The 126,762-nt window shown below is 41.8% G+C and overlaps 3 protein-coding genes and 1 non-coding gene across 11 annotated transcripts; all 4 read left to right on the top strand.

Moving 5' to 3' along the window:
* The first annotated feature begins 10,416 nt into the window (after positions 1-10,416).
* lpar5 (lysophosphatidic acid receptor 5) lies at positions 10,417-31,812 on the top strand. Of its 4 annotated transcripts, none has more exons than XR_010003330.1 (2): positions 10,417-10,910; positions 15,543-18,418. XR_010003330.1 is itself a non-coding variant. In XM_008119287.3 (2 exons), exon 2 carries the CDS (start codon positions 28,931-28,933, stop codon positions 30,044-30,046), a length of 1,116 nt encoding a protein of 371 aa, XP_008117494.2. In that variant the 5' UTR covers positions 10,417-10,910; positions 28,720-28,930; the 3' UTR covers positions 30,047-31,812. The 4 variants fall into 4 exon arrangements, 2 of the variants coding, with proteins under 2 accessions (XP_008117494.2, XP_062827838.1); XM_008119287.3 differs by lacking the exon at positions 15,543-18,418 and adding an exon at positions 28,720-31,812; XR_010003329.1 differs by lacking the exon at positions 10,417-10,910 and adding an exon at positions 12,607-12,736.
* Positions 31,813-45,073: 13,261 nt separating this feature from the next.
* chd4 (chromodomain helicase DNA binding protein 4) lies at positions 45,074-92,836 on the top strand. 5 transcript variants are annotated; one of them, XM_008119286.3, is made up of 40 exons: positions 60,877-61,011; positions 63,607-63,789; positions 66,716-66,843; positions 67,004-67,198; positions 67,514-67,632; positions 68,161-68,402; positions 68,963-69,090; positions 69,213-69,348; positions 69,736-69,917; positions 70,026-70,265; positions 71,095-71,298; positions 71,393-71,598; positions 72,343-72,474; positions 72,691-72,787; positions 73,370-73,561; positions 73,658-73,858; positions 74,024-74,161; positions 74,811-74,932; positions 75,038-75,211; positions 75,527-75,668; positions 76,747-76,878; positions 77,335-77,452; positions 77,638-77,762; positions 78,451-78,715; positions 78,805-78,977; positions 80,436-80,616; positions 80,701-80,787; positions 81,588-81,676; positions 82,645-82,778; positions 84,070-84,214; positions 85,268-85,433; positions 85,721-85,836; positions 86,710-86,836; positions 86,983-87,060; positions 87,154-87,291; positions 87,384-87,492; positions 88,122-88,254; positions 90,250-90,445; positions 91,993-92,171; positions 92,332-92,836. In XM_008119286.3, exons 2-40 carry the CDS (start codon positions 63,693-63,695, stop codon positions 92,347-92,349), a joined length of 5,784 nt encoding a protein of 1,927 aa, XP_008117493.1. In that variant the 5' UTR covers positions 60,877-61,011; positions 63,607-63,692; the 3' UTR covers positions 92,350-92,836. The 5 variants fall into 5 exon arrangements, with proteins under 5 accessions (XP_016852392.1, XP_008117493.1, XP_016852393.1 ...); XM_016996903.2 differs by lacking the exon at positions 60,877-61,011 and adding an exon at positions 45,074-45,196 and having other exon boundaries at positions 80,436-80,787; XM_016996904.2 differs by having other exon boundaries at positions 80,436-80,787; positions 86,713-86,836.
* Positions 85,470-85,607, top strand: LOC134297270 (small Cajal body-specific RNA 11). The gene has a single exon (XR_010003998.1). It is a non-coding gene; the product is annotated as a small Cajal body-specific RNA 11 (non-coding RNA).
* Positions 92,837-95,753: 2,917 nt separating the features above from the next.
* Positions 95,754-116,324, top strand: nop2 (NOP2 nucleolar protein). The gene is made up of 16 exons (XM_008119284.3): positions 95,754-95,930; positions 98,707-98,752; positions 99,264-99,337; positions 101,765-102,018; positions 103,407-103,450; positions 104,196-104,347; positions 105,525-105,724; positions 105,963-106,052; positions 106,148-106,235; positions 108,967-109,107; positions 111,456-111,595; positions 112,144-112,233; positions 113,431-113,553; positions 113,656-113,753; positions 113,853-113,983; positions 115,749-116,324. Exons 1-16 carry the CDS (start codon positions 95,825-95,827, stop codon positions 116,075-116,077), a joined length of 2,106 nt encoding a protein of 701 aa, XP_008117491.2. The 5' UTR covers positions 95,754-95,824; the 3' UTR covers positions 116,078-116,324.
* Positions 116,325-126,762: the final 10,438 nt, after the last annotated feature.

Genomic DNA, 126,762 nt, shown 5'->3' with positions numbered 1-126,762 from the left:
TTCTCAAGCCTGTCTAGCCTCAGCAGCAGCAGCAGCTCCTTTAGGTTTACTTTCACATTCACAATTCCTGTCACTCTTTCCATCTGCCAGCCTGATAAAGTACTGCTTCTTTCAGGGCTGGTTCTGGGAAGGAAAGGGAGAGTAGCCTGAAGCTTGGGCTGGCTGCCTTGCTTCTCTCTCGCCCAGCCAATCTCTATTCTGAGATGGCTCCTTTCTTCCCTACTATCCTTGGAGCGACAGCAAACATCTACAGCCTCACCTCCTGGACTTTCCCTATGGAAGCCTTAGCTCTTTCCCTGAATGCTCTCTGTAGACACATGAGGTGGCTGCTCTAGGAAACGAAGGGCGACACTTAGGCAAAATATACTCCTTGACCCTCCTTGTACAAAATCACAATCTTTTCTTCCTCATCAAAGACTGGGATAAGACAAATAGTCCTCTTTCACTGGATTCCGGACTTTTGAGGGATTTTTTTTCCCCCTGGAGTTAAGATTTTGTCAGAAATTATTATCCTTGGAGGATGACCTCCCTTAGCCCTTGCAAGTCTGCAAGAAAGCTGCAAGGAGATTCTTTCATGGTATTGACAAATATGACCTATCTTTTTTTCTAACCGAGGTTGCTGTCCACCCCTAAGCACATTTCACGACCTCGTCACATGCAAACATTTTCTCCTGCAGTTTTATTACTCAGGGCCAGTCTATTCCACTGTCTAATTTGAAAGGCAAGAAAACACCTTTCTACTTCTCTGTGTCAAAGTCACCTGCTAGACTGCTAGCATATTCAAAGCAAAGCTTGAGGCACAGCTTATGTTATAGACAATCCATTTCACACACAGCAACCAGTGGGACAGACAACTGGATCCTGCTCCAACAATAATGAAAGGATAAGTATCTCCACCACACCTAAGGCACTGAGTTAGCTTGGATGGTTGCATAGATGGATGATGTAATGAAGGCTGGGAGGCCTAGGGATGAAAACTAAAAACCATTCTTTTGCTGTTGCCCCAGGTTCATCACTTTAAGAATGATATTTTAGAAGATGTGGAAGATGTCTATTTGTCCTAGCACATGATTTTTCTCACTTATATATCTTATAAGGAGCCCCTGGTGGTGCAGCGGATTAAACCACTGAGCTGTTGAACTTGCTGACTGAAAGATCGGTGGTTTGAATCCAGGGAGCGGGATGAGCTCCCACTATTAGCCCCAGCTCCTTCCAACCTAGCAGTTCAAAAACATGCAAAATGGGAGCTGATCAATAGGTACCGCTCTGGCAGGATGGTAACCAGAGCCGGCCCTAGGTATTTTTCGAGTGTAGGCGAACAGAATTTTGGCACCCCTCCCCCCCCCAAACCAATCACTAAAGAATAAAAGCGTTGGATAAGCGAAAATGTTGGATAATAAGGAGGGATTAAGGTAAAGCCTATTAAACATCAAATTACATTATGATTTTACAAATTAAGCACCAAAACATCATGTTTTACAACAAATCAATAGAAAAAGCAGTTCAATACATGGTAATGTTATGTAGGAATGACTATATTTGCGAATTTAGCACTAAACATTGAACAGGGATATAGAGCAGTGTGGACTTAGATAACCCAGATAGCCCTCAGTATTTAAAAAAATCTCTAAAATCAGGACAATAAATAAACAACAACACTCTGAAAACAGAAGAAATCCAGACAGTAAACAATCAGGGACAGCTAACACCTCCCAAAAAAAGATTCTTCCAGGCAAGAAGAAGCCAGGCCTTGAAGCCACAGGGCCATTAAATGCTAATCAAGGTGATTAATTACAACATTCACACCAGGAGACCTGAAGGAGAAGGAGGCGGAGAGTGCCGCCCTCCTCCCAGGACGATGGTGCCCCCGGGTCGATGGCGCCACAGGCAAATGCCTAGTTCGCCTTATGGTTGGACCGCCTCTGATGGTAACAGCACTCCATGCAGTCATGCCAGCAACATGACCTTGGAGGCATCTATGGACAATGCCGGCTCTTCGGCTTAGAAATGAAGATGAGCACCAACCCCCAGAGTCAGAGGAAAACCTAACATTATATTTAGCAATTGTATATGTATATGTATATTTTATGAATGTTTATTGTATTTAATTTTAATTGATTGAATGTTCTGTATTATTTTTATATATGTTTTTATTGTAAGCCACCCTGAGTGTCCTATTGGGTGAGAAAGGCGGGATACAAGTAGTGTAATAAATAAATGAATGAATGAATGAATGAATGTTTTGTATTTCAAATGGTCTTTGAAAAATAAAGAGATGTTTCCTTTGCAATTATGCTTCTGAGATTAGCACCTCTGAAGAAATCCATTCCCCTTCATATTTAGTTTTGCTCTCACTGGTGACTGAATTTTCTTACAGCAGCCGGTGTTAGGCAAAGCCTTCCACAAGTTCCACTGCATCTGAGAGCAGCAGACTGCCTTAAAGAAGCATGGCACAGCCCATGTTGCTCATACTGCTCTGACCTCCTACCTTTATGGGTTGCTTACTCCTTGCTCAGCCTGTTAAATGATGCAATATATGGCATTATCAGCAACTGCAGTAGTCGTAGCAGCAGCAGCAACATGCATCACATAAACCTTTGGAAAGGCATGACTTTGTAAAGATCATAACCTTTTGGGAAAAACCAGCATCTCCATAACTTTTTTGCACTCGGTTCCACCTCCTTTGCAGGCTCAGCTGGTGGGGATGAGAGACGGGGCCTTCTAAGTGGTGACCCCTCAACTGTGGAACTCCCTTCCTAGTGATGTGAGATCAGCCTCCTCCCTCCTGGCATTCAGAAAACAAGTAAAATCTTGGCTTTGGAACCAGGCGTTTGGTGACGAGTTGCAATGAAATGGAGAGCTGAAAATTAATGTGACTGTAACTGGAATCGCTCATGGACTCTGACTAGGGACTATGCGATTGTTTTAATTGTTCTTTAAAATCCTGTTTTAATTGTGTTTTGTACAATATTGTTTTATGTTTAATGACTGAATGTTTAATGCATTTATAATTTATATGTTTATGTTTTGATGTGGCATCAAATTATGCCAAGCTGCAAGCTTGGCATAATTTGGGATGAGAAGGATGGGATAGAATTATAGTAAATAAACAAATAAGTAAATAAACTTTCAGGCACAGATTGAAGGGAGATTTATTCATTATCAATTTTGTACATTTTAAACTATGTATCAGCACTCCAGCAAATATTCACGAAATTGATCATGTTAAACAAAACAATATATTAAATGACAATGAAACACTTGCCACCATTCTTCTGATTCCGACCTCTTCTTCCCAAGGTAACAATGCATCTCTTTTATTTTCAGTATCCATTTACAGAACGAGATATGGATGAATAAGGCACCATAGAGCAAAAAACATGCTGCTCCATATACTAAAGTTTCTTTAAGTATTTCTTATTACAAGCAAATAAAGTCTACAAACAGGATATAAAACTGTCACAGAGACAAGTAATGTAATCATTTATCATTGTTAGTCAAAGTAGTATATTTTGTAACAGTTTATTAGGATGTGTAGTACAGAAATGTTGGACAATCCGGCTGCAGCAATATCACAATATTTGAAACTAATTGCAAGTCAGGAGAGCTCATTTCGGAACTTTGAGCAATTCTTTTACAAAGCATTTGATTTCTGAGTGTGTAAATGTAGCATTTTAAAAGAATATAGGAGCCTTTACTGAAGGATAGTGTATGTATGTATGTACTGTATATAGTCGAGTATAAGCCAACCCTAATATAAGCCGAGGCACCTAATTTTACCACAAAAAACTGGGGAAACTTATAACTCAAGTATAAGCTGAGGGTGGAAAAAGCTACTGGTAAATTTCAAAATGAAAATAGATCCTAATGAAATTATATTGAGGCACCAGTAGGTTAAAGGATTTTGAATATTTACCGTATTTCAAAGAAAAACAGTAAACTTGCTCTGTAAGTGAAAAAGTAGGGTCAACAAAAACAATATGGTATTAACAATAACATAATAATAATAATAATAATAATAATAATAATAATAATAATAATAATAACAACAACAACAACAACAACTTCATTTGTACCCTACCCTATCTCCCATGGGGACTCAGGCTGGCTTCTAACATAGTAACAGACAAACATTCAATGCCTACATAAACAATGCAGAGCTAGATATAGATCTATAATTATATATACTAATTTCACATATGCATTTCGCCCTGAAACGTTTGCAAATCCTCTCTCTATATATGTGCATTTTCCTCCTGCAATATTTGCAAGCTTTATATATTTATGTTTATAACTTTCTAGAAATCTGTATGTGTGTGCATTTCCCCTGCAATATTTGCAAGCCCTATATTCATAGCCCTATATTCATACCTATCTATCTAGACATCTCTCTCTATATAGATAATAATATCTATATAGGATTTTGAAAGACTTGCAAACATACAAGGTGAAAATTCAAATATAAAATAATATATACACATAGATACAGATATACAGGTACATGGAAATCTCTAGCTATCTATATGTATATAGGATTTGCAAAGACTTGCAAACATATGAGGGGGAATTCGTATATAAAATTAATGTATATAGATAGATAGATACAAATATAAAGGTACATAGGGATTGCAAAGGCTTGCAGGGGGAAATGCCTATATATCTGTAGCAGAGATTAACAAATATTTCAGGGGAAAATGCTTTTATAAGATTAATGGGTATATATATATATTCTTCTTCCTGACTTGCAAGGACTTCTTTCCCTTTTCAAAACATTCCCTTGGTTAAGAGCAAGGGAGGCTTTGGAAAAGTAAATGCTGATAAAGGAGGGTAAGATGAGAGATAAATATATCATATATTGCAAGCAACACTGGCTTCACTGGCTTGATCTTGACCCGATTATAAGCCAGGAGAGGCTTTTTCAGCTCATAAAATGGGTTGAAAAACTCAGCTTATCTTCAAGTATATAATAATAATTCTTCGTATTATTATTATTACTATTATGATGGGGAAAGTGGCCCATGTACAACAGTTCGTCTGTGAGATAGGGAAAATTATCTCCTCCGATGTTGATTGTTATTTTCCAATTTCAGAAAACACCTTTCTCAAAGACATGTTGGGATCTGCAACTCCCGACACACCTCCATAGTCTGGTTCTACCAGCTACCAGCTCAGACAAGAACGTGGAGGAAACAGAGGCACTCCTGCTGTTTTCGCCAAGGAGTTAAGACCAAGCAACAAGGCTTCCTCGACATGGTGTGGTGGGCTTTGTAATGGCACAGCTCAGAGCCTGTTAGAGCATAAGAGAGGTACGTAGATCAAAATTTTGAATTAATAGCACAACTAGGCTGAGTTTTAAAAGTTTATTAACATTGGCTACTAGCATGGGACTTACGTAAGGGTTGGTGTCAAGGTGTTGGAATTGTTGCGCTCTCTTTCACAAGAGCTATAATTTAGTGGCTATGAGTAGGAGCTAAGAACTGAAGGGGCCATCCTGGGTTACACACTCAATGCTCACGGGGTGACCTTATCCCGGGTTATAAACCCAAAGCCCTTACACCAGCATCAGTGCCAGTCTAAGTTCTCTCTGCTATGCTCCCTTCCTCAGTAATAAGACTGACTACTCTTGCAGAGATATTGTAAGGGGTCATGATAAACTCAACATACAGAGTTAAATTTGGAGACATTTCTTTTCCATCCTCTCCTATAATAATAGAACAGGCTCATTGACTGGAATGTACAAGAAGCCAGAAAAGAATGTGTCTTCAGAAAGATTGAATTCAATTTATGGAATTTATTAGTACAAAGTGTGGTGCTTGTTGCTACTTTAGATGGATTTTTAATGAGTTAAACTTATAGACGTGGGACGAGCCCAACAGGGACTAGAAGTCGCAATAAAGAGAAACTTCTAAGATTGGTTGCAGCATACTTAGTCTGAGCATCCTAAGTCAGTGAAGAGCAAAGGGAGGGGGCACCCATCCATTGTAAAAACTTCCATCCCGTAGAAGCAGCATGCTGCGACCTTACCTCGTGAAGTCTGATCTGGCCACGGTGGTCCATGCCTTAGTTACCTCTAGACTGGACTATTGCAATGCACTCTACGTGGGGCTGCCCTTGAAGACGGCCCGGAAACTCCAACTAGTTCAACGTTCGGCAGCCTTGCTTCTAACTGGAGCAAATTATAGGGAGCGGTCAACCCTCCTGCTTAAGGAGCTCCACTGGCTGCCGTTCACCTTCCGGACCCAATTCAAGGTGCACGTGATCACCTACAAAGCCCTGAACGGTTTGGGACCCTCCTACCTTAGGGATCGCCTCTCCCCCTACGAACCTGCACGATCTCTTCGTTCGTCAGGGGAGGCCCTCCTCTCGCTCCCACCTCCGTCACAAGCACGGTTGGTGGGGACGAGAGAGAGGGCCTTCTCCGTGGTGGCCCCCCGGCTCTGGAACTCGCTCCCCAGGGAAATCAGGCAAGCCCCCACCCTGGTAGCATTCAGAAAGAGCTTGAAAACCTGGCTCTTTACTCAAGCCTTTAGATAAAGATTGCTCATCCAGAAGCAATCTGAATCTGTGACCATTCTTGTACCGGTTTGCACCTTTTACCTTTGTCAACTCGATATAGACACAGGGTCTATTCCCATCCCAATTTGCACTTCCAGAATTTGCAGCACTTTATCAGTCACCTTGTGTTTACAATATTTATATGGTGCACTTTACCCAGTCTACTTTTACAATCTCTCAGTTTTAATCCATGTTTTTATTAGTTCTTGTTTTTTATTGGCTAATGTTTTATTTTTATTTTTTTATTTTTTTTATTGTGCAAGTTGTTGTCTATTGCTGTGTTTTATACTGCTACTGTTTTTATTCGGGCTTGGCCCCATGTAAGCCGCCCTGTGTCCCCTTCGGGGAGATAGAGGCGGGGTATAAAAATAAAGTTATTATTATTATTATTATTATTATTATTTATCTCCAACAGAGGTATTTGTATCTTCTTAAGCAGTGGTTCTCAAACCTTCCTAATGCTACGAACCTTTAATACGGTACCTCAAAAATAAAATTATTTTGATTGCTACTGTTATGAATCGTAATGTAAATATCTGCGGGATGTATTTTCATTCACTGGACCAAATTTGGCACAAATACCCAATACACCCAAATTTGAATTCTGGTGGGGTTGGGAGGGAGGGGATGATTTTGTCATTTGGGAGCTGTAGTTGCTGGGATTTATAGTTCACGACAATCAAAGAGCATTCGGAACTCCATCAATGATGGAATTGAACCAAAGTTAGCAAACAGAACGCTCATGACCAGCAGGAAATACTGGAAGGGTTTGGTGAGCGTTGGGCTTGAGTTTGGGAGTTGTAGTTCACCTACATCCAGACAGAACTGTGGACTCAAACAATGATGGATCTGGACCAAACTTGGCACACATACTCAATATGCCCAAATTTGAACACTGGTGGAGTTTGGGGAAAATAGACCTTGACATTTGGGAGATGTAGTTGCTGGTATTTATAGTTCACCTACAATCAAAGATATCCTTGAATCCCACCAAAGATCGAATTGGGCGAACTTCCCACACAGAACCCCCATGAACAACAGAAAATACTGACCTTTGGTGACCCCTCTGAACCTCCCCACCCCCGCGTGATCCCCCAGGTTGAGAAATGCTGCTCTTAAGGATCATTAAGCTAATGCAGACACTTGGGATACCCAAAATATACTACACACATATTTGAGAAACTTTATGTAGCTAGTGGGAGCTATGCCCATAATTTTGGCTATAAGTGTTTTCTCATTAACTTCCTTGGAAAGGTCTTTGGTTGATTTTCTACCCCTGCCCTGATATCTTTCTTCTTCAAGGAGTGAGAAAGACAAAGAACAACAGGCAGATGTCAGCTGGGAGGATGGGTAGGGAATCGGTCCCCATCACCAGCTTTTAGAGGTTCTTATACTGGGAAGAGTGATGCTTCTTCTGATTGGAAAGTTCAGATTGTGGGGGACAGCTTTTGAAATGAACTGAACCACTTCAAGTAGATTTTTGAGAGCTCCCATATAATTAAACAAACAAACAAAAGAATGACACATTGTAAACCAACTTAGATCTCATACTCAGAGAAAGGCAGGAGTAATAAAAATACAGCCTGGGTATGTTTGTGCACGCAGAGCACACATTGCTTCTCCCAACCTCAATCTTTTCTAACATTTATAGTCCCACTGGCCATTTCCCGCTTCTGTCTATTATTTATTTATTTATTTCTGATATTTCTACCCCGCCCTTCTTCCCGAGGGAACTCAGGGCGGCTTACACAACTGGCAGGATCATTACCAGTACATCATAATACAATAAAATAAGAATAAAACAGTTAAATAACATAGTAAAATACAATATATAAAAGATTTAAACACAGTAAGACAGCTTACCCGAACAGAGTAAGCTGTCTTACCCTGTTCGGAAATAATATAGTCCCACTGGCCATTTCCCGCTTCTCTCTATCTTCCAAGCCTCTTAAAACAAATTCACATCTTCTAGTTTTCTGTTTTCTCCATGGCTCTGACCTTCTCTCCACCTGCACCTAGAAATGCAAATAGGGCTATGCTCCTGAACGAGAAGACAGGTGCACACATCTCCCATTCTGGTAAGGCAGGAATAGTTGCAGAGAGACACCCGTCAGGTTTTGTTTTTTCAGAAACAGAACCACAACCATGACCAACAACACTTCCTCCTAGAACACCACCTGGGTTTAAGCAAGGAGGAAACACGAGTTTGTAATGTTTAGTTATCTCAGAGGAATATCAGTACTATTAGCAACCTCCCTGTAGTTAATTACAGGTACTCAGAGTGCAGTCTGTAAGTCCAATTGCCTCTTGTTATGGCACAAACAAGGACTAAAATGTTTGCATTTTCACACATTCAAATCTGCAGGACTATAAAACAGAGTGTCTGCTTGAAGAGACAACCCTTTTATCAGCATCAGGTTTTTGTAGTACTGAAACCACAAAGACACCATATCCCTTAAGCTAACCTTAAGAAATGCGGCTACAAAGTGACATGCGAGTGTGGAGAAGAGCAAACCACAGGCCACTTACTACAATGCAGTCTGAGTCCTGCCACATGCACAATAGAGGACCTTCTTACAGCGACACCAGAGGCACCCCAAGTGGCCAGCTACTGGTCAAAGGATATTTAGTATAATGCCAAATTTTAAACTTTGTTTGTGGTTTTTTATACATTGTAACTGTATTCTCAATCTGCTTCTGACAGGATAAATAAGTACCATATCCCTGCTGATCTTGAAAGCTAAGCCGGACAGCTCTGGTTAGTACTTGGATGGTAGACCACCAACAAATGCTAAATGCTGTAGACTATATTTCAGAGGCAGGAACTGGCAAAACCAACTCTGAGTATTCTTTGCCTTAAAAAACCATGTGAAATCCATGGGATTACCATAAGGCAACTTGATGGTACAAAAATATATACCATGTTTCCCTGAAAATAAGACAGTGTTTTATATTAATTTTTGCTCCCAAAGATGCGCTAGGTCTTATTTTCAGGGGATGTCTTATTTTTCCACAAAGAAGAATTCACATTTATGGTTGAATTTTTAAAAAAATGAAAATTTATTATCTACTGTACAGTAGTTGTCATCACACACCAGCATAACCAAACTGTGAATCCTTTCAAGAATTTCTTTATTATATTTTATTGCTATACTGTTTTTAAATTACTGTTTTAAATTTCTGTTTGTATGTTAATTTATGTTGTTGTTGGGCTTGTCCCTGTGTAAGCTGCCCTGAGTCCCTTCTGGGAGATGGAGGTGGGATACAAGAATAAAGTGATTATTACATCATTATTATTATTTCTTGCTACTACCTTTATTTCCATGTACAACCATCTATGATGTGTACATTTACCGATCCTGCATGCTTCCAAACAAAAACTTTACTAGGTCTTACTTTCGGGGGAGGCCTTATATTTAGCAATTCAGCAAAACCTCTACTAGGTCTTATTTTCTGGGGATGTCTTATTTTCAGGGAAACAGGGTAAACACTCACCAAAAAGAAAAGATAACTAATATAAACCAACTTTTTAGTTACGTCTCATGTAGGGCAGGGTGGGACTCATGTTATGCTCCAGATGTCATTGCACTGGAAGTCCCATCATCCCTTGCCAGTACAACCCTTAATGAGGAATCCTGGGAATTGCAACAAAATCTAAAGGGCCAAATGTGTAAGGCCATAGTTTGGGGACCCCTGGGTTAAACCCTTGTGCTGGCAGGACTGATGACTTGAAGGTTGATGTGTTGTCGAAGGCTTTCATGGCCGGGATCACAGGGTTGTTGTATGTGGCAACTTCTGGCTAATGATTAAGCTTTGGTGCTTTGCTCTGTGCTCTTTTCTCTGAGTCAGGCAGGGCGAGTGATTCAGAAGAGGGGGAAGGGGAAAAGAGAGAGAGAAAACGTGCCACTCGTTCACTTCCTTGTTTGTCATATTACTCTCAGCATGACAATTGCACAGGCAGCCAAGGATGCTGTTGGGACTCCACTCTTATTTTTGCTTTTATGCAGACTCTTGCATGGCTTATCGACTTACGGAGTCAAAGTTCATTTTCCGTTGTCAAATGCCAGGTTGTTATCACAGAAAGAGGATAAACAAAATGGGATGGAAGGAAGTGCCAGTGACTTATCCCTGAAGGAAGAAATGTTTCAATGGCATGAGAGAAATTGGTAGTCGGGAATCCTTGGGTGATCCAGGAAAAGTCTATGCAATGGGAGGCTTCTACCTAACATGAGCTACTCCGCGGAGTTTGGTCTGCTTCAAGTTTTCTGGAGAGCCAAAATTCTTACAGTTGCTGTGAATGTTAAGCAGAGGACTTTGGGAACTTGCCATTCCTTTGAAGCTAGACAATCGGAGAGGTAAATTTTGTGTGTGTGTGTGTGTGAAACAGAAAGATGGGATTAGATGCTAGGACGGAGTCTCTGCATGGGTGAATGTATGCAATAATGTCATTGTGTGTTGAAATGTTGGCACATGAGCAATGTGAATCATTGGAATGAACTGAAAGGGAATTTCTGGCCTTCAGGTGTCTCTTAAAGGAACAATCTGTTTTCTAACCTTCGATGTAGAAGGTATGTAATTTATGTAGGAATTAATTTGTGAGATGGGATGTCTCAATGCTTCTGCCTGCCTCTAAGGTAAAAGGTAAAGGTTTCCCCCTGACATTAAGTCCAGTCATGTACGACTCTGGGGGTTGGTGCTCATCTCCATTCTAAGCCGAAGAGCCCGCTTTGTCCGTAGACACTTCCAAGGTCATGTGGCCGGCATGACTGCATGGAGCACAGTTACCTTCCTGCAGATGTGGTACCTATTGATCTACTCACATTTGCATGTTTTCGAACTGCTAAGTTGGCAGAAGCTGGGGCTAATACTGGGAGCTCACCAGATTCGAACATGCAACCTTTTATTTGAACGGGAGCCCCTTCCATACAGCTTAATAAAATCCCACACTATCTGCTTTGAACTGGAATATATGGCAGTGTAGACTCTGATATTACTATCAATAATAATAATAATAATAATAATAATAATAATAATAATAATAATAATAACAACTTTATTTTTGTGTCCCGCCTCCATCTCCCTGAAGGGACTCTGGGCCGTTCACATGGGGACAAGCCCGATCAACATGGGTTAAAAAATACAATCAGCAATTTAAAAACATTATATGCATATAAAACCACATAAAACAACATCTGCAGCAGCTCAAAAGCAGGTGTTGTGGGTTATTCAGCCTTGATATTTTGGGTTATATGGCTGTGTGGAAGGGCCCTGGGTTATCTGAGTCCACACTGCCATATATTCCAGTTCAAAGCATAAAATGTGGGATATTATTCAGCTGTGTGGCAGGGGCCAGTCACCTGAATTCTGCCTATTGTGTAGTGATTAAAGGCATACAAGATCGAACCAAAAAAAAAGGACAATTCTGTAGTGATTAATGGAATGCAGGACAAAACACAACTTTATTTATTTCTCGAGTCAGAATTGAACCAAGAGTACAAGTTGTAATGGATTTGCAAACACAGAGATTTTTTAAAGAAAAAAACTTGGCATTGTACTAAATGTCTTTTGCCCAGTAGCTGGCCACTTGGAGTGCCTTTGGTGTTGCTTTTAGAAGGTCCTCCATTGTGCATGTAGCCAGGCTCAGAATGCATTGCAGTAGGTGGTTTGTGGTTTGCTCTTCTCCATAGTCGCATGTTGCGGACTCTACTTTGTAGTCCCATTTTTTAAGGTTGGCTCTGCATCTCATGGTGTCAGAGCGCAGTCTGTTCAGTGCCTTCCAAGTCACCCAGTCTTCTGTGTGCCCAGGGGTAAGTCTCTCATCCGGCATCAGCCACTGATTAAGGTTCTGAGTTTTAGCCTGCCACTTTTGGACTCTCGCTTGCTGAGATGTTCCTGAGAGTATCTCTGTAGATCTTAGAAAGCTATTTCTTGATTTAAGGTGTTGGGGTGCTGGCTGATATCCGAACAGAGGATTAGTCCTTTCATTGGCTGCTACTTCCCAGCGGATGTCAGGTGGTGCAATACCGGCTAAGAGGTATAATTTCTCCAGTGGTGTAGGCCGTAGACATCCTGTGATAATGTGGCATGTCTCATTAAGAGCCACATCCACTGTTTTAACATGGTGAGATGTATTCCACACTGGGCATGCGTATTCAGCAGCAGAGTTCCCATTGAAATACTGGTGAGTTTATGTTAGCTAAAAGTGTTCTTCATTTGAAATATTATATTGTTCTTTTGGGGGGGTTTTTGCACTAAAAAAATAAGATATATGCAGCATGCATAGGAATTCGTTCATTGTTTTTCAAACTATAATCCGGGCCCCCTAACTGTCTGGGGGATTGTGAACTGGCCCTCTGCTTTAAACGTTTGAGAACCCTTGTTTTAAATCATAATGTATACTGTTTTTAATGTTGAGAGCCATTTTGAGTCTCATTTAAGATGAGAAAGCAGGACATAAATAAATATAACAACAACAACAACAACAACAACAAATCTTCCCTCTTTGTGGAGAGCTAGGATCCTTGGCTGTATGATGAATACCCATAATTTATCAATTTATTGTCATATTTAATTTATACCACTTTTTAGGACTTGGCTTTCACAAAGTGACTTTAGAACAAGAATCAGGATTAATAAAATGACACTACTGAAACTACAATTAAAAATAATATTCAAATTAAAATTAAATTAAAACATAGTGAAGCAGCAGTGAAAACCACAGAAAGGTTTGGCAGCAGAAACAGGCGCTCATGCCCTAAATTAAATATCACATGCCCACCTAAGTGAATTAAGTAAATGCGTTTGTCAGCATTTCATTGTGGAGTATAAAGAGAAAGAGTGGGCAAATATGTTTAGGCAAACTTTATATTCAAACTAAGAATATGCACATGTGAAAGACAACAACCTAAGCCTTGCAAAGGTAAACAAAAAATTTGGAACCTTCTGCAGACAAAGTAAAAGCTTCTTTCAGAATGCATCTCAGGATAAAGTATTCTTTCACTAGTCTTTACTTATCTAATAATTTCAATTTTGTTAGCCAAGCATACACAGCTATGGTTTTTATCATGTGGGTAGAACCCTTTTTTGCTGTTTCCTTTTCCCTCTCTTACCTGTAGTTGGGAGGTGCACATGACTGCAACAAGATCGGCTAGAGCAGAATCCCATTCTTGCCCATATTGAACTTCCTTCATTGTGCTCTACATATTGTTGCAACACAAGGGGGAAGATCTGTGCTTCTGTGTTTCCACTGTCGTTCACTATCCTCCCAATGACAACGTTGCTAAACTCCATGAGCTGAGTGGGAAAACAGAAACAGCACACACAAAAAGTCCTTAATTTAACAAGTTCCAATCATTCCACTATATTTCATATTCACAGCTGAATTTAAGCCACTTTTGTCAGTATCAACTTTACTTAATTTTTTTAAGTCTCTGTAAAGCCACACCATTAAGCTTATCAATATACCGATTGATCTTACAGAATACTGAGGGAAATTGAATGAGTAAACATGGTAGAAAGCAAATCAGGATGTTTATTTGTTCGCTGCAGGGTTAAATCCACATTTAGCTCCAGGCTTCTGACCTGCCAGAAGTAGAGTAGGGCCCAAATTCCCCTTCATCTGTTTCTTTCATGGTTTTGTACCGTACCATCCATTCAGATGGCACGGAATGGTAAAACCTGAGAACGAAAGAGGCAGTGAAATGAAAAAGGAAACGGTATCCGTTTGGTCGGCTGATTTTCGGCGCTCGACACTCGTAGGCCTGGCTCGCAGGGCCTACAGTAGAGCATTGAGCACTTGGCGCACAACTGTAGGCCCTGCCTGCCAGGCCTACAAGCCATTGAGTGCTCAGTGCTCATGGGCCCTGCATGCCAGGCCTACAGTCGAGTGTTCAACTGTAGGCCCTGCGAACCGGCCTACTGCCCATTGAACACTCGGTGCTCGTGGGCCCTGCCTGCCAGGCCTACAGTCAAGTGTTCAACTGTAGGCCTTAGGAACCGGCCTATGAGCCATTGAGCGCTCGGCGCTCGTGGGCCCTGTCTGCCAGGCCTACAGTTGAGTGTTCAACTGTAGGCCCTGCGAACCGGCCTACGGGCCATCAAGTGCTCTACCTTCGTAGGTCCTACCTGCCGGGCCTACTGTTGAGCGCTCAACTGTAGGCCCTGCAAGCTGGGCCTTCAAGCCATTGAGAGCTCGGCGCTCTTGGGCTCTGCCTGCCGGGCCTAAAGTCGAGTGTTCAGCTGTAGGCCCTACTAACCGGCCTATGAGCCATTGAGTGCTTGGCGCTCGTAGGCCCTGCCTGCCAGACTTACAGCCAAGCGCCGTATCCGCTCAGCTGTAAGCCCTGGCTAGCAGGTCCTGGCGCTTTGCTGCCCAAGGCCCAAAAATCTTTGGGTTTCTTGGACCTTGGATGGAAAAGCCCATTTGTATAGGCGCCCATTTCCGTAAGTGGCAGACGAAAATGGAAATGGGGTCATACGAATGGAAACGGGCAGTGATTCCATACAAATGCACAAGACAAGCCAGAAGGAAGATTCATCCACACCTCCCCTTCAGGAAAGACCCTCGGGTTGGATCTGTACTCCCCTATAATCTAGTTTCAGAATGTGGATAAACTGCATTGATCTGTATTATGGGGCAGTGTAGACTGATATAATCCAGTTCAATGCAGTTAATCCACATTCTGAAACTGGATTATAGGGCAGTGTAGATCTAGCCTCAGGCCCCATTTACACTGCCATATAATCCAGTTTCTGAATCCAAATTATCTTCTTTGAATGGATTATATGGCAGTGTAGACTCATGTAATGCAGTTTAAAGCAGATAATCTGGATTTAGAGACAGGACTATATGGCGGTATAGCTCCAGCCTCAAACCCTTGAAAGACAATGAAATACTGAGGGTATGCTGTTATTGAGACAAAATACTTGGTTTTACTCACACACTAAGTAAGGTTTTCTAGAATGTCACAGAGATTTTCTTTTTCTAGGAGGCATTCCAAGAGGGAAGCAAGAAGGAGCTCCATATGTCCCACCTCCTGAAACACTCTTTCTTCTTCTTTTTAAACTGTTGGTGGGATGTTGCAATATGTGTTTGATCTTGGAAAACAACAGGGTGGTAATACTACTTCCTTCAGTGTGGATTTCTGTTGATGCAACGTTGGATGTTTTTGTCTGCATCATACTGTTGTCGACCGCGTTTTAGGGGATCGGGCCCTTAAGGAGAGACTCGATCCGGTCCTGAGAGAACGGACCTTGGCGAAGCCAAAAGGAGAATTACGAGCCGCAATACAACCTGAAGCCGAAATGAAGAAGGTCCGCCAAAGTTGAAGGAAAATCCGCCAAGGAGTCTTTATTGAGCAATTCAGCTGAAGAGGACTCTAGTAGCGATCATTCGGTCTACTAGGGTACCATACAATCAAAATAAAGCCATACTTATACAAAATTTCAGTCTGACAACCCTTTGAATTTCCCGCCCTGCTTCCCCGCCCATCTGATCGTTGATAGGCTAGAAGGTTGAACGAGGCGGGCTTTCGTTTCCCGCCTTGCTCCGTTGGCCCAATAGGAAGCTGCCTTTTGTCTCTACTCGGGCCAATCAGGAAAGAGAAGGCGGGAGTTATCGAAACAATGAGGTGACGGGACAGGAACTAGCGGATTAAGTCCTGCTAGACCGATTTCTAAAGGGTGCTTAATTTATTAATGGCAGCAATCAAGGGTGTCCGGGTTTCTGTCACGTATACAGATATGCCTTGGGGTGTCAGAGATGGAAGCAAAGATGGGTGGTGATGAGCCATATTGACAGGCTCTGCAGGGCGCCTTCCTGAGGTGTCCTGGTTTTTCCTTTGGGTGAGATATGACAATGTTTGCCTTGGGGCGAATCACCTTTAGGTCAGCAAACTCCGAATTCGGCGACTCAAGCCCTATATTGTCCATGCAATTTGAATTTGATTGGATTTAGCGGTGGCAGATTATCCTTTTGTTTTTGGGAAAGGAAGCCTGGGTCATAGGAAATGGGATAAGTTCTGGGGTTCAGGTTGAGTTCAAAATATTTCCTATTTGATTTCATGATTTGACAATTATATGAAATAAAATGAAAAATAAAATAAAGTTGGAATATAAACCATGCTGGGAAAAATACATATTTTCCGGGGATCCCAAAGAGTACAAATACATATATGCAGATAGATAGATTTCATGGAAATAAGGGAGAATCCATAAAAGTGAGTTACATTGCATAAAGGGGAATCATGAATGATATAAACAATTGAAAATATTTGATAAGAACGAAGTTCATAACTGGAGAACCCAGCATGGAAATTCATAAAAGTGGAGTTTTAGCAGCATGATTTTACAATTCATGAAGTTGTTATCTCTTGCCTCAGGCTAAAAGGTCAAACACCTTTTGTACAGAGAGTTTTAGTAAACCACAGTAAACTCAAGTAAAAAGTCTCAATCACCTTCTACTATAAATATATGGAATATAGAACATAAAGTCTTGATTTTTGAACTATCTTTTACAAAGTCCTGGGGGGGGGGTGGTCACCTCGATCACATTTTCCCCCCTTCGGGGCTTGGAAATGGCTATGAACATTTCCCAAAGCCCCAACATTTCACTGCATGCAGGGCCTCTGCCTTGGTAGATCAGATTGTGCCTTTTTGTTGGAGGGCAGGAGCTTGAAGAGGTGAAAGCTGAGGTTCAGTCAGTGGTGGGTGATCCCATGGTGTTGAAACAGATGTCCCTTGGTCTGGAGTCATGGGAAATGGAGCATGAAGGTGGAGGTGGTGAGGGCTGGGGATGATGGAGGCTGTGATGCAGTACTCCCATTTGGCTGCCTTTTCTTGGCTGCAGCTTGGGCCCCCCTTTGTAGTTGGCAGCTGGGGGCAACTGGGCACAGCTTCTGCACCTCACAGCACGGCGCCTCCTGGTGACTGCAGTCAGGTCCAGCACTCCAACAGAGGAGACGGAAAGGAGAGAGTGCCTAGGGAAACTAAGGACAGATTATAAGCCCCCCCCCCTCCCTACCGTGGTGGGGTTAGTCAGGGAAGTCACGCATACCTTGTGAGGGCTCCAGCAGTCCTGGGGTTCTTCTTTGGCACAGCTCTGGTGAGAGTGGAACATCCTTCCCTCATGGTGGTCACTGGTAGAATCCTGTTCACTTCTTCTGGGACAACTTCTGCCATGGCGGCCAATTCTGTCCCCTGGTGATGTCATGAGGGCCTCCTTGGCAGCGTCAAAGGCAGACCTGCACTCAGTAGCCCCTTGCCAGGGCAGAATCAGGCCAGCTGGAGGGCACCATACGGTGGTCTGGCCATAAAAGCCCAGGTCTTAGAACTGTTCATGGTGGCAGGTATGGATTATGGGTCTTGCAGTCTGGTCTGATGTCCTCAGTCAGGTGGTTGGGTCCGAACCTCTGGATCTCTTCAGCTGTGCCTGGAAGGTCCCCTGGACTCTGTAGTGCCCTCCTCATATTTAAAGGCAGTTAGAGGGATTTTTAAAACATTCACAGGCATGCACTCAGGGAAAGGGAGGGAGAAGGACCCGAAAGGAAGAAAAGAGATTGTTGGGGAACTGTGGAGAGTGAAAGAGTGCCTTTACTATAAAAGTAAACCAGGATTTTGACTGTATGTTTATAAGGAGAAATGGGGATGCTGGGAGTCCCCTTCACAGGGGAAGGAAGGGGGGGAGAAAGCTTTGAAAAAGGAGAATGTTGAAGTGCATTTTGGCCTAGGAAAACATGAAGTGGAAGAGAGAGAGAGAGAAAAAACTCACATATAGGAAAATACATCCATTCTTCCACCCCCCTTTCTCCCTAAGATAAGGGAGGTTTGAGAAGCGAGAGACAAGAAAAAGTTAAAACCACAGAAGCAGCAGGATTTCTCTGGGGGGGGGGGTAAGGGGAAAGGGTCTAGAGAGGAATCTTTGGGGGGGTTGTTTTTTGGAGCCCAAATCTCTGCATGGGAAGACGTGGACCCCCTCCCCCCTCCCATTCTCTCTCTGGCTTAGGGCCATGAACATCGCGGCATAAGCAAGCTGGGACCACTTGCCCTCCCCATGGCAATGGCTCTGGAGTCTCAAGATGAGACTCTCATCCACACTGCCATGTGGGGGGGGGGGCAAGCTGTTCCCCCTTCAAGGGCCACAAGGGGCCACTTATGCACGCTGAGTTGGCCCAACCTGGCCTGCACCATGTTTTTTGATGCAAACCCACCCCAATTGGCCAGGATCTTACCCAATGGAGAATCCCTGGGGATGTCTGCTGGGGTGGGACACCCTAGCCGTGCTGAACAAACACCCATCCTTAGTTCAGCCCCTGCCTACACCGACAGTTAATGGAGTAACGACTCACCCAACCGGTAGGATGCAGCTCGTCCTTTCAATAGTCCCCTCCACTAAGGCTGGATGGCTAGCGTCCGTAGAATCCGTAGGTGACCCGGGAGCACAACCGTTCCCCTACCCTACGATCCTTGAACCTGCAATCTGCAAGCTAGACTGCTCTCACACGCTTTTAGGTGCCAGATGTTCCCGCGTTTCACCAGGATTTGTTACCGAGCTCTGATCCGAAGTGCAATACCTCCAGAGATCCTCCCACCTGGGTCTTAACAATGGAACCGGTTCCTTTTCAGGGCGTCCCCTGTTTCACGTTGGCGCCTTTCCTTCGAGGAGCTAAAAATCTGCTTCATCCTATCTGGCTCCTTTGTTCAGTACCCTGAATCAGATCTAGAGAGAGAAAGGGACTGCCAGAGAAATTTGGATGTGAAATGAGGTCAAATTGTTGGTCGGAGGGCCCTCCTTGCAGCCGTTTCTCTCCCCAACCTGTTCCAGAATATCTGGACCAAGGTCGCCGCTTGGAATTTTAGCCTAAAAATTGATTTTTTGGAACTTCCAAGCAAGTCCCTTCGTGGTAAAGCCAAATTATGTTGTCAACCGCGTTTTAGGGGATCGGGCCCTTAAGGAGAGACCCGATCCGGTCCTGAGAGAACGGACCTTGGCGAAGCCAAAAGGAGAATTACGAGCCGCAATACAACCTGAAGCTGAAATGAAGAAGGTCCGCCAAAGTTGAAGGAAAATCCGCCAAGGAGTCTTTATTGAGCAATTCAGCTGAAGAGGACTCTAGTAGCGATCATTCGGTCTACTAGGGTACCATACAATCAAAATAAAGCCATACTTATACAAAAATTCAGTCTGACAACCCTTTGAATTTCCCGCCCTGCTTCCCCGCCCATCTGATCGTTGATAGGCTAGAAGGTTGAACGAGGCGGGCTTTCGTTTCCCGCCTTGCTCCGTTGGCCCAATAGGAAGCTGCCTTTTGTCTCTACTCGGGCCAATCAGGAAAGAGAAGGCGGGAGTTATCGAAACAATGAGGTGACGGGACAGGAACTAGCGGATTAAGTCCTGCTAGACCGATTTCTAAAGGGTGCTTAATTTATTAATGGCAGCAATCAAGGGTGTCCGGGTTTCTGTCACGTATACAGATATGCCTTGGGGTGTCAGAGATGGAAGCAAAGATGGGTGGTGATGAGCCATATTGACAGGCTCTGCAGGGCGCCTTCCTGAGGTGTCCTGGTTTTTCCTTTGGGTGAGATATGACAATGTTTGCCTTGGGGCGAATCACCTTTAGGTCAGCAAACTCCGAATTCGGCGACTCAAGCCCTATATTGTCCATGCAATTTGAATTTTTTTTTTAAATGACCTTTATTGGAGTTTTACATATACATCAGTTAAAACTACAGATTGGGTATCCAGGAAAGGTAGAGGCAGGGGTATAACTAGGGTTAGGGGATAATCTAGGGGGGTACTAAAAGTTGGAAGTGGAGAAAGGGATAGGAGGAGTAGGAATAAGGGGGGCATGGGGTAAAAGGGGAAGGGGGAAGAAGGGGATGTTGGTCTTCCTTTATCTTCCGTATCGGATGTATAAGTTATCTATTTAACATCTTTCTTTCTGTCATTATTGTGCTATATAATTTCTAAGCTTTCCCCAGTTTGTTTGTTTAATACTTTTTCCTCTGGATTCTCTTAATAGAAATGTTAATTCGTCCATTTCTTGTATTTCTATCAATTTCTGAAGCCACGCTTCTTTCAGTGGAGTTTCTGCCAGTTTCCAAAATTTGGCGAAGACTATTCTTGCTGCCGTAGAGCTATACATAAATAAAATGTCATCATTTTTGTCAAACTGTGCGTCTGAGTCTGTTAATCCCAGTAGATAGTATTCTGGTTTAATTGGGAATCTTTTCTTTAAGATATTTTGTGTCTCTTCGTGGATTATCTTCCAATATTTTTTGGTCATCTCACAAGACCACCATGTGTGGTAAAACGAGCCTTCTTGAATCTTGCATTTCCAGCAGGAGTTGTTGTATGATTTGTACATCTGTCCAAGTTTTTTAGGGGTCATGTACCATCGATGGAATGTTTTAAGCCAGTTCTCTTTTATTTCTATTGCGTAAGTGTACTTTAATTTTTTGTTCCATATCCGTTCCCAGTCGGCTAGCATAATTGGATGTCCAATGTTTCTGGCCCAATTTATCATACAGTTTTTGATTGCTATCGTCTCCGTTGACCATTCTAGTAATGTGTTATAAATTGTGGAGATTACCTTCTTTTTTGATAGCATAATTCTATCCCACAAACCATTTGGGTCATTGAAACCAATTTGAGAGTCCTTAATATATTGTTCTTTGATAACGGCATATTGGAACCAGGACATGTTTTTAAAGTTTTCCTTTAGCATTTCTTGTGATTTTAATTCATAAATCCCATTTCTTTTCACCAATATTTCTTTGTAGCGTGGCCAAACTGTCCATTGTAGAATGTGACGCTGAGAGGATTCAAGAGAAGAAATCCATAGGGGGGTTTTGTTGTAAAACCTCATTTTATATTTCTCCCATACTTTTATTAGAGCCACTCTAATAAAATGGTTACCGAAGTTCTTTTCAACCTTTCTTTTATCATAGCCCACATATGCGTGCCATCCTCGCCGGAGATCAAAACCTTCTAGGGTCAATATGTTTTTGTCTTCCAAGGTTGTCCAATCCTTTACCCATTGTAGTGCACAGGCTTCATAATAAAGTTGTATGTTCGGTAGCCCAAAGCCTCCTCTTTTGGTTGCATCAGTCATGATGCTATATTTAATTCTTGGCCTTTTGCCTTTCCACACGAATTTTGCTATATCTTTATTCCATTCCTGGAATAATTTTTGAGTTCTTAAGATTGGGAGGTTTTGGAATAGGTACATTAGTTTCGGCAGCACATTCATTTTAATGGTCGCTATTCTTCCTAGTAGGGAAATATTTAGATTTTGCCAGTTCTGTAGATCGGTTTTGATTTCTTTCCATTTGTTTTGGTAGTTGTTTTTTAGTAGGTGGGCATTTTTTGCAGTAATCCAAATTCCTAGGTATTTCACTTTCGTGACTGTCTCAAATCCTGTTGATTCTTCCAATTTCCGTTGCTTTTCCCTAGTTATGTTTTTTGTCAAGATTTTTGTTTTTTCCTTGTTTATGAAGAATCCCGCTACTTTACCAAAATTTTCCATATTGTTAATCCATTTTGTTATTTGTCGGTGGGGATCTTCAATAAAACATACAATATCGTCAGCGAAAGCGCGGACTTTGTATTCTTGGTTTCTAATTTTAGTTCCTTTTAACTGATTATCTGTCCGAATGTTCTTAATCAAGATTTCTAAAGCAAATATAAAGATTAGAGGGGAGAGGGGGCAGCCCTGTCTTGTTCCTTTTTCAATTTGGATTATTTTGGAGTGTTGTCCATTAATTAACAGTTTTGCTTCTTGTTTTGTATATATCGCCTCAATTGCATTTATGAAGTGGTAGCCTATATCTAATTCTTTTAATAGAAGTTTAAAAAATTCCCAATTCAAATTGTCAAAGGCTTTTTCGGCATCAATAGTTATTAGGGCTAGTTCTTTTTGGTGGAATGTTTCATAATATTCAATAATGTCCAATACGCACCTAACATTGTCCTTCATGTATCTGTTTGGTAGGAATCCTTTTTGTTCAGTCCCTATCCAATTGTTAAGAAATTCTTTAAATCTGTTTGCAAGGATTGTAGAGAAGATTTTATAATCTGTGTTTAATAGTGATATCGGCCTAAAGTTTCTTACGTTTGTGGTATTTGTGTTACTCTTTGGAATTACTATTATGTCCGCTTGCCTCCAGGAATCCGGGATTATTTTATCTTTTAGTGCCGTATTCATTATTTGGTTTAAATAAGGCATTATCTCATCTGTTAATGTTTTGTAAAAAATTAATGTAAAGCCATCTGGACCAGGTGCTGAGCTAGGTCTCATCTGTTTTATGGCCTTTTTAATTTCTTCATTAGATATATCTTGATTTAACAGCTCCCTTTGTTTTTCTGTTATCTTTTGCAATCCTTGATTGCTCAAGTATTGTGAGATTTCATCTGGATCGGTGTGATTTTTTTGATATAATGCTTTAAAGAATTCTTGGAATTCTTGCAAAATGTCCTCGTCTGATGTTAATGTCTTTCCTTCTTTTCTAATCATTGTTATCTGTTGTTTTTGCGATTTTTGCCTAATTTTCCGTGCTAGCCAAGCACCCGGCTTGTTAGCATTTTCGAAGTGGTGTTGCTTAATGAACTTCAGTTGCTTCGCGGTTTGTTCCATTTCCAGATTCTTCTTGTTGTTTTTCAATCCCAACAACTGTTTTGTTAATGTTGTCTCTTGGGGGTTCTCTTTTAATTTTTTTTCTAATTGAGTTATTTCTGTATTTATTTCGCTTATTTTTTGATTCCTTAATTTGTTTCTTATTGCTTTTTGTTGGATGAGATGGCCCCTTAGGACTGCCTTAAATGTATCCCATACGATATGGTCTCTTGTTTCCGGGATCCAGTTAACTTTGAAGAATTCTTGTGTTAATTTTTTACACTTATCTATGTCCTCTTCTTTTTTAAGGAGATTGTCATCTAGTCTCCATTTCTTTCTTATTTTCCTTTGACTTAAATGCATTTCTAGTGGTCAGTGGTCAGATTTATCTCTGGGTAAAATTTTGATATAATCTACTTTAGAGCAAAGGGAGTTTGATAACCAAATCATGTCTAATCTTGACCACGACTTGTGTCTGTGGGAATAAAAAGTGTAGTCTTTAGTTTCCAAATTGTGTAATCTCCAAATATCCTGAAGTTGGAATTCTTCCTTTAGCTTTCTAAAGTTTTGTGGCATCAATCTTGCATTGGCATATTTCTTTTTCAGTATTTTTTTACTTGTGTCTAATTTTATGTCCATTATACTGTTAAAATCGCCTAATATGATCAAATGATCAAAGTCCGAATTACTTATTTGTTTTCTTAATTCTTTAATGAAATGACGTTGGGGGCCGTTGGGAGCGTATATATTACAAACGAGAATTTTTTGCCCATCCAGATTTATAAGAACTGCCACATATCTTCCTTCATTATCTTTAAACTGAAGTGTAGCTGATAAGTTTTCGTTAACATAGAGTACAACTCCCCTTTTTTTTTTTTTATCCGATGAGCAGAATTCCTTTCCTATTTTCCTGTTAATTAAAAGGGCCTCGTGTTTAGAAGTGATGTGTGTCTCCTGCAGGGCAACGAAATCATACCCTCCTTTGCTTAGTTGGTTAAATAGAATTCTCTTTTTATTTGGTATGTTAATTCCGTTAATATTATTAGAATAAAATTTCAATTGACGTTTCAGATTACATGCATTCTTGGACATGTTCGCCGGATGTTTCATTCTTGTTGATACCTTCTCTGTTGGTTGTATCCTCTTCTTCTGTTATTAATTCTTCTTCTGTTATGTTAACTTCGTCTTCCTCGTCCTCTCCGCCTACGTCTGACGCTTCTGAAGTCTGTGAGGGTTTGGTTATCTTAGGATCTGTCTTTTGTGGTGAGTGGTGCCTCGCTCTTTTTGGTTTTTTCCTCTTTAAAGAAGGAGGGGTTGAGTCAACGAGGTGTTTTTCTTTGTCTTGTATATATTTTCTGTAGAAGTCTTTTGCCTTGTCTTCACTCGTGAGCCAATGTCGTTCTCCATTCAGCGTGACCATAATACCTTCGTTCCTTTCCCACCTAAATCTAATCTTCTGTTTTTTCAGTTCCTCAGTTTGAATTTGATTGGATTTAGCGGTAGCAGATTATCCTTTTGTTTTTGGGAAAGGAAGCCTGGGTCATAGGAAATGGGATAAGTTCTGGGGTTCAGGTTGAGTTCAAAATATTTCCTATTTGATTTCATGATTTGACAATTATATGAAATAAAATGAAAAATAAAATAAAGTTGGAATATAAACCATGCTGGGAAAAATACATATTTTCCGGGGATCCCAAAGAGTACAAATACATATAGGCAGATAGATAGATTTCATGGAAATAAGGGAGAATCCATAAAAGTGAGTTACATTGCATAAAGGGGAATCATGAATGATATAAACAATTGAAAATATTTGATAAGAACGAAGTTCATAACATCTGGAGAACCCAGCATGGAAATTCATAAAAGTGGAGTTTTAGCAGCATGATTTTACAATTCATGAAGTTGTTATCTCTTGCCTCAGGCTAAAAGGTCAAACACCTTTTGTACAGAGAGTTTTAGTAAACCACAGTAAACTCCAGTAAAAAGTCTCAATCACCTTCTACTATAAATATATGGAATATAGAACATAAAGTCTTGATTTTTGAACTATCTTTTACAAAGTCCTGGGGGGGGGGGGTCACCTCGATCACAATACTATGGACTTTTATTTATCTTATGATCTGCTAGGATTCCTAGATCCTTTTCAAAGGTGCTGCTTTCAGGCTAAATGCCAGTCATCGCTACATTTGTGCATCTAATTTTTTAAAGAAAAATTCAATGTAATTTATTTTTAGATTGATTGCCTGGGTATCAATCTGTTGAAATTAATTTTCTTAATTTTGGCCCAGCTCTCCAAGTTGTCAAGATCATTTTGACTTCTGATTCTGTCCTCTGGGGTGTAGATTATGTCCCTCCCTATTTTGTGTCACTTGCAAATTGCATAAGCATACCTTTTGTTATATCTAAGGCTGAGTTCACACCACCAAAATAATTCAGGTCCTGTGTTGTCAAAGGCTTTCATGGCCAGAATACTGGGTTGCTGTGAGTTTTCCGGGCTGTATGGTCATGTTCCAGAAGCATTCTCTCCTGACGTTTTACTCACATCTATGGCAGGCATCCTCAGTGTGAATGTTGCAATTGGCCACCTTGATTAGCATCGAATGGCCTTGCAGCTTCAACAAAGGATTCCTCCAGGCAGGAAGTAGCCAGGCTTTGAAACTGCAAGGCCATTCAATGCTAATGCCATCTGCACCTAGGCACACCTCCTGAAGAGACTGGTGGACTTCCACTCCATACAGCTAATCTACTGCTTTAAGACAAAAGCATGAGCTTTTCCACTAGTCCACCAGACTCTTCAGGAGACAAAAGCATGAGCTTTTGTAGATATAATAAACCCATGTCTTAAGATGCAGTAAAGAGTGACAATGAAAGCTCAGGTATAACACATATTTACACTGTTGTGGGAGTAGGATGTATGGTAATCAGAAAGATGCAAATCATGACACTTGCCTGAATTTTCATTAGTTAGCATTGATGTGCAAATACAATAAATCTTATCACTCAGTGCTCTTTGTTTCAAAACTCTCTCTGAGAAGATTCCATTTGCTATATGTACAGTGGTGAATAATCTTATACTAATATATGTAGTGTGCTATGGAGCCAGTGTCTTTTTTTCATATTTCATTTCACTCTAAGGATGGCCTGCCATAGATGTGGGTGAAACGTCAGGAGAGAATGCTTCTGGAATATGGCCACACAGCCAGGAAAACACACAACAACCTTGTGATTACGGCCATGATAGCCTTCGACAACACATTAAACCTTTTGTGATCTTTAAGATTGGACTCAGCATCTTTGCCTGTGTAAGTGCTAAATTCTTCACACTTCACACTTTGCTTGCTGTGAGCTAAATGCTCGACTATAGGTATCCTGTTTTTGTATTTTTGGATACTTTGCTGTATTTTTAGTAGTTTTCCCTAACAAACAGAAAATCCATAACAAAGGGAAATTAAGTGTGATTTGGTAATTTGGGCAACATCCCAGATGTCAAATAACGTTTTCTCTTTGGCTGAAACATCTATATCAAAAAGCATAGTTTGCTGTGTTTGAGATAGCCAGTGTTGCTTCCCTGGTGTCTGAACTGAGTCAAGGCTTTGTGGAGACAGCCCTAGTGATTACTAATCTGCAGTCCACCTTCCCCAAGACTCTTTTAATGTGGTGTTTGATATTTTCTATGGTAGCAACACCCTAGAACAGGGGTCCTCAAACTTTTAAAGCAAAGGGCCGGTCCACAATCCTTCAGACTGTTGAGGGGCCGAATTATCATTTGAAAAAAAATACCAACAAATTCCTATGCACACTGCACATGTCTTATTTTTTGTAGTGCAAAACAGCAACAACAACAATGAAAGAACAATACAATATTTTAAAACGAAAACAATTTTAACCAACATAAAACTATCAGGATTTCAATTGAAAGTGTGGGCCTGCTTCTGACCAGTGAGATAGTCAAGTTAATTAGGATTGTTGTTGTGTGCCTTCAAATCATTTCAGACTTTGGCCATGCCCAAGTCTAAAATTAATTATTTACTGCATTTATTTACTACATTTATATCCCACCCTTCTCACCCCGAAGGGGACTCAGAGCAGCTGTATGTACATACAATATATTATATTATTAGCATAGCACAATATTAGCATTATATATTACTATATTGAACTATACCACTATACTGTAATATTATATGTAATATATAACATATAATTAATTAATATAATAAGGTAAAGGTTTTCCCCTGACGTTAAGTCCAGTCATGTCTGACTCTGGAGGTTGGTGCTCATCTCCATTTCTAAGCCGAAGAGCCGGCGTTGTCCGTAGACTCCTCCAAGGTCATGTGGCCACTGGCATGACTGCATGGAGTGCGGTTACCTTCCCGCCGGAGCAGTACCTATTGATCTACTCACATTTGCATGTTTTCGAACTGCTAGGTTGGCAGGAGCTGGAGCTAACAGCGGGTGCTCACTCCACTCCCGGGGTTTGAACCTGGGACCTTTTGGTCTCCAGCTCAGTGCTTTAACGCACTTTGCCACCGGGGCTGCAGAATTAATATAATAACATAATATTATTATCAATATTATATGTATATACAATATATTATATTATTAAAACTGATATAAAAATATTATATTACAAAACTGAGGGCGGGGGCCAGGTAAATGACCTTGGAGGGCCGCATCCGGCCCCCGGGCCTTAGTTTGGGGACCCCTGCCCTAGAATAATCTGGAATCTGATGATAAAAGAGATTGCCTCCTCTACTATCACGAGTTTTAAACTGCATGATTACCAGTCTGTGAGGCAAAATTTCGCAGACAATTGTTTGGATCAAGTCATTTGGTTGATGAAATCAAAGTCAAATTTACCCCCACACCACTGCTCTTTTTTATATTAAGCCAGCCCCATTTTCAGTTTTGTAAAGAGAATCTTCAAAAACATCTGCATTTTTTCTGAGCATTTTTGTAGCTTCTATATTGTACTAGGTTTAATATGGAGCCGCAGTAGTGCAGTGGGTTAAACCCTTGTGCCGGCTGGACTGATGACTTGAAGGCTGGGTTGTTGACCTTAAGGCTGCAGTTCAAATCTGTGAGACGGGATGAGCTCCCGTCTGTCAGCTCTAGCTTGCGAGGACACGAGAGAAGCCTCCCAGCAGGATGGTAACATATCCTGGTTTCCCCTGGGCAACAACTCTGTAGATGGCCAATTCTCTCACACCAGAAGTGACTTGCAGTATGTTCTCAAGTCGCTTCTGACAGGATAAAAAACTAGATTTAAAACCAGCCTCCTGTCTGTTTCTCTTGCTTTTCTTCTTTTTTGCATTTTTCTCCACGTCACCCACCTCTATGGTTTCCGGAGCGAAAACTAGATATGACTACTGTGCTTTGAATGGGTGAAATCCCCTTTCTTACACATCCATAAAAGGTGCAGAAGTCACCTCTCGTTTTCACTCTGCTGTGACTTGTTGTTGCCATGTGCCTTCGGCAGTATGACTTCATTTTTCATTTCTTCCTTGTGAATATGCTGCTGTTAAACATGGCCTGTCTAATTTCCTTCCAGACTCATCTTCCTGTAATCAAGACTGGCACTACCATTCATCCCGCTGGAGACTCAAGAAAAGAATGCTGGGAAGACATCTAACAGGGGCTGAATGAAGAAGTAAAGCAGCAAACACAGAGCTGAGTCTATGCGGTTGAAGAAGATGCTCTCTTGTTTTATTTCTCCCCACTGCCTAAATGCTAATACTGGTACTTTCAGCTGATTTGCAGGGATGTCAGCTGCCAACATAACTCTGTGCAAGGATTACAGTGCCAGTCATCAACTGCACCTGGTTGGGTACAGCCTGATCTTCATAGGTGGTTTATTTCTTAATGTTGCTGCAATCTGGATCTTCCTGTATTACCTGAAACTCAAATCAGTAGTGAGCTTCTATATGTTGAACTTGGCTGTGAGCGACCTCCTTTTCACAATATCCTTGCCCTTCCGTATTTACTACTATTACAAGGGGGAATGGCCCTTTGGAAACGTTCTTTGCCAGATCTCGGGCTCTGTCTTTCAAATAAACATGTATGGGAGCTGCCTCTTCCTCATGTGCATCAACCTGGACCGCTTTGTCGCTATTGTCTATCCGCTACGCTGGCGCCATCTCCGGCGCCCCAAAGTGGCTCGGCTGCTCTGCCTTGTGGTCTGGGTGCTTATCCTCATGGGCTCCGTGCCAGTTGCCGGCGTCCACAGGACAACCAAATGTGTGAAGCATAACAAGTCAATAACTCTGTGTTTTGAAAGCTTCAGTGATGGCCTGTGGCAGAAAGGGCTCTTCCCCTTGGTCATTCTAGCAGAGATCCTTGGCTTTCTCCTGCCTTTAACTGCTGTGATGTATTGCTCCATAAGGATTTTTCAGAAACTGTGCCAGGCCGATACCATACACAGTATGCGCCAGCAGAAGACAATCCGCATGCTTGTGGTCAACCTCATCATCTTTATTATCTGCTTTGTACCCTACAATGTCATCCTGGCAGCCTATGGAATGATAAAGGCTCGTGTGATCCAAGCTGAGCCAGCAATGCGTGATTCGGTGCGTCAAGCTCTTGTTGTCACTGTAGTATTGACCAGCATGAACTGCACTTTGGACCCTTTGATCTACTACTTCAACACAGAGGGCTTTCGGAATACATTAAAGAAACTGAGAAGAGGGCAAGCTTGGGACTCTGAAATTGGAACAGTTCAGAATCGGGTAGCAGAAGAAAGGTCCTGCAAGGCTGCAATTCGTGTCAAGCCAGGAGCCAAAAAAATTCTAGTTCAGGACTCAATCCTTCGTTCTGAGAGCTTGCCATTTGCTCCCCCTAAGTTATTTTTGAATAGTCCCATTGAAGACTCTGAAATATAAGAACAGATGGACTGTCAGACTGGTGGTGAGCTAAAGTCATTACAGATCTAGTGCGCTGAAACTATAAAAATGTGATGTTCATAATACAAAGTGCCTTAGAACAAAGACAGATGATAAGACTGTGTTGTTGAAAGCTTTCATGGCCGGAATCACTGGGTTGTTGTGCATTTTTTGGGCTGTATGGCCATGTTCCAGAAGCATTCTTTCCTGACGTTTCGCCCACATCTATGGCAGGCATCCTCAGAGGTGTGAGGTCTGTTGGAAACTAGACAAGTCGAGGAATCCTTTGTTGAAGCTGCAAGGCCAATAAATGCTAATCAAGGTGGCCAATCGCAACATTCACACTTGCCTCAAACAGACAAGAGTTCTTTCTCCCTGGACATTATTCCACAGATATATAAACCCCACTTGCCTAGCCTCCAACAGACCTCAAAACCTTTGAGAATGCCTGGCATAGATGTGAGCGAAACGTCAGGAGAGAATGCTTCTGGAACATGACCATACAGCCCGAAAAATGCACAACTCAGATGTTAAGACTTCCCCCAATTTAGGGGAATAGTTTATGATGTTATACAAATTATCATGCTAATATGTGATCCCACTGATGTAACTATGCATTTATAAGCCTGGATAAAACTCCAATTGTTTACTATATGCCAACCATAGAATTGGCTAAGACAAGCTGAGGATTTTAAGTGCACTGATGTCCCACTTAAGTTCAGACTTCTAACTGCTGAACCAGCTGCTTGTACGCCTTCTCCATAAAATTAATTTCTTGTTACTCCAGTCATAGTTGATTGAACAAAAGTCTGTTTCTATCATTGTTATAAGAGACTTCCAAGGGTGTATTTTTACCAACCAGGGAGGAGCCCCCGTTGGCACAGTGAGTTAAACCCTCCCCCAGAAAATCCCCAGAACCCTTTGGTCATCCACATCCAGTTCAAAGTTACATTGGAGGCACCAACAATCAGATCTCTCCCAGAGGCTTGCTGACAACATCACTTTTCTAGTCACATGGCTTTCACCAGAAATGTGATGTTGCTAGCAAGCCTCTGGAAGAAAGCTGCTTGCTGGCAGTGATGCATTGGTGGATCTACTGACAATGTGAACGGTAGATCAAGCTGAATCCAAACCTATTCAGCTGTCTACACCTCTGAAACTGTGGGATCACTTTGGAACTCCCAGGAAGTTCTGAAGGAAATCTCATGTTCCATTGTTGTGGAGTAACAGCTGGATGCAGAGCCAGAAATCCAGCCGTGCATTCATGTGAACTCCCTAGAGCAGTGGTTCTCTGTGGGTCCCCAGATGTTTTGGCCTACAGAAATCCCAGTCAGTTTACCAGCTGTTAGGATTTCTGGGAGTTGAAGGCCAAAACATCTAGGGACCACAGATTGAGAACCACTGCCCTAGAGCAACTAAATGGTAAGTCCACATTATTGGCTATGTAGACATGTCCCAAGTCACTCCATCATCAAGAGCCCTGCTCAAGTCTTGCAAGCTCAGGGCAGGGCTTCTTCTTTAGTCTATCTATCTGGAATGCAGTCTCCCACTGCCTTTTATCTTAGCAAAGCAGTATGGTCATTTCTAGTGAGTCATGTCTTCTGATATGGCCAAAGTATGACAGTCTCAGTTTAGTCATCTTGGCTTCTAGGGAGAGTCCAGGCCTGATTTCTTCTAGGAGACATTTATTTGTCTTTTTAACAATCCGTGGTAGTAAAACTCTTTTAATATACATAATAATAATAAAACACAAGCATTTAATAACATTTTTACCTGCTTATGTTTCAGTATTTCAAGCTCTCCTAATACTAGTAAAAGTAAAGGTAAGATAAAAGTTTTCTCCTGACATTAAGTCCACTCGTGTCTGACTCTGGGGGTTGGTGCTCATCTCCATTTCTACGCCAAAGAGCCGGCATTGTCCATAGACACCTCCAAGGTCATGTGGTCAGCATGACTACATGGAGCGCCGTTACCTTCCCGCTGGAGCAGTACCTATTGATCTACTCACATTTGCATGTTTTCGAACTGCTAGGTTGGCAGAAGCTGGGGCTAACATCAGGTACTCACTCCACTACCCGGATTCCAACCTGTGACCTTTCAGCAGCTCAGTACTTTAACATGCTGCGCCATCGGGGGCTCCTCTAATGTTAGTAGTTTAAATAAAAATCTAAATGAACGATGTTATTTTTGTCATGCCTCTGGTTAAATAATTGAGCCAGAAATCCTCACTGATCCATGACAGAGCAAGTTCTGCCAGTAGATCCAGCCTTTTAGCCATCTGTGTCCTAATATCACAGTTCTATATTTTTATCCTATATTTATGGAGCCCCCAGTAGCGAAATGACTTAAACTCTTGTGCTGGCAGGACTGCTGACCAAATGGTCAGTGGTTCGAGTCTGGGGAGTGGGATGAGTTCCCATCTGTCAGCTCCAGCTTCCCATGCGGGGACATGAGAAAAGCTTCCCATAGGATGGTAAAACATCCAGACGTACCATGGGCAACGGCCTTGCAGACAGCCAGTTCTCTCACACCAGAAGCAACTTGCAGTTTTTCAAGTTGCTCCTGACATGAAAAAATTCCTATATTTATAATGATATGTGATTTTTGCTACCTAACAAAATAATGAGCTCTCCCATCAACGCTTTTGCCTGGTTGGAATTTAGGTTGTACCTCCAACACAATGAAAATGATGTTGCAGTAGTACTCAAGTTATAGGAGAGAGGGGCTATGATGAAGAGATAGCATAACATGGAAGTCTAAGGGCTTTATCACACCAAACCGCTATTCCACTGCAGTCATGCTATCACTGATAGTAGATACGTACCAGATTGAACACCTTCAGTATTGCACTTTTCACGAAATCACACCAATTCAACAATTCATGTTCCTGAAATCATACTTCTACATATCCTTGTTACCCCGCCTTCCTGCGTTATTACTGGTCTGTATTTTTTTTAAAAAAATTAAATAAATGTCATAATCCGAGCTTTGGGGAAGGGAAAGGAAATATACGGTAACTCTAAAATACAAAATAAAAGAAAAAAAACAGAGCTTTGGAATAGATGGGGAGATGAGGAAAATTCTGATGTCACTTTGCTAGCATAAAGGCAGAAGAAAAAGCGACCCATGTCACCAAGGTAAATTATAGGACTGTTTCGGGTTTTGGAAATATTGATTGGTTTTACCCGTTAATAGGATAATCACAGGGAGGAGTCAGACCAGCAGTGAGATTTGCACATTGTTGTGTGATAGGGATCATTCATCTCAGGTGACAGTTCACCTGCAATGCTAATTTGCTTGCATCATACAATGAAACCACCATTCAAATCCCCACTTGGCCATGGAACCCCATGGAACGAACTTGGGTAAGTTGTGCTCTCTCACAATGTAAGGAGAATTTATTTATTTATTTACAGTATTTATATTCTGCCCTTCTCACCTCGAAGGGGACTCAGTGTGGATTACAATGCACATATACATGGCAAACATTCAGTGCCATTAGACATATGACATATAGACAGAAACAGAGGCAATTTAACATTTTCCAGTTTCTGGCTTCATGAGGGTATGCTCGATTCCAGCCACAGGGGGCGCTACCGCTTCATCATCCACTGACATCAAGTCCATGATGGAGTACTTCCTCATTCCTTTCTGCACACTGCTGGCAGTTTTATGGTATCGTAAATTAGTTACATTAGTTACATAAAGCAGTACCTAAAATTTTCTACTCAACAGATGCAGCTGTTTTTCGAGCTGTTTAGGTCAACAGCGAGCTAGGCTATTAACAGTCAGGAGCTCTATCCAACCCGAGCTTTGATCCCGTAACCTCTTGATCAGTAGTGACCTATTGCAACTGGCTACTAACCAGCAATGAAAACCCCCTAGAAAATACATTTTGCCAAATTAACTTTAAAATAGGGGTACCACAAATTGGAGTCAACTTGAAGGCACATTTTAAGGCTATAGAAGTGTGTGTTATTTGACTAAATCTAGGGAAACACAGAGGGTGGGACTTGTGGGTTTCATTAATGCCTTCCACCCTGCACACAGATTAACTGTCCTCTATCATTTAATCAAGAATAGTCAATCTGCTTCACATGCTGCTGGCAGTAATCTCTTGAACAAACTGAAACTGAGTTTTTCATTGAAAAAACTCACAAACCTGATCAGATATTCCATTCTGAATAGAAAAGATTACATCACATTATTGTGACAGCATTTTAGTAGTGACCTATATTTTAGAGAATCTTACAGTTTTTGACATTATCTAAATCAGAGCTTCTGAAACATTTTTAACTTGTGACCTTTTGGCTGAGAATCTTTTACGTGACCCTGGGTATATAGGCATATAAAATAGGTAAAGGTAAAGGTTTTCCCTTGACATTAAGTCTAGTTGTGTCCAACTCTGGGGATTGGTGCTCATCTCCATTTCTAAGCCAAAGAGCCGGTGTTGTCCGTAGACCCCTCCAAGGTCATATGGCCCGCATGACTGCACTGAGCACCGTTACCTTCCCGGCGGAGCAGTACCTATTGATCTCACATTTGCATGTTTTTGAACTGCTAAGTTGGGGCTAACACTGGGAGATCAATCCGCTACCCGGATTTGAACTGCTGACCTTTCGGCCAGCAAATTCAGCAGCTCAGTGGTTTAACCTGCTGAGCAATCGGGGGCTCCTATAAGTATATAAAATACAAATAAAAAATGAATTTCTTTATGATTTATTATTAGTAATTTTTTTATTTGACAGCTATATAAAATTTGATAGGTACACAAATAAAAAAATTGCTAATAATAAATCATAAAGAAATTAATTTTAATTACTTTTGTATACCGATAATTTTACCTTTTATTAAAGATTACAGCAAATTTGCATACTAATGAGATGGATGTGCTTGCTTAGTTTTACAGAGAGAATGAAATCTTGACATTTGAAACCAGAAGAGATAGAGCATCTTCCACCTTTTTCAGGCCATGCTGGCATGCTTGGCTTGCAGCCCCAAGTGTACATCCTCCATGTAGTTGCTAACAGATTCACGTAGATGTCTAAAACAGCCATTAGGTGGCAAGCTACACACATTGTTCACAAGCTCCAAATTCAGTTAGGGAATGTGACCACAGTTTAAGCTATGATCTAGATTGCTGTAGTTACAGAACTGGGAACTCTTCCATTGCAAACACAGAAACTTCCAAAATCTCAGAGGTCCATTAGCTGCTGGTTCATATATTTGTTGCATCTGGTAATGGAGCATCAGCCCCCTTCCTGGATTAAACTAAGGGCACATCTACACTAACCACTTACCATATATACTCGAGTATAAGCCGACCCTAATATAAGCCGAGGCACATAATTTTACCACAAAAAATTGGGGAAACTTGCTGACTCGAGTATAAGCCAAGGGTGGAAAATGCAGCAGCTAGTGGTAAATTTCAAAATGAAAATAGATCCCAATGAAATTATATTGAGGCATCAATAGGTAAAAGGTTTTTGAATATTTACCGTATTTCAAAGAAAAACAGTAAACGAGCTCTATAAGTGAAAAAGTAGGGTCAAAAAACAATATGGTATTAACAATAACTTAATAATAATAATAACAGCCAGCAGAGTGTCTGCTGTGGACTCATCTTGTTTTGTTTCAAATAATAATAATAAAACTTCATATGTACCTCGCCCTATCTATCTCCCCGTGGGGACTCAGGCCAACTTCCAACATAGTAACAGGCAAACATTCAATGCCTACATAAACAATGCAGAGCTAGATATAGATCTATCATTATATATACTAATTTCACATATGCATTCCCCCCCCCTGAAACATTTGCAAATCCTCTCTCTATATATGTGCATTTTCCTCCTGCAATATTTGCAAGCCCTATATATGTATATTCATATCTTTCTAGCTAGACATCTCTCTATATATAGATAATTATATCTGTATAGGATGTGCAAAGACTTGCAAACATGTGAGGTGAAACTTCATATATAAAATAATGTATACACATAGATACAGATATACAGGTACATGGAAATATCTATCTATCTATCTATCTATATAGGATTTGCAAAGACTTGCAAACATATGAGGGGAAATTCATATATAAAACTAATGCAGATAGATAGATAGAAATAAAGGTACATAGGGATTGCAAAGGCTTGCAGGGGGAAATGCTTATACAGTAGAGTATCGCTTATCCAACGTAAACGGGCCGGCAGAACATTGGATAAGTGAATATGTTGGATAATAAGGAGAGATTAAGGAAAAGCCTATTGAATATCAAATTAGGTTATTATTTTACAAATTAAGCACTAAAACATCACGTTATACAACAAATTTGACAGAAAAAGTAGTTCAATACGCAGCAATGTTATGTTGTAATTACTGTATTTACGAATTTAGCACCAAAATATCACAATATATTGAAAACATTGACTACAAAATGCGTTGGATAATCCAGAACATTGGATAAGCGAGTGTTGGATAAGTGAGACTCTACTATATATCTGTAGCAGAGATTAACCAATATTTCAGATGGAAAATGCTTTTCTGTCGGGGGTGCTTTGAATGAGATTTTCCTGCTTCTTGCAGAGGGTTGGACTGGATGGCCCGTGAGGTCTCTTCCAACTCTATGATTCTATGATTAATGGGTATATATATATATATATATATATATATATTCTTCTTCCTGACTTGCAAAGGCTTCTTTCCCTTTTCAAAACATTCCCTTGGTTAAGAGCAAGGGAGGCTTTGGAAAAGTAAACACTGATAAAGGAGGGTAAGATGAGAGGTAAATTTGTCATATATTGCAAGCAACGGCCTCCAGGCTCCACTGCTGACTTGACCTTGACCCGATTATAAGCTGGGGGAGGCTTTTTCAGCTCATAAAAAGGGCAGAAAAACTCAGCTTATCTTCGAATATATACGGTAGGTTAGTTTGAAACCAGTTTAGATTGACATGACAGGAAAAGGTTTGAGACCTCAAGATGGGCGGGGAACATTTGACGGAAGTTTACTTTAAAAAAATTATCTCTGAGATGTGCAAAACATAAAACTCAGATCTGTGATATTTGCCTGTGTATATTTCTACAAAGAGAATTTCAGTGACGATCATTAGATCCTCATGTTTCTGCCACAAAACTTAAGTTTCTTCCTACTATACCCTGGGAGCTGCAACCTGCCTTTGGAAAATAAGGTGTGTTTTTGGGCCATCCATCCTCCTGCCTCCAGTCAATGCAGCCTTCCTGGCCTGAGCCTCTGCTGCCACCTGCTGTCTCCATCTGCGGAAAATCTCAGATATGGTACTTGAGCCTTTGCATCAGGCATCTGACTATGACCCCTTTATCACAGGTATCTTGTTACAATCCAAGCTCAGCCTCACAAAAAATGGGGTCATATATTTCCTTTAGGTATTGTCCATGTGGTTTTATAAAACTGTAATTTTGTAATTATAAAATTAACAAACACCAAACATTTCATAAACATCCAGCTGAAGACAAGTCTATATAGGAACCACCAAATGCAACGCCCAAACAAGAATCAAGGAACATGAAAGGCATTGCAGAGCAATACTCTGAAAACAGGGGAATTCCAGACAGTAACAGCCAGGGCCAGCTAACACCTCCCAACAAATAATTCCTCCAGGCAAGAAGCAGCCAGGCTTTGAAGCTGCAAGGCCATTCAATACTAATCGATGTGGCTAATTGGAACATTCACTTCTGCATCAAGCAGACAAGAGTTCTTTCTCCCACCCTGGACATTCCACAGATATATAAACCCCACTGGCCTAGTTTCCAACAGACATCACAACACTCAGAAAACAGGGGAATTCTAGGCAGGAGACAATCAGGGCCAGCTAACACCTCCCAACAAATAATTGCCCCAGGCAGGAAGCAGCCAGGCTTTGAAACTGAAAGGTCATTCAATGCTAATCAAGGTGGTCAGTTGCAACATTCACACTTGCCTAAGGCAGACAAGAGTGCTTCTGGAACATGGCCATACAGTCCGGAAAACTCACAGCAACCCATTTCATAAACAGGCAGTCCCCAAATTACAAATATCTGACTTGCAAATATCTCCTAGTTAAGAATACAGTGGACAACAGGAAGTGAGTGAAATCTACCCCTTGACAGAGAAATTCACTCCTGAACAAGTTATCATTGGGAATAGGTGTCTCAACTGAAACTTTAACACCGATCATTGTTTCCACAACAAGTCAAATTTTTCAAAATCTTATCACGATGACAGAAAGTAAGGTGAAATCTTCTGAACAGGGGAACAGACAGCAAAAAAAAAACAAACAAACAAACAAAAAAAAAACTCCACAGGGGGTTAACCCTTCCCTGTGCTATCCAAAGCTTATATAAGTATATACAGTGTTCCCTCACTACTTTGCGGTTCACTTTTCGCGGATTCGCTGTTTCGTGGTTTTTCAATAAATTTTAAAAGACTTATAAACCATAAAAAATTACAATTTACAGCCTAAGGATGGGAGGAAGGAGAAGCCAAAGGGAGAGAAAAGGAGCTCAAATGGCAACGGGAGGAGAAGGAGGCGATTTATCAACACACTATTGGTTGATAAAGACTTAAAATAGTGTATAACTACTAAAATAATGTATAAATATTAAAATAAATATAGTGTTCCTACTTCGCGGATTTTCACTGGAACCTAACCTAAGTGAGGGAACACACACATATATATGGCTGGAGTTACACTTTAAAAATGTATCTGTTCAGACTTTCATACAAATTCAACTTAAGAACAAACCTACAGAACCTATCTTGTTCAAAACTTGGTGACTGCCTGTATTGCTCTCTTTGTACTATTGTCAACTTTCTGAGAGGGAGTTAATTAGTAACAGTAGTAAATAGAAGAAGACATAATGTCCTCCTTCTAATATAGAGCAAACCTTGATACATCAGATGCTTCAAGCGGGTCCTAAAAGAGCTCTTCTTTCCTCCTGTTATGTGGCTGGAAAGTCACATAGATCACCACTCTACCCTTCCCCCTTTTTAAAATTTTTGCCCCAAATAAAAAAAAATATTGAGAAGATTTGTGGTGCATTTTTCAACAAAATGTATATAGATTGAGAAGATGGAAAGCAAGCATATCCAAGAATGAGTGCACACACATCCCCTCTCAGACAGTGCTCCTCAAGACATGTGAATCCAACAACAGCCAACATCTTATCAGGGCAGGGCAGAAGTGAATGTTCCAATTAGCCACATCGAAATGTTGAACTCAATTTGTGTTCTCTTCCATTCAATCTGCAAATATTGGTTTTTCTGTGGCATTCATTCAGGCACCAGGAATAGTTAGAAGAGGACCTCGCACACTCAGGACCTGTTTGGCCACTATCAAGGACCTCAATACATTGTGGCTTAATTTGTGGGCGATAGTGGGGGAATATGCCAAGCAGCGTGGCACATCCGACAGTCAGTCTCAGAAACCGTCGCTTGCACTCCTCATCGTCCCTTTATCCATCCCACAGGGAGAAGCATCGCCACCCAGATTCCCCCCATGTTCACCCCATTCTTTCCTATGAGAACACAGGAAGCCTCTTCTGTTCTCTGGGCAGTGTCCTATGATGCTTGCAGGGAACTGGAAATATGGAGCCTTACGTTGTCCAGCAAGCTCCGTCCACCCTGTGTCCCGCAAGCATCTTAGGTAAAGTAAAGGTAAAGGTTTCCCCTGACGTTAAGTCCAGTCATGTCCGACTCTGGGGGTTGGTGCTCATCTCCATTTCTAAGCCAAAGAGCCGGAGTTGTCTGTAGACACCTCCAAGGTCATGTGGCCGGCATGACTGCATGGAGCGCCATTACCTTCCCACCGGAGCGGTACCTATTGATCTACTCACATTTTCATGTTTTCGAACTGCTAGGTTGGCAGAAACTGGAGCTAACAGCGGGCGCTCACTCCGCTCCCCGGATTTGAACCTGGGACCTTTCGGTCTGCAAGTTCAGCAGCTCAGCGCTTTAACACACTGAGCCACCAGAGGCTCCTCGCAAGCATCTTAGATCACTAAAATTTTCTAATGTAATGAGGTCCTTATACTCCAGAAAGTGCAAGAAATCATTCAGCATAACTGAAAAAGCAGGCATCAGCCATTATCTTGTTGTCAGATTTGTTTCTATGTCATTTTCAGACTTGGAAGGACTCCTAAATGGTGTCACCACTAGATGTTTTATTGCTTGTATCATAACACAAGATCGACTCGCCTCGCCCCATGTCTTGGTTGCATATACAAAGGTGACCAGGACTGTCTCCTTAATTTTTCTTCGACACTAGCAATGGGACCATGTCCTGCCCTGCCCTTGCGGGCAGCAGATGTAGGAGGGCAGCGAGAACTCCCTGCACTGTGCTAAGATCTAGGTGTGTGAGCAGAATTTGGATTTTCTGTCTCAGGGCATCCTATCTGTGGCCATTAAAGCATTTCTGGGTAATTGCTTTTATAATAATCAGCATGTTTTATGTTACTTTCTTTCCCTATTTGTAATTCAGATTGGGTTTCCTTGAGACAGGAAAACATGATTAAATGGTTAAATAGAAGCCGAAAACAAATGAAAAGACTCACATTTATAGCCTCCTGCTGTCCTGCTTTCATCATGAAATGAGTGGCCAGACAAGCAATGACACAGTCAGAATCCACAACATCAGTGTGGCGGGGCTATTTTCAGGAGATAAAATGCATGCAGACCCAACAAAGCAGCTGTGCTTCTTGGCCATGTAAACAACAGTCCCAGATTCAGCATGAACATGCTGGGTCTGGGGCTGCTCCAGGTTACATTTACACTGGGCTGAACCATTTGAACTGAATGGCAGCTACATTTGTTTTCTTTGGGACTCTGTCCCTTGCATATCTAATTATATATAATATATATTTAGTTGAGTTTCCTGTATAAAGGTCTAAAATCAGATCAGGTGAGCCCCTAAGTCCCTTCTACACTGCCCTGCATCCAGAGGCGTCTCACCAGTGAGGTGAATTAGGCGGTCGCCTGTAGCGCAAACCACCCAGGGGTGCAGTCGAGGTGCCCCCGCATGCGCACGGCAGAGAACCATCTCCCATGCTGGGCAACCCGCCGAGGATGACCCTCTTGAAAATTACCTTCAATCGTCCTCGGCGGGTTGCCCAGTATGGGAGACGGCTCTCCGCCAAGCCAGCAGCCACCCCTCTCCCACCGTGGCCCCCTCCGCAGAAGCCAAAGCTGCCAAGGTGCTGGGCGCCAAGGATGGGTGAAGCCCTGTGCGTGCACACAGGACCATCGGCCATTTTGGGCGATGGTCCTGTGCATGTGCGCAGGGCTTCGCCCATCCTCGGTGCCTAGCACCTCGGCTTCGGCTTCTGCGGAGGGCCGTGGGGCCATATGCCCCAAGCAACCACTGGGCCGGCTGCAGAGGGTGAAAATGGAAGGCAGTGAGAAAGACAAAGCAGTCAAAAGTAGAGGATAACGCACCAAGATGCACATTTATTGAAGGGTTAGGAAACAATGGCCCACCTCTCCTCGGGTGAGCTCCTGCTGTTAGCCCTAGCTTCTGCCAATCTAGCAGTTCGAAAACATGCAAATGTGATTAAATCAATAGGTACTGCTCCAACAGTAGGTAACGGCTCCATGCAGTCATGCCGACCACATGACCTTGGAGGCGTCTACGGACAACGCTGGCTCTTCAGCCTAGAAATGGAAATGAGCACCAACCCCCAGAGTTGGACACGACTAGACTTAATGTCAGGGGAAACCTTTATCTTTACTTTACCTAGGGAACAATATAACTAAAAAGGAAAGACTGTCTCAACAAAAGTATCCTGGACACTGTTAGCTGCTGCCGAGCTCTTCCAGACCTTCAAATGTTCGCAAAAGGGAAAATGGCCACATAAAAGGTGCTCGCTAGCTGCAGCCTGTCTCCAACAATACAATTTAATATATTTTGACCTGTGGGAGGGTCTGTGTTTAACATCACCAGTTACAATAATAGCTGTTGTCATTATTATTGCAACAGTAGTAATGATTTTTAAAGTCCATGTTTGTAGTACAGCATATGTATTTTGTGTTCCTTGTCATTCTGATCTGCCCTAAAAATCACTAAAAAATAGAACTCTAGATTTTTTTTCCCAGGCAAGTCTTAATACAAGGCTTCCTTTATGGAATTATGTGAGAGTTCGGAGTTGTCTTCAGAGTTGTAACCCTCAGGTTTTCTTTGTCTTCTCAGCTCCGCAGTAAAGAATAAATGCTAGAAGAGCTGCACAAAATATTTTGACTGGCAGCTTTATCTTTGGGTTGCTGTCAGTTTTCCAGGCAGTATGGCCATGTTCCAGAAGCATTCTCTCCTAACGTTTCACCCACATCTATGGCAGGCATCCTCAAAGGTTGTGAGGTCTGTTGGAAACTAGGCAAGGAAAAATTATATATCTGTGGAAGGTCCAGGGTGGGAGAAAGAACTCTTGTGTGAATGTTGCAATTCATCCCCTTGGTTAGCTCTGAAAAGCCTTGCAGCTTCAAGGCCTGACTGATTCCTGCCTGGGGGAATCCTTTGTTGGGAGGTGTTCGCTGGCCCTGATTGTTTCCTGTATGGAATTCCCTTGTTTTCAGAGTGTTGTTCTTTATTTACTGTCTTGATTTTAGAGGGTTTTTTAAATACTGGTAATCAGATTTTGTTCATTTTCATGGTTTCCTCCTTTCTGTTGAAATTGTCCACACGCTTGTGGATTTCAATGGATTCTCTGTATAGTCTGACATAAGTAGTTGTTAGAGGCCTTCTAGAACATGGCCATACAGCCCCGAAAACTCACAGCAAGCCAGTGATTCTGGCCATGAAAACCTTCAACAATGCAGCTTTATCTTCACCTGAAGGGTTTTACATTCTGTATTCTGTATTCACACTGTAACTGTGTTCATTTTAATTGAACTGTTTTACTGCTGTTTTACAATATCGTTTTTATTATGTTTGTTTGTTCGTGCCGTTGTATGTTGTTTTGACAACTGACTGTTTGCATATGCTGGAAACCACCCTAAGTCTTTCTCTCGAGAAGCAGAAGCGGTATATAAATAAAGGTATTATTATTATTATTATTATTATTATTATTATTATTATTATTATTATTATTATATGACGCAGCAAACAAGATCAACAAAATCACAAGTCAAACACTTCCCAAGTGTCTAGGACTGTGTGATGTATTTTCGGATGATGCGTGCAGATCCCAGTAGGGTGGCCTTTTGCAGTTGGCAGATTGTAATTTTGTCAATGTCTGTTGTTTCCAAATGCCGGCTGAGATCTTTTGGCACGGCACCCAATGTGCCGATCACCACCGGGACCACCTGCACTGGTTTCTTCCAGAGTTTTTGCAATTCAATCTTGAGGTCCTGATAGCGGCTGAGTTTTTCCTGTTGTTTTTCGTCAATGCGACTGTCACCTGGGATGGCGACATCAATGATCCAAACCTTTTTCTTTTCCACAACTGTGATGTCTGGTGTGTTGTGTTCCAGAACTTTGTCAGTCTGGATTCGGAAGTCCCACAGTATCTTTGCGTGCTCATTTTCCAATACTTTTGCAGGTTTGTAATCCTACCAGTTCTTTTCTGCTGGGAGGTGGTACTTGAGGCATAAGTTCCAATGAATCATTTGGGCCACATAGTTGTCTCTTTGTTTGTAGTCTGTCTGTGCGATTTTCTTACAGCAGCTGAGGATATGGTCAACAGTTTCATCGGTTTCCTTGCAGAGTCTGCATTTTGGGTCATCAGCTGATTTTTCGATCTTGGCCTTAATTGCATTTGTTCTGATGGCTTGCTCCTGGGCTGCAAGGACAGGCCTTCTGTCTCCTTCTTCAGGGTCCCATTCATGAGCCATAGCCAGGTCTTCTCATCAGCTTTTCCTTCAATTTTTATCAAGGAACTTTCCATGCAATGTTTTGTTGTGCCAGCTGTCAGCTCTAGTTTGTAGTGCGGTTTTCTTGTACTGGTTTTTTGTCTGCTGTGCTTTGAGGAGTTTCTGATTTTTGACTTCAGTCAAAAATATTATTATTATTTTTATTATTATTATTATTGAAAAATGTAGCTGCCAACAAGAGGAAAGAGAAGCAGATTTCGGATGGTAAAAAGAGGGACCATGAAAGTATTTCAAAGGAAATTGGAGGAAGAGACTTGGAAAGTCAGAAAAGTTAAAGATACCCAGCTGGCGTCCAGTTTCATGCTCAGTGGAAGCAGAAGCCTAGGCCCAGCCATAGCAAACACATTCCCTGCTAAGCTGGCTTTGCTTGCCGGGGCTTGGCCCGTAGAACCAGGCCTCTGGGAGTATTATGGGATGGCGAGGCTTGACATGTCGGATGAAAGGAAATGAATATTATGGGATGGATGGAGCAATGAGTGGTGGGCTATGCGGCCAGAGATGTGAGGAGGGGCTGAGTGGCAAGAGTGTGGAGGGATGTCGTAGCTGCTGCTGTTGCTGCTGCTGCAGCTGGTGGAAATATTATGGGATGGTGCCCCACGAGAGGCCAGAACTATTATGGGATGGCAGGGCAAGCCGAGGGGGTGGGGTGTTGTAAGCTGGAGTGTGCACTGGGGAGTAGTAGGGGATATCTCAGCAGTTCGGAGGGAGCACGTGACTTCAGAGAACATTATGGGATGTTGTGGCCAAGATGGAGGGGAGGGGATGATGAATATTATGGGATGTCAGCGCAGACAGCGTGTCTGGCTGCGTTGCTTGGGACTGTGTCCAAACGGCTGACCTTCTGGCTCCCAGTTTCTTTCTCTCTTTCTCAGCCATGACCAGGGTGCCCCCTCCCCTTGATCACCACCCGCCTGCTTTTGCCACCAGCCCAGCCCAATCCCACCCCCCCAACATACACTTAATCTCCTCTGTTTCAACTGTCAGAACCTGTAAAGCAGGCATGCTATTATGGGATGGTGGCTCTGCAGAGTGGGGGTGGGGGTGGTTGCTAGGCAATGTCTCCTGTTGGGGATATTATGGGATGTGCCCAGTTTTGCAGGGTGGGGCTGCCCAGGAGGTTTGTTCAGGGACCTTCACAGCCTGTGCCTCTTTTGCTCAAGATGCAGGGAAGGAGAAAGAGGATTGAAGGACACAGGACAAGAGGCTTCTAGACATCTCTCTCCACTTGCTCCTTTTATTGCAGGACCTTGCCCAGACTGCCCAGCTTGTAGAGTTGTATGTATGCATCTTTTGCACGTGTGCATGCCCTTGGATGAATTCATACCCCAACCTGATCCTCTTGTCATTCCACTTTTTGTACTGATTCTTAAAATACGGTACCCCAGTTGCTTTCTCCTCCTTTGTCCTTAGCTTTAGTTGCTGCAAACTGAGCGCCCTTCCAGACAGGCCCCATATCCCAGAATATTAAGGCAGAAAATCCCAAAATGTCTTATTTGAACTGAGTTATCTGAGTCTACACTGCCATATATTCCAGTTCAAAGTAGAAAATGTGAGATTTTACTCAGCTGTGTGGAAGGGGCCTAATTGCAGTTCAACATTTGGAGACTATGGCCTCTTCTAAACTGCCATAGGATCCAGATTATTAAACCACATAATCCATATTATCTGCTTTGAATTGGATTATGACACTACACTGCCATATAATCCAGTTCAAAGCTGATAACCTGGATTTTACTTGGCAGTATAGAAGGAGCCTGAGTTCTAAGTGCAGAAACAATTCATAGCATTTCTTACCTTTGGCTGTGCTGGCAAGAGTTAGTAGGACTTGCAGTTCAATATTTGGAGACTATGGCCTCTTCTACACTGCCATATGATCCAGATTATTAGAGCAGGTAATCTGCATTACCTGCTTTGAACTGGATTATATGAGTCTGTTGTTTATTTTGCTTCTGGCCAGGGCTCCCTGTCAGCCATGGCCACCCCCAGCTCCTTCAAGGTCAAGCCAGTCCCTTAAAGGATACCATCCATCCATCTTGCGCTTGGTCGGCCCCTCTTCCTTTTTCCTTCCTTTTTCCCCAGCATCATTCTCTTCTCCAACTTTCCTGTCTTCTCATTATGTGGCCAAAGTGCTTCATCTTTGCTTCTAATATCCTTCCTTCCCTCCAGTGAGCAGCCAGGCATTATTTCCTGGAGTATGGACTGGTTGGATCCTCTTGCGGTTATATGATTGTATGAGTCTACACTGCCATATAATCCAATTCAAAGCAAATAACCTGCATTTTATATGGCAATCAAGCCGGCCACATCACCTTGGAGGTGTCTGCGGACAACGCAGGCTCTTCGGCTTAGAAATGGAGATGTGCACCACCCCCAGAATCGGTCACAACTGGACTTAACGTCAGGGGAAAACCTTTACCTTTACCTTAGAAAGGGCTTATGTGATTCCTCTACTCGATCTACCTTGAAAAGTGAATATAATAGTATCCCAAAATGCACGCTAGCAGCAGTGAACTGTTGACCACATTTTCTACCAAGAAAATGCTGAAAAGGGAATACATTTTTGGCAATGTTATCCTGTAGTGTTACTTTTTCACTGGGAATTACAGAGCAACATTGACTTGTTTATTATGCTGTATCACCTAGAAAGAAATATATATTGTGTCCCCAGGAAATGCCCAGCTTCTGGCTAAATGCATAGGTATTGCTATTGTATTTGATGTAGGAGACGTAGTTATGACAAGTACAAAGGGGCCCCCAGTGGCGCAGTGGGTTAAATCCTTGTACCGGCAGGACTGCTGACTTGAAGGTTGGGTTGCTGACCTGAAGGTTGCCAGGTTGAATCCAAGGAGAACGCGGATGAGCTCCCTTTGTCAGCCCCAGCTCCATGTGGGGACATGAGAGAAGCCTCCCACAAAGATGGTAAAACATCAAACATCCAGATGTCCCCTGGGCAACATCCTTGCAGACGGCCAATTATTTCACACCAGAAGTGACATGCAGTTTCTCAAGCTGCTCTTGATATGAAAAAAAAGACAAGTAGAGGCTGGATTAGATGGACCTTGCAGTCACTTTAACATTTTGCATCGTCAGGTGGGCTCAGGGGTGTAAACTACACCAGGTGACACCACCAGACAGGGTGGCATCAAACTGAGTGTGTATATGTTTTTGTGCAGTATTTCAACAAAAATATATTATTTTAGATATAAAATATGTACAACTGCAAAAAGATTTTTCTTAAGCCTATCTTACATGTATCAATCTATCTGCAAGGCTAAAACTCAGTGTATTTTTTTTAAACTTTCTGGTGAACACACGCTCTGGCAGAGCTGTCATTATTATCCTATTATAATGGTGCTTTGAACACATGGCTTCATCTGCACACACTGTAAGCATGCTCTATTTTTCTCACTGCTGGGTTTTTTTATAGTTGCTGATTTTGTCAATTTTTCTGGTAATTTAGTTACAATATTATGGTATAATCTGGCACAGGAAGTGGTCCATCAGGGTTGGGGGAGTGGGATAACACCATGAGTTACTTGGGTGGCATCAACACTAGTGTCACCATTACTATTAGATATTGCTTGTGATTACTGTGTCCTTGAGAGTTCACACTGTACAAAAAGAAAATATATATGTTCTTTAAACTAACATAAATAATGAAGGTTTTATGTGTTGTCAAAGGTTTTTCTACAGCCATCTTCCACTTTCATGGGTTTCATACTCATGGATTTGATTTATGTTCTAGCTGCTTCTGCCTCCTGAAACCCCATCCTCAGGAGGTGACTGGAGGAGGTGTTCAGGAGTTGAATGTGCTCCATGTTTCTGTTCTGGCCAGTAACTTCCTTCGCCCATGTAAAACAGGCACTTGCGGCACAAAGCAAGAGGAGTAGCCGACCCCATGCGCCACTTCACTTTCTCCACAGATCTGGCTCCTCTTCCTGTGTTCCATGAATGTCTTTTTTTGCCCAGGCAAAGAAAGATAGAGGTCCACAGAAGACAGGAAGAAGAAGAATTAGACCCGCCAGGTAAGTTACAGATGCATGGCCTCTTCCTGTTTGCACGTGTTTATGTCCCCTAGATCTACATTTGCCTGGGCAAAACAGATGCTTGCAGCGTGTGAGAAGAGTAAAGGGATCTGATATCTGTACAGTTAGTGAAATGGTGCACAGGGTTAGCTCCTCATCTTCCCCCTGAAAACACAGCAGGTAATGCCCTGTCTTGCTACTGGAGATATTCATAGTTTTTTCCATTTTTGCGGGAAGGCTGGGCCTGTAACCCCATGAAAGTGGAAGGACGACTGTACTTCCCTGTTATTTCATCATATAAAATATCTACAGGAATATATACCCTCTAATATATAACTCAAGTACAAGAATGATTATCTAATATTTCAAGTAGAAATTGTTTTGTAGTAACAGTAAGGTAAAGGTTTTCCCTGACGTTAAGTCCAGTCGTGTTCGACTCTAGGGGTTGGTGCTTATCTCCATTTCCATGCCGAAGAGCCGGCGTTGTCCGTAGACACCTCCAAGGTCATGTGGCCGGCATGACTGCATGGAGTGCCGTTGCCTTCCCGCTGGAGCGGTACCTATTGATCTACTCACATTTGCATGTTTTCGAGCTGCTAGGTTGACAGAAGCTGGAGCTAACAGCGGGCGCTCACTCCGCTCCCTGGGTTTGAACCTGGGACCTTTTGGTCTACAAGTTCAGCAGCTCAGCACTTTAACACACTGAGACACCTGTAACAGTGCCTCACCTAAAATGGACTATTAGCTAGTCAAAGAATTTGAATATCGGCTCTTCTTGACAATCTCCAATATATCCCTCATCACCCCCATATTCTCAGAGGATATGTTCACGTGGATACATTATTGAAACGAAGTGCCTCTGGCCCAAGAATATCATAGAATCGCACTAGAACATGTCTAGAGAAGATGGATTTTGTCAGATGGGGATAACCAGGGGGCATAATGTTTTAAATTAACTATTCTGACACTGAAAATGAAAACTTACCATGTTTAATATGATGTTCAATTCCATTATTGATCAGACCAGAGTTGCAACTGTTTTATAATCAGTCAGCAAAAGCCTTTTCAGGCATTGTTTACAATTTATTAGCTCATCATTTCAGATGGGACACTTGTTTTGGGAAAGCATTTTGCTTTTCTGACAAAATACATACCATGTATTTCTGTTCCCCCTGGTACCCTTTCTTTGCCTGGGGGGAAACTAACATTCGCGGAACACAGGAAGAGGAAGAGAAGCCGGATCCGTGTGGTAAGTGAAGTGGCACATGGAAGCACACTCCTTATTCCTGCATTCCCCAAGTGTTTGTTTCACCCCAGGCAAAGGAAAGGAAGAACCAGGTGAAATATACACGCAGCATGCCCACCTCCCAAACAACTCCCCCCTGCTCACTTTCTGAGGATGGGGCTACTGTGTAAACGTTCAGATGGCAGCCCCAACTTTGAGTGGTATGGATGCATTTCAACATCATGAATAATCAAAACCATGGGTGAGAAACCCATGAAACTGAATGGGGTTACTGTAATTCCCTTAAATACTACCTTGCTTCCAGTACACTTGGTATGTGCAGTTTTAAATTTGTTGTGCATTTCTGCTATTGACCCTATTCACATAACTGGGGGTAGCAGCAGTTTCAAGCTCATATGTTCTCATTGTCCACTAGCAAAACCCTCTCTTTTTTCCATTACTTCTTCCATCTTTCTGTCTTATGGTGGATGGGGTGGATGGGTTGGGGCTATAATTTTTTAAAGGCTATCTTAGTAAACTTGTCATAATGGAGGAGGAAAATCCCCCCCTCCCCAGTCTCCTCACCTATCATTTTCTCATGCCAGGAGGATGCAAGGAGAGGCTTCATGGCTGCCAGGGACCTTTTAAAGTAAATTTAGGGGGTAAATCAGGGGCTGGAGGGAGGGGGTGGCTTCCAAGAGACTAGATATGCAGAATGGATGTGGGGACTCAACCCCGGTGTCAAAGAATGCAGCCCCAGAAGTTAGTCCCCATAGGCCCAATACCTCTTTAGACCCGGACCTTTCAGGAGGGCCTGGATCTGATAAAGTATTTATTTAATACAGGAACCCTCATTTTCCCAGAGCCGTTGTTTGGACGCCTTAGGTAAAAACTGAGACAGATCCCACATTTTGGGATTGTCTGGATAGGCTCCTTGAGGATAGGAGCCTGCCCCCTATTGTTTGTTCTTAGACTTAAGGCAAGAAAATCCCGGGGGCATCTCCATTCAGAATTATTTATTTATTTATTTATTTGCATCACTTTTACCCCACCTTTCTCTCCGAGGGGACTCAAAGCGGCTTACAATAAATAGGCAACAATTCAATGCCTAAAAACAATGTAAAAAAAACAATTCATATAAAACAGATACCATTACAAAATAAAATCACATTATATAAAATTTTAAGTATGTCCAAGATTAATGCAATTTAATCCTGTTTTAGCTGTCATTACTATGGAATCATGGGAGTTGTAGTTTTTAAGGGATTTAGCCTTCTCTGCCAAAGAGAGCTGGTGCTTCACCAAACTCCATTTCCCATGATTCCATAGCATTGAATCATGGTAGTTAAAGTGGTGTTAAGTTGTGTTAGTTCTACAGGGCCGTGGTGGCGCAACTGGTTAAACTGCTGAGCTGCAGAATTTGCTGACTGGCAGGTTGGCAGTTTGAATCCGCAGGACGGGGTGATCTCCCGCTGTTAGCCCCAGCTTCTGCCAACTTAGCAGTTCGAAAACATGTGAGTATATCAATAGGTACCACCTCAGTGGGAAGGTAACAGCGCTCCATTCAGTCATGTCGGCCACATGACCCAGGACAGTGGTTCTCAACCTGTGAGTCCCCAGATGTTTTGGCTGGTAAACTAGCTGGGATTTCTGGGAGTTGTAGGCCAAACACCTGGGGACCCATAGGTTGAGAACCACTGATCTAGGAGGTGTCTACAGACAAAGCCAGCTCTTCAGGTTAGAAATGGAGATGAGCACCACCCCTCAGAGCCAGAAGGGAAAGTCTTTACCTTTATCTGTGTTATGATTGTTTTTAGACACTGAATGTTTGCCTTCGTGTTTGTGTATGCTGTAATCAGCCCTGAGTCCCCTCGGGAAATTAGGGCAGAATACAAATAAAGTATTATAAAATATTATTATTATAGATGCACACTCTGTGTGTTAGCACTGACTTGAAACTGTGTGTTTATATGTGTGCATCTATGCATACACCCCCCACTTTCTCTTACACTGAGTCTTTCAGCTGCAGGTTGCTTTGGAACTGTTTGTGTAGACTATCCAAAGTATTCACCTGCTGGACTGCATCTTCGCTCCTTGCAAAAAGCATGGTATTGCTGTCGCTTTTTTAGCTCTCTTTAGGCAAATGTTTTAGTTCTCTTTTAATTACTGATCTCACTTCCCTTCTTTCTCCTCATGTTGTTTCTTTTTTTTTCTCTCCCCCTCCCAACAACTAATTAAAATCAACATTTTCCCACCCACTTCTCCCCTCTTCCTGCAACTCCTACCTACACTCTTGTTCCCTCTTTCTCCTGTCCCACCAGCTCCTGGCAAATGGTTTATCTTCTACAGAGCTTCTCTCCCCCCCCCCCCCCCCCCATCGTCTTTCTTTTTTCTCCCAATTTTTATGCTCTTGCCCCTTCCTGAAAGAAAACATTAAATCATGACTGGTTATGTTAGATTCCTATCATTTTAAAGTTACATTACACCCAACCAAGCTTGCTTCTGAATAGACATGTATAGATAAGATTTCCTTATTAATTTCTATTGTACTGCTTATCTATTACCATCACTGCTGTTGTCATTATTATCATAATTATCATTGTTATAATCTGCTGATTATTAATAGCATGATCGTGATGGTGATAGTAATATGATTTGGGAAAGAGAGAGCAAACCCTGTGAAACATGGCTAGTGAGGGATCCAGGTTAATGGGAGCAATCCATTAAAAAGGAATGTTTCTTTAGTGGATTACAACTATATGGTAAAAACAAGTGATTAGAAAAGTGCTCAAAACAGAGCTAAGGTAACTGATTCTTTTTTCTATTCAAAGTCAAACTGGGAAAACTTAAGTTGGAATACAACTCCCATATATCGTTCAAAACAGTACTTGCAAAGGTTCCAAAAATAGGCTCCAAAAATTTCCGTTCAATGCAATGCATTGGAAATGTAATTTCCAATGAGGGAAGTATTGTCACATGTGTTAGATTGGGCTAGATTTTACCATTGTTTATGCTGGCTTGTAAATCCAGGTCCAGGCAGATCAGAACAGAAATGCTGTGGACTAACCCCAGAGGCAGTTACATACAACCTCGCAAACCTGCTGTGGCAGTATGTTGAAATCTACACAATCGGTGTGCTATCATATCACCTTCGCTGCTCCCAGCCAATCACAGAACTCCAACCAAGCTCTTGTCCATTGTGGGCAACCCATTGTGACATCTCCAACACCCATTGTGAACCCTGACAGGCCTTTGATCCCCTACTCCCATTTGCTACCACTCTACACAGCGAGTTGTATTTGTGGTGGAGGTACACCAGTACCATCTTGACATTACACTGGTACCAAGTCTTCAGTGGTGTCATTTCACCAAGATCAACTGGTGCAGGATACTTACACAAATCCTAAAATCTCTCCATCTGACACAATTCAAGCATATAAATGCAATCTAAAATAAAATAAAAGTTAAATGGACAGCTTGAAAAATAAAATCCAAAACTGAAACAATATCAGAAGAGAAAAAATCTTTAAAAAACATTTTAAGTGCATATGTATGAATGTTAGGCTGTTATAATAATCAGTACAACCTTGTTCAGCCATGAGAGTGAATCTTTTTGTGATCTTACAAACTACTAGGAATACTATGCAAAGGGATCTTATGTCACCTTTGAAACCAACTGAGAAAAAGAAGTTGGTAGCATAAGCTTTCGTAAGCTAACATTTACTTCTTGCATCTGGTGAAGTAGAATTAATACGAGGTATGCAAGCTTCTGCTATCAACTGCACGTGCTGCAAGATCCCTTTGCATACTGATGTTCCAGTCATACTCTGGAATATCAGTATGCAGATTGTGTCTGAATTGTATTGGAATGAAATCCTAACAAATCTCAACATTGTGGCCATAACGATATAAGAGTTGTTAATCTATAGAGTTACATTTGTTACATAGGCCTGCCAAAATACATGGAAATACCGTTTCCCTTTCCCCTATACTGACATAGTGTGTGGCTATTTAAATGATAATGTGTACTTGTATTAATTCCTATGTCCTTTGAGTACTGTATATACTTGTGTATACTTTGACACACGTATAAATTGAGGGGAAGTTGGGGGCCAAAATGATAAAATTTTATACAGTCCTTTGATAAGTTGAGAACCTAAAGGAAGCAGCAACCCACTCTATACTCTCTGTCACACTACTGCCTCTGGCCTTTTGGAATATTTTTAAAGAGTTTCCCCACCATGGCACAGAAAGCAGAGGATGCTTTTCTCAGGCTTTCTCCAAATTAATTCCAGGAATGAGCACACTGGATGTATGGAGGAGGAGCAGAAATGGCAAGCCAAACACTAATGAAAGGAGACTTGTTGGCTCTGTGGCAGTTGTTCCCCCATCTTGGAAAATGATTGATCACATCATTCTGATTCATAGTCCAGTGATTCCCAACCTTTTTTTGACCAGGGACCAATTTGACCAGGGTCCTCTCTCCAACATTAGTACCAAAAGGGTTACAAATCAGTTTCTGGTCAACTTTAGATTTGGTTTGGTTATTTGGGGTGCTGATTCATAAAATTGCATTGGATAGACCACATCAGCTCTAATTTCTGATACAGAACATAAGCCATCCAGTAGTCACCATCTGCTCGCCCACAGAAAACCATATGTAATAATCTAGAGCTGATGTGGTCTATCCAATGCAATTTTCTGAATCAGCACCCCAAATAACCTCAGGAACAGACCTAAAAATTAAGACATCAAGAATTTTTTTTTGATTGGGCTGTGTTATTATCTGTAGTAGTAACAGTGAGGCCGTGGACCATATTTTAGTTGGGTTGTTGTGTGTTTTCCGGGCTGTATGGCCATGTTCATTCTGGAACATAGCCATACAGCCCAAAAACACACACAACAACCTTGTGATTCTGGCCATGAAAACCTTCAACAACATATATGGAGTGAGAAATGCTAGATGTCAGTCCTGAGTTTAGGAAAGGAGGAGGCACTAGAAATCATATTGTACATATATGCTGGGTAATGGAACGTGCTAAAGAATTTTAAATGGAAATTCGCCTGTGCTTTGGAGACTATAGCAAAGATTTGTTTGTATAAATCATGAAAAGCTATGGATTCTAGTAAAGAAATAGGTGTGCCACAATATTTTATTAATCTGATGCATAACTTGTACACAGAACAAGAGACTACTGTTGGGACAGAATACAAACATAATGATTTCCAATTAGCAAGGGTCTCAGGCAAGGCTGCATTTTATCAAACCATAAAGGTATGCTAACAGTATCATATGTAAATCAGTATTAGATTTGGAGGAAGAAGGTGTGAAGATAGGAAGAAGAAACATCAACAATCCAAGGATTTTAAAGGTCAAAACCAGCACCTTGAATCGGACCTGGAAAGGAATTGGCAGCCAGTGCAGGTGCTTTGGCAGGGGGGTAGTAGGCTTCCTGGCTGCAGATCTCTGAAGTAATTGAAGTTTCCGGACACTCTTCAAGAGCAGCCCCACGTAGAAGGGGAGTGGAATGGCAATATAAACAGTTGCTGCCATTTCCCAAATAGGAAGTGGCATAGCTGCTTACATGGCACCAAAGTCACGGCCTACTCTGGATTTTCTAGGAAAATTCAGTGCAACCCATGAGTTTTGTTACTGCAGTTCAAGGCTGCATTAACTGATTTTGGCCCTGTTAACCTGTCTCATGCAACTGCCATGGAGCTGATTTGGTTCCATGTGTCAGCGGAGATGCACCGTAAGAGATACCAACGACATAACACTAGCAGAAAAAAGACTTGGAATTATTTGATCATTGAAATAGCCCATGCTATAGTCCCACTTCTATAAATGCCTGTGAAGAAAGTTGGTAGGAAGAAAATCAACTCATTTGAAATGGGGTGCTGCAGAAGAGTTTTGAGGATACCATGGACTAAAAAGAACAAATGAATGGGTTTTAGAGCAAATCAGGCCTGAACTCTCCTAGAAGCCAAGGTGACTAAACAGAGATTCTTGTTCTTTGACCATATCATGAGAAGATGTGACTGAAAATACATTAATGCTTGGTAAGGCAGAAAGAAAAGAGGATGACTGTATTCCAGATACAGAGACACCATCAAGTGACCTGAGAAAGGTGGCAGACAATTGATAGGGTGACTTGGAAGTCTCTCATTCATGGGGTTGACATAAGGCAAATCAACCTAGAGGAAGCAAACCACAAAACGTTTGGTATTTTAATAAGAACCCATCATGGTCTGGAATGGTGTGTCTCTGTTTCAGAACATGGACTGGGAAATTTCTATGCCAGACGTAACATTTGAAATGATAGGTCATAGATATGTATCACTACGGTTTGGTAGTTTTATAACTAGTGATTTTAATAGTACAGAAGTCTGATCACAAGTGGTCCTAATACAGGATGCTTGCAAAAGGATATTAGCATCATGGGATATGCTGCATACACATATTATAACACAGTCCAATTGGGGGGGGGGGGGGGAATGCTTTTGGTGTCTCGGTTTTTAGACCTATTTCTGGGGTTATTCAGCATTTAGAAAATTGCATTGGATAGACCTCATCAGCTCTAGTTTTGTAGATATGGTTATGATTTTCTATAGACGAGCAACTGGTAGATGGCATATGTTCTGTATCTCAAAAAGTAGAACCGAGAGGGGAGCCAAATATACCCAGAAACAGGTCTAACTTGTGAGGCAAGTGATACATAGTCAGTTTTATTTTGAACAACTCAGTTTAATTTTATGATGGAAAAACTTTTGTTTTAAATCTGGACCAAATACTTAGCAAAACAAAAACAACAGACCGAATATTCATTGGATGTTTATGTGGCAGTTACCCTAGAAATCAATGCTAGTATAGTTTACTTTAATAGGATGTTGATGCCCAATTCCTCCCATTCTGTCGTTATGCCTGGAAAACATGGAGGTTCACGCTCTGCCTTTGGAGGACTTACTTATGACCTCTAAGCTCTTGTCTTGGAGATTAAGAAAGATGGTAGGATCCTGCAAAGGAAGCATAGAGAGCCCTGGCAGGCTTTGGCAAGAGAGAAGGAGAGCATTATGGGATGTGCCCTTTGGCCTGTGCCCCCGACAAGCCATTGTGCTGGGCTTGTTGGGCCGGGGGCCAATCCCTTTTGGCCACTCAGTGCTCCCTTTGAGGGCATTTGGGGAGTGGGGGACGGTGTTGTTTTCTGAAGGCCCTTCCAGACAAGTCTATATCCCAGGACCTGATCCAAGATTTTTTGTTTATCCCAGATTATCTGTCAGTGCAGACTCATATACTTAGGCGATCCCTCGTGGTCCAAGTTCTTGGAAGACATCTGTGCGTGAGTTTTTTAATGGGTGGAGGTCAGTGCACAGCCAATCACCACGACAAGGTGACAATCCATCAAAGGGGGAGGGGAAGACTCATATAATCCAATTTAAAACAGAAAGTCTGGGGGGCCCTTCCACACAGCTGAATAAAATCCCACATTATCTGCTTTGAATGGAATATAAAAAGGTAAATGTTTCCCCTGACGTTAAGTCCAGTCGTGACCGACTCTGGGGGTTGGTGCTCATCTCCATTTCTAAGCCGAAGAACCAGCTGTGTCCGTAGACACCTCCAAGGTCATGTGGCCTGCATGACTGCATGGAGCGCCTTTATTATTATGGCAGTGTGGATTCAGATCACCCAGTTCAAAGCAGATATTGTTGGATTTTCTGCTTTGATGCTCTATGTTATATGGCTGTGTGGAAAGCCCTGGGATCAAATCTTGGGAGATAGGGCCTGTCTGAAAGGGCCCTTAGGTGTTGAGAGTTATGCACTTTAGCGTATGGAAATGAGGAGGACTAGGACAATTTAAGACATTTGAGTGCTGGCTAACCCACTTGTATTTTAATGTAATTGTATCTTAATTGCTTTTAGGGTATACAGTAGAGTCTCACTTATCCAACATAAAAGGGCCGGCAGAACGTTGGATAAGCGAATAGGTTGGATAATAAGGAGAGGTTAAGGAGAACCCTATTAGGTTATGATTTTACAAATTAAGCACCAAAACATCATGTTATACAACAAATTTGACAGAAAAAGTAATTCAATATGCAGTAATGCTACATAGTAATTACTATATTTACAAATTTAGCACCCAAATATCATGATGTATTGAAAACATTGACTATAAAAATGAGTTGGATAATGCAGAATGTTGGATAAGCGAATGTTGGATAAGTGAGACTCTACTGTATATGTTGTAATGTTTTAATCATGTTTTAGTTTACTATGTCTTATTGGATTGTTTTTGAACATTTTCATCTCGATGCTTAATTTTTTTTGTTGTAAGTTTACTGTTGTTACTGTACATTACCTTGTACTGTTTTGATGTGTTTATACTCATTTGGGGCACTGCATGTTTGCCTTTTTGTTTTGTGTCTGTAAACCGCCCTGAGTCCCTTCAGGGGGACAGGGCGATCTAGAAATAAAGCAGAGTCTCGCTTATCCAACATAAACGGACCAGCAGAACATTGGATAAGAAAAAGTGTTGGATAATAAAGAGGGATAAAGGAAAAGCCTTTTGAACATCAAATTACGTTATGATATTACAAATTAAGCTCCAAAACATCATGTTTTGCAACAAATTGACAGAAAAAGCAGTTCAGTACACGGTAACTTTATGTAGTAATTACTGTATTTACAAATTTAGCACCAAAGCATTGCAATTTATTGAAAACATTGACTACAAAAACATTGACTACTAAAAAATTGACTACAAATAAAGACAGGTAAAGGTAAAGGTTTCCCCTAATGTTAAGTCCAGTCATGACCGACTCTGGGGGTTGGTGCTCATCTCCATTTTTAACCCGAAGAGCCGGTGTTGCCCATAGACATCTCCAAGGTCATGTGGCCGGCATGACTGCATGGAGCACCGTTACCTTCCCGCCCGAGCAGTACCTATAGATCTACTCACATTTGCATGTTTTTGAACTGCTAGGTTAGCAGGAGACACATAAAGATAGAATTGCATAAAACTTGCAGTAACAACATTGTCGGAAGTTAAATCCGTAAAAAAGTTCAGTCCTTTGAAGATTTTTAAAAATTTGTGATCCTTTCCTGACTAGAGAAACATCTGTGGATCTGGGTGGGAGGCAGACTGCGTTGGATAATACAGAATGTGGGATGAGCGAAGGTTGGATAAGCGAAACTCTACTGTATGATGATGATGATGATTACTATATTAGGAGCAGCTCAGCTCTGGCTGGGCTGGATTGGGCAAGGAGTGCAGTGTGTCAGGGATTATTATGGACTGGGCAGTGTGAAAAGTGTTTTGTTTATTTGTTAATGGTGGGGGGGAGGAGATAAATGCAGTCAGTGCCAGCCTTGTAGGCTGTGGCCCTGTTTCCTTGAAAATAAGACAGTGTCTTATATTAATTTTTGCTCCCAAAGATGTACTAGATCTTATTTTCAGAGGATGTCTTATTTTTCCATCAAGAAGAAATTAATATTTACTGTCGGGAAAAAATGAACATTTATTATATACTGTACAGTAGTTGTCATCACAAACCAGCATAACCAGACAAACTCTGAATTCTATCAAGAATTTCTTGTTACTACCATTATTTCCATGTAAAACAATCCTGCATGCTCTGGTGTTCTGGTACTGATCCTGTATGCTCTGGTGTTTTGGTCAGCGGGCATGCATCCAAACCAAAACTTTGCTAAATCTTACTTTCAGGGTAGGCCTTATACTTAGCAATTCAGCAAAAACTCTACTAGGTCTTATTTTCAAGGGATGTCTTATTTTTGGGGAAACAGGGTAAGAGTTGCTGGTAGCCTTATGGGATGTCTCAGTAGATGGAAGGAGACAGGGCTATTATGAGGATGCCTTATTATTATTATGGCAGTGTGGACTGACTCAGATAACCCAGTTCAAAGCAGATATTGTGCGATTTTCAGCCTTGATATTCTGGGTTAGATGGCTGTGTGGAAAGGTCCTGGGAGATAGGGCCTGCCTAGAAAAGTGCCCTTAGGTGCTCAGCCCTGGCTTGGCTGGACAGGGCAAGGAGAGCAGTGTGTCAGGGATTATTATGGGCTGGGCAGTGTGAAAAGTGTTTTGTTTATTTGTTTGGGGGGGGGGGGGAGAGGAGAGCAATGCAGTCAGTGCCAGCCTTGTAGGCTGTGGCTAAGAGTTGCTGGTAGCATTATGGGATGTCTCAGTGGACGGAGGTGGCGAGGGAGAATGGGACTATTATGGGATGCCTGTCTGGGGGGGGGGGGAGAGAGAATGAAGAGTATTATGGGATGTCAGGGGAAACTATGGTGGGGGCCTTGGCAAGGAGTGATGGCCTGCTCTGGTCTGGAAGGAGATGGGGGCTATTATGGGATGCCTGCCTGAGGAGTTGGGGGGGGGGGGGAGAGAATGAGGAGTATTATGGGATGTCAAGGGAAACTATGGTGGGAGCCTTGGCAAGGAGTGATGGCCTGCTCTGGTCTGGAAGGAGATGGGAGCTATTATGGGATGCCTGCCTGAGGAGTTGGGGGGGGGGGGAGAGAATGAGGAGTATTATGGGATGTCAAGGGAAACTATAGTGGGAGCCTTGGCAAGGAGTGATGGCCTGCTCTGGTCTGGAAGGAGATGGGGGCTATTATGGGATGCCTGCCTGAGGAGTTGGGGGGGGGGGGGAGAGAATGAGGAGTATTATGGGATGTCAAGGGAAACTATGGTGGGAGCTTTGGCAGGGCATTTTCCAGGGAGGGAGGAAGTGCTTGCTCTGGGATGCCCGGCTTGGCAACACAACCAGAGTGTGCATATTATGGGATGGATCTGTCTGCCTGCCTGCCTGCCTGTCTGTCAGTGATGGCCTTGCTCTGGGATGTCCAGCTTGCTTGGCAACACAACGGAGGGCACGCTTATTATGGGATGGATGTGCCTGTCTGTCTGTCTTATCTGTCAGTCAGTAGAAGGAAGGAAGGAGGGGAAGATTACAGAGGGGAATGGGATTCAGGGTAAGGACTAGGGAGTGACTATTATGGGATGTTGAGGGCAAGGGGGGGAGAAGAGGAGGAGGAGAGAATGGGATTCAGTGTAGGGACTAGGGGGCGACTATTATGGGATATTGAGGGCAAGGGAGGGGGGAGAGGAGGAGAGGAGAGAATGTGGTTATTATGGGATGCCTCCTGGGTGGGAGGGGGGAAGGAGGAGGGAGAGGGCGGGCAGGCGTCCACTGTGGTATGTATGTATGAGTAAGAGCGATGGAGTATTATGGGATGTTTCCGCATGGAGGAGGGGGGAGAGGGAGGAAAGGGGGGGCGGCTACCTTACTGGACGTGAGTTATTATTATGGGATGTTTTGGGGAAAGGGGAGGGGGGAAGTTGGGAATGAGGAAGGAGAGACTTATTATGGGATGTTTTGAGGAAAGGGGGGTGTTGGGAGTGGGATGTTTTTGTTAGGGGGTTTTTGTGAGTGAGGGAGGAGAGACTTATTATGGGATGCCGAGGAGTTTTGTGCAGGGTGGTGGTGGGGGGAAGTCTGTGTTTCTGTGTGGGGAGAGAGTATTATGGGATGCCAGCCCGCGGAGGGAGGGAGGGAGGGGTGGGCGCGCGCGCGTGTATGTGTGTGTGTGCGCGCGCGCGCGCTGAGGTGACGGAGGTGGGACCGGTCGCCAGGGCAGCGGGGCTTATTATGGGATGGAGGCGGGAGGGGGGCGGGGCTTGGCTGTGGCCTTTTTCTCTTCTCCTTCCCACCCCCCCACCCCTCTTCCCCTCCTTTAAGAGGCGGCGCTGGAGCCGGAGCCATTTTCCCTTCAGCGGCGGCGTCGAGAAAATCAAGAAGCCGGGGCTGCCTTAAGTCGGGTGAGGGCGGGAGGGGAAGAAAGAGAGAAAGAGGCAGAAAGAGCCGGGGTAGGCCTTTGTCTTTGGGGAGGCGGGAGGAGGGCAGGGAGAGGCCCCTTTCTTCCCGGGGCAGAATTGGAGGAGAGTGTGAGGAGAATCAGGCCTTTCTCTTGGAGGAAATAATAGGCGGGGAGGGTCGACTTTCCCCTTCCCCTCCCCCCTCAAAATGTGAGTCCCAGCGCCCTATATCCCAGAATATCAAGGCAGGAAGGAAATCCCACAATATCTGCTTTGAACTGGGATATCTGGCAGTGTGGACTCAGAGATCCCAGTTCAAAGCAGATATTGTGGGATTTTCTGCCTTGATATTCTGGGATAGGGCCCCTAAAGAAGAGAATTAGACCCGCCTCGTGCTTCTTTCCCCTTTCCCCCGCTCTTTCCTCCCTGCTTTCCCTCCCCGCCATTACAAGTTTATTCTCCTCCCCTTGATTGCCCCCCTCTTTTTGTTTGTTGTTGTTTCATTGGAACAACAACAAAAGTCTTGCTTTTGCCATCCTAACTAAGGACCCTTCCACACAGCTCTATATCCCAGAATATCAAGGCAGGAAATCCCAATATATCTGCTTTGAACTGGGGGCCCTTCCACACAGCCCTATATCCCAGAATATCAAGGTAGAAAATCCTACATTATCTGAGTGTGGACTCAGATAACCCCGTTCAAAGTTGATATTGTGGGATTTTCTGCCTTGATATTCTGGGTTATAGGACTGTGTGGAAGGGCCCTATGTCCACACTGCCATATACCCCAGTTAAAGCAAATATTGTGGGATTTCCTGCCATGATATTCTGGGTTATATGTCTGGGTGGAAGGGCCCTGAGACATGGTTTTGACATTCTGAGGGCCCTTCCACACCACCCAGAACATCATCCCACAATGTCTGATTTGAACAGGGTTATCTATGTCCACACTGACATATATCCCAGTTCAAAGCAAAAAATGTGATATTTTATTCAGCGGTGTGGAAGGTGCCTATGGGGGAAAGATGATGAGATCCTTGGCCGTTTGCCCTGGCGCGGAGGAGTGCCCCCCCCCCCTTCTTCTCTTTCTCCTCTAATATCAGTCCCTTCTCAAGAGGCTCAGTCACAGGGCCATTCCACACAGCCATATAACCCAAGATACCAAGACAGGGAATCCCACAATATCTGCTTTGAACTGGAATATATGGCAGTGTGGACTCAGATAACACAGTTCAAAGCAGATATTGTGGGATATAGGGCTGTGTGAAAGGGCCCAATGTTTCAAAGGGAGAGGGAATGTATATGGGTTCTTTTGCCTTCTGTTTTGTCTTGGTCTACAGAACTGAAGCCCCACATTCCTGCCAGAGTGGCCTCTGGGATGGAGCCAAGCTGGCACTGCCTCCTCCCCCATCTTACAAGGGCCCTCACTTGCCTCATTGCAGGCTGTTCCCAAGTTAGGAACAAGATAGGAACAATGTAGGTTCTTAGGAGAGAAAGCTTCTGGAACATACAGCCCGAAAGACTCACAGCAACCTAGGTTCTGTAGTGTTGTCAAAGGCTTTCATGATCAGAATCACTGGGTTGTTGTGATTTTTCCAGGCTGTATGGCCACGTTCCAGAAGCATTTTCTCTTGATGTTCCACCCACATCTATGGCAGGCATCCTCAGAAGTTGTGAGGTCTGTTGGAAACTGGGCAAGTAAGGTTTATATATCCAGGGTGGGAGAAAGAACGAACTGTCTGCCCGAGGCAACTGAATATTGCAATTAACATTGAAAAGCCTTGCAGCTTCAAATCCTGGCTGCTTCCTGCCTGGGGGAATCTTTGGTTGGGAAGTGTTAGCTGGCCCTAATTATTTCTTGTCTGGAATTCTCAGGCAGGCAGTTCTTTCTCCCACCCTGGACTTTCCACAGATATAGAAACCCTACATGTCTAGTTTCCAACAGACCTCCCAACCTCTGAGGATGCCTGCCATAGATGTGGGTGAAACGTCAGGAGAGAATGCTTCTGGAACATGACCATACAGCCTGGAAAACTAAGTGATTTCACTTCACTTTCTATCCATGTGAGAATTGGATTTTGAAAAAAAATGGCTTGTTGTGGAAACAAGGATTGGTGAGAAAGCTTCAGTTGAGACACCTTTCCCCCATGATAACTCTTTCCGGCCCCTTCCATACAGCTGAATAAAATCCCACATTATCTGCTTTGAACTGGGATATATGGCAGTGTGGATTCAGATATTCCAGTTCAAAGCAGATATTGTGGGTTATTCTGCCTTGATATTCTGTGTTGGCTGTGTGGAAGGGCCTTCCTTTCCAAGGCGTAGATTTCTCTCACTTGTTCTCTCACCCTTGTTCTTAACTATGAGTTGTTTCTAAGTTGGGTGTTTGTAACTCAGGGACTGCCTGTATGCCTTGCGAAGAGCCAAATCCCTTTGGTTGTTTGCAACACTATGGGCCCTTCCACACTGCCGTATAATCCAGAATATCAAGGGAGATAATCCACAATACCTGCTTTGAACTGGGACATAATGCAGTTCAATGTGGATTTTATATAGCTGTGTGGAAGAGCCCTGTGATGACTACTCTTCTCTTTGCAGAGTGCTCTCCTGGCGTTTGTCGTAAGGAGGTGCCAAGATAGCAGGGACCGCTTGAGCCTCCTGAATTGCCCCCCAAACCTGGGGGCATGGCATCAGGCATGGGGTCCCCGTCGCCCTGCTCCGCCGGCAGCGATGAGGAAGAGATGGAAATCCTGTTGAACAACAGCATCCACCAACATCAAGGTATACAGATGAATTCCCATGATATCATTGAATGCTTTGTTTTGGAGTGCCGTGGCGGCTGCTTCTTTTTTGGAACAATGAATAAAGAGTTTTTCTGTTGTCGTTTTCAATCAAGGAAGGCAACATGATCCCCTCCCCCCATTCCACCCCCTGTAACTGGGGGCTTGAGACATTGAGTTTAATCCATGCCCTCCCTTAATGGGTTTAAGTAGGAGGCAGCAAATTGTCCTCAATCGAATCTTCGGTTGCTTTCTGGTCGCTGTGCTGTGTCATTCTAGTTGCAGTGGAAGAACTTGGAAGTTAGGAGCTTGCGGTAGATGGGGAGTGAAAATTGTTCAAAACTTTCAGATAAAGAACTAACCATCCTGGCTGCTAACACACTGGATGCCTAACTTGCTTGTCTGCTTCTTCAACTTTCTGTGGATCTTTCTCACTCACTTTGACTTGTCGTTCTGGAACTATTTTTGCAAGAATATAACACAGTGGATGCAAAAGAATTTCACAAGGGAATTTTCTGCTTAGTAGGCACTGGCCTGTTTATTATAAAATGTATGTTACTACTTCCTGCGTTCCTTTTGTTGAATATGTGGTGGTGTTGATTTCTTGGGCCCGTTGTGGGAAGAGGAAGTCTTGTAAGTGGACAAACTGAGACAAGAAGGAAGAGTATGGGTGAAGGTTCCTGTTGAGAAAACAGAATTCAGGGAGTTTTGAAGGACGTATGGGATGCAAATGTCTTTTGTCCACTTGAGAGCTGAAACGTGTGTGTGACCAAAATGATAGGTGCTTTGAGCTATTACATGACCCATTTTTCTTCCCCGGCACACCCAGTGTGTAGTTCATTTCATTGCTACTCACCTCGGGATTGAGTTGGCCTGCACAGTACAGTGCGGAACAGAGCATAATTCATTTTGACATATCTTTTGATTTAGTTGCTTTGAAGTACAAATTCTCTTGGCATCGTTTGTTCCATGGAGGGGTCACCAAATGGTTTGGCAGTATGGTTGGAGAATACAGTGGGGGTCTCTCTGGTGCCTTTAGACCACTGGGAACTGCTCACCTTGTTACCTCAAGAACATCATCTGTGTTTTTCTGATGTCCATTAGGGACTTCAGACTTCCCCCCCCCCCCCATTGTTTTCTTTTTTGAGCTCTTAATCCAAAGAGAGATGTTTTCCATTGAAGTATCTTCTGTGGATGTTAGAAAGCCTAAAGAAACTGCAGAGGATCATCCTTGAGTTCAGGCTTTGTGGAGCTGTGTTTTATGTCTCCTTGAAATGTGTAAGGACTGGGGAGTGTTGGGAGAGTTGTGCAAGAGGAATTTGGGAAAGCAGGACTCCCCCGCCACAGCCACGCCATAGCAGTTTCTCCCCTGATTCTTGTCCTTCAATTGTAGCAACTGCTGTGACCTGTGGCTTCCCTCATCCTGCCCAGCGCCTGTGGTTAGGAGGCCATTTTCCCTTGGAGGGAGAGCGAGCGAGCTAGCGACTCTGGCTCTGTGTAATGGGCGGGGGTGGTGGATAGAGGGGAGGGGGGAGGGAAAATGGCTGGGTTGCTGTGGATCTTGTCACAAAGGAAGCTGCCGGCTGGCTGTGCCCCTCTGGGCTTTTAGGGGGTGGAGGATTGGAAGAACAGATGGGAATGTGGTCTGTCAGAGTGAGGAGGGATGTGTTAAGTGTGTGTGTGTGTGTGTGTGTGTACATGTGTGCGTTTGTGTGTGCGCGTGCAGGCGCGTCTGCCTCTGGAAATGAGGGGGGATGGAATGAGTTAAGGCTTGCATTTGCATAGCGAAGAGGCAGTTATGAGTTAGAAGGCGCTGGCACCTGACTAGGCACCTGGTGATTGAAATGGAGGCTCTGAGTAGTAACATCTAGGCACGAGGAAGGAGTCCATCCAAGTCGTTACCTTTAGAGTGTTACCTATAGAGTTGGTTGGAAACACTGGGATGGTTGTGAAGTGCATTGATTATTTAACGGATGGATCTTGGACAGTTTATTTCCTTACTTGTTGATGTAAATGTAGAAAAATCCCATTTCCCCTCTTCGGCTTCCTGTGTCTGTTTTTAAGGGGGGCGGGGTCTGATACCTGTCCTGCTATTTTAATCATGTAATACTGGAATATTGTGTCCAATTCTGAGCACCACAATTGAAGGGAAATGTTAACAAGCTGGAATGTGTCCAGAGAAAGGCTACTAAAAGGATCAAGGGTCTGGAGAACAAGCCCTATGAGGAGCTGGGCATGTTTAGCCTGCAGAAGAGAAGGCTGAGAGGAGACATGATGAGGGCCATGTATAAATATGTGAGAGAAAGTTATAGGGAAGAGGGAGCAGGCTTGTTTTCTGTTGCCCTGGAGACAAGGATGTGGAACAAAGGCTTCAAACTCCAGGAAAGGAGATTCCACCTGAACATTAGGAAGAATTTCCTAAATGTGAGAGCTGTTCAGCAGTGGAACTTTCTGACCCGAATTGTGGTGGAGGCTCCTTCTTTGAACGCTTTTAAAGAGTGGCTGGAAGGGCATCTATCGGGGATATTTCGAATGTAATTTTCCTGCTTCTTGGCAGGGGGTTGGTCTGGATGGCCCACAAGGTCTCTTCCAACTCTGATTCTATGATTCTGCTATTGTTAGACTAATAACCTACTCCATGATTCTTTAAATTCAGAAGGCTGTATAAATTATACAGAAGGCTGTATAAAACTATGCATGAGAATATTACTTACAGAATAAACAGTTAAATTATCATATATACATGGCGGCAGGAACACAAGTAAAAGAAATTAAGAAAGAGGTTATATATGTAAATTGAAAGATGTTGCTTATGCCATGCTTTGATAATGTGATGAAACATAAAAGTGAAAGAGTAGCAACCAGTTCCAGTCTAAAGCTTTTAAAATTGAGTTGTCTTTCTCTGTTGCCTTTCTAATTTTCTTTAGAGCCAGAAGAAGAGCCAGAGGAAGAGCTGTTATCGGAAGCAGAGATACCAAAAATCAAGAAGAAGAAGAAGCCGAAAAAAGCGAAGGAGCCTAAAGTACCCAAACTCAGTAAGCGCCAGAAAAAAGAGGTAAGGGATAGAGCAGGTCTTATAGATATTTGGGAGATAAAACTGCTGACTGTACAGGTGGATTTACATGCTGATTATATTAGAGTTTGGTATCCTTTCGGAAACAACTAGTTTGAATTCTGACTGTGTGCTTGTATTCTTCTATCTCCCACCACACCAGCTTGGAGACAGCTCTGGCGAGGGAAATGAGTTTGTGGAGGAAGAAGAGGAGGTGCTGCTGCGCTCAGACAGTGAGGGAAGTGACTATACCCCTGGCAAGAAGAAGAAGAAGAAACTTGGGCCTAAGAAGGAGAAGAAGAGCAAAGCTAAGCGCAAGGAAGAAGAAGAGGAAGAAGATGAGGATGACGATTCCAAGGTGAAAGAGGGAGATACTTGAAATGGCCCTCTAAATTACTTCCAGTGCTCCTATTTCTACACACTCCATTCCTCTTCATTTTTGATTTAGCTGTGGGTAGGGTGAGAAGGACAAAACAAGATTGGCTTTTAAACCAAAGTGATGTTTTCCTTCTCAGGGCTTAAAAAAAATGAGTAGTCCCGTTTCTTCAGAATTAGCATTTTTCTCTTCCTTTTGAAGTGTCCTCTACAAACCTTTTCTCTGAATCTAGTAGATCTCTTTGCTCCAGGAAGTCTACCAATTGTGACTGTACCTCACTAAGTGTTTTTGTCCTAGGAGCCAAAGTCTTCTGCCCAGCTTTTAGAGGACTGGGGCATGGAGGATATCGATCATATTTTCACAGAGGAGGATTATCGCACTCTTACCAATTATAAGGCTTTCAGTCAATTTGTCAGGTATGTTCAACCAGAAGATGAACAGTCAGTGAACTAATGTGATATACCATTGTAGAACATAAACTATGTGTCTCATCTGTACTTTTTAATACTTTGGATGTCACCAGAGGCTACTCCATTTCTGCTTCAGTATTTCAACTATGATAGTACCTGGGAGAAAGACATAATAGAATCTCCTTTATAGGACTCATAATCCTGAGATAAGATGTGCAAAATACAGTGAATGTTATGGAAAGATCAAGTACGATTTGGTTGGGGTTTCTATGCGTGCATGTGCATATAACTGTTGGATTTCCCTCAGAAATAGTTTAAGAGAGTAATAATCCACAAAATTGTTCTCTTTGTGACAAAGTTGGGGACTCAGAAAAATCTAAGCTTTCCTTATGGTAATGCACAGGAAGATTTTTCTCTCTCATCTGCTGCATGACTTCTGGTGGACATGTTCAAGAGAGATTGGTAATTTATATTTCCAAGACATGTAGTGTGATCAGCATGGTGTGTCCCGCCCCCCCTTCTCAATCTCCTTAGGCCACTTATTGCTGCCAAGAATCCCAAAATTGCTGTCTCCAAAATGATGATGGTTCTGGGGGCCAAGTGGAGAGAGTTCAGCACAAACAACCCCTTTAAAGGGAGCTCTGGGGCATCTGTGGCAGCTGCCGCCGCCGCTGCTGTAGCTGTAGTGGAGAGCATGGTGGCCAGTGTGGATCCAGTCCCCCCTCAGCCTCCAGTTGAAGTGCCACTTCGAAAAGCCAAGACCAAGGAGGGCAAAGGTGAAGAACTGATATGGGGTTTTCTGGGATAATAGGACAAGTTATTTTCTTCCTAAAACTATCTCTTCGTTCTAGCAACTCTGATCAATTCTACTTTGCTATGCTTCCAATATAATTCTAGTAATCTCTTACAAGCCAAAACTACCTTGTTTGTTTTCTACTCTTCCAGTGTTGAGTACAGGTGATGGTCTAGGGCAGGACTTCTTAAACTGTGAGTCCTAACCTTAGCTCCATTGTAGGGTCCTGAAAAATTTGGCAAAAGTAAAAGTTTTTTGAACATCACTTAGTGACTATTTTAGACATTTACATGAATCTGTTGTGCAGTGTTTACAGTAGACTGCAGAAGATGCTTCAGCTGTACTTCATAAAAAGGAAAATCAGCCTATTTAACAAGCCTTGCAAGTGCTGATTTGTTACCAATTTTTGATTTTTATACCTATTTTATATACCTGGGTTCATGTAAACATTCATTGAGCCAAAAGGAGTTTGAATTGAAAAGTTTAAGAAGCCCTGGTCTAGTCTGCTAGTTAATAATGGAACAATTGTGATTTGTGTTTTAGGGCCCAATGCCCGGAAGAAGCCCAAGGCCAGTCCCCGTGTTCCTGAAATCAAAAAACCCAAAACGAAAAAAGTGGCACCTTTGAAAATCAAGCTGGGGGGATTTGGTTCCAAGCGTAAAAGATCTTCGGTGAGTTTTGCCCATTAGGTAAAATGGGTGGGATTTTGCTTCTGCTGATTTGGTTATCCTTCAAGATACAGTATGACTGGTATCAGACTCTGATCCGTTTTTATCGGGTTTTGTTTCTCTAGAGTGAGGAGGATGACTTGGATGTTGAGTCAGACTTTGATGATGCAAGCATTAATAGCTACTCTGTGTCAGATGGATCTACTAGTCGTAGCAGCCGTAGCCGCAAGAAACTAAAAGCGGGGAAAAAGAAAAAGAAAGGTATTGAACTTCACTCAGATGAGAAGTGTAATATGTAAGGTATACGAATTAGATGCAGATTTCATGATTAAAAGAATGTAGTCCTGAAAGCATGTGTGTAAACAAAGCTTGCATTTGTGAACTGGGAGAAGGCTCTGTGTTTTTCTAGGGGAGAAACACTCCTATGAGATTTATGCTTTCAAGAGATCTTAAGTATCTTTTGGACCTTTTATTTTATAAAGTGGCTATTGCTGATTCAGCCTTGGGATTTGGTGATGATGCCATTCACCATGTCAGCAGCTATAGTTTTCTAAATTGTAGAACTTTGCAGTCTAGATAGTGCTTTCTTGCATGATGCTTAAAGAGCTCCCTTGAAGAACTCACTTCCCTGCTGTCTCACTCTGCTAGGAGAAGAAGATTCTGCTGCAACTGTGGATGGCTATGAAACAGACCACCAGGACTACTGTGAGGTGTGCCAACAGGGCGGAGAAATCATCCTGTGTGACACTTGCCCTCGTGCCTATCACATGGTTTGTCTGGATCCAGATATGGAGAAAGCTCCAGAGGGCAAGTGGAGCTGCCCACATTGTGTGAGTTTTGGATTATATTACATTAGTTAAAATGTTGGGAAGGTAGTATGAGATGGACTGCTTATTGAGATCTTAGCACCTCGATCTAACAGTTCCCTTCTCCTTTAGGAAAAAGAGGGCATCCAATGGGAGGCCAAAGAAGATAATTCTGAGGGCGAGGAAACAATGGAGGATGCTGTGGGGGACGCAGAAGAAGAGGATGATCACCACATGGAGTTCTGCCGTGTTTGTAAAGATGGAGGAGAGCTACTGTGCTGTGACGCGTGTCCTTCTTCCTACCACATCCACTGCTTGAATCCCCCATTGCCAGAGATTCCCAATGGAGAGTGGCTTTGCCCACGCTGTACTGTGAGTTCTTATATTTTTTTACCAGTAGGGAATTTAAGTTGAGTTAGGGGCTGTGAGAGTGTTATACTTTACATACCATTTGACCCTAGGTGCTCAAAACTGAGGCATGTCTATCTTCGGCATCCACAGAGACCTTTTCCCCCCAGAATGAATAATTAAAATATTTGGAAGTGAATGTGATCACTGGGGTTTGGTAAAAGCAACCAGATTTATATACAATTTTCATATTTAAATAAGATTCACTACTCTGATTTTAACACCAGCTTCAGTGATCTGAGGAGTGTAAGGTGGGATTGGACTAAGTATAAAATGTCTGGGACAGTTACTCATTTTGAACCATTGTTAATGAATATGTTTCATGCCATTCTGAACTTCAAAAACTTGGAAGTTTCACTTTTGGTCGTGATGGGAAGGTGAGAAAAAGATTAAAGCTAGCTACTAAACTTGTGAACTATTCTGATTTTCTGTACTCTTAGTCAGTTCCCAAGCATTCTGGTGCTCTCTGCACCCGGTAAAAAGTTTTCTATTTTCTTCCTAAAAGACAAGAAAGTGGGAGGAATTTCTCCTGCCTCCATAGTAGGCAAAAATTCCAGGCTTTGTTTTCTTCCCTTGCTGAATAATAGGATAAGTACTCATGACAGATGTTTTACTCTTATCACTGTAAATTGTTAGAATATATGAACAGATTGTGATTGAATTTGAATTCTTTGCTGTTTTAGGTGTATTGAAAATACCTGGACATTCCAGCCAGTGTTGACGGGGTGGAAGCAGAGGGGAGAAATTTCTTGTAGGGGGTGCAGTTTTTAATATCTCTGCACAATTTTCCTAGTGTCCGCCTCTGAAAGGCAAGGTGCAGAAGATCTTGACTTGGAAGTGGGGACAGCCGCCCTTACCTACGCCTGTCCCACGGCCAGCCGATGCTGACCCGAATGCACCGTCTCCAAAGCCGCTGGAAGGAAGGCCTGAGCGACAATTCTTTGTCAAGTGGCAGGGCATGTCCTACTGGCACTGTTCCTGGGTATCTGAGCTGCAGGTAATTGAAAGAGAGCTTGTTTGAGTCAGAGGAAGAAATCTAGTTAACTCCATTTTTAGATGGGTGTGTAACTCTGCATTTGTTTGTACCACAGCTGGAACTGCATTGCCAAGTGTTGTTTCGTAATTACCAACGAAAAAATGATATGGATGAGCCCCCGTCGGGAGATTTTGGAGGGGAAGAAGAAAAGCTCCGAAAGCGCAAGAACAAGGACCCTAAGTTTGCAGAGATGGAGGAGCGTTTTTACCGTTACGGGATCAAGCCAGAGTGGATGATGATCCATCGGATTCTCAACCATAGGTAAGGAAAGCAGTGGATATTGCCTGAAAACCTAAACTGGCAAAGCTGAGTAGCCTAAATTGCTTTCCCAGAATATGTCCCTTTCTGGAAAGTTGGAATGGAACAATTTGTGAATCCATGTTGCTGTTTGGGGGCAATTGCAGCTGTGGTTCTAGGTGTATGGATAGTTTTGCAATGGGTTTTAATTCTTTATTTTTAATACTGTTCATGTTTAATTCTATTTTGTTTGTATATTTTTAGGTTTTAAATTAAATTGTGTTGGTTTTATTGTAAGCCACTTTGAGTCTTTCGTTTAGGAAGAAAGTAGGATAATGATAATATACCTAATAGGAGCACTCTTTTTTTTAATTGAACGATTTTTAAAGTTATATCAAAAGTTAAAAAGATAAGTATATAATAAAAACACAAAAGTGGCAAGAAAATGAAAGAAAACAAACAGAAAGGAAAAAAGAGAATATAAAAATAAAAAATAGTTGACTTCCAATCTATCTTCACTCAGCTACGAAGAATCACCCACCAGATTTCTTAATTTTGACTTTTTTCTCGAACAGAAACACTTTCTAAATTAGTCTTCAAAACTTAAAATTGTTCAGTCCTTTTCTTCTTCATACAGGAAAGTCAATAAAAGGTTTCATATGCCCCTTTTAATAAGCAGGTTAATTTATCCATCTTTGCCAAGTGTCGGTGTTACACTAGTGTAGCATCAAGTTTTAGAAAAATCTCAATATTGTGTTTTTCTTTCAGTGTGGATAAGAAGGGGAATGTTCACTATCTTATTAAATGGAGAGATCTACCATATGACCAAGCTTCTTGGGAAAATGAGGAGGAAGACGTGCAAGATTATGACAGCTTCAAGCAGTCATATTGGAATCACAGGTGATGGCATGGATTTAAATTTTTATTGAACATCAGACAGAGAAAGCTCAGTTAGAAATATGAATGGGGTGTGGGTATCCTACTGATTTATTCCTGAATGGATTGGACTCTATATCAGGCCTGTGATTATTTCTCTGAGGGGAAAAATGTTCCCCAGCTATCTTTTGTTGTATTTCAGATTCTGTCTAACTCTTGTATTGTTGTTTTCTTGCATAGGGAGTTGATGAGGGGTGATGAAGGAAGACCTGGCAAGAAGATAAAGAAAGTGAAGTTACGGAAATTAGAGAGGCCTCCAGAAACACCAACAGTTGATGTGAGTTCATGGTCGGGGGCGGGAGTGTAAGAGACAACAAAGTACAAGTGCATTGGACTTGTATAGTCAGGATGGAAATGCTCTGATTGCTCTGTTCATTGCAGTTTCATTTTATTCTTCATAGATAGCATCATTTCCCTTGTAGTTCTGGTCTTTCTTCATCTCCCCATAGTATGTGTTTGCATTAACTCTGTCTTATCTTTTTCAAACAAATTTCACAAGCAGGAAATATAGACATAACTTAGGAAGTTGTGTGCAGTTTCATATGCTCAGGATCTAAACTGGCAAGGATGTACACATAAGACCTCTGCTTTTGAGGCCTTTAGTTATGTGCTCATTTGTTTTTAACACTAGTAATGGAGATGACACTGAACACAGAAAAGGAATACTGAAATCTATAAAGTCTGGTTCAGGATCTAAAGGTATTAACATTAGCAAGTTTCAAAAATTAGGCTTGCTATACTAAGACCTGAACCAGATTGCTCTGTGCTATCTAGTGAAGCATATATTGGTACTGGTTCTTCTCAGTACTGGCAGGCAGGAATTGAGGCAGTTCTGAATTCATTTTTTCTCTCTCTGCAGCCTACCGTGAAGTATGATAGACAACCTGATTACCTGGATGTGACTGGAGGAACATTGCATCCTTATCAACTGGAGGGCCTTAACTGGCTGCGTTTCTCTTGGGCCCAAGGCACAGACACCATCCTGGCTGATGAAATGGGCCTGGGAAAGACTGTACAGACAGCAGTGTTTTTGTATTCACTTTATAAAGAGGTGAGGTTCAGGTTGATGTCGAAGTGTGTCTGCATACATTTATATTACAGAAGCGCATTTCCTGTTCTCTTACCTTGTGGGTTTATTTCACCCCAGGGACACTCCAAAGGGCCTTTCTTGGTGGGTGCTCCATTGTCTACCATCATCAACTGGGAGAGAGAATTTGAAATGTGGGCCCCAGACATGTATGTGGTGACATACGTTGGAGACAAAGACAGTCGAGCCATTATCCGTGAGAACGAATTCTCCTTTGAAGATAATGCTATACGTGGTGGAAAGAAGGCTTCCAAGATGAAGGTATTATGGCAGACTAATTTAAGATTAGTGCTCTTGAGAATGTTCTGGGGTCCTGAATAGATTGTAGTGAAAACAGGTGGTGAAATATGGTTCTGGCCTCAGACTGCACCTTTCCTCTTTTCATTTTCTTTCAGTTTCTAATTTATTTTCCTCTGTTCCTTGCAGAAAGAGGCATCTGTGAAATTCCATGTGTTGCTCACTTCCTATGAGTTGATCACAATTGACATGGCTATTCTGGGCTCCATTGACTGGGCTTGTCTCATAGTTGATGAAGCACACAGACTGAAGAATAATCAGTCCAAGGTAGGGGCAAACTCCAGTGATTCCTTGCTCTTCATGGTTTATAACTTAAAATACAGAGGCTTTTCTAGATTTACAATCATTTTACTTGTTAAACTATTAGTGTTAACTGTCATTTGTATTCATGACGCAAATATTGAATGATTTTAAACTTGAGTCTTTACAGTAGCATGATACAGACCATGAGGAGAAAGGCAGGGTAGAAATTAAAATGATGATGATGATGAGGAGGAGGAGGAGGAGATCTTGGAATATGCCCTGCAGTTCCCATGTGTTGCACAGATGTGTTTCACAGTTGTACCTGTCTTTAGAAATAATTAAACAATATCTGCCTGAAGACCTATTTCTTCTTCAGACAAATATTGTAACTACCTTGATTGTGCTGTTGCCCCCAAATCTCTGGAATCTTCATTTTAGTCTCATGTTTATTTTCTTTTATTGTAGTTGTGGAACAGCAGGTTGGTATTATTACAGTAAATGCAGTTTTCAAAGTGTTATGAGGTTATTATAGCTTTACATAGGTAAGGAATTGATTGGTTTGTGTAAAGGTAATGACAAGATGAGTGGTTTGTCTTCATGTACAAGAGTTCTAAATATTTGAGAACATAGTAATAAACCTCTCCTTTTTTTTTCTTTCCAACACTGCCCTCAGTTTTTCCGGGTGCTGAATGGTTACTCCCTCCAGCACAAGCTCCTGCTCACAGGGACTCCCCTACAGAATAATCTGGAGGAATTGTTTCACCTCCTTAACTTCTTGACACCAGAGCGATTTCAGTAAGTCCCTCAGACCACAGTTGGGCAAAGATTAGTTCTTGACTTGCTTTTTCAGAGGTTCCTTTTTGTTTTGTTTTCTGAGTATTTGTCTGAATTCCCTTGTAGCAACCTTGAGGGCTTTCTGGAGGAGTTTGCGGACATTGCCAAGGAAGATCAGATCAAAAAGCTTCACGATATGTTGGGCCCGCACATGCTGAGGCGGTTAAAGGCAGATGTCTTCAAGAACATGCCTTCCAAGACAGAACTCATTGTCAGAGTGGAACTAAGCCCTATGCAAAAGTAAGTCTCATCTAGCTATTCGTTCCTTTATTAACAGAACATTTTGTTGAGAAGATAAGGTTGAGATTAGTGGATTCCCTCTTTCTTTTTTAGCCTTGAGGTGCTGATTTAGAATCAAGTATGCACTCAAATTTTTGTTTTTAGTCTCCCATTCTTGCTCAAGTGCATAAAATAGGTGTTTACCAATCAGGGGCCCAAATAGTTTTAGTTTGGTAAAAAGACAATCATGCTTCAGTGTGCTTGATGCTAAATTTCTGCAGCTGATCAGTATTATGTGAAAAGAGGTTAGTAAAGTGAGTGTTGATATTGTTACAGGAAATACTACAAATATATCCTGACAAGGAATTTTGAGGCCCTGAATGCCCGTGGTGGCGGCAACCAAGTTTCTCTACTCAATGTGGTTATGGATCTGAAGAAATGTTGCAACCACCCATATCTCTTTCCCGTAGCTGCTATGGTAAGTGCAATCTCCGAGTCACAGACATTGAAATTCCATGCTATTCCTAGTTAAAAATGGGGGTGAGACAACAGGAAGTGAGAGGAAATTACCTCTAGGAAGTTAAATTAACTCATGGAAGAGTTATGATGGGGAAAAGGGGTCGCTACTGAAGCTTTATAATGGATCCTTGTTTCACAACAACCCCACATTTTCAAAATTCAGTTATCACAGGGACAGAAAGTGAAGTGAACTCTTCTGAACAGGGGCACAGGCAGCAAAACAAATGGTACAAGTGTGTTAATGCTATCCTAAACTGTTAAAAAAGGTTTTGACTGGAGTTACACTTAAAAATGTACCTGTTCTGACTTCCATACAAATTGAACTTGAGCACAAATCTACAAAATTACGTTGTTTGTAACCTTGGGACTTGTCTGTATTCAATTTGTGATTTGTGCCTTAAGGAGTTAGGCAGTTTGCTTGATGCTTTTTTTAAAATCCTGGTTATTGCTTTTCAAGCTAATTTATATGGCCTCATCTGCTACAATCCCTTACTTCATCATCAGCCTTTTATTACAGTAATCTTATCATATGATGGTCATCTCAAATGTGACTGAATTTGGCAAAATTTCCTAAGTAGTGAAACATACATTTGTTGCTGTGTGCCTTCTTCCATGGTGCAAGCAGGATTTTCTTCCAAATAAAAGATACCGTAAGGCACCAGATCACATTTGATCTTGGAAGCTAAGTTAATATTTGGATGGGAGACCACCAAGGAATCCCAGGTGCTGCAGGTTACATTTCAGAGGAAGAAATGGCAAAACCACCTCTTTGCATGTGAAATTCATGAAATCACTAGAAGTTAACAAGCAACTTGAAGGTCTGCACACACAGAGACCCAAATGATAGACACACACCCAACTTTATAAACTAATGAACTACCAGAGCAGCAATGGCAAAAAAATAAATGTAAGGTTGCTGGAATGCCTTCACAATAAACTAAACTGATACTTGTGAATAGCTATCTGGCCAAAACTAGCAACTTGACAAATAACTTTGCTCCTCGTTAAATATTTTTTCCCTTTTTCTTTATATCCAGGAAGCTCCAAAGATGCCCAATGGGATGTTTGATGGCAGTGCTCTAATTCGTGCCTCTGGGAAGTTGCTTCTGCTGCAGAAGATGTTGAAGAACCTCAAGGAGGGGGGACACAGAGTACTGATTTTCTCTCAGGTAACCAAGGACAATAATTTCTTGCTTTGGCTATGGATGATAGTACAGTAGAGTCTCACTTATCCAACATAAACGGGCCGGCAGAACGTTGGATAAGCGAATATGTTGGAAAATAAGGAGAGATTAAGGAGAAGCCTATTAAACACCAAATTAGGTTATGATTTTACAAATTAAGCACCAAAACATCATGTTATACAACAAATTTGACAGAAAACATAGTTCAATATGCAGTATTGCTACGTAGTAATTACTGTATTTACGAATTTAGCACCAAAATATCAAGATGTATTGAAAACATTGACTACAAAAATGCGTTGGATAATCCAGAACGTTGGATAAGCGAGTGTTGGACAAGTGAGACTCTACTGTATATCACAGTAGCCATCGAAATGATGGCAGGTGAGCTACATGAATTTAAGTCTTCACTTCCGTTTGTTCACTTACTCTTTTTTAAAGATGACTAAGATGTTGGATCTGTTGGAAGACTTTCTGGAACATGAAGGATATAAGTATGAGAGAATCGATGGTGGAATCACAGGAAATATGCGTCAGGAAGCCATTGATCGTTTCAATGGTATGAACATGAAAGGAGGATATAGTACCTTGGGGAAGTTTGAAACCCCATTCTCCCCTGTCCAAACCTTTGTCAGTCTTGTTGATTGCCACTTTACCACCCTGGTTCATCTGAGGGAACTCTGAAAAATGAAAAGACTGGGTATTTTAAGCCTACAATATCTGACAGTGTTTTGTCTTTTCTAGCTCCTGGTGCCCCACAGTTCTGTTTCCTACTTTCTACAAGAGCTGGAGGCCTTGGCATCAACCTTGCCACTGCAGACACAGTGATAATCTATGATTCGGACTGGAATCCACATAATGACATCCAGGTGAGTTTACAACACAGGATAAGAACATCTGAGATAAGGAAAGATTTTTTAAAAAGTCCTAAAAATTCATGCTTGAAAATCGATCAGGAACAATGGATGAAAACACAATGAAAGAAAACACTAGTGTTCATAGACACAGAAAAAGTATTTGATAATTTAAATTGGGAGTCTTTGTTTGCAATCTTAGAAAAATGGAATTTTTAAACTAATATAATAATATGGATTAGAGCACAAAGCACAAACTTCCAAAAATTTAGTGAACAGAGATGTTTCTAAAGAATGTAAGATTCAAAGGGAAAAGGGTGCCTATTGTCCTCACGGTTATTCATCCTGACATTTCGAGCGTTATTAATGAAGATAAAGAGAAAAGAAAAAAATCAGAGCGCTCAAAATGAGGAATGAAATATTCAAAACAATTTAATGGTTATAATAGAAGATCCATTAGAAAATGTAGAGAATTTACTACATACATTAGAATAATTTGGACAAATAATAGATTATAAAATACACAAAAAATTCTTACCAAAAATGGAACAGAAAAAGATAAGAATAAATTTTTAAAATATCAGGACTAAAAATAGAAAAAAAATACTTATGTATAGCATTCGCAAACTAAAAGTTCCTTAGCTAGTGAGGGAAACTTAATGAGTTGTGGACTTTTTTCTCCCGTCTCTTTTGTCTGTTTCAGGCCTTCAGCCGTGCTCACCGAATTGGGCAAAATAAGAAAGTCATGATTTATCGTTTTGTCACAAGAGCCTCAGTGGAAGAGCGAATCACACAAGTGGCCAAGAAGAAAATGATGTTGACCCATTTGGTTGTGAGGCCAGGGTTGGGCTCGAAGACGGGCTCTATGTCAAAACAGGAGCTAGATGATATCCTCAAGTTTGGCACTGAGGAACTTTTCAAAGACGAAGCTACAGAAAGTGGTAAAAACCTGCGCAATGTAGCACAAAGTAAGTGAACCAATTATTAACATTTCTTTGGCTCTAGTGTGTGCTTTGGTCCTTGGAATTACAGCCAAATCTTTATTTTCCTGTCCCAGGTGATACCAAAGAAGGCGAGGATATCAGTGTCATTCATTACGATGACAAGGCAATTGAACGTCTCCTGGACCGTAACCAAGATGAAATAGAGGATGCTGAGATCCAGGGTATGAACGAGTACCTGAGTTCCTTCAAAGTGGCTCAGTATGTGGTGCGTGAAGAAGAAATGGGGGTAAGTAAGAATGTATTAACTGCCTTTTAACTTATTCCTTGGTATAAAGTACCTCTACAGCAGATGTTTCAGGCAGCAAGTGCCACAATCCCTTGCTATTGGCCATGTTGAGCATGAGAAATGGGAATTGTAAGCCAGAATATCTTAAAGGGCTAAAGGTTCTCCATCCTTGCTATAGATCAGGGGTCCCCAAACTAAGGCACGGGGGCCGGATGCGGCCCTCCAAAGTCATTTACCTGGCCCCCGTCCTCCGTTTTATAATATAATATTTTTATATCAGTTTTAATAATATAATATATTATATATACATATAATATTGATAAAATATTACAATGTTATACAATATAATACTAATAATAATACCATATGATAATATAGAGTTATATGTTATGTATTACATATAATATTACAATATAGTGGTATAGTTCAATGTATAGTAATATATAATGCTAATATTGTGCTATGCTAATAATATAATATATTGTATGTACATACAGCTGCTCTGAGTCCCCTTCGGGGTGAAGAAGGGTGGGATATAAATGTAGTAAATAAATGTAGTAAATAAATATATGAATAATTTTATACTCAGGCTCGCCCAAAGTCTGACATGACTTGAAGGCACACAACAACAACAACAATCCTAATTAACTTGACTGTCTCATTGGCCAGAAGCAGGTCCACACTTTCCATTGAAATCCTGATAGATTTATGTTGGTTAAAATTGTTTTCATTTTTAAATATTGTATTTTTCTTTCGTTGTTGTTGTTGTTTTGCACTACAAATAAGACATATGCAGTGTGCATAGGAATTTGTTCATTTTTTTTCCCAAATGATGATTCAACCCCTCAACAGTCTGAAGGATTGTGGACCGGCCCTCTGCTTTAAAAGTTTGAGGACCCCTGCTATAGATGTTCCCTGTTTGGAAGTAAACCCTACCAGGATTTGTTTCTGAATGAACCTGTATATACTGTCTTTCATCACCTAATTGTCACACTTTTTATCCCTTTTTATTTTGACCAAAGAAAGGGGATGCAACCGATAGAAAACAATCTGCCTTTGATTCTCCAGTTTCTGGGTTGTTTTTAAAACTGCCTTACCCACAAGACAGGAGGAGAAAGGGGTGATCCAGCCTCAAACAAAAAGTTCAATTTCTGTGGTTTTTTAAAAACTGCCTTTAAACTTGGAGAAAGGAGGAAAGAGGATGGAAGTTTCCCTTCTCTTCCTTCTTTCTCCGAAGTAAGACTATTTACAAAATCTGAAATGGAGCTCTTTGGGGGAAGGAGGGAAGATCTGAGTACCAGAGACCTCAACCTCGGGTTTTTTAAATTTGCCTTTGAAGAAGGAAGGAAAGAGGAACACAAAAATACCAAATTTCTCCAGCCAAAAAATGGGATGTGACTATTATGCGATGAAATGCAATGAGTGTGCTATTCTTAAGATTCGGTATTTCTATGGTAGGAGGAAGAAGAGGTTGAACGGGAGATTATCAAACAAGAAGAGTCAGTGGATCCAGATTACTGGGAAAAGTTGCTTCGTCATCATTATGAACAGCAGCAAGAAGACCTGGCCCGGAATCTGGGGAAAGGCAAGCGTATCCGCAAGCAAGTCAACTACAACGATGGTTCCCAGGAGGACAGAGGTGTGCAGAGAACAGGAGGTGAAGGGGTTTATGGTAGTATCTACCTTGCCCCAGACAACTTAGCTGTGCATTTTGTCTTTCCAGATTGGCAGGATGACCAATCAGATAATCAGTCTGATTACTCTGTTGCCTCTGAGGAAGGAGATGAAGACTTTGATGAAAGATCAGAAGGTAGCTTATTTTGTTTTGTGCCTTTCTCCTTTTTGGATATGGAATGTGGAGGATGAAATTGTTAGTCTAGGTGAAATGCTGAAGGCACCTGCGGTATCATAGTTGGAATGTCAAGGCAAGATTAGAGAGGTCCAGATTAAAATCTTCATTCAGACACAAGCCTCACTGATTTGACCTTGAGGTCATCACTGCATCTCAGCTTACTTGAGAAAAAATGGTGGAGATGAGAGAAATATATACGCTGTCTTGACCTCCTTAAAAGCACAGTATACGCTGAATCAGAGAAATAGGGTGGAGATTCTTCACATACTCCCTCTATCCATTCCCACCCCTTACGTATATGTATAACAGAGCTTTCCAAACTGTGTATCATGACGCATGGATGTGTCAGCTGCAATGTGTAGGCGTCTCATGCTAATGTAACTAGAATCCTCTTAATCTATGTGAAATAAGCAATAAATCATATATTTCAAAAATATAAATGAAAGGTTTTCATGGGATATGATGTATACCCACACATTTTGTTTTTGCATTCATTTATGACAAAAATCTTGGAAATGTTATTATTGTTACTATACAAATCATATATTTTTATATGTGTCCGTATCTCCTGTATGTATCCGTATCTCTTATAAGGCATTTGTTTGGTTGTAAAACTGAACGACTGTCACAAAATGATGCATATCTTAAAAAGTGTGTCACCAACATGAAATGTTTGGAAAACTCTGTTGCATAGGGTATTGAAGTCCATCTAACTCCATTATATTCCTCTTGATTTTTCTTCTTCTTGGACTTGCCAGCTGCTCGCCGACCGAACCGCAAAGGCTTAAGGAATGACAAAGACAAGCCACTGCCCCCTCTCCTTGCCCGTGTGGGAGGCAACATAGAGGTAATTTCTAGTGTATGGTACATTGGGAGTTATGTAGTAAAGTATGAGAAAGAAACCTTTTAGATGAATTAAATGATGAGGGACATATGTACTTGATGCTGGTGGTTTAATGTATAGCTGTGAAAGTTGGAATAGTGAAAAAAGCTGACAGGAAGAAAATCAGTGCATTTTAAATGTTTGGGAGGAAGGATTCCATGGATATCAGGATGGCTGAAAAGAAGTGAATGAATTCTAGAGCAAATCATGTCCTAACTTTTAACCAGAAGCACAGTTGACTAAACAGGTGGTCATCTTTCAGACATACTGTGTTTTTTCAATTCTAAGACACACTTTTCCCCCTACATAAATACAGTAGAGTCTCACTTATCCAACATAAATGGGCCGGCAGAAAGTTGGATAAGCAAATATGTTGGATAATGAGGGATTACGGAAAAGTGTATTAAACATCAAATTAAGTTATGATCTTACAAATTAAGCACCAAAACATCATGTTATACAACAAATTTGACAGAAAAAGTAGTTCAATACATGGTAATGCTGTGTAGTAATTACTGTATTTACGAATTTAGTACCAAAATATCATGATGTATTGAAAACATTGTCTACAAAAATGCGTTGGATAATCCAGAACGTTGGATAAGCGGGTGTTGGATAAGTGTATCTACTGTATCTACTGACTACTGTATCTCTAAAAATGGGATGTGTCTTAGAATTGCAGGTGTATCATGCATTTTTTTGTGGGTGGTTGTACTGAAATTAAGGTGTGTTTTACAATAGAAGAAGAAATATGGGTATCGTGAAATAAAGTGACTCAACTGGAGTAGGAGAGTTGATGACTGGGGATCTTGGAGGTCTCTCACTTATAGTTGTCATAAATGGAAGTCGTCTCAGTGGTGCATAATAATGAACCAGTACTGTCATTGAATATATTTTCCCCCTCTTTCTCACAATCTTCTGTTGCCCTTCAGGTTCTGGGCTTTAATGCTCGGCAGCGGAAGGCCTTCCTTAATGCCATCATGCGCTATGGTATGCCTCCTCAGGATGCCTTTACCACTCAGTGGCTGGTGCGAGATCTCCGGGGAAAATCAGAAAAGGAGTTCAAGTGAGTTTTTGAAAGCATTGAGGACGGAAAACTTTTTTTCAATTTTTTATTTTTAAATGTGCATTTTTATTAAAAAGAACAATAAAAATCTATACCCAGGTATAATACATAAGCAAATGCAATATTTTTAACATCTATACAACAATTGGTTGTAACTATGCCTTTTCTTCCTCTCACTGATCTCATTGTAGTGACTTTGGGTTAGAGACAGATAATGTATTGTTATGTTCTTCCTTCCTATTATAATATTTTGCATTTCTTTCTTCTAGCATAATAGTCACTATTTAAAGATTCCATACAAAAATTCTGACAGTTGAATTATGAAGCCTTTTATAACAACAGTTCTCTTTCTTTTTACAACATTTAGAAATGGTTTCCAGTCTTTGATAAAGGGTGTGTTTGTGTGTTTTTCTTCGTTCATTTTATCAATTTGCACTATTAAAAAAACTTTTACAGTCCATTTTTCTATTGTTGGAAGGTATGACTTCTTCCAAAGTTGTGCATATTGCATTCGTGCTGCAGTTACCATGTAGTGCAGTACTTTGTAGTTCAGTAATTTTGTTTGTTTATTTGGCATTCCCAATAAAAAAGAATTCAGGCTCTAATTTTAGCTTTGATTTAAAAATTTCCTGTAAAGTTTTGTGCCTTGCCCCAGAATGAGTAGCTTTTAAAGTTCAGTGAGAAAAGATGACGGAGGGTTAACTTTTTAAGCCTATGGGAAAGGGAAGTGTAACATACAGGCAACAAACTACTATGGAAGAGAAATGACAGCACTTGACAAGCAGTGTCTGGAGAGAAAGTGATAAGAACTATGCCAGCCATAGTGGAATAATCGAACATAGTGCCTCTGAGGTTGTTACTGATCTACCCAAATGACTTATTTTCTAGGACTGTGAGACTGTTAAGAAATTTCAGCTAATATTGAGTAAATCAGTCTCATTTTTATGGGAAAGAAATCATAATAACAATTATAATCATATTTTTTTATTTCTTACCTGCTTCTCGTGGTTTGAGGCGGGTCATAGCAAATGTTCAAATTTCAAAAACCTTATTTCTTTCTGTACTAGTAATACACTCAATACAATACATTTGTTTTGAGCGGGGGACAATTATAACCAAGAGCCATTTCTAAAACTAATTCGGATATGTGAACATTGTGCTTACAGGCACTCATACACAGATTTCTTTGGCTGTCACAGAAAGGTAACTAATGTGATGGTGATGCTTCTACAAACTGGAAAAATGTAACTACCATGAAATTGGAATTCAGGCCCCCTGTTCCTTTCCACAGGGCCTATGTCTCCCTCTTCATGCGTCACTTGTGTGAACCAGGAGCAGATGGGGCAGAAACATTTGCTGATGGGGTCCCACGCGAGGGTCTATCACGGCAGCATGTCCTCACCCGGATAGGGGTCATGTCACTCATACGAAAAAAGGTAGGCACTTTTTAAAAAGCAACTTGTTACTTTATGAGGTTAAGGAAGTTTTTTCTTGTTTGCCCTCAGACCATTTCCAATTTAGAGTTGCAATATCACAATGTTTTCTTGACAAGATTGGTTCAGAGAGGATTTCTATGGCTGAGTGGGGATTTGAACCCCATTCTCCAGAGCAATGGCTCTCTTAGATGCTGGTTAAAAGTTTCTAGGTAATTGTTAATAAGTCACATGCAGTGTGATATAATGGTTTGAGCATTGGACCTCAACTCTGGAACCCTCTTTTTATTTATTTATTTATTTATTGCATTTATATACCGCTTTTCTCACCCCTGGGGGGACAACATAATGGCAAAAATTTAGTGCCAACCATACATGTGAAAATAGCAGATCAAATAATAAACAATAAAATGAACAACATAAGGTGTACTTATCGAACAACTCAAAAATAACAAAAATAGAAATATAAATATATAAATCAAACATTTAGGGCATATTTACGAATAGATCTAATATTAGTAAACAGTTAAAACATTAAATGTAACAAGGCCATTTATTTTTCTCCAGAATGGCCCCCTCCCTGCTATCCTTTCAACAGCAGGCTAAATCCTTTTTATTCAAGCAGGTTTTTAATGATTTTAATATCAAGTCAGAGGTGCTGAGGTTTTACCTATGAATTGGTTTTAAGGGTTTTACCTGTTGATTTTTAATATCATTAATATTTAATTTTATTTTAACGGTTGTATATTTTTAGGTTTTATATTGTACAGTATTGGTTTTATTGTGAGCTGCTTTGACTCTCTTTTAGAGAGAAAAAGTGGGGTATAAATGACAAAACCAACTCTGGAGACTTGGATTTGATTCCCTTCTTGGCCATCCATGGAAAGGTGACCTTGAGCAGGTCACAGACACTCTGTTTCAAAAGCGCATCATAGGGACAGCATTATGAAAGGCTTTTCCTTCCTGTTTCTGTATTAATCCAGAAATATCAAAATACTGTTTCATTGGTTCTGATTTTGAAGATTTAAGAACTTCAGCTTTGTAATTTCTGATTAGGTACAAGAGTTTGAACACGTGAATGGACGCTGGAGTATGCCAGAACTAGCGGAGATTGAGGAAAACAAGAAGTTGTTGCAACCCAGTTCTCCTTCCCCCAAAACCCCAACTCCCTCTACACCAGGAGACACGCAGCCTAACACACCTGCCCCTGTTCCCCCACTTGGTAAGGATCTTCAGTTTTTATACTTCTCAGAGAGCTCCGTCCAGCCTCCAATTCCCACCTCTCTTTCCAAAGCTTTGGAAGAGAGGGCTTGTGGCGGACGTAGATCAAATTGACTCTTACTTTAGGAGGGTTTCTCAGAGCTCTGAATTGCCCTCAAAGGCACAGGAGGACATATTTGTGGGACATTGGCTTGGTAAAGGGTTGTGCTAGAACATTGCTTTCTCTGGAGGTTTGGAATGAGGAGTTTATTTTAAAATGTATTTCTCTTTTCTTTGTGCCAATACTAGAAGAGGGTGTGAAAGCGGAAGACGTTCCTTGTACCAAGGATCTAGGAGATCAAACAGAAATTAAGAAGGAGATTAGTTCCAGTGCTATTACTGCTGAGAATGAAGTCCCAGCTGAGGTGAGGTTCACTCTTAGACCACATCTTTCTTTACAAAACCTGCAGGAGTTCTGCAATCAACAGGGGAATGCTTTCTCTGAGTCCTGTCCTGAACATAGGCTTGCTTGGTAAAGACAGGCTTATCAGTGGTTGCTTCCCTGGAATTCCCTTCTGTGGGAGGCTAACTCCATCAATGCTTTCCTTTCGCTGGCAGGCAAAGATTTTTTACTTAAGCAAACTTTTAATATGTCAGGAGCTTCTTCCTAATGTTCAGGTGGAATCTCCTTTCCTGTAATTTAAACCCATCACTCCCAGTCCTAGACTCCAGGGCAACAGAAAACAAGTCTGCTCCCTCTTCCTTAGGACATCCTTTGAAATATTTAAATAATTTGTAATTTCTTTCCAGGTAGGCTTCTTATTCCTGTGTGTGCTTTATTGTTTTTTTTTATTTCATTTGCTTTGAAAATAATTGATTCTGTTTTAAATCTGATTATTTTAATTGCCTTTATCAGAATTTGAATAACGAGAAACACAACTGTATTGAAACTTAATACTCATTAAAGCAGCAAATAGTGTTCAAGGATGAAGAAAGCCCTCAGTTCTTTTAGCTGACCTTGTGTATGGGGAGAGGGGTGTCTTTAGCGGTTGTTTTTTTTACTACTGCACTAAGTGACTCTTTGTGTATGTATGTGTATATATATTTGGGTCAACAACCAGCATTAAAACAAACAGTAAAATATAAGTAGGCACTAAATTACAATTATAAAAAGTAGAGTTCAGATACAATGTAGAGTAAGTTAAAAAGATTAAAATTTTGTATATTTGATTAACAGCGGTAAAAGCTTAGATACAGTTATATAACTAAATGACTAAGTTATCCTTCTCCACACATAGCAGGCCCCCCCTCCAACAGAGACTCCCTCACAGGAAGCTAAATCTCCTGTGAATGCTGCAGAAGTGGAAGAAAAGAAACCAGATGATCCACAAATAAAAGAGGAGCCTATGGAGACAGAAAGTAAAGGTGTGAATTGATATATGGTGTGCTTTAGTACTGGATGGGACCTGCAGAGCATGAGGTCTCTGGGACTGTCAAATCAACCTGCTTTGGGACTAAATTGGCTAATACTTGGCAAATTAGTTACCAATAAGAGTGTTTCTTTCTTGCAGCTGATATAGAGAAGGTTGAAGAGAAGGCCCCTGCAGAACCACCCACAGAGCCTCCAACTATAAACCTAGAAGAGAAGGGTAAGCACGTTAAGGCTTGTTTAATGTGTAGATGTAGTCCCTGCGGAGATTGCCTGATCAGCCTCACATAACCTGTATTATTCTTCTTTCTAGAAGAGAAGAAAGAGGATGAAAAGAAAGATGTGGTTATGCTCCAGAATGGAGAAACGCTCAAAGAGCCTACTGATGACCGGCACAAGAAGGCGCTGAAGCAGCGATTCATGTTCAATATTGCCGACGGTGGCTTCACTGGTAATAGTTGTTTAAGGATTATCTATTGCCTGGGAACTGTAGTTTATGCATGTGTGGAAAATACATTTTTGGACATGCTTTCCTCCTTGCAGAGTTGCATTCCCTGTGGCAAAATGAAGAGCGGGCAGCTACTGTTACTAAGAAGACCTATGAGATCTGGCACCGGCGTCATGACTACTGGCTCCTGGCAGGAATCATCAAGTATCCTTTTTCTAGAGCAGGCATGTCAAACGCATTTTCATCTAGGGCCACATCAGCCTTATGGTTGCCTTCAAATTGCCACTGAATCCATGGACAGAAAATCATCAATACAGAGGGCCAATTATATATTTTTTACATAGTGGTCGATTCTCTTTAGTTTTACTCAGTTTGGGTCCCCAGATGTTATTGAACGACAACTCTCATAACCTTTGGTAATCCACTATGCGGACTGAGGAGACTAGGAATTGTGACCCAACAGCACTTGTGGCTCTGAGGTTGGGGAAAGGGTATTTTAAAGTTGGGCATGATATCAGTAAGCCTTGTATCTAAATTCAAATTCCAACAGATTCTGCAGCAGTGACTTCTCTGGAAGTGGGGTATAATGAGGAGCACCAACATAGGAGAATGAGCAGTAGCAGACTACTTGTATTAAGGTCCACTTTGCAGATCTGGGGCAGAACTGATTCAGGGTTTGTGACTTACATCATTGCAAAAGATCTGAGGATGCAAATATGGAGATAGTTTTCTTCCATTGTTTTAAAATAAACACTCTTCTGAGTAGAAATAGGATCTCAATTACACTTTAAAGGACTTCCCAAGTTATTTTTTCTGACCTTAGCTAATTTTAGCCATGGTTATGCTCGGTGGCAAGATATCCAGAATGATCCTCGTTACGCCATTCTCAACGAACCTTTCAAAGGTGAAATGAACAGGGGCAACTTCCTGGAAATAAAAAACAAATTCTTGGCCAGACGGTTTAAGGTGAGCACCTGTTATTCCGATCTCACTAGTTGCAAGGTATTTAAACTGCTATTGAAAGCAGTTTCATTTTTCCTTCTGGACTTTCTGATAAATTAAGAGCTGTATTTTGCAGAACACGTGTGGATTGTGATGAGTGTACTAGCATATGGTATATTAAATAGTGATAGGACTAGAGCCAGATGTTGATATTGGAGTCCTGTGGATTCCAGTAACATGGTAGGTGTCCTATTATTGCAAAAAAGGCTTTTTAGCCTGATTTTATCCATGCAGGGTTTTGTATGCTCAAATACTGTTTCAGGATGTTTGAAAGAATTGTGTGAGGAAGGAATCTCTTCTGTCTATCAGATCTCTCACCAGATGACCACCCAGCCTCTGCTTAAAGACCTCCAGAGAAGGAGACTCCATTGCCCTCCAAGGCAGCATATTCCACTACCTAGCAGTTCTTACCAGCAGGAAGTTCTTTATAATGTTTAGGCGGAATCTGTTTCTTGCCATTTTAATTCATTGTGCTATTAGTGGTATTGAAATTGGGGATTAATTATCTAAATGTCTTGCTTTGCTGTCAGGCACTGTTTATCTTTTGATTCAAAGTGGTGGACTGCTGTTTATGCATAGATTAGGATACTTTGAGGTAGAATCATCTGAGACACAATTCCATATAGGAAAATAAGCAGAAATCACTTAATTCATTCAATATAGCTGAATGTATGCTTTATAGAACTTTGATAAATTGGTGTTACATGTCAAGCTGCTACTCCTATTGAGCAAGAAAATTTCAGAACTTGGGACAGGTGCAGAAAGGAGTAAGTAAATAAAGGGCTGGAGCAAGCACTCTGTGAAGTAAGAGCATGATGTTTGAAGCTGTTGAGCTTCAGAAAAGGGGGCAAGTAAATGCTACCATGACGGAAGCATGTGAAATTATGCTTTGACATGGGAAAGTGGTTGAGGAGACATTTTTCTTTGTTATTTGGGAATGTGATGTAAGCTACTGAAGTGAGAAATTTAAGACTGTTAAAGAAAGGAGGCATCTCAGACAGAGAAGCAGTAGGATTTGGTTCCACTAGAGTCAGTGCTTCCAAATTGGACAACTTTGAAAGGAGACCAAATATACTTGGACAAGCATGGTATCAATGATAGGTATATTTGTGCATTGATTTCAGCATTTGAGGCATTGCATGAGTGTGTACTGGTTGCTCGGGAAAAGAACTGGAAAGGTGTGAGTTTTCCAAACAATATTTGTATCCTTCCTCTTTCTCAGAACTCAAAACAACATGCATTGTTTTCTTTCACATGCATGTTGTTTTGAGTTCTGAGAAAGAGGAGGGATACAAATATTGTTTGGAAAACTCACACCTTTCCAGTTCTTTCATACGTCTTCATTCTCACAAATAGGAACCCCTGGTAGCACATTGGGTTAAACCTCATTGAATCTGGGGAGTGGGGTGAGCATTTGTCTGTCAGCTCCAACTTTCCATGCGGGGGACATGAGAGAAGCCTTCCACAGAAACATCCAGGTGTCCCCTGGGCAACGTCCTTGCAGACTGCCAATTCTCTTACATCAGAAGTGACTTACAATTTCTCAAGTCGCTCCTGACACACACAAAAACCAATAAAATATTCTCATAAATATGTGAGTTAGGTCAGGATAAAAAGAGTTTGTCTAGGAAGGTTAAGGCTCACGGCTGTGAGCATATGGATTTCCTATAGCCCAGCCACTGCACTGACTTGTACTCATGTAGTGTCCCAGAAGCATGTAGTTAACTGCTGCATTAACAGAATGATAGATTAGATAGATCTGATGTAATATGGACTTTCTGAGGTCTCTTGTACTTAACAAAGCATGTTGAAACGGGAACTAGAAGGTAGACACCCCAAATTATATGCATAGATCCATAAGAGGATCTGAAATTAGAAAAGGTCTTCTTTTGGTTGCAAAAGATCTTTGGTGCACCACAGGCAAGTGGTGAATGCACATGTTTCCATGCCCTTTTGCAGCTGCTGGAACAGGCATTGGTGATTGAAGAGCAGTTACGGAGAGCTGCGTATCTGAACATGTCAGAAGACCCCTCCCATCCTTCGATGGCCCTGAATACCCGTTTTGCAGAGGTGGAGTGCCTAGCTGAGAGCCACCAGCATCTGTCCAAGGAGTCTATGGCTGGCAACAAACCAGCGAATGCAGTGCTTCACAAAGGTGAGGAGTTACCAAAAGATCACACTGTGTTAGGGCAGACTTGTATTATATTGCCACTGGCCCCCTCCCCCCATCCCATCTCCCACCACCATGTTGTGCTTCATCCTTACTTAATGGATTTTTTTTTTTGCCATAGAGATAGCCAGACCTCAGTCTTTCACATAAGAAGATAGATCACATTGGGCCGTTGAAAGGGTAGGAACTAAAAAAACGGATTGAAGGAAGGTTTTCTAGGAAGGCTTATAGGAAGGAATTAGGTTGATAAGGAAAGTTGGAAGTTGGGGGAATGTTTTGAGGGTAACAAAGTTACCCTCAAAATGGTAGGACTAGGTGTTGAGAGGAAAGTTAAGGAAGTTGATTGAAGGAAGGGAAGGAGTAAGTTTTAGGGTAAAGGAAGGAAGAGGTTGATGGGAAAGTAAATTTAAGAAGGTAGCAAGAAAAAGTACCAGGTCCATGGATTATCAAGAGACCTATAGAAACACTGATTTATCCAACATATGTGAACTATTGGGACAGTCAATATGTCTCATCTTTCAACAATTTGAGACATTAACCAAAAGGTTGGACCATCTTTTTTGCAGCTGTGTCTTTAATAGAAAAGACCCCAACTGATAACTTGTGCACTTGGAACATAGGAAATGAAGAAGCTGCAAGCCATGCGGATAAAGACTGGTTAATGGGTGGAAACGAGAAGGGAATGGGAGGGGTGGAAGAGGGATTGAGATCTGTGGAAAATGGGGAGGGAGAGAAGAAGACTTTTATGGGGGGGGAGGGGGGTCAAACCACGAGGGACACTGAACTCTCTAAGGGGAGAAGACAATTGGGACTATTTTGGGTCACTGCAAAAGGAATCTTCTGATAACTTTTGAAGACATAAGAACACCAAAAGAGGTACTAACACAGGGATCATTACTACGTCATTGGGGAATTTACCTAAGAAGGGTCTTTCAGAACACAACTAACCGACTACTGATAGTGGGTTGGAAGACAAGCCCCCGAAACAGGAACATCCAACAGTCCCCAAAGATCCCTAGATCCTGCCTACTGGATTTTATGATTGGCCCAGACCCCCCACAAAATAGTCACATATGCATGAGGGTATAATGTGACCTGGTGGCACCACCATCATCACTATTGAATGAGCAAATTCGCTGCTTGTATCATTTTTTAGCATTCTAGTGCTAGCTGCCCTCCTCTTAAAGGAAGAGAAAAGTAAGTTCTGGACTTGCCTGTGAATTTCTGCTCTCTTCAGGGAAAGGAGGGCAATTCTTCCACATAACATGCATGGTGCCATTCAATTGCATAGCTTATCGTGCAAGGCAATGTTTGGGGAAGACGGTTCTCCAGGAAGCCTCCCCCGTTTTCTTTCTGCATACCCTGTTCTCTCTACATGTCACAATTTGGTAATTTGGGCCTAGGAGTATTGTCAGATCTAATATCCAGGAACTGAGGATGGGCAGCCCCTTCCTTTCGCAAGACTAGCTTCCCTCCTTCCCTAAAGGAGAACAGATTCACAGGTAAGTCCAGAATTTCCTCTTTTCTTCCAGTGCTGAAGCAGCTGGAGGAGTTGCTGAGCGACATGAAGGCCGATGTGACGCGGCTACCTGCCACAATTGCCCGCATTCCTCCAGTGGCTGTGCGCCTCCAGATGTCAGAGCGCAACATCCTCAGCCGCTTGGCAAACCGTAGCAGTGAACCTCCACCACCACCACCACCACCCCAGCAGGTAAGCACCTAGGTCTGCCTTTTCGCCCTTCCACTTCAACCCTTGCCATGAACTGGGGGGAGGGGGCCCATGGCGACCTCCCCAGCTGGGGTGGGAGGGTAGAGGGGAATCTGTGTGACCTGCATTGTACTCAGTGAGCGTTTTCTCTCCTCCATCCTAGGTGGCACAGCAGCAGTGAGATATTGGTCCAGCGCTGCCAACTCAGTGATACAGCTCAAGTGACATACGCTTCCTTGTTTGAATTTTGACCCCACTTCCCCCCTGCCTGGCACTCCTGTTCAGATGGCGTCGTCTCTGCATGGGGGATGGCTGGAGAGAAGAGGAAGTACAATCTTCCATACGTTGCCAGTTGCACTTGGATTGCCCTTGGGTGACAGGAGACATTGGATGGACTCTGTATATAGTGACTGGAGACTGCAGCGCCACATCTGTTACACAGACCTGGCTGCAGGGTTCACCACCATGGCCCACACTTCCTTGATTTTAATTTTATTTTGAGTTCATTTAACCAGGACAAGTGCAAGCAAAAGTCAGGACAGACACAGCTACCTCCATCAAGATCCTTTTAATACAAAAAAACTGACTGGACTTGTCCTCTGAAACAGCTGGAAAAAAAGACAAAAAAATCTTGATAACATTGAAAATAAAGGTTTCCTTGTATTTTATTCGCCTCTGTCAAACTATTTGGGGGAATCAAGAGGTATTTTTACAGTGTTGGGTGCCTTCTAGCCTGGCAACCACCTAAGCAGCAGCCAGGCTTTGCTTTGAGCTTAAAATGATCAGCTCTCAGGTGTTTTGTGAGGATTATCAAATGATAACTCCAGTTTGATTTGGATTTATGAGATTAATCATCAAAAGGGATAATCAAATATATTTTGTTTTTTCCCATAAAAGCTTTTTTTGCGCTCACACAAGCAGAAGGGTATCAAACTATGGGAGGAAGCACCAGTTGCTGACTGTACTCTAGGCTCAGCTGTGTTTTTTGCCATAAATCATCCTCAGAGTTACTGTTGTCAGAAGTGGGAAAAGTTTGCAGGAACCTCTTCCAAACTTAGCATAATGGTAAAGTTGATTTTTTGGAGCCCCCAATGGCGCAGCAGGTTAAACCGCTGAACTTGCTGACAAACAGGACAGTAGTTCAAATTTGGGGAGCGGGGTGGGCTTCTGCTGTTAGCCCCAGCTTCTGCCAACATAGCCATTTAAAAACATGCAAATGTGAGGAGATCGATAGCTACCACTCTATGCAGTCATGCCGGCCACATGACCTTGGAGGTGTCTACGGATAATGCTGTCTCTTCAGCTTAGAAATGGAGATGAGCACCAACCCCCAGAGTCAAGACAACTAGACTTAATGATGGGGGAAAACCTTTACCTTTACTAGAGTTGATTTATAGGTACATGTATTTAGCTACTTGCTGCAATGCTTTTGTTTTCAGAATGGTATTGTGTCAACCTATAAAATCTTAAAGCGAATATCTTGGATAATAAGGGATTAAGGAAAAGCCTATTAAACATCAAATAAGGTTATGATTTTACAAGTTAAGCACCAAAATATCATGTTGTACAATAAATTTGATAGAAAAAGTAGTTCAATATGCAGTAATGTTATGTTGTAATTACTGTATTCATGAATTTAGCACCATAATATCATGATATATTGAAAACATTGACTACAAAAATGGCTTGGATAATCCAGAAACTTGGATAAGTGAGACTCTACTGTATAGATAGGTAAAGGTAAAGGTTTTCTCCTGACGTTAAGTTCAGTCGTGACCGACTCTGGGTTTGGTGCTCATCTCCATTTCTAAGCCGAAGAGCCGGCGTTGTCCATAGACACCTCCGAGGTCATGTGGCCGGCATGACTGCATGGAGCACCATTACCTTCCCGCCGGGGCGGTACCTATTGATCTACTCACATTGGCATGTTTTCGAAGTGCTAGGTTGGCAGGAGCTGGGGCTAACAGCGGGCGCTCATTCCGCTCCCGGGATTTGAACCTGGCACCTTTTGGTCTGCAAGTTCAGCAGCTCAGTGCTTTAACGCACTGTGCCACCATACACACAGTATAAATTGTCAAAAGCCTTCATGGCTGGAATCACTGGGTTGCTGTGAGTTTTCTAGACTGTATGGCCATGTTTCAGAAGCATTCTCTCCTGATGTTTCACCCACATCTATGGCAGACATCCTCATAGGTTTTGAGGTTTGTTGGAAACCAGTCAAGTGAGGTTTATATATCTGTGGAATGGCCAGGATGGAAGAAAAAACTCTTCGTCTGTTTACGACAGGCATGGGCAAACTTGGGCCCTTCAGAGGTTTTGGACTTCAACTCCCACAATCGCTAACAGTTTACTGGCTGTTAGGCATTGTGGAAGTTGAAGTCCAAAACCCCTGGAGGGCCCAAGTTGCCCATGCCTGGTTTAAGGCAACTATGAATGGGTTGTTGTATGTTTTCCGGGCTGTATGGCCATGTTCTAGAAGTATTCTGACGTTTCGCCCACATCTATGGCAGGCATCCTCAGAGGTTGTGAGGTCATATAACATACAACAAGCCTGTGGTCCCGACCATGAAAGCCTTCGACAATGCAACTGTGAATGTTGCAATTGATCACCTTGATTAGCATTGAATAGCCTTTCAGCTTCAAAGTCTGACTGATTTCTACCTGAGGAAAGCCTTTGTTAAGAGGTGATTAGCTGGCCGTGATTGTTTGCTGTCTGGAATTTCCCTGTTTTTGAGTGTTCTTTATTTGCTGTCCTACTTTTAGAGTTTTTAAATACTGGTAGTCAGATTTTGTTCATTTTCATGGTTTCCTCCTTTCTCTTGAAATTGTCCACATGCTTGTGGATTTCAATAGCTTCTCTGTGTCACCTGACATGGTGGTTGTTCGAGTGGTCCAGCATTTCTGTGTTTTCAAATAATATGCTGCATCCAGGTTGGTTCATCAAGTGCTCTTCTCTGGCTGAGTTAGTCTGCAGTGCCTTTCATGTTCCTTGATTCGTGTTCTTACCGTACATCAAGGGAACCACTGACCACATAGGGAAGCTGATGAAGAAACACAGCCTACAAACTACAGACCCACTAAGAAAATCCAACAAATGCTACGTTCAGAGTTTGGAGTAGTTTAGTTAAGAGTAGGCAAAGCAATGCATATCACTTTAAATCCTATACAGAATTCTGAGGCTTGTAGTTCAAGCCAACTTAACAGTTCGAATGTGAGTAGATCAATAGGTACAGCTCCGGCGGAAAGGTAACGGCACTCCATGCAGTCATGCCGGCCACATGACCTTGGAGGTGTCTACGGATAACGCCGGCTCTTCGGTTTAGAAATGGAGATGAGCACCAACCCGAACACGACTGGACTTAACGTCAGGGGAAACCTTTACCTTTACCTTTTAGTTCAGCGAAAGGCACTTGCTCCTTCCTAAACTACAAGCCCCAGGATTCTCCAGGAGGGAACCCCAGGATTTAAAGTGAAACGCACGCTCTTTAACCTACTCCGGGCGCAGAAGCGTATCACTTGCCGTCCAATCCCGAGGTGGACAGCTCTAGCGGAAAGCGTCCCCGTGGCCAATGAGAGCCTCCTCCTGAGGCGGAAGTGCGAAGAGGAGGTGGGCCCGTAATCCACGTGTGCACGTCGAGGAGCGAGGCCTGAGCAGCATGGGGCGCAAATTGGACCCGGCGCGGAAGGTTAAGCGGGGGCCCGGCCGCAAGGCCCGCAAGCAGCGCGGCGCCGAGGAGGAGCTGGCCGGGTTCCTGCCTCCCGGTGAGTGGGCTCAGGGTTTCATTCGCCGGGGGAGGCCCTCACTGTGGGCCGAGGCCTCCGGGGCAGAGCACGGCCCTCGCCACAGGATCCTGGGAGTTGTCTTTGGCGGAGAAGGGCCCTTCCACACAGCCCTTTATCAAGGCAGAAAAACTCACAATATCTGCTTTGAATTGGGATATCGGAGTCCACACTCAGATAATGTGGGATTTTCTGCCTTGATATTCTGGGATATATGGCTGTGTGGAAGGGCCCCTGGGCAGAGAAGGCGGGAGACCAAGGGCCCTTCCACGCTGCTATTTGACCCTGAATGTCAAAGCAGGAAATCCCACAGTATCTGCTTTTAATTCACTTTATTTCTTAATTAGTCGCTCTCCACCAGAGTGCTCCGAGCGACTTACAATTTAAAATATCATTCCACAATATAAAAACATTCAACAGTGACTATTTGGCAAATTAGATCTGATTTACTTAAATGCACAACCAAACAGCCAGGTCTTGAGCGCTTTTACAAAAGGTCGCAACTCCGACATTGCTCTAACATATGGAGGCAATGAGTTCCACAGAATTGGAGCATAGATCGAAAAGGCTCTACGCCTTGTAGTTTCCAGGTGTACCTCCCGAGGGCCCAGTACTTATAGGAGATTTTCCTGGGAGGATCGAGGTGACCACTGATGGAAAAAAGGAATGAGGCGGTCCCTAAGATATAATGGTCCTTGGCCATTTCGAGCTCTAAATGTCAGGATCAGTATCTTGTAAGAGATCCGATGTTCTATTGGTAGCCAATGCAGTTGTTTCAAAATCAGTGTAATATGGGATCTTATAGATGATCCCGCTAGCAGCCTGGCCGCCGCATTTTGGACCATTCGGATCTTCTGGGTTTTTGTCTTTGGAAGGCCAGCTTATAAGGCGTTACAATAATCCAACCTAGTGGTGGCTGATGCATGGATTACCGTTGCCAATGCTTCTGTCAAAAGGTAGGATGCCAATTTCCATGCCTGGCGAAGATGAAAAAAGGCCTGCTTACTTATGGCAGTGATCTGGGCCTCCATCGTCAGCGATGAGTCCAACACAACCCCAAGGCTTTTAACTGTAGCAGATGGAATCAGAACTTCCCCATCAAAATCTAAAATTTAATTGGGTTATCTGGGTCCATAGTGCCTTATATTCCAGTTCAGAACAGATACTGTGGGATTTCCTGCCATGATATTCTGGGTTATATGGCTGTGTGGAAGGGCCCCTTGTAAAACCGCAACTCCCAGGGTTCCTGACCCTTGTGCCATGCTGGGCACTTCAAGGAGCCTCGTCCTGCATGGAAGATGAAGTGCTCTGCCAGGTCAGAAGGCATTCTTGCTCGCTTAGAGACCTTTTCGTGGTGTTGTTTTATGACAAAACAGGGCTTGCGGGGGGGGGGGGGGGGGTCTGTATGGAGCTCCATTTGTATGGAGCTCCATCCTGTAGTGCCATAGAATCCAGATAACTACTGGATTCTGTGGCAGTGTAGACTCATATAATCCAGTTCAAAGCAGATAATGTGGATTATCTACTTTTATAGTCTTGATTATTTGGCAGTGTAGAAGAGGGGGCTTACTGAGCTCCAGGGAGAAATCAAGATGGCTCAGGCATGGGACTGGGTTCTACAGCCTCTTCTACATATCCATATAAAATCCAGATTATCTGCTTTGAACTGGATTATATAAGGCTACGCTGCCAGTTAAAAGCAGATAATGTAGCTTATCTGATTCAGTAGTCCAGATTACATGGCAATATAGACGGCGCCAATCTCATCAAAGCATTTGTCTCTGATATGGCCAAGTGAAGAATGGTCATCTACTGGATTCTCACTCACCTTGGAGGATGATAAGGCAGCTAGGTGTCAGGGAGTGAGATTTTCTTGAAAGGCAAATTGTGATCATAAATATAGGAAGCAGAACAGTTACCGGTAAATAAGCATCTGTACAGTCAATGAAAGAGAAACTCACAACACTGAATCTACAAACATTTGCACATATGGGCAAGCCTTTGCTTTGATGGTCTGGGTTATATGGCAGTGTAGAAGGAGCCTCATATAATCCAGTTCAAAGTAGGTAATCTGGATTCTATGACAGTGGGCAACATGACCAGGAACAACCATTTCCCAATGCTGCAGAGGAGTGGTAGGCAACCTGAGACCTTCAGAATAATAATAATAGTAATAATAATGGTGAAGGTGACACATCACCATTATTATTACTATTATTACTGTATTGCTGCATTGATAGCGTGCAGCATAGGAGTGGTAGGCTACCCGGGATCTTCAGAATAATAATAATAATAGCAGCAGCAGCAACCCATCTCTCCTCTTGGCTCATTGTTTCTTCTAGACTGCAAATCTTGCCATTGTCCTTGTTGGAATTTTATCCCAAAACAGTGGAAAGGCATATGTTTGCCTACTCCTTCTGTGGATCATCCTGTAAATTGTCTACTCCTTTTGTGGAAAACACAGATCTCTATCACACTACACTTTAAAGCGTAGGATTTAGAGTGTGCATTCCACTATGGGATCCTGGGATTTATGGTTTGTTGAGGCATTAGTCCTCTTTGGCAGAGAAAGCTAAAGACTTTGTAAAAGTGCAACTCCCATGGAGCCACAACAACGAAAATAGTGTCAAATTGCACTAATTCTACAGTGTGGATGCAACCTTGAATTCCGCCGGGAGTCCTTGATGTTGTTACGGCTGTGCTTACTCTCTTGTTCGACCTCCTATAGAGTTTGATATGTCTATTTTTTTCCTCCAAGACCCTGATGACAATGTAAGGAAGCTCTCCAGTCACGCACGACGAAGGTTAGTAGAAAAGTTACCAATATTTCTAATGGTTCAGGATAAAACTTCTTCTTCATTTATAAACGTGTCTGTCAAAAGTTATAACATCCTTACTTTAAATACGATTTCTCAAATTTAAGAAAGTCATATGAACTCTGGTATTACTGTATTTCTTCCATTGTGAGATGCACTCTAATTTCAGTACCACCAATAGAAAAAAAGGCTTTATTTATATGTATTAAACACCTATGATTCTAAGACACACTCCATTTTTTGAGATGTTTATATCGGGGGGGGAAAGGTGTGTCTTAGAATCGAAGAAATAATGGAATAGTATTTTTAAAATGTCTTTAAATAAATCACCATTGTTCAAGACATAGGCAGGTTCACATTTTTGTCTGCTACCTACTAGACATGGTGAACTAAAATAGTGTTTAAAAGTAAATGTAGCTTTACAAGCTGATAGACCTATTTGTGTTTTTCATCTTATGCTCTCTTGCTTTTTTGCTTATCATTTTTGTCTCATTTTTAGAGCGGCAAAGAGACGGATCAAATCTGTGAAACTTCAAACAAACAAGAACAGCCGTGTTCTTCAGAAGGTTCAAGGTAAAGCGGTAGGAAGTGAGAATGTATATAGTACACTCCTGAATATCCACAAGGATATCATCTTGATTGTGCAACTTTTCAGGGGTTAGGTCTGTAGTTTTAAAGTTTGAATATATTTTAATGGATTTCAACTGTGAATTTTAAAAATATTGTTTTTTAATTCTATTTTGATGTTTGCATATTTATATATTTTAAATTGTATGCTAATGCTTTTATGTTAAGCCGCTTTGAGTATCCTTCGAGAGAGATAAAGTGGGACATAAATAAGTATTATAATGATAGGTCCTGCTTAGATGTGCTTCTACTAATTTTTGGGATGCTCTCATCTAAGGCCCCACCTATACTGCCATATAATCCAGTTTCTGAATGCCGATTAACTGCATTGAACTGGATTATATGGCAGTGTAGATCCATCTAAAAGTATTGCAGTAGTGATCCTTTTTTTAGGATACGTATCTAAAGAAAGCTCTACCTGATATACAGGGTGTTTGAAAAATAACTCCCTAGTTTTAATGTAATTATACTTAGAACTAGGGAGTTCTTTTTCAAACTCCCTGTATATCAGCAGTTTATCTTTTGCTGTTGTTTAAGTGTCATTTTTTCAGCTTTGTTCACTCTCTGCACTGTTTATCAATAGTAGTAATAATAATAATAATAATAATAATAATAATAATAATAATAATAATGTATTACACCTCTCTGTATGGCTCAAGGCAGTGAACAATACAGTTAAAATACAGCATCATAATAAAACATGTTGTATGTTGAAATCCACCCTTTGGGGAGATAGGACGGAATAGAAATAAAGTAGTTATTATTATTATTATTATTATTATTATTATTATTATTCAATAAAATCATATATTAAAACATATTTCTGTAAAATACACATATTAAAATACACAGGACAAAGATTAAAATACAACAGACATAGAACGTAAATTTAGAATTCATAGTTAAAAACTGACTTAGTAGGCCTGCAAAAAGAGATGGTTCGTCAACTGTATCTTAAATTCGAACAGTTTCATTTTAAATTAAGATAAATCTGATGCAGTTCAACTAATTGAAAAATGTATTTCACTCAAGGATTGATTGCAATACAGCAGATTGATAAGTGTGGAATCAATGTATGACTAGATGGAAAAGTATAACATCAGAAAACTTTCCACCTCATCTCTTGGGGGTGCATCACCACCGTAGAATTAATGCAGTTTGGCATGGCTTTAATTGCCATTGTTCAATGCTATGGAATCAAGGGAGTTGGTAGTTGTACATGGTATTTAGCCTTCCCTGTCAAAAAGTGCAGTGCCTCATCAAGCTACAATTCCCAGGATTCCATAGCAATGAGCCACGCAGTATTAGTTCTACAGTATAGATCAGGCATGGACAAACTTCGGCTCTCCAGGATTTCAACTCCCAGAAATCCCAGCCAGTGTACCAGCTGTTAGAAATTGTGTGAGTTGAAATCCAAAACACCTGGAGGGCCAAAGTTTGCCCATGCCTGGTATAGATGCTCTTTGGGCTTCAGGGGATGGAAACTGGACCTGATCTTTCCAGTCCTTGTTGAGAGGTAATCTGTGGGCAAGAGATCGAATTGTGTTCAGTTGTTTCTTTTCTGTGGCTGAAAAGTTAACTTGCTAGATTCTGTGGAAGACATACCAACATTAGTCACTCTCGTGCTATAAAATGTGTGTTCACTATGTTTAGATAAATCATTTTTGAGGTAACATAATACTCTTGGGGGGGGAAAACCATTTTAGATCTCTCTTCATCTTTATAGATGCCAAAGCAGTGTAAAAAATTAACAATAAAATTCCTCAACTCACAGCTGCATTTGTATTGCACATTGATATGGTCCAAACTTTCCTCTCAAGAATGTCCTTTATAGTGTTCCCTCACTTATCGCTGGGGTTAGGTTCCAGGACCACCCGCAATAAGTGAAAATCCGTGAAGTAGATACACTATATTTATTTTAATATTTATACATTATTTTAGTAGTTATATACTATTTTAAGTCTTTCTCAACCAATCGTGTGTTGATAAATCGCCTCCTACTCCTCCCATTGCCGCTTGGGCTCCTTTTCTCGCCCTTTGGCTTCTCCTTCCTCTCTTCCTTCGGCTGTAAATTGTAATTTTTTATGATTTATAAAAGTCTTTTAGAGTTTATTGAAAAATCACGAAACAGCGAATCCACAAAAAGTGAACCGCGAAGTAGTGAGAGAACACTGTATTCCTTTGTTTTTATAGGCTCTTAAATCATTTTAGATCATCATTTGCATTAATAGTAGTTTTTTCCCTAAAATGTCTTGTTTAAGCTAAGGTGTATGTAAACACTTTTTAGAACTAGAACACAAGTGCAGATACTTAGGAGGGAAAATGACTTTTTTCCACACTTGTTGCAAATCTTTTCTTGGTCTTGTTTTGAAGCTGCCAAAAATCTGTTATCGGAGGGCGCAAACAAGAAAGCAAAACTACAAGTTGGCCACCAAGCTGGTTTCAGTGATGAGAATGCTTCATGGCTGACTCCTGGGAAAAAGAGAGCGAGATCTAAAGAAGATGAAAGTGCCGCACTGAGTGACAGCGATGGGAATGAGGGCCCCTGGGAGAGTGATGGCGAGGAGGGAAGCATGGATGGAATGGTGGACGACTATGGGGCTTCGTCTTCTAGCGATGAAGAGGAGGTAAAGGTTTCTTGGTGCTTAATTTGAGTCACTCCTGTTGTGAATGGATGTAAATGTGTCTTATTGTGGACCCATCTACATTGCCATATAAGGCAGTTTTCAGAATGCAGTTTAACTGAATTATTTGAGTCTACACTGCCGTATAATCAAGTTCAGTGCAGTTTATCTGCATTCTGAAACTGCATTATATGGCTGCGTAGATCCGGTCTTGGTGTGCTTAGGTTTAGTCTTCCGTGGTTAATAATAATAATAAAACTTTATATATACCCCGCCACCATCTCCCCATGGGGACTCGGGGCGGCTTACATGAGGCAGTGGCCCAAACAACATACGGACAAAATATAAGCAACATAATACAAATCACAATATAAAAAAGATACAACAGTAATACAATATATCAAAACAATACAAGGATAAAAAATTGCATTTAAAACACATAAATAGTAAGACCGTAATAAATACCGGATAGATTTTTAAAAACCCTTTGGGGCTGATTAATTAATGACTGTATCTCCGAAGGCCTGCTGAAACATCCAAGTCTTCAGTTGTTTCCTGAAGGAAGATAGAGAGGGAGCCAACCTAATCTCCCTGGGGAGGGAGTTTCAGAGTCGGGGGGCCACGGCCGAGAAGGCCTTCTCTCTCGTCCCCACCAAACACAGTTGTGAGGAGGGTGGAAGTGAGAGGAAGGCCTCCTCAGAAGATCTCAGCGATCGGGTGGGTTCATAGGGCACGACGCGGTCACGAAGATAGGCAGGTCCCGAACCGTTTAGAGCTTTATACGTAATAACCTGCACCTTGAATTGGGCCCGGAATATTATCGGCAGCCAGTGGGGCTGATTGAACAGCGGGGTTGACCGCTCCCTGTAAGCAGCTCCGGTTAGTAACCTAGCTGCCGACCGTTGTACCAACTGCAGTTTCCGAACCGTCTTCAAGGGCAGCCCCACATAGAGTGCGTTACAGTAATCCATCCTTGAGGTAACCAGAGCGTGGACCACCATGGTCAAGTCAGACTTCTCGAGGCCAAGGGGATAGTATTTATAAAGTAGTGTAGTGAGAGCAATTATGAACATAGTCAATGGGAGATGTTTTGGCTTGTAATACATATTACTTAAAGCAGGCCTCCTTAAACTTTGGGCCTCCCAAATCCCAGGAGCCCTACCCATCTTGTTCAATAGTTAGGAATTCTGGGAGTTGGAGGCCCAAACAGCTGAAGTGGCCAGAGTTTGAGGAGGCCTGACTCAAAGAATGAAAATGTATTTATTTATACTCAAAAACATCAGTTGTCAAACTTGTGATGCTACTTCTCTGTGTTCTCCATCTTGGTAAGTTCTGCATCTAAATAAGCTGCTTCCTTTTCTTTCTCCGTATTTCTTTGTTTTTCAACCTAGCTCCTACCCATAGAAAAAGCTTCCCGAAAAGACAAGCTGGAGGGGTGAGCAATTTATTTGTTTATTTTATTTATGTACCCTCTTTCTCATGAGTAAGACTTAAGGTGGCTCACAGGTAAAATACATTAAAGCAATACTTTTAAAAAACCAATTTAACTATTGGGTTGCTGTGGGTTTTCTGGGCTGTATGGCCATGTTCCCGAAGCATTCTCTCCTGACATTTTGCCCACATCTATGGCAGGCATCCTCAGAGGTTGTGAGGTCTGTTGGAAACTAGGCAAGTGGGGTTTATATATCTGTGGAAGGTCCAGGATGGGAGAAAGAACTCTTGACTGTTTAGTATTCAAAAGCCTTACAGCTATAAAGCCTGGCTGATTCCTCACTTTCCTAGTTTCCAACAGACCTCACAACCTCTGAAGATGCCTGCTATAGATGTGGGTGAAACATCAGGAGAGAATGCTTCTGGAACATGGCAATACAGCCCAGAAAACAACCTAAACATGAATAATTGTCTGCACATGAAGCACTCCTATGTAAAATGTTGACATGTATTAGCCAGCAGCTACATACCCATTAGAAATAGTTGTAACACAAAATAGCTGTTACGGAAACTTTATATAAAATAGTTGTTCTCATGTGATTTTATTTTAAAATCAATTTTAATGTGATGCTTAAGATTTTTTCAATGCTTTTGTAATCTTGGGGTTTGCAGAACACAGTTTGGGACCTACTGGTCTACAGGATGTGACTAAGTCTCTACCAGTTAAATGCCTCTCTTCTTGGGTGCAGGGAAGCCTTCAATGAGGATGACAGCGAGGATGAAGAGGAGAGCCCACCACACCAGCAGGAGGAAGACACAGACAAGGACGCTGACCTACAACTGAATGTAGAGACAGATGAGCGCTTCGTGCTCCCTAGTGGGCAGGAGATAGAGAAAGAAGATATCCTTTCTCTCAGTGCATTTTTGGTGTATAGTAAGATGGAGATGTCAGCACGTTTGCAACTGCAAGCAGGGTTAGGGGTGGGGTACTGCACTTGTGGCAGCAGATACAACCTTCTTTGCACATCTTTCCCCTTTAAGGCCCTTTGCTGTTCTTTGTGGTATATCACAGAAACATTGTCATGTAAAGAATGCCTATAACAGCGGTATCCAACCTTTGGCCCTCCAGATGTTTTAGATTTCAGCTCCCAGAATTCCTGACCATTGAACAAACAGGGCATCTGAGAGTTGGCGTCCCAAGCACCTGAACACCACTGGCCTGTAATCTGGGAAGTCTCTTGTTTGAAATCTTGCTTAGAAGCCTAGTAGGTATCTATAGTCTAGCCACTGCCTTGGTCCTAAAGCTTTCCCTCTGCAGCAAAGGAATTGATCTCTTACCTTCACTTGACAGATCTCTTAAGGATTGCTGAGATTATCTATCTATCTATCGGCATTGCCTGTAGTAGCACAGACAAAATGCAAACTATAGACTATGTGTAACTCTTTATTAAAAACTCCATCACATTCCTGGAATTGGGGATCGCAATTTTGTCATGCAACAAATGAGATGGAAGCTCACTTCTTATTTGCTTGTTTAAAAAGGGAGATATGTGGGGTTTGAAATGGCAAGATTGTCTCCACACTTTCTCGATTGGGATCATTTTTAGTGGAAATATGTTCTTTCCATAAAACAAATTAAGTTTTGGACAGTACAGTTTCCTGAGGTCCTGTTGTGAGCCCAGGCAGTTGTCAATCCCTGATCTTTATAGAGTGCAACTCTGTAGTATTGTAACAAATCACTTTATGTCTTTTGCAGACCTCCAATATGACTTGGTTGCATGGTCAAGAGAGGACTTGTCATGTTCATAGTGGAAGCATAGTTTTCAGCCCATGCTGTTTCATTGCAGTGTGCCTTGTGCTAGGCATAGTTTGAAAAACATAGTTTCTAACTACTTACTAGCTCAGCATTGACAGATGTGACCTCCCTAATTTATAGTGTTAGAGTCCCAAAGACCCTCCCTTAAGAATTATGCATGGCTACTACCTGAGGAAACTGTAGTAAGCTGAGTGGACCAATGGTCTGGTGTAGCATTGGGTTGCTTCAAATGTTTGTTGTTGCTCCTTGACTTCTGGATCACTTGCTCAGGCCCCCGACCTCCAGCTTATTCATCAGCGAATAAAAGACAACATAGAAGTACTTCAGGACTTCAGTACCAAGCGTGAGGAGGGGCATTCGCGACAGGAGTATCTGTCTCTTCTACGCAGGGATCTTGCTGCTTATTATTCTTACAGCGACTTCTTAATTGGAAAGATGATGGACCTTTTCCCACTTTCTGAGGTATTTTTTTAGTGACCAAATATATTATTTCTTTCCTGTTTCCCCCTTTTTGTAACCTGTTCAGCAACAGAAAGGCGGGTAATAAATGTTGTTGTTATTGTTGCCCATTTTCTCAGTGATTCACACTTTGCCTCTTTTCCACTGACCTCTTTTCCAAAGATAGAATTGTATTCCCATACTTACATGCTAAGAAAGATTTTCATCTCTGGTTTTGCTTTTTTCCCCTTTCTTGTTTCAGTTGGTTGACTTCTTGGAGTCCAACGAGGTTCCTCGGCCTGTGACCCTTCGCACCAACACACTCAAAACAAGGCGACGTGACCTGGCACAGGTGGGTCCTTCTGTAGTTTGGATACAAGCCCTTCTCTTCCCATCTCTTTTCACAATGATCATTACATTACTTTTTTTTTAACCTTTGTTCTGTAGGCCCTGATAAACCGTGGAGTAAATCTTGATCCTTTAGGAAAATGGTCAAAAACTGGGCTTGTTGTATACGATTCATCTGTGCCCATAGGTAAGCAAGACTACCCTTTTGTTCTATTTACATCCAAACCCCTGAGCCTGCTGGGAAGACTTCTCTGTTGGTGGAGAAGGAAGATTTGGGAATGGTTTATCTTCTACCACTGAGATCTCTAGCTTCTCCATTCAGTTCCTTGCCATGTTTTTCACTTTTGCCCAGAAGAGATGTTATCAGAGCTCCTCCATGTTTTCCTGGTCTTAATTTCTCTTTTTCATTCTCTGGATCACTATCCTAAAAAATAACAACAAAGTTTTTCTTGTCTTTTTTTATTTAACTCCCCCTTGCCCTCCTTTCTCCTTTGCTCATCTTCCACATTTCATTTTTCACCATGGATCCTTTTCTGTCCATTTTTCTTTGTACTGTGGGGAAATTCTCTTGATCTTCAGGAAAACTCTCAAATCTTTTCCCAAAAGGCCCCAAACACATCCACACCTCTGAGGACATCAAAGCTCTTTTAACTACTTCCCAGAAGCTGTAAAAAGAAGAATGTTTATCAGTTTATCAGGAGCCCCTGATGGCACAATGGCACAAACCCTTATACTGGCAGGACTGCTGACTGAAAAGTCGGCGGTTTGAATCCAGGGAGCAGGGTGAGCCCCCGTCTGTCATCTCTAGCTCCCTATGTGGGGACATGAGAGAAGCCTCCCACAGGATGGTAAAACATCAAAATATCCAGATGTCCCCTGGGCAACGTTCTTACAGACGGCCAATTCTCTCACAACAGAAGTGACTTGCAGTTTCTCTTGTTGCTCCTGACACACACAAAAAATCTGTCCGATATGACTGCCTCTTCCAACATGAGATCATGGAGAGATAGGGTTGGTGATGTTTGGAGTGACTCTGATCTTACCCTCATTGCTGAGGTTGCCTCAGTTGAAGCTGTTTCTGTGAGATATCAGAGCAGTTGGGTCTCAACTTGTCATCTGACATGGAAGAAGCTGAGTGGGTTGAGTTGAAGCAGAGGACATGCCACCAATACAATCTACCTTTAGTTGTATATCCTAGCACAGGCATGGGCAAACGTTGGCCATCCAGGTGTTTTGGACTTCAACTCCCACAGTTCCTAACAGCCGGTAAGCTGGCTGAGATTTCTGAGAGTTGAAGTACAAAACACTTGGAAGGCCAAAGTTTGCCCATGCCTGTCCTAGCAGGTTTTCCCCCTCACGTGAGGGATTTTCTGGGCACCAAGTCGAAATGTTCTGGGCAGCTTTCTAAAGTATGCATGCATTTTGTGGCTCAGAGTCATGACCATGGCCATTTTAGCTGGCAAAGGAGCAGAAACATATCTATCTGAACTTCCTGTTCAGATACTCCTGTATGTACTAACTAAGCTGTGATGAAGCAGATGTTCCTCGCTGCCCAAAACAGAAGCATATACATCTCTGTGTAAAGGGACTTGGAGTAGAATCCCTCCCTTGTCTGATAGGATTTATCTAACTAGTTACACACTCCCACATGCTTGTCCAAACAAATTAAGGTGGCCAGGCATAGGGGGAGTTAGACAGGGGCCTTAAACCTAATACCCTGTGTAGGCATATTTCAGCTTTGACCTTCATTTTGTCTCATGTCATTCATCTTATCCTCTCTTCTCCACATAAAGGACTACTTGAGAGGAGCATCTTTGCTGTATCCCCTGTTGGTGCATCTTTCTCCAACATGGACCTCCATGATGTTCTCAGAATATTTACAAAGGCTCAATTTCAGCCACTTAGATTGGTGCCCTCTTTACATACTTTCTCTCAAGGTTATTTTCTCATGGCCATTACATTGGCCAGATGGATTTCTAAGCTGGTCCCCCTCTCAGTGTTCTCTTTTCACTGTAGTCTTAAGGCAGATGCTGTCTCTCTCTCTCATTAGATCCAACTTTTCTGCTAAAGATGAACTTTATTCCCCAGATTTTCCACCACTGGTGCTTCCCTGTTTTTGTCCACTTCTTGCTCATGCTTTGGAGAAGAAGTGGTGCAAACCAGATGTCCAGAGAGCCTTAAAATTTACAACTGGTGGACATGCTCATTCAGGAAAACTGAGCTTTTCTTTGTCTCATTTCTCCTGTTTCTACTGTCATTAGATGGCGCAGTGCTTGTATTTTCACAGCAAAAAGGTCACTCAATTTCAAAACTTCAGGGAGTAACATTACATTCAAAGAAATCTGCTGCCACATCTGCAGTTTTTTTTTTTCTACCAGTGCCTCCATAGAGGAAAATAGCAAGGTTGCAGCTTGAACAACACCTTCCCCATTACCAAGTATTATAAGAGAGACAGGTTTGCATCTGTAGGGCCATTTTTGGCAGGAGGGTCCTCCAAGTGGTCTCCAATTTTTCAGTTTTTCCTCTTTCTATTTTTTCCCTCCTGGTACTAATTTGAGTAAGTCCCATTCCTAGATGGTTGCTTGCCTGCTGACGGAGAATGGTACATTGGGAACTTACTGTGAAGGTCCGTTCTTGTCAAGGAAAAGGAAACGTCCAGAATCATACTCTTAGTAACAAAGGGCTCTTCTTTATTTTAGTTCTGTCTGGCTTTTTTTACTGAACTGAGTAGAAAAGAGCAAGCATCTAGCAAAAAAGTCTCATTTTAGATGATATCCCACCTTGCCTTGTCTGGATGACGGAAGAGGTCATCCCATTCCTGGAGTCCTCCTTTTTGGTAATACTGGCTTTTCATGAGCAGTTCCAAATGTACATCTAGTTTCTCATTGTTTTCTCTGTGTTTATCCATTCTTTCCTAGGTGCCACTCCAGAATACTTGGCTGGCCAGTACATGCTGCAAGGAGCATCTAGTCTTCTCCCCGTCATGGCTCTTGCCCCCCAGGAGAATGAGCGGATTTTGGACATGTGTTGTGCCCCAGGAGGCAAGACCAGCTATATAGGTATTAGTGCAGGACTGGCATTGTTAATAATAATAATAACAATAACATAAAAACATAAAATCATAAAACCAATAGTTAATAGTCAGGCGCAGTGAACATGTTCCACTGGGGGCAAGGCCAGTGTTGTCTGTGTTGTTTTGTTGGTTTATGTTTCTGTGATTCAGTGAATTCCAGGGAGGGTCTTCTTATTAAGAAATCTTATCAAGGAGTAAAAAGCTAAAATCCCAAGCTTTTTTCTGGCTGTATTTCTGGATATCTCTATTAAGTTCATCTCTATGGGGTAAAAATGAGGCTACAGTCCATCTTTTTCCAAGCAATTTGCCATACCTTTTACAGGTAAATTCCCATCAGTCCACCAAATTCCTCTGTACAGCTGCCTTCTTTCTATAAGAAGGGTGACTACAATCAAAAGTTTGATTTTCCTCCAAAGAGGTGTATTAACTGCTCTGGCTCCTGCTCCAGCTTCCCGGGCTCTTTAACACAGTGTCCATGAACTTTTCTATTTTCTCCATATCTTAATGAGAGTTTCTTCCCTGATTGAACAACGTTTACTGGGAGAGCGTACAAACATCTTGGGTTGCTGGCTATCACTGTCGATCATTTACGGTTCACTTGATAGTTGATCCTTGAATAACAGCTGCCAAAGCTCAAGACAACCTAGGAATGCAGTAATCTGATATGGAAACTGAGGAACTAAATTTCCACTGAAATGAAGGATTAAAATGAATTTCAGTGGAAATTTAGTTCCTCGGTGATGCCAGAAATACATTTCATCCTTCCTGAGTTGCTCTCTAGTAGATGAGTCAGTAATCCTCATAGAGGATTGTCTGTGCGGTTCAATGGAATGATCGTGCATCCCAATGATGATGATGATGATTATTATTTATATCCTGCCCCATCTCCCAAGGGGACTCGGGGCAGCTCACAATATAAATAATACAATAAAATACAGAAAATGGAATAAATACTAATAACACATCAATAAATATAAAACACAAAATACAACACAATCAAATACAAAAAAAAACAATAAAAATAAGCATTAAATTAAAACACAGCCGTTCCTGTAAGCTAAAAGGAGCTTGCTACTATAAAACAGGCTTGGAAGGGTTACTTAGCTTAGGAGATAGTGAGTCAAGTAAAGTATCCATGGTGAAAAAAGGAACAGAAAACATAGTTTCTTTTGTTTATATACTTTGGAAAGTAGCAGATGTTATTTTTACTCTTGCCTTGGTGAGGATTGGGAGGAATCTTGCCAGAGCTGATTCTACTTGTGAAGGCTTACTTTCTTGAGGTGTATTGAGTATTTTGTATTACCTCTTTTCAGCCAAATGTTTGGCACCACCACAGTGCAGAAAAGTGTGCAAACGCTCCAAAGGGGACAATGATAGCCTCCAAAGCAGTGGTTCCCAACATGTGGTCCGTGGACCACCAGTGGTTCACAAGAACTAAAATATAATTCATGGCCTCACTGTTGTTACTACTACAGATAATAATACAGCCCAACCAAAAAAAAATTCTTTGTGGCTTCATTTTTAGGCCTGTTTCTGGGGTCATTTGAGGTGTGGGTTCGGAAAATTGCATTGGATAGACCATAGCAGTTCTAGATTATTGAGTATGGTTTTCTGTGGGCAAGTAGATGGCAACTACTGGGTGGCATATGTTCTGTATCGGAAACTAGAGCTGATGGTCTATCCAATGCTTTTTTTCTGAATCAGCTCCCCAAATAACCAAACTTAAAGTTGACCAAAAACTGATTTGTAACCCTTTTGGTACTAATGTTGGAGAATTGTCCCTGGTCAAAAAAAGGTTGAGAACCACTGCTCGAAAAGGTGTACATTTTTGTGGCCTGAAGCCATCCACAGAGGAGAGCTTCCTGTATTATACAACGCCTTCTACCCCATTATGTTGTAATCTCCTCCAGTTTTTCAGCCAACAGTGATCCACAACCTGTCCAGTTGGTTGACTATTTTATCCTACCTTGGACATTTGCGGGGTGAAGAGTTAATTACAGTTCTGTAGCAAGCTATCCAGTGGGGGTTAGGTATTAGGAAGAAAGTGGAAAGTGCTTCCTACTGTATCCTTCTACAGAACCTTTCTTCAAAGATTTTTGCCTCCTGGTTGGAAGAAATAACACGCCAGTTTTGGAACCAGTGAGCAATTACAAGACTACCGTGCAGGTGATACAACTTTCCATTCCTCTTTGTAAGAAGAGCAGGGGTTCAGTGAAAAGAGAATAGCAAAGAAAAGTTATGCGTAAGGGATTTAACTGTCTTGTGATCAGAGCTGGAGGAATACAAGTAATGTGCTTTACAGTTTTGATTCCTGTTTCTTTTCCACTGTGACAGCCCAACTGATGAAGAATACCGGTGTGATCCTGGCCAATGACAGCAATGCAGACCGATTGCACAGTGTGGTGGGAAACCTGCACCGTCTGGGTGTCACAAACACTGTTGTGAGTCACTGTGATGGGCGCCAGTTTCCCAAGGTATGTTCTTGAGGGAGCTGGGAGTGTTGCCAGGGCAGTGTTTGGCCCAGAAGCCTCTGAGGTGGGGTTCTCTCTTGAGAGAGGGGAGCGCAGTTTCCACCTCGTTGCCCTTAAAGCCTAGCAGTGCATTTACTTCACCCTTTCCCCGATTTGGCAAGCAGGACAGTAGATCACCTGCAGGTTATGATCTTGAGCGTGGACAGGTCAAGACAGACGCTGCTGCATTCTCTTGCTGCATTGGGAGGGTTTTAAGATAAATTTTTGGGCTCCAGGTGACAAGCTGAGAGGGAACATTTTGTGCAACCAAGAGAAGAACTGTCATTTTCAACGTTTTGTTGATTTTTAATATTGTTTTTAATGGTTTTGCCTGTATACATTGTTTAATTGTTTAAGGTAGATAAATAGAAGATAGATAGAAACTTTTGCATAGTTTTAAATCTGTTCTGCTTTTAATAATCGAAAAGCTGTCTTTGAGTCCCAGTTTTGGGAAAAGGGCAATTTATAAATGAATAACACCAACATAACAATTATTGTTCTTCTGTCCTAAGGTACTAGGCGGTTTTGACAGGGTTCTGCTGGATGCTCCATGCAGTGGCACAGGGGTTATTTCAAAGGACCCCACAGTTAAAACCAATAAGGTAAGTTTGGTGCAGTCATTGCAACAGTACATTAGACAAAGTGCCATAACCAAGAATTTGCAGACTGTGGGTTAAGAGAAGGGAAGAGAAGCTTGGCATTGCACTTCCTCCTTGTTTTCATTTTTTATTACTATTATTAGCATGCATGGGTGTATACATGTTTCAAATTATCTGATAGAGATGGGAACAACAAGAGACCATAAGGATGTGCTAATGGAATTGTGACTTGCCTATCTTGTTGCTAGCTGCAATAGATAAGTCTTATCTTGGAAGTGATCTTCATAGAGCTGACAAGACGAAGTGGCAGTGGATTTCATCCTGAATGGTGTCCAGAATCTCATGCATTTTATAATCTGTCCAGACAGAACAAATATTTTCCCTGGATAGGATACAAGTATAAGATGAAGATGCCAAGGATTGAAGTTGTAACCTGTCCAGGCAAAATACTTCTTCTGTCATTAAATAATGAACCTTTCCTATGCTGCCTATGAAGGGTGGATAAACATTGCCTTCAACTCTGCCATGAATTGCCATATATACTTATAAACCGAGTATAAACCGAGTTTTTTAGGGCTGAAAAAAGTCCCTCAGCTTATACTCGAGTGAGGGTCCTGCCCATCTTATATTCAGTTCGGTTTATTCTTAAGTATATACATTAATCAGAGTTGGACAGTCTTATCTTAAATTACAGTTTTATGTTACTGTCCAAAAACATGTAACCTATCATTCCTCAATTAATATAATTTTATTGGTATCTGATTTTATTTTTATAATTTACCAGTAACTGCTGCATTTCCCACCCTCATCTTATACTCGAGTCAATAAGTTTACCCAGTTTTTGGTGGTAAAATTAGGTGCCTCTGCTTGTATTCAGGTCAGCTTATATTCAAGTATATATGGTAAATAGATGGTTTTCAGCTAGCCCACTGGTTCTCAACCTGTGGATCCCCAGAAATTCTAACAGCTGGTAAACTAGGTGGGATTTCTGGGAGTCGTAGGTCAAAACGCCTGGGGACCCACAGATTGAGAACCACTGAGGTAGCTACTGTATCTTATTCTGAGTGCCCTCACAGTGGAAATGGTTGTGATAACGTTGGCTACTTGATAATGGTAGTAGTCAGTGCTTGGCATGTTTTGAATATTTTGTACACATTACATTTTGCTATTATTGACAAATGTCTCCCTTTTCTGTTTCAGGATGAGAAAGACATTTTACGCTGTGCTCACCTACAAAAGGAACTGATACTTAGTGCCATTGACTCAGTTAATGCAGCCTCAGAAACCGGCGGGTACATTGTGTATTGCACATGTTCAGTCATGGTAATTGTCTGTCTGTCTGTGTCTGGTTTTCACTGGGCTATGAGCCAGTCCTGTTGTTTGGGGGACTTAGAAAAAACTGAAAGCCCCCACTCTCTGTTGCAGGTGGAGGAAAACGAGTGGGTTGTGGATTATGCCCTGAAGAAACGTAATGTCCGTCTGGTGCCAACGGGCCTGGATTTTGGTAAAGAAGGATTCACCAGGTACGCATCCTTTAATCCAAAGCCAAGAAATGGAGGGCAGGCCATCTTTCTGGAGAATGCCATTAGTCTTCCCAAATTTTCTGTACCTTCTTCCTCCAGATTTAAGGAGCGCCGTTTCCATCCTTCTTTGAAGTCTACACGGCGTTTCTACCCTCACACTCATAACATGGATGGCTTTTTCGTTGCCAAGCTCAAGAAATTTTCTAATGCCATTCCCAAGGCTGTGAAAGGTAACAAATCAGTGGATTTGCCTGTCAAGAACCTTGTTTGGCTGGCATATGCATTCTGCCAGAATTCAGTGGTTTCTTCTTTATGGTCAATCACACAGTTTTGTAGAAATGGTCAGTGTAACACCCTTACTTATTGTGGATTTTGGTTAACACCAGCCAAGTGGCCATAAACAACATATACTTTATAATTGAAGGTAAAGCCCAAGTAAATCTAGGGTTTCTTTCTGGGGAAGAGGTCCCCTATATGTATCGGGGTTCACTTTCAAGTAATTGTGGTGAGAAGTGGACTGCAGCTTAGATACTACAGGAGTGGATTGTAACACCTGCTTTACAGCAAACAATTTTTGAGACTGTTGTTTTGGTTTTAATATACTCAGGAGATGATAAAATTGGCTGTTCCCTCTAATGCTGAGCAGCAGCTCCAAAAAAGGCAACAAATGTTATTCGACATTAGTTCTTTTCAGGCACAATGAAACTGGGCAAAGTAAATACACAAGAAAGGGGAGGGTGTAATGCCCTCTGTGCAAAGTCACCCTCATATAAAAAGGGGACATAATGTGTGATGGGGGCAGGATAACAGGCTTCTTCTTGTTTATTTAACCCAGGCCTAAATGGGGATATTATCCAAATATCTTTCAGTTGACTCAGTCCGTTAATATAGATCAGAGCACAGAATATTCCTGTGTTGGTTGACTGAAGTACCTTGTCCTAACTGGTCTGGGAGGGAGAAGCAATTGGATTAAGATTTCTTGAATTGTTGCTGTGGGCCTTGCCATAGGGATCGGAGTCAAGTGTCACTCCTGCGCATCTAGCTTACTCCTCCTCTGGATTGTAGTAATGGATGTCAAATATAAAACTATAACAAACCATGGCTGTTTTTTAAAAAACTATTTGGGAGGATTATGGTGTGAAAAGTCTCCTTTTCTAAAAGTGTTTTAGATGGTGCTGCATGCATCTCACAGGACCTCTTTGCTGACCCTTGCTTTAGCAAAAGCTGGCACTAAAGACTTTTGTTTTAAAACCAGAACAATCATATGAAAGTAAAGACTGCCTGTATATATTTCAGATTTCAATATTAATGTCAAAAATATGTAGTATGATTTTACACAGGATTTGTGCTACATTAGAACAATAAAGACAAATATCACTTAAGAAACCCCAAAGGTAAAAGGTAAAAGTTTCCCCTGACGTTAAGTCCAGTCGTGTCCGACTCTGGGGGTTGGTGCTCATCTCCATTTCTAAGCCGAAGAGCCGGCGTTGTCCATAGACATCTCCAAGTCATGTGGCCGGCATGACTGCATGGAGCACCGTTACCTTCCCGCCGGAGCGGTACCTATTGATCTACTCACATTTGCATGTTTTCGAACTGCTAGGTTGGCAGTATCTGGGGCTAACAGCGGGCGCTCATTCCGCTCCCGGAATTTGAACCTGGGACCTTTTGGTCTGCAAGTTCAGCAGCTCAGCGTTTTAACGCACTGTGCCACCAGAAACCCCAAAAAAGAGGTGTAAATACTAAACTAATCTGGGAATCTCCTACTGTGACACATCTAAGAAGTGGTTTAAAACCAGTATAAAAAAAAAGTTTAGGACTAAGTACGTTCCAGTCTGGATGCTACCTAGGAGGTGACAATCTTTAATCTGAGATACTCTTGTGAAAGAAGGCAAAGGTCTCAAACAGAATATTCTCTGAGCTGTTCTCCTGCTGTGCACACATTCCACCATCCCTACTTCACTGTTTTGGCCTAACACTTGGTTCTGTTTTTAGATGAAGAATCAAATGGAGAGCCAGCCGTGCAAGCAGAAGAAGCAAGCTCTGCTCCAGCAGCAGCTGAGCCATTGCCTCAAGGGAGGAAACAAGTAGCCTTGAAAGCTGCTAAGAAACCTACGGCAAAACAGGGACTTTCTGCAGCAACACCAACAAAGGCCAAAGGAAGCCCAAAGGGAGATAAACAGAAGAAACAGGCCTCAGTCTCCTGGCAAGGCTCCTTTCAGAAGCGGACCAGGCCGTCAAAGGCTGCTCGGCCCTCTCCTGGGGGTCTGAAGGCTCGGCCCACCCACAGCAAGAAACGCAAACTGCACAGAGGCCACCAGTAGTGGGATGCATTGGTCAGGGACCACTTTGCTTGGTGCTTTTCTGACCGCTGCTAGCCAGGGCCAGTGAGGTTGTTGGGTGATCTCATTCAAGTTGCTTGACCTGAAGAGACTCGTGCAGGGTTGGTGCTTGGACGCTCTGACATGGCCGGGACTGACTTCAAATATTTTATTTACTTTTAGTCCTGCTTAAGGGCAAAGACTGTCCAGATTAGACCTCTCAATCATTAAATTTTTTCGTACTTGGTCATGTTCCGTGTCTTGTATCTGGTGTAGGAGTTTATTTCAGTTCCCACTAATAACTACCAGTGACTGTTGGGGTTCTGAATTGGTGTGCATTTTTGCAGTTTGTACTCATCACCTCACTTCTCTTGCGGGGACATGAGAGAAGCCTCCCAGCAGGATGGTAACACATCCAGGTGTCACCTGGGCAATGTCTTTGTAGATGGCCAGTTCTCTCACTCCAGAAGTGACTTGCAGTATGTTCTCAATTCGCTTCCAATACGATTTTTTTTTTTAAACCACTTCTTTTCTGTGCTTAGAGTAATCATGGGAAAGGGGAGTGTTCACTTCAGAGTGGAAATAAACTGTAAGGCCAGTAATGTGGACTGGTGTCAGAAGCAGTTATCTGGGTGTGAGGGTTGGTGTTCATGGGCAGGATAGGGCATTAAGAGTGAGGCATTCTGCCTGAAATGATGGGAGTTGTTGTCTGTAGTTAGAGCAATTTGTGTTCTACAGCAGGGCTTCTTAAACTTTTTCACGTGGGACCTCTTTTGGCCCGAGAAATTTTTACATGACCCCAGGTATATAGGTATATAAAATAGGCACAAAACTAAAACATTTATTGGTAACAAATGAGCATTTGCAAGGCTTGCTAAACAGGCCGATTTTCTTTTTATGACATACTTCAGCAGAGTCCGCTGTAAGCGCTTCACAAGACAGTTGTGTAAATGTCTAAAACAGCCACTTGGTGGCATTCAAAAAACATTTGCCAAATGTTTCATGACCCCAACATTGAGCAAAGGGTTGGGGTCGGGGTCGAGCTAGATGAACCAGTTTTCAGAGGAATAACACTGAGCAGGGTTTGTCCAGAAATACGCTCCAAAGGACCATTTATTCCCTCCCTCCTGAAATTGCCTTGATTTTCTCCTCCAAGAAGAGTTGGCATGCTCTTGTCTTTTCTGTCCGATTTATTGGTTTAGCAAATTGCTTTTGGTGGAAATGAGAAAATGAGGCAGAAAGACTGGGTGTTTCCATGTAGAAAGATGCATTACATGCTCCCACCCATTTGCAGGTCTGTGGTTCATTTTAGGCAAAGCAACATCATATACTAGATTAATTTGCTTCTCATTTGTTTTTGAGCCTAGTTTAAAAATGTAGGGTTTTTAAAAAATCTTTAAATGGCTTAAGGTCTCAGTATTTGAAATGTCTGGTCCTCCTTAAACATACTTGTGCACTTACATCTTGGTAGGAGTCATTCAGCCTTCTTCATGTTTTTGCACTGAAATTCTCTGCATCTTAACTGTCTGTGTTAGTTAAGGCTGATGAGAGTCGTGGTCCAATATCTGGGGTGGGATGGGGAGCACATGATTGACATCCTGATTTCGATCATCAGTTGAAACTGATAGGTGAAGCTTTTCTTCAGTGATGTTACCCAGTGCGTGAGTTTCTTAGCCCCAGACAGCTTATCTGGTAACCTGGAACAGATGCTCCTGTTTAGGCCTGAAATCCCCTGGATTAAGAACAATGGTGGGTATATAATTTATTATTTATTTATTTACTACATTTATATCCTGCCCTTCTCATCCCGAAAGGGACTCAGAGCAGCTTACAAATAATATGTACGTACAATAAATTATATTATTAGCATAGCACAATATTAGCATTACATATTGTATTGTATTATACCATTATACTGTAATATTAGTAATATTACATGTAATATATAATATATAATTATTATATTGTATTAGTATTGTATTACATTACAACATTATCAATATTATATGTTTATACAACATATATTGTATTATATATATATATATATATAGAGAGAGAGAGAGAGAGAGAGAGCATGTTACTGGGGAGAGTAATAATTATTATTAATGAGTAATAATAAATGAGTAATAACAAAATCTATGTGGTTAATTTTTGGAAAACCATTGGATGGTTAAGTCTAAGCATTATGTTTATTCTTCAGTGTGCTTTTAGTATGTAAATTAGTAAATTGTAGAATGTGGTATTTACCCCACCCCAAAATATATCGGCTTCCAAGAATGGCAGTTTTAGATCTAGTTTAAAAGTTGTACCTGGCATTGTTTTAGGATGTGCTAAGTACGATTTCCGATGCCTGGAGATACTATAGGACCAGACATTGACATACCTCTCCCTATCAAAAAGCAAGTAATATAAAAGTGTGGTCATTGTAATCCATGTAAATTTTGATTAAATTTTGCAAAGGTAAAGGTTTTCCCCTGACATTAAGTTTAGTCGTGTCTGATTCTGGGGGTTGGTGCTCATCTCCATTTCTAAGCCAAAGAGGGGCATTGTCCGTAGACACCTCCAAAGATATGTGACTGGTATGACTGCATGGAGTGCCGTTACCTTTCCGCCAGGGCGGTACCTCTTGATCTACTAATATTTGCATGTTTTAGAACTGCTAGGTTGGCAGAAGCTGGGGCTAACAACGGGAGCTCATCCCACTCCCTGGATTTGAATTGCAGACCTTTCGGTCAGCAAGTTCAGCAGTTTAATCGGCTGCACCACCGGGGGATTCATTATCTTGATCAGTCTCACTGATCAAGATAATGTCTTACAGGGAAGTAAACCGAAAGTACTTCTTTAAGAAAACCAAAATAAAACGTGTGGTAGAGACCTCAAAAAGAGCTTTAGGGCACCCCATGTGGCCTGTAGGATCCTTTTTTTTCAGTCCTGGAAAAACTGTATTGAAGTCTTCAATAGAGGGGAAAGAGAGTAAGAATTACTTGCATAAATAGCTTAATGCATGAGCTGGCGCTCTCCGTAGTGCTATGACAAGGCTGAAATCTGAGACACTTAGCTCTTGATAAGTCTCAAAACGGAGCCATTGCTAAATTATGTATTATAAATGCAAGCCTCTTATGATGTGGTCATATTTTGTCGTTAAAAGCAGGAGTTCTTCAAAACACTATTGGTTTTAAACCTTTGTAGTCACACCAATCCTATGATGAAGGGCCTTTGCTGGGAGTGAGAGGGAAGGGAGTGAGAACAATGTCCCTTTCTGGCTTCTTTGGAGATAATATTTATTAGGTATATTACCTCTGAATGTGGAGGTACTATGTATTGTATCAGAAGTGAATTGAGGGTATATTTATAATATATTTAAAAACACAAGGTTAAAAAACTTGGCATTGAGGGGACCATAAGCCAGAAAATAGTAAACTTGCTATGTAGCTTTGCCTCTGCATATGCCCCTCCCTTCCTGTGATCTGGTGCCTTTCTCCAGAAAGTTCCAAGACCAAAAGTTAGATTGAAATCAACAAGTGAGGTCACAGGTATCACTTATGTCAAGTGGGTGTGGAAGGTGAAGAAGACCCTCAGCTATTGGTCAATTTTAGATAAGCCAAAGGTATAAATTCTTTGTTTGCTACACACATGTGGCGGCAGCCATTTGCAAGTACAAACCTTTTGGAGTGTATGGCTGTTCGCCTTCTCACAGCTGTGATGAAAATAAACTTTGCTTTTTGCATCTCTGTGATGACTCATGGGCCATGTAGTCCCGTTCCTAGTGCTGTTGTGACAGATGAAGAGGAAAACTTGGGTTTTCCACCATTTCAGCCAGAAAAGGAACTTTCCCAGCCAGAAATGGAGCCCTTGCACCTGCAGGAGGTTTGTCTTCCAGAAATCTGCCAAACAAGCCCTGAGTCAAAATCTCCCCCTTTTTCTCGCCGTAATTATTATCTCCAGCAAAAAGGAGTGCAGCAGGCTAATCGCAGGAGCTTGAGAATTGCAGCAAAGCATTCAGAAGATTAAGCCTGCTGCCATGAGAAATTTTAGGGAGTCATACATCTGGACACAGAGATTGACTTTCGTTTCTGATTCCCCAGAGAAGTGTTCTCTGGTGGGAAAACGAGGCCTATTTAGGTTCCTTGCTCCCGAAGGAATCTTGCGGAGTCAATTCGTCAGCTACCGGAGCAGCGTGTGTGGACAGCTACTCCTGCTCTCAAGCCTTTGTTCCTGTTCCAAGCCTTCGTTCCCAGCCTTGTTTTCTCCCCGGATCTTGCCTTGTTTCCCGGACCTCGCCAAGTAATTACCACGGATCTTGTTCTTGCTCCTCGTTTCCTTGTTGCCTTGAATCAAGCTTTGTGTTCCAAGAATCAAGTTACTTTCTAGCCTTGCTCAAGTTCATGGACTAAAGGACCTTGTCATCTCCCCTCACTTTGCTTGGCAAAGTGAGTGTTTCGGTTATTGGATTACAACTTTGGACCTTAATATTTCATATTGGACATTGTTTCTTGGGACTAATTTTGACCTTTCCTGAAAGGTCTATTTCTGGACTATTTCATACACTTGCTTTTATTAACTTTATATATTCCTTCAATAAAGATATTAGATAGATTCTGGCCTCTGTGTATGGTTATTGGTGCTCTGCAGCCTGGGTTGTGACAATCTCTCACGAGACTGAGTTTTTCTGCCTGATTTCCTTCCTGAGCCAGGACCTTTTGAAGGTAATTGTCTTACAGCATTATGTTAAATGTCCTTTGACCAGAAGCTGGCCACTCGGAGTGCCTCTGGTGTCGCTGTGAGAAGGTCCTCCATGTGCATGTGGCTGCATAGGTGGTCTGTGGTTTGCTCCTCTACATACTCGCATGTCGTGGACCCCACTTTGTAGCCCCATTTCTGAAAATTGGCTCTGCATCTCGTGGTGCCAGAGCACAGTTTGTTTCAGTGCTTTCCAATTTGCTCAGTCTTCTGTGTGCCCATGAAGGGAGTTTCTCATCTGGTATCAACCATGGGTTGAAAGTTCTGGGTTTTAGCCTGCCACTTTTGGACTCTTGCTTGCTGAAGTGTTCCTGCGAGTATTTCTGTAGATCTTAGAAAACCATTTTTTGATTTAAAGCGTTGGCTGGCTGATGCCCGAACAGAGGATGGGCCGGAGGTGTCACTGCCTTGGTCCTTTCATTATTGGCTGCTATTTCCCGATGGATGCTATACAGTATAGTCTCACTTATCCAAGCTTCACTTATCTAAGGTTCTGGATTATCCAATGCATTTTTGTAGTCAATGTTTTCAATATATCATGATATTTTGTTGCTAAATTCATAAATACAGTAATTACAGCATAACATTGCATATTGAACTACTTTTTCTGTGAAATTTGTTGTATAACATGATGTTTGCATGATGCTTAATTTGTAAAATCATAATCTAATTTGATGTTTAATAGGCTTTTCCTTAATCCCTCCTTATTATCCAAGATGTTTGCTTATCCAAGCTTCTGCCTGCCCGTTTAGCTTGGATAAGTGAGACTCTACTGTATATCCTTTATTTTTCTAAGAGCAAGCTTGGATCAGGTGCTAACAGAACTGGAGTCATCTGCCCCTGAGAGAAGATAACATTTGTATTGGGCGATCCTGAGTTGCAAGGCATTTTTTCCTTTGCACAAGCCCACAACAACCCAGGCAAGCCGAGGGAAGACTGCTGATTCTCCCGCAAGAGCCACAATGTCAAATATAATTTGGGAACTACATGCATAGATTTGCTTCAGCTCTTTAGAGTCCTGGAAGAGGCTACATTTCATTGGATCCCTGACCTGGAGGCCTCCCTGTTAGGATGCAAGTGTAGTGACTTGTTGAAGGTCCAGTTTTCCATGGTTTGCCTGGCTCCCTTTGGATTATGCTTCAAAGCAGTGGTTTGAACAGGGGTTTCCAAACTACGGCCCTTGCAAGCTCATTTACCTGCCCCTTGCCCTAAACTTTTAGACTTAAGGTCGCCCTAAGTCTGAAACGACTTGAAGGCACACAACAACAACAATCTTAATTAAATTGACTGTCTCATCAGCCAAATGCAGGCCCACACTTCCCATTGAAATACTGGCAAGTTTATGTTGTTTGAAATGGTTCTTCATTTGAAATATTGTATTGTTCTTTCATGGCTTTTTTCCCATATAAAAAAGATATGTGCAGTGTGCATAGTTCTATGGGGGTTTTTTTCAAACTATATGCTGCCCCCAAAAGTCTGAGGGATTGTAAACCGGCCTTTGGCTTAAAAAGTTTGAGGACTCCTGGGTTAGAGACTTCATTCTGTCTGGCTCTCAGAGTGAACTGACTTTTCTCTAAGTCTTTATGGTATTGACACTGTATTCTCTTTTCTTTCTCTCTCTCTCTCTCTCTTTCTCTCTCTCTCTCTCTTTTTGGAGAAGAAGCAGTCTGGATTATAGTGCTTTGGAGTTTTCTATTAGGGCTGGAAAGTGAAATATGATCCATTTTATAATAATAAATAAATAATAAACTTTATTTTTATATCCCGCCCCATCTCCCCGAAGGGACTCAGGGCAGCTCACAACAGGGACAAGCCCGAAACAACGACACAGCATTTGACAAAACTTAAAACATTTATTTTTTTAAAAATTAAAACATTTATAAAAATAATATCTCCTGATTGCCCTAATCTAACCTCATTTTAAAAGCTACTGATGCTAGCAGCCATCATGGCATCTTCTGGAATCATCCACTCGGGGAAGAATCTCTCCATATCTGTTGAATTTCTTGTCAATTTTTTTAATGGATAAGTTTTAATATTATGAAAAAAGGGAGAAGTCCTCATTATGAATAACCGTGAAAAAGTATAAAATTTGGCCATGGATACCTTGGGTGAGTCAGGTTCGAATCTCTCCCAGGGCGAGCGCGGATGAGCTCCCTCTATCAGCTCCAGCTCCATGCGGGGACATGAGAGAAGCCTCCCACAAGGATGATAAAAACATCAAAACATCCGGGCGTCTCCTGGGCAACGTCCTTGCAGACGGCCAATTCTCTCACACCAGAAGCGACTTGCAGTTTCTCAAGTCGCTCCTGACACAGAAAAAAAAAAGCCCGAGAATACCCAGCAATAGGGTTGCCTCGGGATCACCGTAAGACTGACTTGATGTCAGGTTCTTCGGCATTCGAACCGTTACTTCAAAGAAGTGTCTTACTCTCTTTCAAACAGTGCTTTATTTGTTAAGAAGCAGCAGATCAGCCTCCTCGTGGCATCCTATGTCAGAACTATGTGGCCTATATGGAAAAATCCTAATAAAAGGCCTTAGAAATGGTATGCTAGGTACAGCAATCATACCATTAGCCCTTTGGTTCTAATGTGAGGTTCAGTCTCCCAGACTCCTTCCACACAGCTGAATAAAATCCCACATTATCTGGAATATATGGCAGTGTGGACTCAGTTCAAAGTTCAAAGCAGGGCCGGCATGTGGTGCAGCTGGTTAGTAGCCAGCTGCAATAAATCACTACTGAACGAGTTTGAAGCCAGCCCGGGTCGGATTGAGCTCCCAACCATTAATAGCCTAGCTCGCTGTTGACCTAAGCAGCTCGAAAGACAGTTGCATCTGTCAAGTAGAGAATTTAGGTACCGCTTTATGCGGGGAGGCTAATTTAACTAATTTACAACAACATAAAAACTTCCAGCAGTGTGCGGAAAAGAATGAGGAAGTACTCCATCAAGGACTCGGAGGCGTAGTGGATGAAGCAACACCTCCCCCTGTGGCCAGAATTAAGCATATCCTCATGAAGTCGCAAGCTGGAAAATGTTAAATTGCCTCTTTGTCTGTCTATGTGTCATATGTCTAATGGCACTGAATGTTTGCCATGTATATGTGCATTGTGATCCGCCCTGAGTCCTCTTCAGGGTGAGAAGGGTAGAATATACATACTGCAAATAAATAAATAAATAAATAAATTGTGGAATTTTCTGCCATGATATTCTGGGTTATATGTCTGTGTGGAAGGGCAATCTCATCTAACCTAATCATAAACAGCTTTTTCTTGCTTCCTCCATTCCCCTTTGAGAGTCCTAGCCAAATGGTCTACTATGAATCTTGTATGTTTTCATACAACATATATACAACAGTTGTGTATGTCTCATGTTGACATTTATGGCCTGACTTCAAAGGAGTCGTGACACTTGAAAGCACATGGCAGCAATGCCCAGACCTTGTATTATTATCTCAAATGTGATGAGCTGGGATGATAAATCAATAATATATGGTCTTCCAAGGTAGTCTTACCATATTGTGAGGTTTTACTTCCATCCCTTTCCTGTCTTAAATCCCTGCCGCCGGATTTTCATGTTTTCCACAGCTGTTATATAACACATTGACTCTGGCACTGGGCAGCTGCCACTATAGCTATGTCAGTGTTGTATGTGGGCCAATGTTTTAATACATTAGGTCTTCTTATGTGGGGAAAATTGCTTGGAACAGCTCTTGTGTTCTAAGTTTCCACACGTTGGCGAGATTTCTGTAGGAGATCCGCAATTCCCTTATTGCTTGCCTGCTCTGCAAGTAACTTCTGCCTCCTGTCTCCAGGGTTTTCTTAGGCAATGAATATTCAGAGATGGTTTTGCCTCTGAAATATAGCCAACAGCAGCTTGGACTTATCAGTTATTTCCCATCCAAGTACTAACCAGAGCTGGCTGTGCTTGGCTTCCAAGATCAGCCAGAATGATTTATGTTCAGATCCAACAGCACTGTTTTAAAGGTGATCTCTTGGCTGGGGTGTTGTGTGGTTTCCAGGCTGTAAGGCTGTGTTCAAGTGGAATTTTCTCCTGACATTTTGCCTGCATCTGTGGTTGGCACCTTCAGAGGATCCTAATGTGGTCCGGGGCTGAGCTGCTATATAAAAATATAGGAGGAGGGCCTGTCCCTTTGGAGGCGATATCTTGGGGGCTTCCTCAGCTTCCCTATCTGCAAAGCCACCTGATTTGCATGGACTGCTCCTGCTGCAAGGGGCGGAAAGGGGAGCCAGCAGGCATACAAAAAACAACATATCAAAATCAAAGTCTGTTTAACCAAACATGAATCAAGAAACATGAAAGGCACTACAGACTAATCCAACCAGAGAAGTCAGTCATAGCAGAGCACTTGATGAACCAACCTGGACACAGTATATTGTTTGAGAACACACAAATGCTGGACCACTCGAACAACCACCATGTCAGGTGACACAGAGAAGCCATTGAAATCCACAAGCATGTGTACAATTTCAACAGAAAGGAGGAAACCATGAAAATGAACAAAAGCTGGTTACCAGTATTAAAAAAAAACCTCTAAAATCAGGACAGTAAATAAAGAACAGCACTCAGAAAATGGGGGAGTTCCAGACCGGAAACAATCAGGGCCAACTAACACCTCCCAACAAAAGATTCCCCCAAGCAGGAAGCACCTGGGCTTTGAAGTTACAAGGCCATTAAATGCTAATCAAGGTGGCCAATCGCAACATTCACACTTGCCTCAGACAGACCAGAGTTCTTTCTCCCACCCTGGATCTTCCACAGATATATAAACCCCACTTGCCTAGTTTCCAAGAGACCTCACAACCTCTGAGTATGGTGGGGATGAGGATGAGGGAGAGGGCCTTCTCGGTTGTGGCTCTAGAACTCTCTCTCCAAGGAAATCAGATTAGCCCCCACCTTGTCCATTCTCTGTAAAGACTTGAAAACTTGGATGTCCCAACATGCTTTCAAATAATTACAGTTTAGCTTGCAACCATGCCTGCCCAGCCGTAACTTCATTTATTGTTCTGGTTGCCAGCACTTTATTTCCAGCCCTGCCCTAGTTTCTGCGTTTTGCACAAGTCTTGCCCTTCCCTTGTAAACCTGAATATGCCCACTTCCAGTCACTGGTTTTGTGCTGTTGATTGATGTATTTTATGTTTTTCCTTTTTTGGTTGTAATTGGTTTAATTATACTTTACTTACTTACTTCGGTGATCCCTCGTTGTCCGAGTATGATGGCCCTCCAAGTGTAGTGTCTTGGTGGTGGATACATAGGTGACTGTAGAGCCCTATTCTTGACCGCATGTTCTTCCACAGTGAGGACATTGGTTCCCAGGTGGAAGGCAATCCTGGTCAGGGTTGGATTAACACGCCTTCCTCTTGGCATGTTTCTCCCTTTCACCCTCCATTCGTGCCTCTTCAAATTCCACAGCACTGCTGGTCACAGCTGACCTCCAGTTAGAGTGCTCAAGGGTCAGGGCTTCTCAAATCCCGATGTCTATGTCACAGTTTTTGAGGTTAGCTTTAAGCCCATCTTTAAACCTCTTTTCCTGTCCACCAACACTCAGTTTTCCATTCTTGAGTTGGGAGTATAGCAACTGCTTTGGGAGACAGTGATCGGGCATTTGGATAACATGGCCAGTCCAGCAAAGTTGATGGCATAGAAGCATTGCTTCAGTGCTAGTGGTCTTTGCTTCTTCCAGCACGCTGACATTTGTCCATCTGTCTTCCCAAAAGATTTCCAGGATTTTTCTGAGGCAACACTGGTGGAATCGTTCCAGGAGTTCAGAGTGACGTGTGTTCACCGTCCATGTTTCTCAGGCATACAACAGGGTTGGGCGACAATAGCTTTATAAACAAGCACCTTGGTCTCCCTACAGATGTCCTGATCCTCAAACACTCTGTTTCATTCAGAAGAATGCTGCACTCGCAGAGCTCAGGCAGTGT

Source organism: Anolis carolinensis, chromosome 2, assembly GCF_035594765.1.
Source record: "Anolis carolinensis isolate JA03-04 chromosome 2, rAnoCar3.1.pri, whole genome shotgun sequence".
NCBI lineage: Eukaryota > Metazoa > Chordata > Lepidosauria > Squamata > Dactyloidae > Anolis > Anolis carolinensis.
Note: the sequence above shows the minus strand (reverse complement) of the source record. Positions and strands in the feature narration are given on the sequence as shown.

Excerpts from the sequence above, each read along its gene's own strand:
- lpar5 (XM_008119287.3), top strand. The coding sequence starts at position 28,931 with ATGTCAGCTGCCAACATAACTCTGTGCAAGGATTACAGTGCCAGTCAT.
- chd4 (XM_016996903.2), top strand. The coding sequence starts at position 63,693 with ATGGCATCAGGCATGGGGTCCCCGTCGCCCTGCTCCGCCGGCAGCGAT. Across the intron at positions 72,475-72,690 it reads CAGTCATATTGGAATCACAG|GGAGTTGATGAGGGGTGATG; the intron begins GTGATGGCATGG and ends TTTCTTGCATAG. Across the intron at positions 74,933-75,037 it reads TTGACACCAGAGCGATTTCA|CAACCTTGAGGGCTTTCTGG; the intron begins GTAAGTCCCTCA and ends ATTCCCTTGTAG.
- nop2 (XM_008119284.3), top strand. The coding sequence starts at position 95,825 with ATGGGGCGCAAATTGGACCCGGCGCGGAAGGTTAAGCGGGGGCCCGGC. Across the intron at positions 102,019-103,406 it reads CTTCTAGCGATGAAGAGGAG|CTCCTACCCATAGAAAAAGC; the intron begins GTAAAGGTTTCT and ends TTTTCAACCTAG. Across the intron at positions 113,554-113,655 it reads ATTGCACATGTTCAGTCATG|GTGGAGGAAAACGAGTGGGT; the intron begins GTAATTGTCTGT and ends TCTCTGTTGCAG.